At 48.5% G+C, this 114411-nt stretch overlaps 6 protein-coding genes and 1 pseudogene across 9 annotated transcripts in view; 3 read left to right on the top strand and 4 right to left on the bottom strand.

The window, feature by feature from the left end:
- Window positions 1–7518: 7518 nt before the first annotated feature.
- On the top strand, window positions 7519–7829 carry LOC130884120 (small ubiquitin-related modifier 2-like; annotated as a pseudogene).
- Window positions 7830–9880: 2051 nt separating this feature from the next.
- On the top strand, window positions 9881–21884 carry Agmat (agmatinase). Of its 2 annotated transcripts, none has more exons than XM_057785502.1 (7): window positions 9881–10164; window positions 12058–12260; window positions 15167–15215; window positions 16738–16933; window positions 18578–18757; window positions 21139–21223; window positions 21811–21884. In XM_057785502.1, the coding sequence occupies exons 1-7, from the start codon at window positions 9881–9883 to the stop codon at window positions 21882–21884; spliced, it is 1071 nt and encodes a 356-aa protein (XP_057641485.1). The 2 variants fall into 2 exon arrangements, with proteins under 2 accessions (XP_057641485.1, XP_057641484.1); XM_057785501.1 differs by having other exon boundaries at window positions 15143–15215.
- Window positions 21885–22320: 436 nt separating this feature from the next.
- On the bottom strand, window positions 22321–54343 carry Dnajc16 (DnaJ heat shock protein family (Hsp40) member C16). 2 transcript variants are annotated; one of them, XM_057784982.1, is made up of 15 exons: window positions 54072–54343; window positions 52315–52484; window positions 47427–47493; window positions 45335–45668; window positions 39492–39676; window positions 37380–37484; window positions 36591–36749; window positions 33592–33722; window positions 32505–32688; window positions 29800–29982; window positions 29583–29659; window positions 28587–28667; window positions 28385–28483; window positions 26923–27093; window positions 22321–26235 (listed from the first exon to the last, which is right to left on the bottom strand). In XM_057784982.1, exons 2-15 carry the CDS (start codon window positions 52464–52466, stop codon window positions 25860–25862), a joined length of 2304 nt encoding a protein of 767 aa, XP_057640965.1. In that variant the 5' UTR covers window positions 52467–52484; window positions 54072–54343; the 3' UTR covers window positions 22321–25859. The 2 variants fall into 2 exon arrangements, with proteins under 2 accessions (XP_057640965.1, XP_057640966.1); XM_057784983.1 differs by lacking the exon at window positions 52315–52484 and having other exon boundaries at window positions 54072–54138.
- A 2140-nt stretch (window positions 54344–56483) lies between these two features.
- Casp9 (caspase 9) lies at window positions 56484–74308 on the top strand. Of its 2 annotated transcripts, XR_009058012.1 has the most exons (10): window positions 56484–56754; window positions 59233–59632; window positions 61912–61946; window positions 64197–64373; window positions 64737–64826; window positions 64993–65140; window positions 68809–68988; window positions 69426–69535; window positions 71747–71992; window positions 72213–74308. XR_009058012.1 is itself a non-coding variant. In XM_057785294.1 (9 exons), exons 1-9 carry the CDS (start codon window positions 56623–56625, stop codon window positions 71834–71836), a joined length of 1362 nt encoding a protein of 453 aa, XP_057641277.1. In that variant the 5' UTR covers window positions 56484–56622; the 3' UTR covers window positions 71837–74308. The 2 variants fall into 2 exon arrangements, 1 of the variants encoding a protein (XP_057641277.1); XM_057785294.1 differs by having other exon boundaries at window positions 71747–74308.
- LOC130883580 (chymotrypsin-like elastase family member 2A) lies at window positions 73105–85356 on the bottom strand. Its single transcript, XM_057784153.1, has 8 exons — window positions 85317–85356; window positions 84893–84987; window positions 80753–80850; window positions 80237–80365; window positions 79780–79916; window positions 77207–77352; window positions 76115–76294; window positions 73105–73122 (listed from the first exon to the last, which is right to left on the bottom strand). Exons 1-8 carry the CDS (start codon window positions 85354–85356, stop codon window positions 73105–73107), a joined length of 843 nt encoding a protein of 280 aa, XP_057640136.1.
- Window positions 85357–90196: 4840 nt separating this feature from the next.
- Window positions 90197–108812, bottom strand: Ctrc (chymotrypsin C). The gene is made up of 8 exons (XM_057784152.1): window positions 108773–108812; window positions 107579–107670; window positions 107398–107495; window positions 106034–106159; window positions 105075–105211; window positions 103225–103370; window positions 101750–101902; window positions 90197–90391 (listed from the first exon to the last, which is right to left on the bottom strand). The coding sequence occupies exons 1-8, from the start codon at window positions 108810–108812 to the stop codon at window positions 90197–90199; spliced, it is 987 nt and encodes a 328-aa protein (XP_057640135.1).
- Window positions 108813–112843: 4031 nt separating this feature from the next.
- Efhd2 (EF-hand domain family member D2) overlaps window positions 112844–114411 on the bottom strand; it is a 16614-nt gene continuing 15046 nt past the window's right edge. The window contains exon 4 of the mRNA XM_057784872.1: window positions 112844–114411. This exon is cut by the window's right edge and continues 7 nt beyond it. Within this exon, the coding sequence (XP_057640855.1) occupies window positions 114287–114411 (125 nt within the window). The 3' untranslated portion in view covers window positions 112844–114286.

Here is a 114411-nt window from a genome sequence, read left to right as displayed (position 1 = left end):
GGCTGCTCTTACAGAAGACCCAAGTTCGGTTCCCAGCCCTTACATGGTGACGCACAACTATCTGTAACTCCAGTTCCAGGAGATCCAGTGCCCTCTTTTGACCTTCTCAGGTATCAGGCATAAAGGTGTTTATAGACAAACATACAGGCAAAATGTTCATACACATAAATAACTAAATAAATGTTAAAAACTCCTTTCAAGTTAGACTATATCTTGGTGAGCTTACAGCCACTCCCTGGGAGACAGCTATTACCCTGCTTCCTGTCCCCAGCAGACTTAACCAGCACCTAGCCCTGGGCTGACACACAGCCGTGAAAGCTGGCCTCGATGGGTAGGCTATTTTGAGCAAACAGCTGCCGAGCAGCTTCTGGCGTTTTCCTCCAGCGTTTGTTGACAGACTGCTTCTTTCCTGGCCACAGCAAGTGTAAGCCAGGCAAAATGGCCTTTCCTGAGCCTTGTAACTCATGCCTAAATTAGCTATTAAGATGCACCCTTACAGTTCAGAGCTAGAGAGCTTGCCCTACACGAACAAAGTCCCTGGTTGATCCCCCAGCATCACAAAACATACAGAACAACTTTATTTCAGCCAGAGGAGGGCCACCAGCTACACAGGAGAATTGCTTGAGTCCAGGAATTCCAGATAAATGTGTTCCTTGTAGAGAGATTCCGTGTCAAAGACGGTGTAACGCCAGAAGTTCGGTATTTGGATGATCGGATGAAATCGGGTGACTCAGCTCTTTTTGGGTGGTTTGGGAGGCTTCCAGCTCCCAACCGTAGGGGCTTTCCAGAAGTCGGCTCAGGAACAGGATCTGTTACCTCTGATAAGAAGTTTTTGTTTTGTTTGTTTTTCACAACGCTGGAGATAGAAGTGAGGGTGTGAGCACAGTTGGCAACTGTTCTCCCACTGAGCTGTGTCTCTGGCTTCCTCGGGCAGCTGATTGAAAGGTGCATACATAAACTGTCCTGGCTGTAACACGACCCATGCCATGTGATCGAATGGTTGAAGGAGAGCTCTTCTCTCTCCATTGCCCTGAGTCCACCCTTCTCTTCTCTGTTAGATCTCCAGTGCAGAAAAGTTTGTATCCACTCGGGAGGCAGAGGCAGGCGGATCTCTGGGAGTTCAAGACCAGCCTGGTCTACAGAGCTAGTTCCAGGACAGGCTCCAAAGCCACAGAGAAACCCTGTCTCAAAAAACCAAAAAAAAAAAAAAGTTTGTATCACCTCCCATTCTGACTGCAACCATGTTTAACCGTGGTGGGCTTTCCCCATCACTGGTTGGGTCTTTCCTGTATGTAAATTGATGCTCCCCCATTTTCTCATGCCCTGGGAAGCTCATGTTAGACAGGGAAGGGGAAGCCAACAGGTGGTGTGCAGATAAAGTCGTTGGTTGGATTGGTCAGGCTTGGTGGTGTACGCCTTTACACCCAGCAGTTGGGAAATGGAGGCTGGTGGATCTCTGTGAGTTTGAGGTAACCCTGATCCCTGGTCTGTATAGAAAATTACATCCAGGCCAGCTGGGACCTGTCTCAAAAAACAAACAAAATTCCAACCAAACGAAACCACTACCACCTACAAAACCAAGTCAACCCCCTCTTTCTTGTTTGTAGGCATTTCCTGAAAGTCCTGATCTCCGGCCATAGCCTGGGACTACATATGTAAAGGTCAAGTTGTAGCAGGAACTTTCCACCTTGGGTGTCTGATCACCCTCAGTGCCTGCCTAGTTCCTCCTCCTCCTCCACCATCCTGCTGTGATGTCATTATCATCCACCCTTCAGCAAGAATATTGTTAGGTCAGTTTTAGCCTTATGTCCTATTTAGCCTTTACTTCCAACTTGAGACAGCCTAGACTCCCCTGAGAAAGGAGTCTCAGTTGGGAAATTCCTTGGGTTTTATTGGCCTGTGGGCAAGTCTGTGGGGAGTTACCTTTTTTGATAACTGATGTGGGAGGGCCCAGCCCACTTTGGGTGGCACCATCCCTAGGCAAATGTGCCTGTGCTCTACAGGAAAGCACCAGCCTGAGTGAGCCAGCTCCTTGGCTGCGCCTTAGTTTGTTGATTGGAGGTGATGTGTGGAATAGCAAGCAGGCTTGCTTTCAGCTTCCTGTTTGAAGTCTTGCCTAGGGAGGCTGGAGAGATGGCTCTGCGGTTAAGGGTCCTGACTGTTCTTCCAAAGAACCCGAGTTCAATTCTCGGCACCCACATGGCAGTTTCCAATTGTCTGTAACTCTAGTGCCAGGGGATCTGACACCTTCACACAGACATTTATGTAGGCAAAACCCCAGTGTATAAATAAGTCTTTTTTTTTTTTTTTTTTTTTGGTTTTTCGAGATAAGGTTTCTCTGTGGTTTTGGAGCCTGTCCTGGAACTAGCTCTTGTAGACCAGGCTGGCCTCGAACTCCCAGAGATCCGCCTGCCTCTACCTCCCGAGTGCTGGGATTAAAGGCGTGCGCCACCACCACCCGGCAAGTCTTTAAAAAACAATAAAGTCTTGCCTTGACTTCCCTCAGTGATGGACTGCTACTGGTAAGCGGACATAAAACCGTTCTTCCCCTAAGTTGCTTTTGTTCAGAGTGTTTCATCCACGCAACAGCATGAAACCAGAACAGCCCGTGACAGTTCCTCCTGGTGATTCCCCACCTGCCAGCCACCCCTGTACCGATCTGAGCCAATCGCTGTCCCCTGCTGCCACACCAGCTGTCACCCAGCCCCATCACGTTTGCCTTCCCTTTCATGCTTTCTCAAATACAATCAATGTTTGTCTTTATCCGACAATAAAATGTATTCATAATGCTTTGGTTGGATGTGCTTTGTCCCCGAAAGGCTCATGTGGCTCTGTGGCTTTCTGAGAGGCATGGGTCTAATGGGATTTGATTGTCATTTTGGGGGGTATTGTCCATGAAGAGATCAGACTCCTCACGGCATGCCGGCTCGCCCCCAGGAGAATAAGATGTTAGAAAAGGAGCCCGCCTGCCCTTCCTCACTCTCCCTTCTGGCTTCCCATTTGACCCCTCCCATACGCTGCCTGTCATTGGATGCTTCCATCATGAAGCCTTCTTCAAGAGACTGACCTGATAATGTAGTCCAATTTTGGACCTTCAGACTCCAAAACTGTTGTAATAAGAGCGGCAGGGCTGTGTTCCACCACCCGGCTAGCTTTACCCGAAATAATTACACGGAAACTGTATTCTTTTAATCACTGCCTGGCCCATTAGCTCCAGCCTCTTATTGGCTAGCTCTTACATATTGATCTAACCCATTTCTAATATTCTGTGTAGCACCATGAGCTGGCTTACCAGGAAAGATCTTAACCTGCGTCTGTCTGGAGTGAGAGAATCATGGCGACTCCCTGACTTGGCTTCTTTCTCCCAACATTCTGTTCTGTCTACTCTGCCTACCTAATTTTCTGTCCTATTAAAGGGCTAAGGCAGTTTCTTTATTTAACCAATGAAATTAACTCTTCCATCACAAAACTTTATCAAATAAACAACTCCCTCCTGTTCTTCCTCTTTGTGTCTTCCTCCTTCTCCTCCTTCTTGAGGTCTCATGTATCCCAGGCTACCCCCAAACTCTGTAGCCCAGGCTGACCTTGAACTTTGGATCTTCCCATTGTTAACTCTCAAAAGACGCCATTGTAGGAACAAGCCACCAGACCCGGATTTGTGCTATGTTGCTTTGTTATAGCGGCAGAAAGAGGACTAATACGCTAAACATGGTTTTAAAAATGTTATTGAGCACGCCTTTAATCCCAGCACTCGGGAGGCAGAGGCAGGCAGATCTCTGGGAGTTCGAGGCCAGCCTGGTCTACAAGAGCTAGTTCCAGGCCAGGCTCCAAAGATACAGAGAAACCCTGTCTCAAAAAACCAAAAAAAAAAAAAAAAAAAAAAAGTTATTGAGAGCTAGGTATGGTGGCATAGACCTTTAATCCCAGAACTTGGGAGGCAGAGGCAGGCAGATCTCTGAGTTCAAGTCCAGCCTGGTCTACAGAACTAGTTCATGGACAGCCTGGACGACACAGGGAAACCTTGTCTCGATCCCCCTACCTCCCCACAAAAGGCATTAGCCTGGCATTGGAACATAGACGAAACGGATGCAGGAGGATTGTGAGTTGGGAACCAGCCTGGTCTAAGTAGAAAAAAAAGCAAAGTAAAACAAAAGGGTTGAAGTCCAGGAGGTGTTGGTGATAACAGCCCCGTGAGAAGAGCATCGTGCCCCGAGCAGCTCATCTTGCTGGCATTGCCACGCCATCGTGTCTTAACTTCCACGAGCAGAGACAAGTTGGAAGTGCTGAGTCCTAGAGAACCCCCGTCCCGGGACAGGTGAGGGGACTGCACAGGTGGCTGAACCGCATTGCTGTTTGCTCACACTCAGACTCTCCGTGATGTTTGTTTCCCTAAAGGAAGCACCACCCCGAGAGTTCCAGATCTGTCCAATCATTCACTCACCCACAGAACATTTCTTACACGGTCTGAACAAGGTTCAAAGCAGCCCTTGGAGGCCGGCCGAGAACATGAAGCCTGTACTGGAGCCTGGAGTTTGCTGGGACAGTGCCTTCCCCACCTTTATGTCCTGGTCCATAAAGAAAACTACACGAGGCTCCGTGTATGGGTCACTGGGAGAGTGGCATGTGCCATCCCAGCAGCGGGAGGGTGGGAAGGGTTCAGTTTCTTCGATTTAACAGTCCACCAAAGCAAACTTGGGGACGATGGTGGGCGAAAGCCATAGATTCGAAGAAAACGTTATTTTGGAACTCTGATTTAAACACATTTTCCTTCCAGGCTGATGTCCACTTGGTATGTGCTGATGGCTACTGGCCCCGGCCAGTGTCTGTGTGTCACAGACATTAAATAGTGCGACATTACCCTGCCCTTGTGCTACTGAGGCATTCATCCACAGATAGCTTGAACTCTGCCCAAAATGGCTCTGCAGCTGGATATGGACAGACACGGGGACACAGACTAGGATCGGCTGCCAGAGCTGCTCTGACCAGAACCTCTGGCCACTGTGGGTGCCTGTTACCCCCACCAGCTGTTTTCTGGCTACGCATCCTCATCTTTTTGGAGGTGGGGAGGGAAGAGTTATTTTTGTTTATTTTAAATGTTGATAAGCACCTTGAAGTAGACTTCTTTTTTAAAAATTTTTATTTGTTTATTTTTGGTTCTCTGCGTAGCTTTGGAGGCCGTCCTGGAATTTGCTCTGTAGACCAGGCTGACCTTGAACTCACAAAGATCCGCCTGTCTCTACTTCTGCTGGGATTAAAGGCACGTGCCACCATCGCCTGGTTTAAGTTTGTTTGTAATTTATGTTTATGCATATGAAGGTTTTGCCTGCCTGTGCACAAGTGCACTTCGTACATTCTTAGTGCTGGTGGAGGCTCAAAGAGGGTGTCAGATACCTGGAGATAAAGTTACAGATGGTTGTGAGCCACTGTGTGGGTGCTGAGGACTGAGCCTGGGTGCTGGAAGAGTAGCAAGTGCTTTTAACTGAGTCATCTCTAACCTCTTTATTTTTATTATGTCTATGGGTGAGGGTGTCTGAGGAGGCAGAAGAGGCATCTGATTGCCTGGAGATGGAGTTACTGGGAGCCACTGGGAGCCACTGACCTGGGGCTGGGAGCCAAACTCGGGTCCTCCACAAGAGCAGTAAGCACTCTTAACAGTTGCTCCAGGAGCCGGGCGGTGGTGGCGCACGCCTTTAATCCCAGCACTAGGGAGGCAGAGGCAGGCGGATCTCTGTGAGTTCGAGGCCAGCCTGGTCTACAAAGGGAGTTCCAGGACAGGCTCCAAAGCTACAGAGAAACCCTGCCTCGAAACACCAAAAAAAACCTAGCCGGGACCAGGACTCTTGTCCCACATGGGCCTCAGTCCACTTTCCACTTTCACTTGGCCTCTGAGGTGATATCCTGTTAAACTGGTGCCTCCTTGTGGAGGTGACAGGGCAGGACATCAGATTGGAGAGACTTCCTCATGAGGAATTGTCATCCATCTGCAGAAGAAAAGCATCACTCCTGAGAAGGGATCGTCTTGATGGAAGCAGGGAGGCAGAGAAACTCAGAGCATGCATTCGGAAGGCCACCCTTTCAAGCACAAGGAGGGAGTGTTCCCCAGGCATGGGGGGCACCCAGTGCCTGATGTATAGTGGGCACCCATTAAACATTCACAAGCTGGTAAAGAAAACCAGTTGTAGCCCGGCGGTGGTGGCACACGCCTTTAATCCCAGCACTTGGGAGACAGAGGCAGGTGGATCTCTGTGAGTTCGAGACCAGCCTGGTCTACAAGAGCTAGTTCCAGGACAGGATCCAAATCCACAGAGAAACCCTGTCTCGAAAAACCAAAAAAAAAAAAAGAAAACCAGTTGTAAGACAAGCGGTGAGAAGAAGCATGTTAGAAACTGGGTGTTGAGAGGAACAGACTGTTGCATTTGTTCTGGAAAGTAGCCAGACGGGCCTTGAAGCCTCTTCTAATATTGAACACTCGTTACTGACCTCAGAGAACTTTGCCCTGTGCCCCGGAGTGCATCCTAGAGTGTCATGTGTCATGTGTGGCCTTTGCAGGGAGACTGTGTGCCAAGTCACACTTCTTTCTCATTCAATCTCAATCACAGGAGAATGCACCAAAAACCACCAAGTGGCTCACATGTTGCATCTCTGCTTGTGCTTTTTGATTGTTAACATTTATTTTTGTATGTGCATGCACGTGTGCCACAACGTTCCTGCGGAGGTCAGAGGACAGCTCTCAGGAGTCAGTTCTGTTCTGGGAGGCAGGGATCGAGCTCTGTTTATTAGACTTGTCAGCTGATGCCTTTACCAACGGGGTCATCTTGCTGGTCTTTCTTTCCTTAGAACTAAGGAGAGGACAGCACATTAGCAGGATTGCTGCTGCTGTGTCTTTACAACTCAACACTAAATTCTTTGTAATACATTTAAAAGTTGTGTGGGATTTTTTTGTTCGATTGATTTAACAGGATGTCACTATTTTTTTTTTTTTTTTTTTGAGACAGGGTTTCTCTGTGGTTTTGGAGCCTGTCCTGGAACTAGCTCTTGTAGACCAGGCTGGTCTCGAACTCACAGAGATCCGCCTGTCTCTGCCTCCCGAGTGCTGGGATTAAAGGCGTGCGCCACCACCGCCCGGCACTATGTGGCTTTTGCTAGCCCGGTAGTCCCCATGTAAATCAGACTGACTCCGAACTCACAGAGATCCTCCTGCCTCTGCCTCCTGAGTTCTTGGATTAAATACCAATATCAACATCCTAATACCATCATGTATACTGTAATGCATTTTTATTTTATATTATTTTCTTTTCTCAGAGTGCAACTGAAGGTGTTTGCAGATATGATGCAAATGTTCTGCCCCCGCTATCCTTAAAAAAGTTATGGGGGCAGCGCCAGGGGTGGGGGCGCACCGCCCCGCCAGCAGCTGCAGCCTCCTTCTTCTGCCGCTCCTGGAGCTACCTGTGTACTCCTTCAGTGTGGACCTGGTGCCTCTTTTGTGAAGCAGCAGCTGAGGAGACTCGGGTGCTCGCCATGGTCGATGGGAAACCCAAGGAAGGAGTCAAGACCGAGAACAACGATCATATTAATTTGAAGGTGGCGGGGCAGGATGGCTCTGTGGTGCAGTTTAAGATGAAGAGGCATACACCACTTAGTAAACTAATGAATGCCTATTGTGAACGACAGGGTTTGTCACTGAGGAGATCAGATTCCGGTTTGATGGGCAAGCAGTCACACCTGCACAGTTGGAAAAGAAAGATGAAAGGATTGATGTGTTCCAGCAGCAGACAGGAGGTGTCTACTAAAAAGGGAACCTGCTACTTTACTCCAGAATTTTGTTATAGACCAAGAATACATTCGCAATTAGAAAACTGCAATTTGGCTCCACCACATCCCGACTACTACAGAATAGTTTTCTCTATTCTTTCATTTCCCTGTCCCCATTTCTTTATTGTACACAAAGTAACTAGTGTGTGTGCACAAGCATATTGCGCTTTTTTCTTTTTTAAACTAAATGGCCAATGTTCTGTTTTTTAGTTTTTTTTTTTGTTTGTTTTGTTTTGTTTTGTTTTTTAGTTTTTTGAGACAGGGTTTCTCTGTGGTTTTGGAGCCTGTCCTGGAACTAGCTCTTGTAGACCAGGCTGGTCTCGAACTCACAGAGATCCGCCTGCCTCTGCCTCCCGAGTGCTGGGATTAAAGGTGTGAGCCACCACCGCCCGGCTCCAATGTTCTGTTTTGATTGACAGCAGATGGAGGTGGTCTGGGGGAAAGCACTGGTTCTGTGAAAATATCCCCCTGCTCCATTAGTGGCATGCTCATTCAGCTCTTTATATTCCAGGAAGTTATTTTGCTCTCAATGTTTTAACAAAAGAACATAACCATAAAATCCTTGCACACCTTGTTCGATTGGAGAATTTTAATGTTTTTCATTTATCATTGTAAAACCAAGGACAATTTTATAACTTTTTTGTACATAGCTGTTACATGTAGGGAAATCTGTCTTTAAGTAGGGATAAATTACTCTGAACAAAATGATCCTAGATAGTTTTCCCTTCAAGTCAAGCATCTTGTTGTTTAAATAAACTTCTTGTTAAAAAAAAAAGTTATGCTAGCCGGGCGGTGGTGGCGCACGCCTTTAATCCCAGCACCCGGGAGGCAGAGGCAGGCGGATCTCTGTGAGTTCGAGACCAGCCTGGTCTACAAGAGCTAGTTCCAGGACAGGCTCCAAAACCACAGAGAAACCCTGTCTCGAAAAACCCAAAAAAAAAAAAAAAAAAAAAGTTATGGGACAGAGTGATAGTGATGCACGCCTTTAATCCTAGCACTCAGAAGGCAGAGGCAGGCAGATCTCTGTGAGTTCAAGGTGTAGATGAAGATTGCATGTTACTTTCCCGGCCACTCAGACCCACATTACACAGAAACTATATTGATTACAACGCTGTTTGGCCGATGGCTCAAGCATATTTCTAGCTCTTATATCTTAAATTAACCTATTTCTATTAATCTATGTATAGACACCAGGCTGTGGCTTCCCAGGTAAAGTTCTGAGCATCTTTCTCCTTCGGCAGCTACATGGCACTCCTTTGACTCTGCCTACTCTCTCTATATATATCTCTGTTCAGTTTTCCCACCTGGCTTTGTTCTGCTAAGCCATTGACCAAAACAGCTTTATTCGTTATCCAATAAAAGCAACACATATACAGAAGGATGTCCCACATCATCTCTCCATAGAGAATGGGTCCACAAAGTCAGTTCATGCACTGCAGTTAGATCCCGGTCCCACTGCCCCACACTGCCCAAGCCCCGACATTCACCTCCCTTCACAGGGCCTAGTTCAGTCCTATGCAGGTTCCCCGGTTGTCAGTTCGGAGTCAGTGAGCTCCCATTAGTCCCAGTGATTATTCGGGTCTGGGCAGCTGGGTACTGAATGAGCAGTCTCCGTTTACAGAGAGATAACTTGCAGCATAGGTGTGTGTGTGTGTATGTGTGTCCTTGGTTCTGCCTCAGTGAGATGACAGGACCAACTTAGATACACATGTTCCAGACTAGCCTGGGCTGCAGAGTGAGACCCTTTGTTAACAAACAACACAGTAACAACAAACAAAGCAAAACAAAATTACTCTGAATAGGAGAGACAGTCAGAGGCCAAGTGTGTGTCGGGGAGAGGGGCTCCCTGCATGACAAACCTGGGGTGGGGCAGGTGGGCGTGAATGGGGAGCCCCAGCCTGGCTCATAGACCAATCCATACAGGGGCTGAAGTCCCGAGTGGGGCAGGTGGAGAATCGCTTGGGCTCTGGGGCCCTCCCCGTCCCATTGATCCCAGAGCGTCCCTGACCTTTGAGCCTTGCAACTGGGGGCTGACACACTGGCCAGGTTGGGCTCCTCAATAGGCGGCATGCTGCGACTGCTCACTTCCAGTTGTGCCCGGATTCTGGGGTCTGGGGTGGTCACGTGGCGTCCCTCTGTGGGGCTCCTCTCTCCTGGGTGCCCCGGGACCCGCCAGGCTTCAGATGTCTCAGGTGCTCCACATCACCAGCCCTCCAGCGCCGAGTCACTGGTGCAGCTGGTGGGCATCTGCTCTATGATGCACCTGCCCTTGCGGTCGTCCCCCGAAGGGCTGGATGCCGCCTTCATCGGTGTGCCTCTGGACACGGGGACTTCCAACCGGCCCGGGGCAAGGTAAGGCAGGTGCGCACGGGCTGGGGACACGTGGTTGGGCACAGTAGGCAGGAGTGTAGAAGGCACGTGGGCTTGCATCTTTTCACCCAGGTCTTTTTGGAGTTAGGGAGGGCGGCTCCCTTCTTCCGTAGCAATGCCAAGGGCTTAACACAGGATTGAAAGGTCAGTTCTGATATCCCAGGGTCATCAGTGGTCAAGAGAGGCTTCTGTGTACTCCTGTAATCCTAAGAAGCCAGGCAGCTCAGAAAGGCCAGTGGGTGCTGTTTAGCAAGCCAGGAGTTCCTAAAACTCCAGCCTTGCTGGGATGGTAGGTGTGCATACCCTAATTCCATCCCAGGGGCCACTGATTTGAGAATGGAATTGGTTGTCGCTTCCCCAAACCCCTAGCTATCAAAGTCAAAGAGACGTAAAGACTGTTTTCTTAATTAGCAAGCATTAACAGTTTCTGTTCAGCTCAGTACATCTGACTGTATCCATCTGAATTTTAAAAGCGGTCATTTATTAAATGTCAATGAACCCAGGACTCTTTGCAAAGTTGACCTCATCTAATTCTTACAATCATGCATGGAATAAATAACAGCGTCATTATTTTAAACATCAGGAAACAGAAACTCAGGTTAATTGTCTAATGCTGTATAATAAATTGGTGGTGGGTGGGCTCTTGAGTCTAGGGATGAAGGGGTATGGCGGAGTAACAAAGCTCTCATTCAGCTTTTGAGGTCCCTGGATTGATCCCCAGCAATGAAAAGGCAAAACAGGCAAAGAACAAAGTGGAGTGTGCGTCACATGCTGGCCCTTAACTTTTATAAATACTTATTTTTATTTGATTTGTACACATGTTTATGCCTGCAGGAATGTGTATATACCACATCTCTGCCTGGTGCTAAACAGCCAGAAGGGGACAGTGTTGGGTCCCCCAAGAACTGGAGTTAAGGACGGTTGTGAGCTGCCATGTGGATGTCAGAAACCAACCCCAGGTCTTCTGCAAGAGCAGCCAGGGCTCCTGACTCATGAGTCATCTCTGCAGCTCCTTAAATAACAGTTAGTTCATGCACATACTCATGTGCATGCATGTGGGTAGGGGCCTGGAGGACGCCCCACTGAGTCATCTATGGTGTCACGGTTCACCTTGTTCAAGACAGGGTCTCTCACTGACCCTGAGATCACTGAGTGGGCTAGACTGGTGGACAAGCTAGACTGGTAGTCAGGGAGCCCCTTCTGACCCTCCTGTCCTGATCCCCAGTACTGGGTTTTCAAGTGGGTGCCACCACACCTTGCAGGTATATATGGGTTCTGGGAATCAGACCTGGGTCCTGGGAATCAAACCTGGGTCCTTCCACTTATATGACAAGTGCTTTCCTGACTGAGCCATCTTTGTACTAAAACCAACAAACAGCTAAATCAGCCTCAGATACTGTGTTACAGCAGGGCAAAACTGATAAACTGAATATGATCATAAATTTTGTTCATCTGCCATGGTAGACATACACACATACTGGTACTCCCAGCACTCAGGAGGCCCAGGCAGGAGGATTGAGAGTTTGAGGCAGTCTTGGACTACACAGTGAGCTTTGTGCCAGCTTGGGTAACATAGCAAGACCCTGTCAAACAAACAACGGAGAAAAAAAAATCATGCCAAAAAATCCCCCTCCAAACATACATAGATTAATGGCTCTCAATGGGGTCTGTTTTATACCCAGTGATGCCTACTAACATCCAGACATCCTTTTACTTGGTGCAGGTTCAGGGAAGAGGTTGCCAATGGTGATGGACTCTATCCCACCGCACAGCGTCGCCTGTCTCAAAAGTCAGGAGACATAAGCACCTTTTAGGCGTAGCGAGCAGGGGTCAGAGCTCTACGGCAGATGACTGTGGATGATTCTTCTTCTCTAGATTTGGACCCCGTCGCATCCGAGAGGAATCTGCGATGCTGGGGGCTGTCAACCCCAGCACGGGAGCCCTCCCTTTCCAGTCCCTCAGGGTTGCAGATCTAGGCAACGTGAATGTCAATCTTTACAACCTCCAAGACAGCTGCCGGCTAATTCGAGAGGTCTATCAGAACGTCATAGCAGCTGGTTGCATTCCTCTGACCTTGGGTAATGGCTACTAGCAAGGGACCTGTAGCTTTTTCATGGTATTCTGGGGAGGGTGGTTATTCAAAATAGACCCGTCAGCAGCTGTTTTTCAAGGAGAAGCTACTATGAAGATGGACGAAGGAGGAAAGTGAACATTCAAATTCACTCGTTTTAATCCTAGGGGAGAGGATATTTAATATTTTGGGAGAAATGGCATGAAAGTTAACAGAGTAAGACCTGTCTCTGGGGAAAAAAAAAATGGTTAGCTAAGACAAGGCCAGTGGGGTATTTGCCCTGGGGCATTAGAAAAAACAACCAACAGTCAAGATCAATAAAGTAGGATAGTGACCTATCCCCTGCTTTCGCTTCGAGCCCCAGTTTGACTAGGAGAATTGATGTTGGTGTTACAGGTTTTTTTTTCTCTTACATTTATTGTGTGTCTGTGTACCCACATGGTCACAGCATGCACATACAGGTAAGAATCCAGCTCTGGAGAGTCTGTTCTCTCCTTTAACTGTGTGGGTCCTGGGGATCAAACACAGGTCATCAGGCTTGGCAGCAGGTGCCTTTACCCGCTGAGCCATCTTGCCTGTCCTCCAGAGGATATATCTGAACTGGTCAGGGTTTGCTTCAGTCGGGCAGTGGTCCACTGCTCGACTCTACTTCTTTGGTTCACGAGTTGAAACAACATGATTTTTTTTTTTTTTTTTTTTTTTGGTCCCCATTTATTTTTGCCAATTCGGAAGGCCTAGTTACCGGATTTGGCAGCAGTAGGGATGCTAGTGTTTGACATCTCAGCCCAGCTTGCAGCTGCTTCATGGGCTGTGCTCCTAGGTGCTTGGCTTCATCTGTCAACAGGTAGCGTGACAATGCCGATCTCACTGCACTGTGGGTGGGCTGTGCAGTTAGCCAGCTCGCTATTGGGCTTCTACTATTCGAAACTTCCATAAAACTCTGCTATTGTTACTATCACTAGCTATCAATACTAATCCTTGCTGTAGGCCTGAACCGCTCGATAGGATAGCCTGTAATCTTAGCTACTCCTGAGACTAAGGCAGGGGGAACCACAGGTTCAAAGCCAGTCTGGACTGCAGAATGAGTTCAAATCTAGCCTGGACAACTTAGTGAGACTGAGTCACAAGATTCAAAATAAATAAGTAAATAAGACAGTACCAGCGAAGAACACCATTCTTCCATACCTAAATATGTACAAGCAACACTGGATGTATAAACTGATGGCATGGCTGCTACATGTAAGATTAAGGGAAAGGTTTTTATTGTAGATAAGAGAGGAGAGCCAGAGACATTGGGAGGAGTCCAGAGCACAGATAAAATGTGGCCTGCAGAGAAAAGGGGAGGAAGGAAACAGAAAAGAAAGAGAGAAAGAGGGAGATCCAGAGAGGAAAACAAAGAGAGCGAGCGAGAGAGGGAATAGGGAGAATAGGGAGCTAGGTGGAGGGAAGCTAATGAGTGAGAGGGAGAAGCCTGGGATGGGGATCAGGTGAGGAGAGCTGAGAAGAGCTGGTTTGCCAGCACGGAGGCTGAAATGTATCTGTGCTACTGAGGGTCTCTGGAGACCAGCACTTGTGCTGATGCATTAATAGGCACCACTGATAGCCATGTGTCCCTTCTGCCAGTGATAAGGAAAATGGCTCCTTTTGGTAGAAGGGAACCAGTTTCACAAGTTCTTGAGGAGGGCTAGCTTTTGTCTAACCCCCAGAATATGGGGAAGTGGAGTTTCCTTTGGACCTGACACTAAACGTGTTGAGAAAAAAAAAAAGACACAAAGAGAGAAAGAGAATGTGCTGGAAAGGCAGGTTACAAGGAGAGTGGGAGATGAAGACAACCAGACAGTTTCTGTCTGAGTCTGCAGAGATGGCTCTGTGGTTAAAAGCTAATGCTCTTCCAGAGAACCTGAGTTCAGTTCCCAGCACCCATGTCAGCCAGCCCTCAAAATTACTTCTTAAAAAAATATGAGATTAGTGTGGCAGAGCACTTACCTAGCATGCGTGGGGCCCTGAGTTCAATCCCCAGTGCAAAAATTAATGAGTAAGTACTAGGGGCTGGAGAAAGGGCTCAAGAGCACTGGCTGTTATTGCAGGGGACTCAGATTCCAGTCCCAGCACCCACAAGGCAGCTCACAACTGTCTGTGACTCCAGTCCCAGAGGATCTGACACCCTCTTCTGACTTCTGAGGGCACAAGGCATGAACACAATGCAGAGACATACATGCACAAGCAAAACACCTAAAAATAAAAATAAATAAATCGTCATTAAAAATTAAAACATTTTAGCCATAGAGGTGGCTCAGGGTGTGGAAGTCCTTGCCATGTAAGCCTGATGACCTCAATTTGACCCCTGGACCATTACTGTAGGAGGGAACTGACTCTTCCGAGTTGTTTTCTGATCTCCACACACAGGCCATCCGTCATACATAGCACACACCACACACACATGTGTGCGCGTGCACTAAAGCCAATAGAAACAGGATTTTGACTCCTCGGCTACCATCTGGGACAGTACAGGCGAAGGCCATTCACACTGTCACAGGGAGGACTGTGGGTCAGAATTGTCTTGTTGAACAACTCATAAGCTTTGATATATGCAACCAGTTATGTGTCTGAGTGTGGGTGTGTGCCAGGGAGTACGGGTGTCGGTGAAGGCCAGAGCTGGGGTACCTGGGGGCTGCAGTTCTAGGTCTGTAAGCTGCCTGAGATGAGTGATGAGTGTCACGTGCTCTCAACCACGGAGTCATCCCTCCAGCTCCAGTCTCTGCCTTTAAATGGCAGGGGAAGGCGTTTTCCTTCTAATGACACCCATGGCCATTTAGCTGTGGATACAGTTCTACAGCGTACCCGAAAGGGTGGCAGTGTCGGGTGACTTCGGGACCGTGGCTTGTGTAGATGTGGGCTGTTTTCTTTCTGCAGGTGGAGACCACACAATCACCTATCCCATACTGCAAGCAGTGGCAAAAAAGTAAGTCCCAAGGTTTCAACATTCGGGAGATAAGATTCAGTGGCTATTAGGTGGCACCATGTGACCACTCGGGGCTCAGATGCAGGGGTAACTGGAAATTTCCCACTGGGTTGTTTCTGTGGACTAAGGCTGGACTCCAGGTGTGTCTGTCAGTCATCAAGCCCTTTCTCTTGACCTAGATCTGCTGCTTAAACACACTCTGCATTTTCAGTTGGCCCCTGATTTGGAAAATGAATCCCTAGTGAGATACACAACCCCAGCTACCTTCTGTTTGTTTTGCTTTGCTATCCTAATAAAAATATTGACAAGGGGTCCTGTTCCCCACGCCCCCTCCCCCCATAGGCCCTCTCCTTGCTTGGACAACAAAAACTAGATTTTTCAATAGATGCAAGTCTATGCATATCGGTTAGTTTTTTTTTTTTTTTTTTTTTTTTTTATTTTCGAGACAGGGTTTCTCCGTAGTTTTTGGTTCCTGTCCTGGAACTAGCTCTTGTAGACCAGGCTGGCCTCGAACTCACAGAGATCCGCCTGCCTCTGCCTCCCGAGTGCTGGGATTAAAGGCGTGCACCACCACCGCCCGGCTATTGGTTAGTTTTGACTGATTCAGTTGGAAGAAGCAAGAAGGGCGGAAGTGGTGGGTGGGAGCTCCAGAATTTGTTTGGGGGAAGGCAAGTAGGGTAGCATCCTGACTGGGGTGGGAAGGTGTAACTGTATCACCAGCTCCTGGAGATTTCTTATTAAGTAGAAAGCTTAGCTTAGGCTTGTATCAAACTAACTCTTAAAACTCAAATGAACCTGTTTATATTCATCTACATTCTCCCACGTGGCTCGTTACCGCTCCTCAGTACCATATGTACTTCCTCCACATCTGACTGGTGAATCTCCAGCCTCAGGTTCCTTACTAGAGTTCCTATCCCTTTCTGGAAGTCCCGCCTGTCCTCTCCTGCCTAAATATTGGCCATTCAGCTCTTTATTAAACCAATCAGAAGGTGCCTTAGGCAGGCGAGGAAGGACAGAAAGAGACATATCTTCACACAGTGTGCAAAAGATTATCCCAACAGGAAGGCACGTGGGTAGCATCCCGACTGGGGTGGGAAGGCACGTGGGTAGTAGCATCCTGACTGGAGTGGGAAGGCACGTGGGTAGCAACCTGACTGGGGTGGGAAGGCACGTGGGTAGCATCCTGATTGGGGGTGAGTGGGGTCTGTCTCATCTCAAGCTGCCCTAGCATCCCACGTGTGTGAACTGTGTTCATTTGGGGTGTCTGGCAGAGCTGATGGAGAGGAACAGAGTCTGAACATCCTGTTGGGGCCTTAGCCGGAGAAAAGGTGGCTCTGGTTCAGCCTTGGCTGAGTTCCATCCTGTGCCATTGTCCTTCTCTCTGAAATTCTTGGTGGCGGGCCAGTCATATCTGTTTCCACCTGGTTTCCTCAAGGTGCTAGGTGAGCTGAACCCAGAAGAGATGCAAGGCAGGTAACTGATGCCAGGGCCCTTGACCTCTGAGCTGCTGTTTTGCCATCAGGCATGGCCCCGTGGGTCTAGTGCACGTGGGTGCCCACACCAACACAACTGACAAAACTCTGGGGGAGAAGGTCCATCATCGAACAGCTTTCCGCCGGAGCGTGGACGAGGGACTGCTGGACTGTAAGCGGGTGGTGCAGATCGGCATCCGGGGCTCTTCCGTGACCTTGGACCCCTACCGATACAGTCGGAGCCAGGTGATGGACTGGGTGTTCTTTCTTTCCCCAAAGTGCCTTCTCCCTTTTCAAAGAGGGATTCCACAGCGGCTTGACCCGAGTTCAGGAAGTGGGGCTGGGGCTAGATGTGGCCGCACAGGCCCGTGACCCCAATCTTCAAGGATCAAGAATCCAACATCGTCCTCAGCTCCCCATTGTGTTCCCGGCAAGCCCGAGCTACGTGAGACCTCTGAGATCTGGTTCCTTCTTCTTGCCTGTAGGCAGACACAATACTGTATGCATAATAAATAAGTAAATAAATCTTTTTTTTTTTTTTTTGATTTTTCGAGACAGGGTTTCTCCGTAGCTTTTTGGTTCCTGTCCTGGAACTAGCTCTTGTAGACCAGGCTGGCCTCGAACTCACAGAGATCCGCCTGCCTCTGCCTCCCGAGTGCTGGGATTAAAGGCGTGAGCCATCACCGCCCGGCTTAAATAAATAAATCTTTAAAAAAAAAAAAAAAGAATGAAGTAGGAAGTTAAAACCCCTGGAGGCTGCTGGCTGTTGTGAACCTAAGTCTAGGCCAGACATCCCTTCTTAGTGTTTATTTTAATACCCAGCAGACAGAAGGCTCTGGTCTAAACATAATGCAAGGCTCCCACAAAACAACCCAGTTCCCTTTTTTTTTTTTTTCTGAGACAGGATCTCACGATGTGTCCCTGGTTGTCTTGAAACTCGCTCTGTAGACCAGACTTCCTTTTAATTTACAGAGATCTGCCTGCCTCTGCCTTTGAGCACTAGGATTAAAGGTATTACCACATTCTGGTCCTTTTTTTTTTTTTTTTCAAGACAGGATTTCTCTGTGTAGCCTTGGCTGTCCTGGAACTCACTTTGTAAACCAGGCTGGCCTCGAATGCACAGAGATCTGCCTGCCTCTGCCTCCCAAGTGCTAGAATTAAAGGCATATGTCACCGTGCCCAGGTATTTTACATTACTTTAAATTACATTTAATTGTATGTGTGCGTATGGGTGCCACGGCGGGAGTGAGGAGGTCAGAGGACAAATTGTGGAGTGGGTTCCCTTCTGCTGTGTGGGTCTTGGAGTTTGAGTTCAGGTCATTAGGCTTGGTAGCAAGGGCTTTTACCGGAGCTGAGCTGTCTCAACTGTCTAATCCCTTGATTTTAGAGTGTGTCAAGACCAAGGTTGTGGACACAAGCATCTAGAACAGTGAGTCTCAATCTGTGGATCGTGACTCCTTTCAAACAACCTTTTCACAGAGGTCACATATCAGATATTTACATTACAATTCATAACAGTAGCAAAATCACAGTTATGAAGTAGCAATGAAAAAAGTTACGGTTGTCTCGAAAAACCAAAAAAAACAAAAAAAGAAAAAAGTTATGGTTGAGGGTCACCACAACATGAGGAACTGTATTAAAGGTCACAGGAAGGTTGAGAACCATTGCCCTGGAGTCTTAAGTGGCCAAGTGTCTCAGGCTTGGTTTTAGCAAAGCTCTTTCCTGATCCCGACACTCAGGTCAGCTCTGACCTTGCTCCCTAACTTCATCAGTAGAGCGGGGACCGTGGTTCCCCTCCTAGAAATTGAGGTCAGATGTGATATATGCGTGTTGAGAAGCTGAGCATGGGGTCAGCTGGGATATCCAGCTCTTTGACTCGCCCCTCCTCAGGGCTTTCGTGTGGTCCTGGCTGAAGACTGCTGGATGAAGTCATTGGTTCCCCTGATGGCGGAGATCAGGCAACAGATGGCGGACAAGCCTCTTTATATCAGCTTTGGCATAGATGCCTTGGATCCTGCCTATGCCCCGGGAACAGGGACACCGGAAATTGCTGGGCTCACCCCTAGTCAGGTAAGTGGGTTTGCTCAGTGGATATTCTTTTAATGTATATGCCTGCCCCTTGTCCATGCCTCTGTGTGTGTGTGTGTGTGTGTGTGTGTGTGTGTGTGTGTGTGCAGATTCCCAGAGGTCAGAAAGAACACTAGATCCTCCTAGAAGCTGGATTTACAGGTAGTTGTAAGCCACCTAATGTTGGTGCTGGAAACCAAACTTGGATTCTCCGCAAAGCAACAGCACTCTTAACCACTTGAGCCACCCTCCCAGCCCTAGAGGGTGTGTTTTATTTTTAACTTTTTAGTGATTCTTTGTCATTTTCACACCATGTACCCCAACCCCACTCCTCTCATCTCCCCGTCATCACATCTGCCCTCTGCTCTTACAACCCTTCTGCCACCAAAAACCTCATGGAAGCTTCAGTGTGTCCCAGTGAGTCACACAGCACATCCTTTAGCCCACGCATTTTAACTTGCAAACGTTCACTGCGATGAATCACTGGTCTGGGTCGAGCCCTCCGGCTCCTGCTACACTGTCAAAACTGGACCATCTCTGGCACTCCTCTTGGATGATCCCATCGCTGCCCTGTATTGCAGAGGTCCTGCAGCTTCAGATCTGTAGGACCGCCCCCTTGACCTGCTCCTGCAGTTCATAGATAGGGTGGATGTTGGGGTGGGCCAACTCACAGCCCTGGATTGGGACCTGGGTGGTAGCTGAGTTGATCAGCCTGCCTGCTCTCCTGCATCCTCACCACCTGGGCAAGCTCTCCAGCATTACCCCGGCTAGCTCACCCAAGGCTGCAGGGTTCAGTCTTGCCTTGAATTATATAGCCCAGGCAGGCCTCTAACTTGACTTCTGATTGCTGGATGAAGGGCTCACACCACTCAGGCAGGATTTTAAAGACACAGCACCTGGATGTGTACAACCTATGGCCTAGGGGCTACATGCCCAATTTGGCTGAGGATAGCTGTGGACAGTGCCCAACACAAAATTGTAAATTTACTTAAAGCATTAAGAGATTAAAAAACCAAAACTGGACTGTGTGGTTCTTGAGCATGAAATCTGTGGACCATAACCTCATTTCACAGATCATGAGGTTGGCAGGCCCGAGTATGTTCTCAGGACTGGCTGAAGTTTTGGGTATTCAGTGGACAGGCACTGCTTGTCTGTGACTTTCAAATTTCTTGTTTTGTAGCTAGGGACTAAACCCAGGCCTCACCCATGCTAAGCAAGTGCTCTACCCCTGAGCTATGGGACCATCCTGAGAGCTCTGAGAAGCCTTTATTATTCTTTCTGCCTCTAGTTTGTCTATAGTCAATTCATGGGGATCATTTTGTAGTGTCCCCTCTTAAGAACACTGAACAGCCGGGCGGTGGTGGCGCACACCTTTAATCCCAGCACTCGGGAGGCAGAGGCAGGCGGATCTCTGTGAGTTCAAGACCAGCCTGGTCTACAAGAGCTAGTTCCAGGACAGGCTCCAAAACCACAGAGAAACCCTGTCTCGAAAAACCAAAAAAAAAAAAAAAAAAAAAAAAAAAAAGAACACTGAACATTGGGGCTGGCGGCATAGCTCGGTAGCAGCACACAGGCTTAGCGCGAACAAAGCTCTATATACTATTCTAAGCGCCAAGACAAAACACAACGCACCAAGCTGCTTATGGCTAAATTAATCAAGCATGCACATGGAGAACGGCTCCGGGTGGCTGGGGCATGTTGGAGTCAAGCCTGATGAGCTATGCTGAGATCGACAAGGGAGGGAACAGGACCTTTCCGTTGTTCATTACCCCGTTCTTGGAGCCAAGGGTATGAACGGCAGGTTGCTCAAGGTGTAAGTGAATTACACACATCTGCATCTTCTAAGAAAGGAGGATGCTCACAACCATTGCCCACAGCCATTCCCTGTCCGGTCAGAAGCATTTCTGGAGCTTTTTACGCTCAGGATGGAAACTTTAGACAAGGCAACTGCCTTTGTACCTGTTCCTAATGCCACCTTGGGCAATATCCATCTACTTGGGCCTTTCTTGTGCCTGTGCCTTAGCCTGTGTCTCTGCCCAGAATGCTTAGTCATCTCTTCTGCCAGTCTCTTGAACCAGAATGCTTAGTCATTTCTTCTGCCAGTCTCTTGAAGCGTCTGTACCACGGGAAGCCTTTCCCCACTCAGACTGTCTCCTGTAGGCTGCTTGTCTCAAGGGTTTGGAAATGTGACATTGCCTGACTTGTTTTACTCCACCACCATCACACCAGGAGGCCCTTGAGAGGGACTGTGTGTGTTGTGAGCTGTGCCCTGGGAGGCCCACCAGCGTGGCTGTAGTGAGCATGTGTCTCGGGCAGGGGAGAGTTATCTATGCCACCGCCGGTTGTTTTGCATTGGCAATGACTGTCACTTCCACCGTGGACAGGCCTTGGAGGTCATCCGGGGCTGTCAAGGCCTGAATGTGGTGGGCTGCGATCTTGTGGAAGTCTCCCCACCGTATGACCTCTCAGGTGAGTGCAGAGACAAGCATGATCTACAGGCAGCTGTTGGTCTAAGTCAGATTCATCTGGTGAGTTAGGTCTCCAGGTTTACCTCAGGGACCCTACGGAGAATCAATGTCCAGAGGCAAATGTAAGGAGCGTCAGCTAATGAACCAAACAAAACCCCTGGGAGGTCCCAGGTGTTGTTAGTGGAGAGGAAGCCAACAGCCTGCTGTTTAGTGACAGGGTGGCTTGGTCACATCTCCCTTTGATATTTCCCTGAGAAGTGAATTTGCAAAGCATGTTTTACAGGAAGTGGAGTTGCTACAGCTGACACCTGGGCAAAGCAGGCATCATCCCTCTAATTCTAACTGAAACAAAAACAAACAAAGCAAGCTTCCAGTCAGACCTACTGGCCTGAGGATGGGCTATGAGCAGCACCTGCACCAGTATAGACATCCCTCAGAATTCTCATACTGGCTCCATGCTTGGCGGGGCGAAGGCCTGTTCACAGGCACCCAGCACCCAGCAGCCATGGCTCAGAAGCAGGCTAGGGTCCGGGAGACTGGGCTTCAGGGCGGCAAGCAGTCTCCAGAGCATTTCTTCCTCCTTCCTAGGCAACACGGCCCTCCTAGCAGCTAACCTACTGTTTGAGATGCTGTGTGCTCTCCCCAAAGTGACGACTGTCTGAGTCTGTGTCACGACAAAGCCTTAAGGACTTGCGAGCAGTGCACGGACTAAAGGACGTTTTCTGTGATGTGTCGTCACTGGCCACAAATAAGGACAATTTAGAAGGTCAACCCAAACAGCCTGTGTTTCTTTCCGTTTTAACATTAAAACATTTATTTAACTTCGAGTGTGCCTGAGTGTATGTGTACCTCATGTGTGCAGGGGCCTGAGAAGTTCAGAAGAGGGTGTAGGGTCCTTTGGAACTGGAGCTACAGGCGGCTGTGAGCCACTAGTGGGTGCTGGGAACTGAACCCAAGTCCTCTGCAATGTAAGCACTCTCAACCGATGAGCCTTCTACCCTTAATTTTCTTCCCAAGCCATCCCCCAAGCCTGCTGTGCCTGAGAGGCAGCAGTGCACCCTTGATGAAATCATCTTGCAATTCCAGAGGTGCCCCAGAGCCATCACACATCAAAATAGTTTATTTGTTTCCAATCTGTAATATTCTTAAAACAAAATAACAGTAGCTTTAGTGCCTGTTCACAATACAAAAACAAAACCCAAAAACAAACAAAACTGAAAAATAAAAACGTAAACATAAAAAGACATGATTTGCCAAATAAGTTATTTGTTCTTAATAGTATCAAAAGTGCAAAACATTCCCCTTCCTCTCAGGCCGTCTCCCAGGTGCAGCCATCTTTCCTAGCAGACACCACGGCACAGTCGGCACTGCCGTGTTGCCTGTTTCCAAGCGTGATGCCAGACGCGCGGACACAAACCGCATCTCACCTCCATCCTCTCCTTATTCCGCTGTTTGCTTGTCTACTTACTTTGTGGTGCTCAGGGCCTCGGGCGCACTAGAGAAGCCTCTGTGTCACACCCCAACCTGGTCTCAGCTCAAGCTGGTTTTACCTGTTCATGCTAAGGATGACCCTGAGCTCCCGATCCTGATCCTCCTGCCTCTGCTTCCTGAGTGCTGAGGTTATAGGCGTGTGCCAACACACCTGGCTCCTTGTAACAATATTTAAGGGGTTCTGCCTGACTTTCCTCCCTCATCTCTGGAAATCAGAACCAAGGGCCTCACATGCGCTAGGCAAATGCTTTCTCACTGAACTCCAGCCCCAATATGGAATTCCACCTTGAAAACAAAACAGAGCTGAGTGCTTGCTTTCCACCCTAGCCCAAGCGAAGCAAGTGGGTCAGACCCATTTTATTTTATTTTAACGCCAGGGAAACATGGTGGTGGCTGCAAATGACTTAGCACTACATAAAAGGCTGTGAACGAGGAGACTCACCCATCTGAAAACAAGCAAATTCTTTAGAGTGGACAAATGGCAGCTGTCCCTGAGTGGCAGGAAGTCTTCCGCAGAGACTAAGGAGGCCGCTACGCCCCATCTACTGAACATGATTTGCAGGCAGGTGGTCTCGGGCAGACGCCCACCTCCTCAAACAGCAATGTCTCAACTGAAATTGGGTCTTGTGATATGACATTCATTAGGACAAGAAACCTTGGCATTCGACTGAGCATGAAAGCAGCTCATATTTGACACAAAAACAAACAATTCATGGAAACAACATTCAGGAAGAAAGACTTGGATCTGTCACAGGCAGACTTGTGGCGCATGCCTGTAACCCCAGGACTTGGGAGGCTGAGGCAGGAAGAGCTTGAGTTGGAAGCCAGCCTGGGCTACATAGTGAGACCCTGTCTCAAAACAAGCAAGCAAGCAACCAAACCAAAGCTCCGTGGCACCCTTAGTGACACCACCCCTATCAGATCTGCAGGCATTCTGGACTCAGGTTTGCTGGGAACATCCCCAATGGCGGGTGTTTATCTTCTTGGTACAGTTTTGAAAAAGAACAAATATCTGGGGAGTTTTTTGGCTTTCAGAAATTACACATCAAGGAATTTTTTTTTTTTTTTTTTTTTTGGTTTTTCGAGACAGGGTTTCTCTGTAGCTTTGGAGCCTGTCCTGGAACTCCCTTTGTAGACCAGGCTTGCCTCGAACTCACAGAGATCCGCCTGCCTCTGCCTCCCGAGTGCTGGGATTAAAGGCGTGCGCCACCACCACCCGGCCACATCAAGGAATTTTATCAATTCCAGAAACATAAAGACAAAAATCTATGAATGAGTTACAACATACTCACGAGAGGAGCCCCACCATAAAAATAAAGGAAAAAAAAACAGAACAAAACCAAAAAATAAATCCAAACCAAACACGTTTGTGTATGTGATACTAGGGATGGAACTCAGGCCTTGCACACGCTAGGCACGTGCTCTACCCCAGCTCACCCCCAGTCTCCAGAAACACACTCTGAGGACTGGGCACTGAGGAGCCAAGTGATTCCTTCACGCTTTCTAGCTGGGCCAAGTGCACGAGAAGCAGCATTGAGTCAGCGTGTACTTCTAGAGGGCCAGATGGAAGAATGAAGCCTGGCAGTGATTTCTTTATTTTTTAATAAAGCTAAAGATTCTTTGAAAACTACAGAGGGTCCTGGGCTCAGAGAGTTCATCACTTACCACTGGAGCTCAGTGTTTAAAGTAGTCAGGATCCGAGGTGCTTGGTTCAAAGCAAATATGATTAGAGAATACTAACTGAGTGAATGTCCTGTCCCTGATCTGTGCCCTTCACTTTGCAAAAGGGCACTTGCTTGACAGTAGAACACACCACGTGTGGCCGTGGTCTGGCCCTAAACACAAAGGGCATGTTGAATGGGTGAACATGATCCGGCCCTGAGCCTGAGGTGCGTGGAGCCAGGCGAGCTGGATTTGATGGATCTGATCTGGCAGCAGGAAGCAGCAATAAGGGAAGGAGGAAACGATTAAGCCGAGACGCCAAAATGCAGGCCAGAAGTAGGAAGCTAGCTGCCTGCCAGACAGGGATCCGGAGCAAGTCTCAGCTCACAGTCACAAGAGACAACGTGAAAATTCAGCACTTTGGGGACAACAATGTTCAAAATGCAATTGTCAGAGAGGTCAGGTTCCTTGGTACGAAGACACGCCCGGCATTTCATTTGAGAGCGAGTCAGGCAGGAAGGCTCCTGCACCTGGCTCTTGGCGTCATCTTAAAAATCTATTGGTTCTATAGCAGCTTATCTACGCTCAGAGAATAAGACCACAGGTTATGGCTCCTAGTATCCAAACTCTAAAATCCACAGAGGCAGAAAGGCATCTGGAGACAGGTCAGTGGCTCAGTCATTACAGTGCTTCTGGCTAGGCAGACTCTGTCCTGGCTATGATGGGGCTTACATGGGCGTGTAGAGAGGGGACAGAGATGAGGAACAAGGGATGCTCACGAAGGACCACAGGGCTATGCGACTCCAGTCAGTGTTCAACCCTCCCTTCTCTTGGTGGGGAAGACCAAATGGAAATGTTACCCCCCATCCACCGCTCAGCCCTTTCCTTTCAAAGTTTGACTGGCCAACTGCTGTGGGGGATACCCCCAAAATATACTTCTCAATGCTTGCTCCCAGAAGACAGTCACATGTAAAATTGCTTAGAACTAGGCCTCTTTTGAAGATGCAGGACCTAGAAACTGTGGTGGCCTGTCGCCTTGGCAGAAGCATGGCAGGGGCCAAATCAGGAGCCTACAGGGGAGGGGTTGGGGGGTATAGTGACCCACCCTGCATGACCGGTTCTTGAGGATCCTGAGGTTTGTTCAGGCATGACTCAAGGTCAAGCCCTGGGTTTCTCCAACCTAAAGACAGGGTGGTGTGAGCATGTTACAGGGACAGCAAAGAAGAGGGGATGAGCGGTCTATTAAATAGTGCGGCATTCATACGGGAGGAGAAAACCCAAAGGAAAGAGTGTCATCTAGGAATCAAACCTGCGACGTGTTTTACTCCTAGGTGACAAAGGAAAGAGTGTCATCTAGGGATCAAACCTCCTAGGTGACAAAGGAAAGGTCTTCTAGCCATTGCTCAAGAAGAGAAATCTAAAACCTAGACTCCCCTGAAAATCCCTGTTCCTAGGGCACGTTAAAAACCTGAAGAGTCCATGTCTCAGTCTAGCTCAGGCCACGATGGGATGTAAAACCTTTGCAAGGAACCTTCCATCAGGCGCTCCATCCACAAGGACAACTTGCTGAGCTTGCCCTTGAGGGGCTTGGGCGCGAGGCCACAGGGGGGTTTCCCTTTGGAGGAGTCAGGGTCGCAGGAGCCCACAGCCTCCTCGTCCACTGTCTTTAGGGGCTTGAAAAGGCAGAAATACTTCTTGTGGCCATTCAGGGCCAGCACGTAGCCAGTGTAGTCCCGCTCCATGAAGTGCTTGTCATACTGGTTTGGGATCGGGGCTGCGTCCTGAGCAAACTCCAGCAGGTACTCCAGCCACTCGCGGTGTTTGTCCACACTGAGGAAGGAGAAGTGGAGGCTGCTGCTCCTGTGGAGAGAGACCGGGGTTCAGGAAGGGAGCTTAGCTGCAGGCTTCTGGGGGGAGGTGTGTTCAGCTCTGGACAGGGTTCAACAGCAGGAAAGGCTTGTGCTGGCATTTCTGTGGAGCTGGGGTGGTGGGGTGTGTGTGGGGTGCTCATATTCCTCTGTTCAGAACCATGAAGACATGGAGAGAGGGGAGAGGGGAGAGGTGTGTGGAGTGGTATGCCCAGAATCCTAGCACTTGGAAGGTAGAGGCAGAAGAATTGTTCTGAGTTTGAGAACATCCAGGGCTACACAGAAAGTACCAGATCAAATCGGGTATGGTGGCGCTCACCTTTAATCCCAGCACTTGGGAGGCAGAGGCAGGTGGATCTCTGTGAGTTTGAGGCCAGCCTGGTCTACAGTTCCCGGACAGCCAAGGCTAGCAGAGAGACCCTGTCTCAAAAAACCAAAATAAATAAATAAAACCAAACAACAAAAGTCAAGAGAAGTTCCGCAATGATGGCAGGTGTCTGGCTTGGGAAGGACATAAAATCCTGCCCCTCAAGTGGGAAAATGAGAGACTGTCTTCCAATATCTTTTATCCCAATTGGAGTATCTTCACTCTTTAGGCACACACGCACATGCTAAAAGATGTACGCACACACAAACCGCACAACACACAATTGAGTGCACACACAGGCACCCTGCTTACCCGGTGAATGTGTAGACCTCTAAAGCAAATTTCTGCAGCAGGCTTGTCTTGGTGGAATTAGACAGAATGAGGACCACATTCATGTGGCCTGGCCTCAGGCGAACCAAGTTGCTGGTGTATGTCACATCTGTGAGTTCAGTTACTTCTACAAAGCCTTTTTTAGGAATCTTGCTGTGGAGAAATACAGAGGAATTAGAGACTATCAGGACGGGGGAGTAGAAACCAGTGGAAGCCAGGCATGGTAGCACATGCTGCAATCCTAGCGGCTAGGCAGAAAAGGCAGGATGAGAGGCAAGCCTCAACTGTGTGCTGAGTCTGAGGACAGCCTGGGCTGAGAACGAACATTCAAACTCTTCCATAAGCCTGAACAAAACAAGACCAGTGGAGCACATGCCTCCCGGCTAGTAGGCGCTGACTCTGCCCTGCTGGCTGCACAGGGTGGCCCTGCTCCACGGGTGGCCTGGCTTGCAGCAGCCCTTTTCATGGAGCTTTTCAAGTGGCGCAAAGGCAGCTGTATGTCAGAGCGAAGGAGGCCACAAATGTTCAGTCTGTTGTTAGCTTAGACCAGTTCTTTCCTGGGGATATCAGCAGTTATGAATCATGGGGACAGGCTACCCCCAGCTTCTGGCTCATTTACCACCTCCCTTGGGCCAGATAGGTCTCCTATCACTTCCTGTTTCCATTACGGATGCTGGGATGGTGAATCTGAAATCACACGGCACTCAGTCTGTCAGTCCTGTATCTATATGTGTTAACCATGGGCAGCAGTGACTTTTCCCCTTATTCGGGATGTCCGGGAAAGGGCCGAAGAGACTACTCAGGGGTCACGAGTGTGCACTACTGTTCTTCCAGAGGCTTCATACAGTCTCGAACTCCAGCTCTAGGGGATTTGATATTTCTGGTCCCTAAAGGGTAAAAACCTAAACACCCCCCCACCCGCAGCCACAGAATGCCTGAGAATAAGAATGGTTTGGATTTTTAGAGTCCCCCTCCCATTTTATAAGATGTGCAAACATGCAATGAGGTACAAGAGATGGTCAAAACATGACATCTACGTCTGTGCATACACCTCAGCCTGAAGCTGGTCTTCTGACTCCCCGACGAGGCACAGAACTGTTTTCTTCTTTTCTGAGATGAGATCACAATATGTAGTCCTGCTGGCCTGGAACCCACTATATAAAACTCACAGTGATTTGCCTGCCTCTGCCTCCCAGGTACTGGAATTAAAGGTGTGTGCCACCATGACTGGCTGCCACAGAACACTCTATGTGTGGCTTTATGCTGCTGGCCACTGAGTTTCACACTTTGGGTTATTTCAGAGTTGGGGGCTAGGATGTTGCTCGGTGAGAGCACTTGTCTAGCTCATGTTTGATCCCCAGCACTGCGACTCTCTGACCCTCTACACTACCCATCCTACACACTCTTTGAAACCAAAGGCAAGTGTGTGTTGTGTGGGAAGAACCTGCTGTTCTCTTTGGTGAAAGTTGGCTCAGTCTTCCCGGCCTTCTCAGGGACTTCTTCTTTATCTGGAGGCTGTGACTCTCGTTCTTCATTTGAGTCGCTAAAGAATGAAAACAGAAGTTATTTTTCTTTCTTTCTTTCTTTTTTAGGGGTATAAATGACCATGGCAGATTGGGGCTCCCACTGATAGTCCCTAGACTTACCTGAAAGCCTGGACGATGACAGTGCCAAAGAGTATGAAGAGGGCTGAGAAGATGAGGGACAAAAGCGGCATCATCTCTCGCCTAAAAGCAAGGGCAGCTGTGTTAGCGGCACAGCCGCTGTCTCAGGAGGAAAGTCCCAGACCAAAAGCCTTTCATCAGGAAATACAACCACAGGACAGGCTGTTTCTGGGGTGGGGGAGGGGGAGACTGCCTTCTGGAAGATGGCTTTAGACTATGTCTAAAACATTCTACAGGAGATGAAGAACTTAAATTGTACACAGGGAAGGACTTTCTGCCACCAAGGTTATCTATTGGTGGCTACAGAGTCTGTTCAGTGATGTCAGTCTACCTGACTCTTCTGGGGCCAGAATGAGCAATATGGCTCAGATAGAATAGAGGGTATCGGGGACTGGAGAGATGGCTCAGAAGTTAAGAGCATTGACTGCTCTTCCAGAGGTTATGAGTTCAATTCCCAGCAACCACATGGTGGTTCACAACCATCTACAAAGAGATCCAATGCCCTCTTGTGGTGTGCAGGCAAACATACAGGCAGAACAATGTATATATGATAAATAATAATAAGTAAATGATAAATAAATCTTAAAAAAAAAGAACAGGGGGTGTCACAGTGAGCTTCAGTTGTCAGTTCTGCTGACAGGGAGGACAGCTGGGGTGGTCCTTCCTTCCCAGCAAGAGGTACCAGTCAGTAAATACTAAAAAGTAAAGCAAGAAAAGGGAAACTGGGGCCGGAGAGATGGCTCAGTGGTTAAGAGTATTGGCTGCTCTTCCCGAGGTCCTAAGTTCAATTCCCAGCAACCACATAGTGGGTCACAACCATCTGTAATGAGATCTGGTGCCCTCTTCTGGCATGTGGGCATACATGGAAGCAGAATGTTGCATACATAATAAATATATAAATAAAAATCTTAAAAAAAAAAAATCTTAAAAAAAAAAAAGGAAAAGGAAACTGTCACTGGGAACCCCAGAAGCTCCTACCAGTTACTGTGGAGCAGGCTCTCCCACCAGTCCGAGAGGGCATCAGAAGCAGAGTAGAGCCAGCGGAGAAGAAACACCTGCCAGAGAGGAAACGGGCAGTGGTCAGGACTGGGCCCAGAGGGAGGCCCCACACTTCCCAACATAGTGCTTCTTTGGATCCCTGCTCTGTCCACCCTGCCCCTCCTGATGGCCCATCTTTCCCAACCGAGATGCTCACAGGGGCAAGTTCATCGGCCAGGTCAGGAAGGACAGCTTCAGAGGAGAGAAAGGCCGGATCTTTCCGAAGCTGGTCAAGATAACCCAAAAGGATGAACTTGTCGCTCTCACTGCCCGTCCAGGGATCTTCCAGGGTTTTAAATACCACCCTTCCTGCTGTGTTTCGCCTCTCCAAGATGGACACCTGGGAGAAAAGGAGAAGAACCATTTGGAGTGTCAAGAGCATCAGGATAGAATGATACCAGGAATCCCAACCCCCGGGAGGCTGAGGCAGGAGGATTGAGAATTTAGCCCAGTCTGGACTTACACACCTAGATCTTATACATAAAAAAAAAAAAAAAAAAAGTAAGCTGCACCATTACTCTTCAAACTCACCGTGCTCTTGTGAGGACGCCCCTCAACTTGCTTGCCTCTATCTCACCAGCATCCCCGACTAAACTGCAGCAGGCAGGGAGCCCAGGGCTTTGAGCATGTCAGATGGCACTTTACCAACTGAACCGCATCCTTAGTGCAGTAATTAATATTGTTTGAGAAGAGCTCTAATTATGTTGCCTAGGTTGGCCTCAATTTCCTAGGCTCAAGATATCTCAAACTTTGGTCTTCTTACAATAGTTTAATTATTTTTTGCTTGTTTAGAAAATTTATTCATGGGACTGGAGAGATGGCTCAGCAGTTAAGAGCACTGACTGTTCTTCCAGAGGTCTTGAGTTCAATTCCCAGAAACCACATGGTGGCTCACAGTCATCTGTAATGAGATCTGGTGCCCTCTTCTGGCCTGCAGGCATACAGACAGACAGAACACTGTATTCATAATAAATAATCTTTAAAAAAAAATCTAGCGCACGCCTTTAATCCCAGCACTCGGGAGGCAGAGGCAGGCGGATCTCTGTGAGTTCGAGGCCAGCCTGGTCTACAAGAGCTAGTTCCGGGACCGGCACCAAAGCTACAGAGAAACCCTGTCTCGAAAAACCAAAAAAAAAAGAAAAAAAAATCTATTCATAGAATGGGAGAGGTGGCCTTCCCCAGGGAAGAACACACCAATTGGTTGTGCAGTACCCAACAGTCAGTCCTGAAAACATAATATAAAGGTAGTATTATGTGAACTGGTCATATTTAGGAATATATGTATATACAAATATATGTGCAATAGCAACCAATTTTTAAAAAGGCCATGGATTTGAAGCAGAGTGGCAAGGGGTATATGAAAGGGTTTGGAGGGAGAAAAGGGAAGGGAGAAATGTAATTAAATAAGCTCAAAAATAGTATAAAAATATATTTATTATTTTTATGTGTATGTGTGTGTGCCTGTATGAGTTTATGTGTACCATGTGCGTTCAGGAACCCTCAGAGGCCAGAAGAACACACCAGATCCCCTGAACTGGAATTACAGGTAATTGTGAGCCTCCGTGTGGGTGCGGGAAATAGAACCCAGGTCTTCTCCGAGAACAGCCAGTATTCTTTTTTTTTTTTTTTAAAGGCTTTATTATTAATTATGTATGCAGGATTCTTCCTGCATGTATGCCTTCAGGTCAGAAGAGGGCACCAGATCTCATTACTGATGGTTGTGAGCCACCATGTGGTTGCTGGGAATTGAACTAAGGACCTCTGGAAAAACAGTCAGTGCTCTTAACTTCTGAGCCATCTCTCCATCCCCAGCCAGTATTCTTATCCATGGACCCACCTCCCAGTCTAATTTTTGCTTGTTTTATTTTTTAAAATTTTTTTTTTTTGAGACAGGATCTCCTGTAGCCCAGGCTGGCCTGAAATTTTGTTATCCTGCCTCTACCTCCTGAGTGCTAGGATTACAGGCATATCCCGCTGCACCTGGCAAGAGTAACAGTTCTTAAAGTGACTTTCCAAAGCCTCTGTCAAAATTCTAAATCTTTTTTCTTTCAACAAATTTTGTAGGGCAGCATCTGACACAATGTTACAGTTAAGGAGCCTTGGCTTTGCAGAGAGCATTTCTATGACAACCGAATGACAACAGAGAAGGTGGTCATTTCTTTCCTTTCTGTGTGCTGGGATGAAACCCAGACTCTCCCGCATTTCAGGCAAACACTCTATCACCAAACTCCAATCCTCACTCCAGAAAGAACCGTAGGCTTCTGGGATATGTGTGTGTGTGATGATGCCAGCAGAGCATGTGAGGACGGAGAGGTTTCCAAGCATGCTAGCAGGGCTCTGAGAGTTGGAGATCGGGGCCTCTAGAGTTCTACACTTCCACACCTGACCCTAGGAAAAGTTGTTGGAAAAGGCTGACACACCTCAACCTTCTCTCATGGCAAGTGGCCGAGATGGCTCAGCTGGGATGGCGCCAGACCAGAGGAAGGCTGCTTTCCAGGGAGGACTGGGGCCCACATGGGGATGTGGCTAAGTGAAAGATGAAGATCTGATTATGACTTCGGTCTGGGCCGGGCGGTGGTGGCGCATACCTTTAATCCCAGCACTCGGGAGGCAGAGGCAGGCGGATCTCTGTGAGTTCGAGGCCAGCCTGGTCTACAAGAGCTAGTGCCAGGACAGGCTCCAAAGCTACAGAGAAACCCTGTCTCGAAAAACTAAAAAAAAAAACCAAAAACCAAAAAACAACAACAACAAAAAAACCCAAGACTTCAGTCTGGTCTCAGAGGTTTTCAGATGTTTGCACTCTGTATTCAGCACTCCCAAGACAGGAGGGATGTGGGTGAGATTTGGGGGGCCCTGGCTTACCCCTGACTGTCCTTGGAACACCTCGCTGTCTGGTAGCAATGTGCTGGCAAACTCCTGCTGCCGACTGCTGTAGACATGCACGAACCGCACCGTGTCTTGAGTGTTTGCCAATGCGAATGACAGGAAGGCTTCAAAGGGTTCGCTTGGCTTGCTAGCCTCGGCGGTCAGCAAAACCACACAGTACCTGCACAGGAACAAGAGAGAAGGTCCTAGAACTAATCCCCAGGCAGGGTCAGGCCTGGCAAGGGCTGCTAAGAAAAGAGGAGACCTGTCTATGTGAGGAAGTTTTCAGAAGCCATATGTCCTGTTCTCCTCTCCCATGGAGGGGTGGCTGAATCTATCTTAGGGCAGAGGTGACCAAACTTCCTTCTGAAGGGGCTGCCTCTGCAAGGTTCTGATGGGAGCCTAGCATTCATTTATTCATTCTCCGAACATTTACTGAGCTTGCGGGCAACATCCCTACCTTGTTCTAGTGGGGAAAACAGACACCAGACACACGGACACATACATAATGAGCACTGCTAAGTGCAGTGAGGAAAAGAGGACAGAAGAGGCTGGTATGGGGCAGAAGTTGCGCTCATGCAGACCAGGAAATGCCATCTGATGTTTGAGCAGACTTGAATGAAGTGCTGTAGGAGAGGAAAAGAGGGTGGAGCAACTTGATGTGGCCGGGTTTGGAAGAGATTAATGGTAGATGTGTGGGGAACAGACAGAAGAATAAGGGAACGGATGGGAGCAGAGACCCTATGGGACATGTGGGGGCCTGCTCAAGAGTGGCCATGATAAAATTATGAGATGCCAGGCAGATGAAAATGTATGTGTCTGGGGGCGTGTGGATCAATTCTCTCCTTCGGTCACATGGATCTCAGAGAGCAAACCCAGGTGGTCAGGCTTGACAGCCAGTGCCTGTACCTGCGGAGTCATTCTGCTGGTCCTCCAGATATCTGCTAGATACGGTGGCCCATGCTACTATTTCAGCATGGGTACCCTGGACTAAGGCACCTCACCCATCATAGTTTAACTGCCCTGCAGGAAGACACCACTGCTCCCTCCCACTTCAGCGAGAGGGAGAGCCTGGAGTTCGTACTTCCTCTGTCGGTGAGACCTCTTCACAGGGCAGAGTTCATGGAAGAGCCTCTGGCTGGTGAGCCGGGCTGCCAGCAGGTACTTGTTCTGGGCGATGAAGTCCTCAATGACCTGCTTCTTCAGTCCTCGAGCCTGGAGAAACACCAACAGGCACTCAGTTTTCACCCTGCCAATGGGCTTCACTCACAAGCTATGAAGACCCTGACTATGGCAACATCACCAGGCAAGAAACGTGCAGAGATGATGGATAACTCAGGTGGAGGTGATGATACAGCTAGGTCATGCTCGGGGGAATCAAGAGGTTTCTACTACGTGACTGCATACCATTTACACCAACAGCTCGGAGAAGTCAATCATTTGAATTTTACACTAATATATTTCCATTCAGGATCTGTAGCAAACTTAACAATTCAAAATAAATCCTAGGACTAGGGAGGTGGTTCAGTGGTAGAGTACTGGTCAAATGTGCACAAATGTGTACCTCAAGATAGACAAAATGAAACAAAATACCCAAACAGTGGCAGCTCTTATTCTTTTTTTTGAGACAGGGTCTTACTATCCACCTTGGCTGGCCTGGAATTTGCTATGTAGACAAATGGCCTCCAAGTCACAAAGATCCATCTGTCTGCCTCTGGGCTAGGATTAAATCAATGTGCCCATCCCCCACTCCCCAGTGAGACAGGGTCTCCTGTAGCCCAGGCTGGAACCCAGCTCGTTACGTAGCTGAGGATAACCGTGGACTGCTGATCCTCCCGTCTACCTTCCTCGTGCTGGGATCTCAGGCACACACTTTTTGTGCCAGGACGGGTGACGGGCTTCGTGTGCTCTAGGAAACTGCTCCCACTCAGTGACATCCCAGCCCTCTGCACACTTACTAAGAATGAAGAGGCAGACCACAAAACTGCACACTGATCACTCTGTCGTGTGGTTTAGAAGACAGACACAACACAGGAGCAGCGAAACCGCCACCAGCCTCAGATGACCACAGTGTACCTAGCAAACGCTAACGACAGATGAATGACTGACTACCGACACATTTGCAGAGCTGCCGGATGACACAAAGTCAACTGAGAACCAACTGTGTTCCTTCTATCAGCAGAGAGAAAGTGTAACAGATGCTGTCTCACAAGGATGAAGAAGGGTGAACTGACAGGTAGATTCTGGGCCAGTGAGAGGGCTCAGTGGGTAAGGGGGCTTGCTGCCAAGCCTTACGTAAGAACTGAGTTTGATTCCCCAAACCCACAGGGTGGAAGGAAAGAACTGACTTCCACAAGCTGTCCTCTTACCTCCATACATACATGAGTGTGAACAGATACACAAAAATAAATAAATGTAAATTTAAAAAAGGTTTTAATCTTCAAAAACCAACCACTCACTGACACACTCACAACCTTCCATGCTGTATCTGTTGCCCTCCTACCTCTTTTTTTTTCTTTTTTTTTTCCGAGACAGGGTTTCTCTGTGGTTTTGGAGCCTGTCCTGGAACTAGCTCTTGTAGACCAGGCTGGTCTCGAACTCACAGAGATCCGCCTGCCTCTGCCTCCCAAGTGCTGGGATTAAAGGCGTGCGCCACCACCGCCAGGCGTCCTCCTACCTCTTTAAAGAATTTTGAGATGGGTGTTAAGTAACTCAGGCTGGCCTGGAATTCCTTAGGTGAGGATGTCCTTGAACTTCCTCCTGCTCGCTTCTACCTCCTGAGTGCTGGGATCACGGGCCAGCACTACCCTGCCTGGCCTCTACAGTGCTGGGGTCCCATCTGGGGCTCTGTGTCTGCCAGGCAAGCACCTAACAAGCTACCTAAGCTACTGCAATAGCACCCTTCTACTGCCGCCTACGTTAGCTCTGAATTCTCATTTTCTCCACCTCCAAAGTGCTGAGATTTTAAACACTGTCATCCTGCCCAGCTTTCTCCTGTGTTTCCTAATCTGTCCCTGTCCACCTGGGTCAGCTCTGCCAGTCTTTGCTATAGGCAGCTCTAATTCAGCATACCTAAGACGAACTCGTTCTCTTCGGTGCCTATCAGCCATTTCCCATCTGGGTCTGCCCCACAGAGCGACCTTCCTGATTTCCAGTGTGGCACACTGCTATTCTACAAGACTGGAGATGGCCTTTAGGTCTGTCCACCCCGACTGAAGCGCATTAGGTAGAGTTTAACAGCTCCAGATGCCCAGCCAGCACCACATTCACCACACAGCAGACAGGCAAGAGAATGTGTGGTGAGCAAATAAAACACACTCTTTTAAGGTGGGCGGTAATGGTGCATGCCTTTAATCCCAGCACTTGGGAAGCAGAGGCAGGCGGATCTCTGTGAGTTCGAGACCAGCCTGGTCTACAAGAGCTAGTTCCAGGACAGGCTCCAAAACCACAGAGAAACCCTGTCTTGAAAAACCAAAAAAAAAAACCACAGAGAAACCCTGTCTCGAAAAACAAAAATAAATAAATAAAAAAAATATAAAACCCCCCAAACCAACAAACACCTTTTCTCTCAAACCAGCAATTCCCCTGCCTTAGCCTTCAGAGCACTGCAATTCCAGGTATATGCCATCTGAGATAAAATAATTTTTTTAAATCCAAACATCACTGTGACATATAAAATAACCAGCAAAATTTAGTACATCAGTACAATAAAATAGCAAACAAGTTCCTCCTTTTCTCCGCCGCTTTGTTCAATTTTGTCTTTCTCTGATTTATTCCTGAGTGCAGTGCCTGGGTGTGCCTGAGCACATGCAGAGGTCAAAGGATGACCTCTAGGAGTTGGTTTTCTCCTTCCACCACACGGGACCCAGGGGAGAACTCAGGCGGCCAGGCCAGGCAGGGAACACTTCCACCCACCCCTTCCCTTTCCCTCCTCTTTCTTTGAGACAAAGTCTCATTGTAGCTCAGGCTAGCTCAGACTTATGTAGTTGAGAATGATCCTTCCCTGCTGGGACTATAAAGCTTGTTCACACTAGGCTGAGGTGCGATGAAGGCGGTCTTGACAGGAGGGGGGTTCTCACACACCTGGATGACATCAGCGGGCTTGTTGATGTGCTCTTTAAAGATCAGCACGGCAGGGGCATAGACATTGATGTTGTACTGCCTGGTCATGTCTTCCACACCTCTCAAGCCCATGTACACGTAACCGAACGACACATAATCTTTGTACGCAAAAGCCGTCAACTGTGAGGGCACAGGAAGGAAGGGAATGAGTGGACGGTGAGGCATCCAGCTTCTAGAGCAAGTGGGCCCTGGGTATGGCAATGGCGGGGATGAGCTGTCAGCACATGGATCCTCGCGAGGTCTTTCTCAGCCTCAAACATTCACTTCAGGTATTTATTCTATGCACAAAAACCGAGCAAAGATAAACACAACTCATTTCCTCAAGAGATAAAATAATCATTATGCTGAAATCTTGCCTGTGTGTGTGTGTCTATAAACTACCACAGGCTGAGCAGCCTTATCTGAAACACTTGTGATCAGAAATGGTCCAGACTTATCCAGTTTGAAACACTAGCATATCCATAATGAAGTATTCTTGGGGACAGCACCAAACTTAAACATAAAACAGTCTGTATGCTCTACACATATCTTATCCACCCAGCATGAAGGTAATTGTGGGCTTTTGTTTTGACTATGACCTGCCACATGAGGTTGGGGGTGGAATTTCCTGCATGTGGGTGACATCGAGTTGATGTTCAAGAGTTTCTGATTTGGGATTCTTAAATTAGAGATGCTCCATATGTAATTATACAAAAGACAAGCAGGCAACGGGCTACGAATCCCAGACAGGAACACGAGGTAGGGGAGTACCTTGTACATTAGTGGCACCGCCGGCGTCTGGCCGAACAGGAGGGCGTGAGGCTTATTCTCCTGCTGCCAGCCAGAGAGGAATCGCACATAATTTTTATTTGTAACCTTAAATTGGAAATAGAAGGTTAGTTGCAATATTTAAGATTTATTTTTCTTTTGTATATAAATGTTTTGCCTATATGTATGTATGTGTACCACACACAGATCTGGTGCTCACAAAGGTCAGAAGTGGACACCCTGGAACCAGAGGTCCAATGGGTATTAGTTGCCATGTGGGTGCTAGGAACCGAATTCAGGTCCTCTGGAAGAGTAGCCAGGGCTCTTAACTGCTGAGGCAATTATATGGCCCCAAAACTTAATTCTTAACAACTGTATTATAATGCTGTCAGGAGACCAATTAAATACGTATAAAGAGGTTGTTTATTAAAAAAAAAAAAATACAAGCCGGGCGATGGTGGCACATGCCTTTAATCCCAGCACTCGGGAGGCAGAGGCAGGCGGATCTCTGTGAGTTTGAGACCAGCCTGGTCTACAGAGCTAGTTCCAGGACAGGCTCCAAAGCCACAGAGAAACCCTGTCTCGAAAAACCAAAAAAAAAAAAAAAAAAAAAAATACAGATAACTAATCATCTTTTCTTTTTGAGACAGCGTCTATCTAGCCCCGACTGTTCTAGAACTTGCTATGTAGACCGCACTGGCCTCGAACTTACAGAGATCTGCCTGTCTTTGTCACTAAACTGTTTTGTCTTAATTAGACAAAACCACTAGAAAATGGAGATATAGCTACCGTCTGTTTATAAACTCTTACAGATTACAATAACCACATTGAGTGACAGAATACTGACCATATCATAATCACTTCTGGAGTTGGTTCCTTTTCTGTTTGTTTTGGGAGGAGTACTGAGGATTGAACCTACAGCCTCCGCAGGCTAGGTGAGTGCTCTACCATTCAGCTATACCCGAGTCTTGTCTCTGTTTCATTACAGGGTGACTTGGTTCTTCTACCATTGGGGATTGATTACCATCAGCCCTTCAGAGTTGTACTCCTACAGAAGGCATGTAGCACGGCCCTGTAAAAATGGCTAGAGAGAGATGCTTGCAGCTCTACAGGACCCAAGTTTCAAATAACAACAACAACAACAACAACAAAATTACACTTAATTACCTTGTGTACATGTAGGTACATGAGCTATGCATGCATGCGTTGGTCAGAGGACAACCTGCAGGAGCGGGTTCTCTCCTTCACCAAGTGGGTTCTCAGGCATCAACTCAGGTACAGCGAGCACCTTTGCCTTCTGAGCTGGCTCTGGCTCTCACTGAGATTTTACTTCTTGTTTTGTTTTTTTTCTCTATGCAGAAAACTTGTCCTGGAACTCGCTATGTAGACCAAGCTAGTCTCAAACTCAGAGTTGCTATATAGATCAGGATGGCCTTAAACTCAGAGCCACCTGCCTCTGCCTCCCAAGTGCTGAGATTAAAGGTGCAAGACACCACCACTGGTTCCTCAGCAGCTTCTAAAGTTCCAGAAGTAATATTTGGCTTAATGAGTCTGGTAGTTTTGGTAGCTGTGATCCTTAAATATATAAAAAGCAAATGTAATTCATCTTTTCTCAATGAAATCTGATTTGAGTATTTTTACAGAACAAATACACACACATGAACAAATGCATGAGCCATAAATCTTTTTTTTTTTTTTTTTTTTTTTTTTTTTTGGTTTTTCGAGACAGGGTTTCTCTGTGGTTTTGGAGCCTGTCCTGGAACTAGCTCTTGTAGACCAGGCTGGTCTCGAACTCACAGAGATCCGCCTGCCTCTGCCTCCCGAGTGCTGGGATTAAAGGCGTGCGCCACCACCGCCCGGCTGAGCCATAAATCTTATCATGCGATCTAACTGTGTTGTTGTTTAGGAAACATGACCCTGGCATGAGATCAGGCTCCTGGGATAACACTTGTGAGCTGGTTATTAATAGAGTGACCTTTCTCCAGCTCTGTAGCCCTGCTTTAGCCTTCAGTCTCCCGGGTTTTATCAATATGATTAGGAAACGGTAAATGCCTGGTTGTCCAGAGTGAAGACCGGGAGGTTCCGGCTGGCAGCCCGTTCTCAGCAGACACTCACCTTCTCCACCAAGTTCCCTGGAAGAAGACTCTCCACGAACTGCCGCAGGTTCTCATGAACCACTGCATTGTGGAAGAAGGAGATTTTCCCATTGATGATTCCTAGGATGGAGGGTGTGCTGTGTGCTCCCAGGTGATGGGCCAGGCGTCTTTCATAGCCAGCATGGACGACACCAATCCCCACACCTGAAAAGCATGCAAGAGTTTCATGAAGTCTTCCGAGAAGAGTCCTCTACAGTGGGAAGTGAAACCCAACTGGGTTGGAGTAGATAATTTTCTGATAGCTTGTTCAGCATTCTTTTACTGTTAGAATTCTAGATTGGTCAGTTTTTCTATAGAACAATCTGGTAATATTTATAAACAGTTGCAAACCAGAACATCTTTTAAGCTTGTTTTTTCTAATTTTGGGAACAGGTCATGAGAAAATGCTTTAAAAGAAAAAAAAGAGGGCCAGAGAGATGGATCAGGGAATAAAGGAGCTTGCTGCCAAGCCTGAGGTCCATCCCTGGAACCCACAAGATAAAAGGAGAATTGACTCTGGCAGGTTGCTCTCTGACCTTTGAACACTTGGCACATACACACGCACGCACACATGCATGCACACTTACTAAATAAGTAAATGTAAATGTAAGAGAGAGAGAAGAATTGGTACACCATGTTCCTACCCATAAACAAACATGTATGAACAAGCTAAGTGGCTAATGACTCAGCTACAGTGTCCCACCCAGCACCATGGCCTATGACTTATCAACAGGAGAAGGCACATCTTCTTTTTTTTTTTTTTTTTTTTGGTTTTTCGAGACAGCGTTTCTCTGCGGCTTTGGAGCCTGTCCTGGAACTAGCTCTGCAGACCAGGCTGGTCTCGAGCTCATGCCTCTGCCTCCCGAGTGCTGGAAGGGCACATCTTCTTACTGCTGGGAATACATTTCCCTTTTATACACATTACTTAACCACCTCCACAGTGCTGTCTCTGACCTCCACATCTTTGCTGTTGCATGTGTATCCCCTCCAACACAATTAGGAACGATTTAAGAAATACTGATTCTTGGGCTGGGAGATGGCTCAGAGGTTAAGAGCACTGGCTGCTCTTCCAGAGGTCCTGAGTTCAATTCCCAGCAACCACATGGTGGCTCACAGCCATCTGTAGTGAGATCTGGTGCCCTCTTCTGGCCTGCAGGCATACATACAGACAGAACATTGTATACATAATAAGTAAATAAATCTTAAAAAAAAAAAAAAAAAGAAATACAGATTTGTGGGCTGGAGAGATGGTTCAGAAGTTAAGAGCACTGGCTGCATTGGGAACTAGGTTCAATTCCCAGCATCCACATGTGACTCATAGCTGTCTATCATTCCAGTTCCAGAGGACCAGACACCCTCTCTGGCCTCCTCAGACACCAGGTACACATGTGGTGCATAGATGTACACACTGGGCTGTGTGTGATGGCACACACCTTTAATCCCAGCACTGAGTCTGAGGCTACCCTGGTCTACATGTCAAGTTCCATGCCAGCCAAGACTATAGAGAAAGACCCTGCATCTCAGTTACTGTTAGGTTGCTGTGGAGAGACACCACGACACAGCAACTCCTATACAAGGGAAGTATTTAACTGGGGCTGGCTTACAGTGCAGAGGTTTAGTTCAATATAGTCATGGCAGGGAGCATGGCAGCATGCAAGCAGACATGGTGCTGGAGAAGCGGTTGAGAGTTTTACATTTGGATCCCCGGACAGCAGGAAGAGAGCCCCTGGGCTGGAGTTGACCTTTTGAAATCTCCACCCACAAGTGACACACTTAGTCCAACAAGGTCACGCCTACTCCAGCAAGGCCACTTCTAATAATCCTTCTCAAGTATTGTCACTCCTTGATGACTAAGTATTCAAATATATAAGCCTATGGTGGCATTCTTTTTTTTGAAATAGGGTTTCTTTGTGTAGCCTTAGCTGTGGTGGTACTAGCTCTGTAGACCATGCTGGCCTCAAACTTGCAGAGTTCTGCCTGCCTCTGCTTCCCGAGTGCTAGGATTAATGGCGTGCACCACCATTGTCTGGCAATGTGTGACCTTCTTATTCAAACCTTGACAACCTTTTTCAAATAAATAAAAAATAAAACCCAGATACACATGCAGGAAAAATACCTATTAATATAAGATAATAATTTGAAAGAATTCTAAGAATACAATTTTTCAATTTTTTTTCTTTTCCTTTTTTTTTTTTTGAGACAGGGCCTTACTATGCAGCCTTAGCTGGCCTAAAATTTTTTATGTAGACCAGACTGGCCTCAAATTGACCTCCCTGTCTCTGCCTCCTGAATGCTGGAACTAAAGGTGTGTGTCACCAGCATGGCTACAAACTCTTTATCAAGTGAAAGAAGGCGCCAAGAGATGGCTTGGTGGGTAATAAAGCTTGCCACATAAGCCTAGTGACGAGTTCAGATCTGCAGCACCAGCCGGGCGGTGGTGGCGCACGCCTTTAATCCCAGCACTTGGGAGGTAGAGGCAGGCGGATCTCTGTGAGTTCGAGACCAGCCTGGTCTACAAGAGCTAGTTCCAGGACAGGCTCCAAAACCACAGAGAAACCCTGTCTCGAAAAACCAAAAACAAAAAAAAACAAAAAAAAAACAAAAAAAACAGATCTGCAGCACCTAGGGAAAGTACTGGAAGTGGTAGTTGGTAGTCAGCAAGACCCCCGTGGGCCAGCTATCCTGGAGCACAGCATGGTGGAACCAAGGGAGACCTTGCCTTAAGACAAGGTGTGGAGCAAGAACTGATTTCCAGAATTTGTTCTCTGCCCACTCCACACATGCTCTGGCATTTCACATACACAAGTTAGACACAAATACACCTACAAAATAAGAAAAAAGACAACCAAATAGGCGAACGGCAACAATAAGGCGTATGCGGGGTAACCTTTTCCACCTGACACTTGTTTCGCTTCACACCTGTCTTCTCTGGTTCTTTCATTTAACCATTTATCTGAGGGGCCAGCTACTCTAAGTGCAAGATTAACAGGCAGTAAGGAGACATTTTTGGGGTGTCTGGGAGACTTGAGTGTCAAACACCTGAAACTGAACTCCTGGTCTCCTCCACAGAGCTCCACCACTGCCTCCACCACTGCAAACACGGAGCTCCATTCCTCCCACCACACAGCCACCTTCTCATCCCTTACACCCACAGCGAATCTTCCAGCCAGCTTCCTGGGTCTCTTCAGAAGATGCCAAGGCAGCATTCCTCTACCCCTCTTCCCACCTCACTTTGTAGCCAAGGCTGACCCGAACACCCTATCTTCCCACCTCACTTTGTAGCCAAGGCTGACCCGAACACCGTATCTTCTTGCCTCTGGCTTCCCAGGTGCATGGATCACAGGTGTGCACCACAGCACACAGCTTCCTCATCCCTCTTGGTTGGCAGCTACAATGGCCTCCAAAGTGATCTTTCCTGTTCTTAACATAATCACCAGATTGTTCCTTTTACGTGAATCACACCACGCCTCTGTCCAAACCCTGCAAAGACCTATTCCCTCTACTTGGAATCAAACCACGGTCTACAAAAGGACAATGGACTCATGATATGGTCCCTGGTCCCATCTCCTTTATTTCCTCCTCCTCATTCTCAGCTTGCTCCAGCCCAGACTAATCAAGGATGCTCCAGTTCTGGGGGGGTCTTGCCCCTGGCCCTGGCCCACTGGTGTCTCTGTAGCTAACACCTTCATTGACTTCAAGTCCTTCTCAGAAGGTTTACATCAGCCCATATTAAGGCTCTGTTGTGTCCGTGTGTCGTCCCCCACCCCTTCCAGCATTCCTTGAATCCCACTTAGTTTCTCTTTCTCTATAGCTGTTTCCAGCACAGTGGTTCCAAGCGACTGCATCCAGGGTCCCGAGCATATTGAATGTTATAATCTGCTGGCCTGGCCTGTCACCTGGGTACCCTGTCCCTTTAAGAGACAAGCCCCGCCCACCCCACCCCACCCCCTGCAAGCAGGACCCATCCAGACCTTGGGCCCCTTGTGGGACACGCTGTGGGAGCCCACACCGCATCTTAAAAAAGAATAACATTGGCCGGGCAGTGGTGGCGCACGCCTTTAATCCCAGCACTTGGGAGGCAGAGGCAGGCGGATCTCTGTGAGTTCGAGACCAGCCTGGTCTACAGAGCTAGTTCCAGGACAGGCTCCACAGCCACAGAGAAACCCTGTCTCGAAAAACCAAAAAAAAAAAAAAAAAACCAAAAAAAAAAAAAAGAATAACATTGGTGTGACTTGCCCGGGCTCTCTCCCACCCATGGGCGGGCCGGCTGAGGACACGTCCACTTTCCAACATTTTCTGCCTGCTCCATCTCTGCAAATGGTAAGGTTCCCTTCTCCAAGTCAGCTTTCGCTCACATTCACCTCTGGTTGCTTCCCATAGCTAAAAACGTGACCAGACCACTCGGAGTGATCTTTGCGCTGTTCAGATTTTTTTGTTTTTTGTTTTCTCTTTTCGGGCCACTTAGAGTGGTCCTTTCACACTGTTCGGATTTTCTGTCTTTTTTTTTCTTTTCGGACCTCACATAAGTGATCCTCGCCACTGTAAGGACTGCTCTGAGCAGTCCCTAGCTCCTGGTTCCTGAGCTTATGGGCCGGAAATTAGCTTGGTTTTATTATCAACCCCTGCGCTAGGGTGGAGACATTCAGCTAGTTGCCCTTTCTAATGAGAGACTTGGATACTACGTAGATAAAGCTTTAAATCAATCAGGCAAAGGACAGTGGTGGGCCAGCAAGATGGCTGAGTAATAAAGGTGCTTGCTATGTAACACTGCCAACTTGAGTTCAATCCTAGGGGTCCACATAAAGGTAGAGAGAACTGACTGTTCAAAGTTGTCCTTTGACCTTCCTATGAGCACCACAGCACCAGCCTTCTCCTCTGCTGCCCAAATAACAACAACAACAATAACAATAACAATAATAACAATAATAATAATAATAAAAAGAGTCTGGCATAGTGGTGTATGCCTTCAGGAAATCAGAGATTGGAGACATGGCTTGGTGGGTAAGAGTGTTGATGCTCTTGCAGAGAACCTGGGCTTGATTCCATCGCTCCATTGCTGCAAATGGTAAGCACCCACATGAAGGCTCACAACCTTCTGTAACTGAAGTTCCAGGGGCTCTGACACCCTCTTCTGGTTTCTTCAGGGACCAGGTATCCAAGTGGGGAACAGAAATATGTAGAGGCAAAACATTCATACACATTTAAAAAATAAAAAAGAATGGCCGGGCGGTGGTGGCGCACACCTTTAATTCCAGCACTAGGGAGGCAGAGGCAGGCAGATCTTTGTGAGTTCGAGGCCAGCCTGGTCTACAAGAGCTAGCTCCAGGACAGGCTCCAAAGCTTCAGAGAAACCCTGTCTTGAAAAAATCAAATAAATAAATAAATAAATAAATAAATAAATAAATAAATAAATAAATGAAAAGTAGTTTCTACATCTCCCTCTCCATAAACATCCCTCAAAAATCAATCATTCTGGACTTGGGAAAAGAAAGTACACCGATTGTTCCCTTTCTCCAACAGCCCACCAAATTTAAGAATGGTGGGCGGGGAGATGGCTCTGTAGTTAAGGGCACTGGCTGTTCTTGCAGAGGACCTGGCTTCAGTTCCCAGTGCACACAGGGCAGCTCACAACCACCTCTAACTCCAGTTCCAGGGGATTTAACACCCTCTTTTGGTCTTCATGTGCACTGCATGCATGTAATGCAGACACGTACATGTGGGTGAACACTCATATATACAAAACACATAAGTCTTAAAATGAAAAAAAAAGCATGACAAGCGTCACCTCCTGTATAAACGTATCCTAATGAGGAAACGGCTTACCCAGTCCTTCCAATTCCTGGACCACTTCTTTCCAGACAGGCTCGATATGGATACAGCTAAAGCACCAATCCGAGGTAATCTTAATGAGGTAGGGTTTCTTGAAGCTATCGGGAACCACTTCATTCACGTAGTGTGAAAAGTGCAACAAGTACTTCTCATCAATGGAGTCCCGCCGCTCCGAATTGAAAGGGAAGTGGAAAAATGACTCATCGAAATAAAAGTTCTCATGGAAGTGGCGGAAGCGATACTCGCGCTGCTGCTTCTGGTAGCCCTGGTTCTCACCAGCGTCACCATAGTGGTCGTAGTTCGTCCTCTTCTCCTCATTGGAGAGAATCTATAAGCAAGAAGATGACAAGGAGTCTAAAGGAGGAAGTGGTTTATCAAAGTACTTTCCTTTCTCTTCTCTTCCTTCAGGACTGAGGCCTGACTGAAGTCAGGCCTTGGGCACACTTAGCAAACCCTTTATGCTGAGCCACACCCCAGCCCCTGTGACTTCTCTATAAGCAGCCTGAAAGACAGAAGAAGTACATTTCTATTTTTTTTTTTTTCAAGACAGGGTTTCTCTGTGTAGCAGTCCTGGCTGTCCTGGAACTCACTCTGAAGACCAGGCTGGCCTCGAACTCACAAGTGCTGGAAATAAAGGTGTGTGCCACCATCGCCTGGCCAGAAGTACATTTCTAATAAATGTATAACAGTGATGCTGGGTTCAACCTCCAGCAAGGAGGCACGGGAGGGAAGGAGAGAGATTATGACCTTACTATCCCTAGAACCCACATGGCTGGAGAGCCAACTCATACAAGCTTTCCTCTGGGTACTACATGAATGCTGTCACACATGTAAGCTCACAAAATACAAACCACACATACATAAAACCTCCGAACAGAAACATTAGAACCTCAAATTTCATTTGTTGAGCTCTCCACACTCATGCTGATATTAAGGCCGCCAATCTCAGTAAGTACTAGTAAAGAAGTAACAAATAAGATCCGACAATGACGTCACCAGGATCCATCACAGAATATTACCCTGGCTGTATCCTTGCAGTTAAAGTCATCTGGACCAAGGTATGGTATGCTTGACAACTAAAATGTAACCAAAGAGCAGAGTCCAGGGCTTCATGCATGAACTGACTTCAGCTTTTTGCATTTGCGCTTATCTAATGCCTGCTAGGACACAGTGTGGAGGTCAGAGGGCAACTTGCAGGAGTCAGTTCTTTCTTTCAAGCACTGGGGTCCCGGGGATTGAACACAGGTCTTTGGGCTTGGTAGCAGGTATCCTTACCCACCGAGCCATTTTACCACTGACTTTGTTTTACTGAAACCTAACTTTGAAGACTCCAATCTGCTAATGTTTTAGGATGATGAGGCAGCCTAAGCACTATTGGCTAGAGCACATTACCCAACAAATCAGGTGGCCTGAGACTCACTGTTTACATGTATTCTAGGCCATGTTATTTAAGGTGACATGTTGGAGACTTACCAAAAATCGTGTGTTTTAAAGTTCTTTGTAACCTTGTGTAACCAGGCAAACTGGTGTGTGACTCTGCAATCATAGCAGACATCTATCCTGAGTAATTGCACAATTCTAATTAAAGCTTTCAAAGTGGGTCAGGTTTTCCAGGGGCTGAAATGTTCAGGCACCTGCTTCAACATGGTGGTGGTGGGCGGGGGACAAAGCCACTTTCTCTATCACGAGGAGACCGGATCAGATATGGGGAACATGCCCTACCTGTGTTCCTTTTGTTTCGTTCTGTGTATGTGTTTGCATTTCTGTTTGCATGTGTGTGCACACATGGGCTGAGGAAGGCCAAAGCTGATGCCCTTCTCTGCCTTATTCACTCAGTCTCTCAACTGAACCCAGAGCTCTCAGCATAGGCGAGCCTAGCTGGCCAGCTGCCCTGGGGATCCTTTCTCAGCCTTCTGAGCACTGAAACTGCAGATGGCCTGCTAAGCCCATCAGGCCTTTGTGTGGGTTCTGCAGATGCAAACTTTGGACCTCCTGCTTACATGGTTGAGATGCTGAGCCATCCCCTCCAGTCCCTCCACTCCATTTTTAGGCACTAATGGAGGCAATGGAGTGTCTGACACCATACCTCATAGGCCTTGCTGATCTGAATGAACTTGTCCTCAGCGCCAGGGTCTTTGTTTTTGTCAGGATGCCTGAAACACAGACGGCAGACAGTGAGAACTGTTCACACACGATCATTTTATCACCTTATATACACAGCTCATATCACTAGCGAGGGGGAGGTGGTTTGCTTAACACTGCTTCCTAATGGAGAAACAATCAGTTGCTTCACATGAGCATAAAAAATGCAACTTTAACTCAGGCAATTTCCTCTCAAGATGCTCCAGCTGGGCACACTTTCAAAGCGCCAGAGAGCATCGCAGCATGCTCTTGAGGAAACACATCTGCACCCTCATCCTCATCCCTCAGCACTGTGAGAGCAGGGATCACAGGCCTGTTGGACCACACCCAGCCCCATTTATTCTTTGCTGTTGTTTTGAGACAGGGTTCCTCTATGTAGCCCTAGCAGTCCTGGAACTCTCTTGGTGGACCAAGCTGACCTCAAATTCACTGAGATTACCTGCTTCTGCTCCCCCACCCCCACCAAGTACTGGAATTAAGAGCGTGAGCCACCAAGCCTGGACCCATTCACTCTTTATATAATCACATCCACTAGTCTTAAGAAATTTCTTCTAGGGCTGGAGAGATGGCTCAGTGGTTAAGAGCATTGCCTGCTCTTCCAAAGGTCCTGAGTTCAATTCCCAGCAACCACATGGTGGCTCACAACCATCTGTAAAGAGGTCTGGCGCCCTCTTTTGGACCTCAGGCATACATGTAGACAGAATATTGTATAGAGAATAAATAAATAAATAAATAAAAGAAAAGAAAACACTTAAAAAAAAAGAAATTTCTTCTAGCAAACATTCTGAGAAGAAAAACAACTCACAGGGAAGTGGAAAAGACTGAGAACACATCAAAAGCACTGAATAAATCATCTACAGTTCAATCAGCGTATTCGAGCAGGACTGCCTGAGTGCTTTACACCCCATATTCTTCTTTTTCCTTTCCTTTTCTTTTCTTTCCTTCCTTTCTTTCTTTTTCTTATTTCGAAACAAGGGTTTCTCTGTGAAACAGTCCTGGCTGTCCTGGAACTCACTCTGTAGATCATGCTAGCCTCAAACTCACAGAGATCCACCTGTCTCTGCCTCCTGAGTGCTGGGATTCAAAGGCATGAGCCACCACCGCCAGGCTTATATCCCGTATTCTACTCTAAAAACAAGTAACTTCAAGTGACTTGAATTTTTTTTTTTTTTAAAGACAGGATTTCATTCCCTTGGAGACAATAGAAAAAAAAAATAAATAAAGACAGGATTTCTCTGTATAACAGCAATGGCTGTCCTGGAACTAGCTCTTGTAGACCAGGCTGGTCTGGAACTCACAGAGATCCGCCTGCCTCTGCCTCCCAAGTGCTGGGATTAAAGGTGTGTGCTGCCAATGCCAGCTCAAGTGACTGGAATTTGGATACCACTCTGTCCTTACCCACTGAGTCCTTGCATAAATATCACTGAGGTTAAAAAGTCAATGCCAGGTAGGCACACCGGAAAACAGCAGGACTTAAGGGGATGGGATGGGGGCTCCAAAGCATGTTTCTGGTTGACCAGAATAAAAGGCTTTTAATGCTCAGACTCTGGTTCGAGGATGAGTGGACAGAGCTGTGCGAGCCTGCAAATGATGACTTGACTCGAGGAGACTCACGGAGCTACAAGCAGCTGTCCAGGGCAGGAAGGGGGGGGGGCTTTGCATGAGGCCGAGGCAGTGTCGGAGGCAGCTGGACAGGAGAGGTTATCTGAGACCCTCAGAAGGCAGTCTGCACTGATAGAGAGTGCTTTCCTGAAGGCGGGGGACCTCTCAAAGTTGCAAGTACTTGGAGCAGGAAAGTTCAGCCTGAGGGGAGCACTGTCCACTGTTGAGTTCAGGGAGTGAGACAGACTCATGAGCTGCCTCACGCCAGGCAAACTTTCCGTTTCATAGTGAAGACAATCCTGCACATGGGCTCAAGCGACTGTCAGCGTGACCTCTAAAGGAATAAAATGACGATGGGAAGAAGTAATTTCGGCTAAGAATGAGGCAGATTGATGCGCCTTGGCTGAGAGAACCATGTTCCGCCAATCTGCTTCTCCTGGGGGGCCTTGGTACTCTGCTAACACGGATGGCAAATAAAAGTGCTCATGATAATACAATTCTTGGGTGAGAATATGGTTTTCCTGACAGAAAAAAAGTCACTTTACATGGTTTCACCAAGCAAGTAACAATTTTTGTGAGGTCTAAGAAATACTTAGTAAAGCACCTGGCAAAATATGGTCGACCGCTAACCACTTCCCCTGCCTAGGATCCTTCTGGAAGTCAATTGGGGCCATAAGGCCACTTTTGGTGTTACTATGAAACCATTTCCCCTGCCTAGGATCTTTCTGGAAGTCAAATGAGGCTGTAAGGCCACCTTCGGTGTTGCTATGAAACCATTTCCCTCTTCCTCAAGTTATTCTGGAGTGAAGTGGGGCCATGACGCCACTTCAGTGTTTCTATGAAACCATCTAGAGGTGACACAGAATAAAGTGAGAAAACACTGCCAGGGCCCAAACGGCGGAGAACAGGAGGACGGCACAAACACTCAGGTAAAATACGATTCCAATGCACAGAGCCAGCACTGTTCATTTGTACGGCTATGAATTATTCCAAGAGACTCCAGCAGAAGGGACACAACACCTTTTACAGCACAAGGCATTCTTGCAGGAGGTCCCACATCCTTAGGCCAGCATTCTGTCCAGCCAAGGCTAGACATCCCATCCAGAGGCTGCTATTTCTGAAATAACCGCAGGTTGTCAATTTTGCTTTAAGTACAGCCAGGCATGGCCCTGAAATATTACTAAAAGCCAGTTTGGCAGAGAATTGCTGGCAAGAGGCCATGCATTAGTGGACAACGTGCTTTTGCTTTCAGCATCCAATTCTAGAGTCCTCACGATGTGAGCATAGTCCCAAATGCATGTTCAGAACATTATAAACGACCCACCTTTACCACAACTAGTTTAAAATCAAGCTAAATCTGTTTAGTGAGGGAAAATGTTGCCAGTCAGAGCCAGGCCTGATTACAGACTCATCTGCTTTGGGCAACTCTGTGGCTGCCCAACTGGACACTCCTTCCCGCCAAAGCTCTAACCTTCTCAACCTTACTCATGCACAGATAGATGGGCAAGTGATCACAAAGCCAAAGGCAATACAGGCTTACCAACTCTGAGCTTTGACCTTTCCATTTGTCTATCGGGTTCAAACACCTCTTTCTCGGGCTAATCAAACGGGGGCCATGACACACAGAACCCGGAGGTGACCATGCAGTAGGTGCTCAGTAACACCGTGCCTATCACTCTCTCTGCAGCTGCTTAGCATTTGTGCCTCTTGGGCTGGGCTGAAGCTGTCCTCAGAGAGGTTTGCCCCAGAAAGTTTAACACTTATTGCTCCTCTGCTAATGATAATCCTGAAAACAACATATAAAACTGATAGTTCTCATGAGTACACATAACACTCAGGAGGCAGGGTATCCCTATGAGTTCAGGGCCAGCCTGGTCTACATAGCAAGTTCTAGGCCAGACAGGCTATATAGAAAGAGCCCTGTCTACCCCCCCCCCCCCAAAAAAAATCTGATAGCTCTCTTTAAGATTTTTTTTTCTCTTTTTTTTTTTTATTTTTTTTATTTTTTTTTCTCTTTAAGATTTTATTTTATTTTTTAAAGTAATACACTTGGTTCTCGAATCTCCTCTTAAAGTTGGAGGTCAAAGTACTTATTCTAAACTTTTTTTATAGCTTAGAGATTTAGAGAACAGAATTGTATAATGTTTCCTGTAGCATTTATACCTATTAAGAACTGCTTTATGGGGCTGGAGGGATGGCTCAGTGGTTAAGAGCACTTGCTGCTCTCACAGAGGCAGAGGACCTGGGTTCAGTTCCTGCACCCACATCAGCAACTCACAGCTCCAGGTACTTGGCAGCCTCTTCTGATATATACACAGAATTCAAAATAATATTTTTAAAAAACAGAGAAACTCTGTCTCAGAAAAACCAAACCAACAAAATTACTATAAATATCACACGACAAGAAGGGCAGCACATGGCTGCTGATCACATCACTGTCGGTTCCTTCCCTTTCCTGATTCATTTGCTCTAGTGGACTTGAACTCACCAGCAAGCCCAGGCTGTCCTCAACTCAGAGTGGGTGAGGCTCCTGCCTCTGCCTCACAAGTGCTGGGATCATAAGTGTAGGGTACCATGTCCAGTTTGATTACTTTTTTTTTTCTCTCAAGAGGAAGGAAGGGTTTATTTCACTTCTTCCACATCACCATTGATCATCCCCAGAACTCAGCACAGGAACTCAAGCAGGACAGGAACATGGAGGCAAGAGTTGATCTAGAAGTGCTGTTTAGTGGCTTGCTCATTCTGCTTCTTACAGAACCCAGAACCATCAGCTCAAGGGTTGCCCCAACTACTTTTTTTTGTTAATCAAAGTTACTTCTTTTTTCTTTCTTTTCTTTTCTTTTTTGTTTTTTTCTGAGACAAGATTGTGTAGCCCTGGCTGTCCTAGAACTCACTCTGTAGACCAGGCTGCCCTCGAACTCACAAAGATCTGCCTGTCTCTGCCTCTAAGTGCTGGGATTAACAGAGTGCACCATTATCCCTGGTTTCAAAGTTACATCTTATTTTAACATCACATAATATCCTAACAGTACCTAAGACAACGCTCTAAGCCATAGTATTCTTGAAGGGAGTGTGTCAAAGTAAGCACAAGCTTTGTGTGATTACTAGCACTGATGGAACACGGGTCGCTAACTGAACACCAACACTCGAGACAACTATGTCTGCTGAGCAGACAAACCACCTGCTGACTGCTTAGCATATGTTAAACTTCCATTCTTGGTTTCACATACCATTCCCGGGCGAGCTTCTTATACGCCTTTTTAATGTCAGCCTGACTGGCGGTGCGGCTGACCCCCAGGACTCGGTATGGGTCAAAATCCAATGCGGACAGACCCTGCAGGGTCAGAAATAGAACTATCCAGAGCCGCCAGGAAACCTCCATCTCTCTTTCTTCCCAGAGCTGAAATGATTAAGAGGCAGCTGTAAGTTCCAGAGACAGAGACCTGGACGGTCTTGCTTTTCTTAGGTGAGGAGACAAAGATAATGGTAAGAATTAAAAAGGACTTCTAAAGAATGGGACTGTGTCAATCTAGCTGACCAGATCTTAAAAACAAACAAACAAACAAAAAATCCCACAAACAAGCTGAGCAGTGGTGGTGCACACCTTTAATCCTAGCACCCAGGAGGCAGAGGCAGGGAGGTATCTGAGCTGAAGGCTAGCCTGGTCTACAGAGAGAGTTCCAGGATAGCCAGGGATGTATTGAGAAACCCTCTCTTGAAAAACAAAAGCAAAAAACTGAAAATGAATGAGCTAAAATAAGTAGCAACTGTGAGAATATATTAAGGATAACCAAGAAACCACATCTCAAATGCACAATTTCATCTATCCTGACAATGAAGTTAGAATTAATGGCTTCAGAGTAGCTCACTCTAAGTATTAAGTAAACTCATAAATTCATCATGTGATTTATCATGTACTAAATTACAATCTGGGATCATTGTGGTATTTCTGGGCACTAAATAAAATGTAAAACATCTTAAAAATAACTGAGTTCAGTAATGTTCAGTAAGACTGCTATTATTTTTTCACCGTGTTCATTTAAACAGGAAAATGAGAAGTTGTTCTTTAATCCGGTTAGCAATTGACCATGGAAACTTCAGATATGAAAAAGTGGTTAAGAAAAAATTTAGTTTTCTGCTTAAAGACAAAAAACAGGAAAGACCTGAATAGGTATGACTTTGAAATGTTTAAATTCCAACCCAGCTGAGGGGTTGAGTTCTATGTGGGTTTTCGAATAACCTTGGTTAATGAGATGGTGTGGTACTGGGAACACATACAGGCTATGATCTTTTATACCATACACTGTTTTCATGGATCCCATTGATCTTGACCTCACAGTGTTAAGGTTCAGTCTGGCATGTTACTCAGGAGGGTGGATTTTGACAAGTGCAAGTTGGGGGTCTTCACAGACAGCGGGCCGCTGTTTAGAACTGCACCCATGCTAAGTAAAATCGACAAGCAGGCCAGTTTTTCCCTTTAAACAACCTGTTCTGAGCTCACCTGGCTTTGGGATTAGACTGGGGGGGGGGAGGCTGTCCATCACCACTCTAGGACCTAAACCTGTGTTCTTGCTGATAGGGTAGGATTGAACACTAGCACCTAGAAGGATCTTCACCGGCAGGGGTCGGGAAGAGTAAAGTGGATAAGGCGTGGGTGCGGTGGGGAAGTTCTTTGGCTGACATTCTCCAGCTCCAGGGGGGCCGGCCTCAGTGCAGCAGACGCACTGGCCAACAGGTAGCCATCGGTGTCCCCCAAAGGCAGGAGGCGGCGGCTCCCTGGTGGTCCTCGCAGGACCCAGCTCGCCTCGGGTGCCCACTCGGGTCGCGACCTTCCAGGAGGCGGCCCCCTCCCGCGCCGCCCCGGTTCCTGTCGGCTCCCCGGTCCCCCAGGGCCCAGCGCGGGCTGAGGACGCGGAGGAGCTGACGGGAGATCACCGAGCCCTGTCGGGCCCCGCCGCGTCCGCGCGTCACGCCGGGAAGGAGTTACCGGGAAGCCCAACCGGCCGCAGGGTCCGTGCTCCAGTGAATCCGCCGGGGCCGGCGCTTCCAGTCCACACCGGAGCACCTGGGGAGGAGAAAGAGGCGGGGCCCAGGCTCGGGCGGTCACGTGACAGTTAAAGACATCGCACTCCGAATGCGTTCATAAGATCAGGTTTAGGCCGCGCACTAAGCGAGATTTTTGGCCCCTGCCCTTCACCGTAGGCACGTGGATGTGGCGTGGTTGCTATAGGAACGGAGCGCGCTCTTCGGCAGGGTCCGAAGGCTCGATCTTGACCAGCGAGGCCAGAACGTGCCTTCTAGCGAGGCGGAGACGCTATGCATCACGGGATGCCAGGAAGACCTCCGGGAACCGGGGAGGGGTTTCCACTGGTGGCCAGAAGGTGGCCTACGTCTAGCAACCGTTGCTAGGACGGGGACGCAATCGCTGGTCCCAGTTCACTTTAACCCTATTCATAGAATCCTAGAGCGTCAGAGTTTGAACCGACCTTAGGGATGCTTTCTAGTCCATCTCTCCATGCACTGAGACTTAGTGCGGACCAAAGACTTGCCCAAAGCCTACAATTCAAGACTTCAAATTCTGTTTCTCAACGCAATAATGTTCTATAGAATGGGACTGAAGCAAGCCTTGGGAAGGGGGTCTGGTGAATAAGGTTGACAATTTTTTGGGTCAGCCACCGAGGTCTCTTGGGGATTTATTTTCTATTCCATGCCTCGTGTTGAGATCTTATGTAATTGTTTGCTTTTATCACTTAATCTCGCGTGCTAGTTTTGTTGTTTGTTTTTGAGACAGGGTCTCATTGTGTTTCCTTGATTGATCTGGAACTCGCCAAGTGGACCAGGTAGGCCTCCAGCTTACAGAGAAGCTTGTGCTTCCTGAGTGCTGGAATTAAAGGTGTTCACTACCATGCCAGCTATATCCTGTTTATTTATTCTGTATTGTCTGTCGCTTGGCTCTTCCAGGAATGTCAGCTTCCATAGGAAGGGTCTCTTACCTGTCTTGTTCAGCGCTATAACACTGTTTGAACAGATGTTGGCATGCACAAGCTACCAATGAATATTTGAATATTTGCAAAATAAGTGAAAAAAAAAGTAAAGCAAAACCTACTCCACTTCCACCCCCCTTGTCCATAAGTGAAACTCAATGGTAGAGTTCTACTTGCATTCCGTGCCCAAGGTTTTGCTGCTCAAGTGACCTATAAGCAGTTGGTTATTTCGGGTTGAGCTCCTGCACTAGTCCCCAACAGACCAATATGGAGTCATTCATGCTAGGCTTTTTGTTGCTGTTGTTTTCCCGTCGGGAATGTGGCAGGGATAAACAACACAAATAACATAAGGAGTATAAAGTGGCAAGCACAATGCTCAAATTACTTTTGATACGTGAAATGAGCGGTACGAAACTGAAAGAACAGAGGACTAGGTTTCTATTTCTCTGAAGGAGGCTTTAGGGAGGGAAGGAGAGGAGAGGGAGACGGAAGTCTGTGTGGGCTTCGATGGGTGAGTCACGATAGTCCAAAGCGACACCGGGAGTAGTGGGCAAGGAGGTTTTATTAGCCGCAAGGATGGGGCTTTACAGAAAAGCCACCAGCAGCAAGGGTCTTGAATAATGTGGGCCAGACCTCTACACATGGCTTTCTTTTCCTCTTGCCAGTAAGTAGGTGACCTTTTTGAGTGTCTGTAGACGTAGGGTCGTTGTGAATTTTGGTAGAGCAATCGCTACGTGCAAGTGGGGAGAGGGAAGATCCCGCAACTGCTTTGACGAAAGGCGCAAGGAGTCAAAACCGCAGAACCTAGAACCTTAGAGGAGTCCTGGGGGCGTGGCAGGAACGCGGAGGGGGTCGTGGTGGGAGGGAGGCGGGACGGAAAGTCACGTGGGGGTGGTCAAAGGGGGCGGAGCAATGTTACGTTGGTGGTTGATAGAGGCGGGGCTGGGGAGCAGGAACCGGAGCTGAGGGCAAAACTAGGTACACGACCCTAGCGCCACAAGGAGAAAAAGATGGGGGGTGGGGCCTGAGTGCGGAACCAGGGGAGAAACTGAGCGCGGAATGGGGGCGGGTCCAAGGGGCGGGGGCGGGCCTAGGGGCGGAGCGAAGGAGCATGTAGGGCTTGTCGGTCTAGGAGGTTAGTAGGGACGTCGACGTAGGGGCGAGTCTTAGGGGAGGAGCAATATTGTACGGGGCGGGTCCTAGGGTGTGAGGTAAAGTGTCGGGGCGGGCTTAAGGGGGCGTGGCGAAGGTGTCGGGGCGGGGCTCCCGGGGCCGAGAGCTGGTAGGAGGGAGGGGGGAATAGGGCAGCCTGGGGAGGTGGGGGTGAGAGGGTGGCCCGAGTGCTGTGAGGTGGCTGGGGAGGCGGAGCCGAGTGTGCGCGAGGGACCGGCTTTGGGGCAGGGCGGAGTGTGGAGGCCGAGTTGACTGCAGGCCCGCAGGGCCTCCACGGGGCGGGATCCCTTGCTAGGGTGGTATGGGGGCGGGGCGTGGGTGCCGGGGCGGAACCCGAGGGCCGGAAGCGGACGGAACCCGGGGTCCCGCAAGCAGCCCGCCATGGACGAAGCGGACCGCCAGCTACTGCGGCGATGTCGGGTGCGCCTGGTTGGCGAGCTGCAGGTCGCCGAGCTCTGGGACGCTCTGCTGAGTCGAGAGCTCTTCACGCGGGACATGATCGAGGATATCCAGGTGCACCCCGCCTCCTTGCGTTCCCAGTTTTCCCGCGGTGCAGGTGGGGGCTTGAAGGCTGTGGAGAGATTCGCTGACGCCGTCCCCGAACTCCCGCCCTCCTTTCCCCGCCTTGCACCCTGCGCAACCATGGGAAACCATGGCATGGCACCCCTATCCTCCAGATTCTTATGGAGTCCAGAAGAATAGATAGAAAAACCCTAAGCACCTCTTGCGGAGTGTTTGCTAAAGCGACTGTAGCCTACACTATGTTAATATTCGTGTTCCTCTCGAGAAAGTAGGCGTGTATTTTTTGACTCTACCATTAGCGTCCTAGGCACCCACTTTAGCCTTGCACTGGCTCCTTGTACCAGTCATTTACACTCTTTGAGCCTCAGTTTCCTGGACTGTAAATGTAATAGTGGTCATCCTAGAGCAAGTGAGATAACAGGTGAAGAGCACAGCACCAGGACGCAGCATGCCTTGTCTGTTTTGGTCAGGCCTTTATGTATCAAGTGTATGCTGTATAAAGAATTTTTGAGGAAAAAGTGATTTGATGTAGGTAGCATAGAGGAATAAAATAAAACATTTGATCTTTAAAAAAAAATACACTTGCAAAGGCATGTGGATCTCTGAGTTCGTGGCCAGCCTAGGTCTACAGAGTGAGTTCCAGGAGAGCCAGGGCTTCATAGAGAAACCCTGTCTTGAAAAACCGATATATATATTTTATATATATATATTTTAGCACTTTGTCCGAGTTGACCCCTTCACCACAGGTTTGAAAAGGGAATATTTCTTTCTGAGAGGCTATGAATGGCAGGCTCTTTCTTGGGGACTGCCTAAAAGGCTGTCTCCACCATCTGTATTATACAGGAACCTGGTCTGGTCCAGTGAAGGAGAAATAGAAGAAGGTGGTCCAGACACATGTGATTAACTACCAACTAATAGTAAAACCATTCTGGCAGTGATGGTGTAGGCCTTTAGTCCCAGTACTCAGGAGGCAGAGGCAGGCAGATCTCTGTGAGTTCGAGACCAGCCTGGTCTACAAGAGCTAGTTCCAGGACAGGCTCCAAAGCTACAGAGAAACCCTAAATTGAATAAATAAATAAATAAAATCAGTATTAGGAGCAACTTCTGTTAAGAACACTGCTGATCAAGGAAAGTGGTTTGAAGGGAAAGTCCCAGGCTTCAAGGCACATTAAGAGAGACCATATGCTGAACTGCCCAGGGAGGCTCCAGCAGCTTTTCGTCTTGTTCCTTTCTCCAGCTAAGTGTGATCAGAGCTGTAAGTATCCTGGCCTAGTGTCAGCTGTGACAGACTGAAAGAAAAGGCTGGTTCCAGGGGTGGTGGCACACATCTGGAATCCCAGCACAGGAGGTAGAGACTGGTGGATCAGGTGTTCAAGGCCATCCTTGGCTACATATGGGGTTTGAGGCCAGCCTGGCTACATGAGATCCAGTCTTCAGAAACCAAGAGCAAAGGCTGCAGCCTGGTCTACAAGAGCTAGTTCCAGGACAGGCTCCGAAACCACAGAGAAACCCTGTCTCGAAAAACAAAAAAAAACAAAACAAACAAACAAAAAAAAAAGAGCAAGGGCTGGATAGCTGCCTCAGTGGTTAAGAACATTTTTGCAGAGTACATGGGTTCAGTTTTCAGCACCCACATGTCAGCTCAACTGTCTGTAACTCCAGTTCCAGGGCATCTGACACCCTCTTCCAGCTTCCTCAGGCACCTGGCACATAATTGGTGCACGTGCACACACATACATGTACACACACACAGTCACAACTATTTAAAGCAAAACCAAAGCAAGAGCAGGAGAGTCTGAAGTTCAAGGAAGTCGAAAGCCAGTCTTGGCTACTTGAGAACTTTTCCCTCCCCCAAACCAAAATGAAAGCTTCCTATTCCCCGTTCCGAACAAAACCTCTTTCCTCCAAAAAGGAGAGGCTGGGAATCTTGATTTCTGTATTCAATTCCCTCACTTACCTAAATGTTAGCAACAAATTTAGAAGATTTTGGGGTTGGGGAGATGGCTCAGCAGTTAAGAGCACTGACTGCTCTCCCAGAGGACCTGGGTTCAATTCCCAGCACCCACATAACAGCTCACAGCTGTCTGTAACTCCAGTTCCAGGAGACCTGACACCCTCACACAAACATGCTTGCAGGCAAAACACCGATGCAATGAAATAAATAATTAAAAACAAATTTAGAAAAATTTATGTACCTTGTACAAGCCGCTGGCCACCGTTTTCCTCCTTTTAGTGGGACTAATTAGCACTCAGCACAGTGCTGGACACACAGTAGGTGTCTTTGAAGCACTGCAGTGACTAGACTAGCAAAGGCTGCAGAGGGACATGCAACATGCTTTCAATGCAATGTTGAGTGAGTTTCTGCCCACCTGCCCCAGCCTTAACGCTAGACGAGATGTGGAAGACAGGGTGAGAGTCAATGAATGTCCCTGGATAATGAGTGTCTGTGTGTTTTTTCTATTTAAACAGCGGGCAGGCTCTGGGTCTCGGCGGGATCAGGCCAGGCAGCTGGTCACCGATCTTGAGACCCGAGGGAGGCAGGCCCTTCCTGTCTTCATCTCCTGCTTAGAGGACACAGGCCAAGACACCCTGGCTTCATTCTTGCGAACTAGCCGGCAAGCAGCCAAGCAGGATCCAGAGGCTGTTAAACCCCTAGACCACCTGGTACCTGTGGTCCTGGGACCAATTGGACTCACACCAAAGGAGCAGAGAGTAGTGAAGCCGGACCCATCTCAGCCTGCCCAGGGAAACCTCACACCTGTGGTGCTGGGGCCAGAAGAACTCTGGCCTGCTCGCCTCAGACCAGAGGTTCTCAGACCAGAAACTCCCAGGCCAGTGGACATTGGTTCTGACAGAAGCCATGATGTCTGTGAGTATTGAGAGAATGGTTGGTGGGTAGGTGCGATGCGGTTATTGGAGTGTGACTCTGGGTACAAATTGGTGGATTGAGATTCAGAATTTTAGTATTTATCTTTTTTTTGTGTAAATTAACCCATTTATTAGAAGCTAGGGAGGTCCCAAGCAGTAGCACTTCTGCTGGTCTTTCAGTTCCTTTGGTCTTCTGATGGCAGAAGTAAAGTAGGTCCAGGCCCACCAGCCAGTTTTCATGCCGGAACCACAGTGCCAGATGCCAACGGCGCGTCTCTTCATCTTGTTCTTGCCGCAGAACGAGGAAGTGTACTTGGTGTTTCAGTTTTCTTTACCCTTTTCCAGAGGGAGGCACTGTCGCGGGTCCTATATTTCCCAATGATCCCGACTTTCTTGGTGCATGTAGTCGTATCTCTGGAACCTAAGCCCAGGCCCGGAGAGCTCTAGTATTGTCCTTATGAATGCTCATAAGAGATGAGTGGAATATTCCAATCAGTCTATAGGAGATGCAATTTTGACAGCCCATCTTTAGAGCAAGAGTTTGCTGTGGATACTCTTTGTTTCTCCGAGTGTTTCCAGAAGGAGCTGTTTTCAGGGTTTGCCTTTGGTTCTGGTGGATGACTGAAAGTACCCAGGCCTGGCAGGAGGTGTAGGGAGGCTGTGAGGACATATACATATACATACATAAACATATACATATTGCATGATGTATACTCCTACCTCCCTGCAACCCTGCAAGGCGGATACCTTTAGATTCAGCCCTGTAAGCAAGGAAACAGTGGTGCAGGAAAGTGAAATAATTTGCCAGAGATGACAAAATGACAAAAATCACAGTACACAGGAAAATGCATACATTCCGGATGGAAGGTTTCTTCCAGCATGCGTGTGCACACAGCTTGCCACCACCCACACCATCACATTACAGGATGTTTTGGTATCCTAGGAGACCTTATCTCCAGTCAGTACCCACTTCTGCAACTGAGGAAATTGCCATTCTGGTTTCATCGACATCTGTCCCTTTTGCTTGTCCTTGTATATCAGTGAAAATGAAATTGTATCTTAGGAGCTCTGTTGAGTCCACATCTCTCGCCCATCTTATCTGCATTTCATTTGTGGTGGTGTGCAGGCCTACAGTTCGTTCTTCATTGCTAGGTGGCAGTAGTTCCTGTTCTGAATTACCTGAAGTCATTTATTCTGTGTGTGTATGTGTGTGTGTGCGTGCCTGAGTGTTTTCTGTGTACTACATGAGTGTAGAATCTCACAGAAGTAGATCCCCTGGAACTAGAGTTTCAGCTGGTTGTGAACCACAATATGAATACTGAGAACTGTATCCAGGACCCATAAGAGCAGATATTTTGGTTTTTTGATACAGGCTTTCTTTGTGTGGCCCTAGCTTTCCTAGAACTCACTCTGTAGACCAGGCTAACTTTGCACTCACAGAGATCCACTTGCTTCTGCCTCCCGAGTGCTAGGATTAAAGGTGTGCCCCACCACTGCCCAGCAGGTTATTCTTCCTTTAAGATCATACTTTTAGAGGCTGAGAGATGGCTCATAGGTTAAGAGCGTTGACTGTTCTTCTAAAGGTCCTGAGTTCAATCCCCAGCAACCACATGGTGGCTCACAACCATCTATAATGAGATCTGCGGCCTTCTTCTGGCCTGCAGGGATACATGCAGACAGATGCTGTATATATAATTAATAATAAATCTTTAAAAAAAGATCATATTTTTATTCTATAGTTAAAAGTTATGTGTACTTATATGTGGGTATGTGCACATGAATACAGTGCCATTAGAGTCCAGAAGAGGGCATCAGATCCCTGGGTCCTGGAGTTCCAGACTAATCAGGGCAGGAATACAAGGCATGAACTTGGAGCAAGGAACTCATACAGATTTATTTGTTATTTTTGCTCCTTTTATGTAGTAGTGGAATTATGTGGTCTGTATTTCAGTGGCTGGCTGCTTGCTTGTTTTTAACATAGCCTCCTGCTCTCTGGGTTATCAGGGCATTGTGTGTATCACTAGTTGGCTTCTCTTTAGGATGCCCCACCACCACCAGTGGCCGAACCACAGTTTGAGGCCTTTGAGTGAGACCTTAGTGAATGTTCTTGGGCTCTTTTCAAGGTGGAGTGTGTGTTTTTAATGTCGTTGGGACATGTCTCCATGGTGGCAGTGTCCTTGACTTGTATTCCAAAGTCCTGCTGTGAGAGCTGTCTTCACAGTTCCTTGGCCTTTCTCAACTGAACCCCAACACCCACATTTCTTCTTCCCTGTTTTTCAGGTGCTCCAGAGAAGATCAAGGGTCATGCAGATACGGTAAGTCCTTATGTGGTTAGAGTTTCTTTTCCCCATGCCTTCCCTGTGGCTGAGCTAGGAGCTGAGGAACCCTGCCTGGCTGGGGAAGTCTGGTTACAGTCACCACACTCCGTGGCTCCTGACCCCAGCTGGAGCACTCTGTCCCACCCACCCTGCCCATCTGCCCATGTTAAATCAAAGTTCAAAGCTAAAGAAGGGCTGCATCCTCTGAGTGTCCACTCCAGGCCAAGTCAGTGAGACTGTCCTTGCCTTCTACACACTCCCGTGTGCTGCTGTAGTTCTTCATGTTGGGAAAAAGGCAACTTACCATGCAGAGCCTGCGCTGGGGGGAGAAAAGGCAGGCAGAGGAATATTGAGATGGAGAGGTCAGACCCATGGACGGTCATGGAAGAGGAAGTTCAAGTGTAAACAGTGGTGGCGCTTCTTGTCCTGACTGCATAGTCCCAAATATTCACACAGAAACTTATATTAATTGAAAACAGTTCAGGCTTCTTACTAACTAGCTCTTACATCTAAATTAACCCATTTCAGCATGCAGGCATACATGCAGGCAGAACACTGTATGCATAGTAAATAAATAAATGTTAAAAAAAAAAACAAAAAAAAAAACTGTAGGCCGGGCGGTGGTGGCGCACGCCTTTAATCCCAGCACTTGGGAGGCAGAGGCAGGCGGATCTCTGTGAGTTCGAGACCAGCCTGGTCTACAAGAGCTAGTTCCAGGACAGGCTCCAAAAAACCACAGAGAAACCCTGTCTTGAAAAACCAAAAAAAAAAAAAAAACAACTGTATAAAATAAATATTAAAAAATATGCATAACTGGTCATTTTCTTATATATACATTATAATTTCAACTAATAGCTTACCATAGTATGTTAAGAAGGATTTTCTGATATCACTTGACTTAGTTAAAGAAATTGGGGAAGATTATAAAGAAATATTTCTGTTGCAAAAAATGATATAAATGTATTTGAAATATTTTTACAAATTGTTTTCTAGTTATTACATGAAAGATAATTAAACATATACTAATGAAGATGTAAATAAAGTCGTAGTAGTACTGGCTACCACTGCCCAGCCCACATTTACCCATTTGTATTAATCTATGTATTGCCACATGGCTGGCTTTTACCAGTCTACTGGCATGTTGATTCCTGGGTGGCTGCTTGGGTTACTCCCTGCTCCGCCCCTCTTCATCTGAGTCCTCAGTTTGATTGTTCCACCTAACCATATCCTGTTTGGCTATTGGTCAAACAGCTTTTATTATTAACCAATGAGAACAACATATATTCATAGCATACAGAAGGGTTATCCCATAGCATTCAAGGGTCTGAACCTGGGGTAAAAGCTGTTTTAGGAGATTAGAGGGTGGACCCTGGCCTGAGACTGCTGTGACAGAACCAACCATATACCACTCATAGAGCCCTGGGTCAGTGCTACCAAGTTGCATGGTGTTTAAAGTCCCTTTGGGGCGAATGTGTCTGGGTTTTGTTTTGTTTTGCTATTTTTAAGGAATTATTATTGTGTGTGTGTGTTCCACCTACATGTATGTCTGTGTATCACATATGTGCAGTGCCTGCAGAAGCCAGAAGAGGGTGTCACATCTCCTGGAACCAGAGTTACAGTCTTGAGCTACCATGTAGCACCGGCAATTGAACCCAGTCCTCTACAAGAGCAGCCAGTACTCTTAACTGCTGAGCCGTCTCTCCAGCCCCCTGTTTTTGTATTTTTGAGACAAGGGTTTATTATTTAGCCCAAGAGGTTCTAGAACTCAATATAAAGCCCCCAATTCACTCGGAACTTGTGGCGATTTTCCTCCTCAACCTCTCTGGTGTTGGGATTGCATATGTTTTATTGGTTTTATTTTTGTTTTTTTGAGTTTGTTTTGTTCCTTTAAGACAGTCTCTTCGCAGACTAGGCTGACCTTGAACACAGAGATCTCCCTGCCTCTGCCTCTCAAATGCTGGCATTAAAGGTGTGTGCCACCAAACCTGGCTGAGATTATGTATAGGAGCCACCTACCTGGGTTATGATTTTTCCATCCCTGAATTGTAAGATGGCATTCAGTTCTCTCTGGTATGCAGGGACTAACCTGGTACTTGTCCAGCTGGCCCTGGGGGGTTACAGAGCCCACTGATGCCCTTTGCCAGCTCTCCAGACTCAACCATATAAGTGAGATCTAGGGGGTCGTGACCTCTCCTTTGGAGTGCACTGAGACAACCCCGTCCATGATATTGAAAACTCATTGTGCAGGCCTACATCCTGGATGCGGACCCCTGTGGCCACTGCCTCATCATCAACAATGTGAACTTCCGCCCTTCCTCGGGGCTCAGCACACGCACTGGCTCCAACGTAGACTGTGAGAAGCTTCAGCACCGCTTCCACTGGCTGCATTTCATGGTGGAGGTGAAGAATGACTTGACTGCCAAGGTACAATCACTGTCCCCTGAGGGACATTCCCCAGACAAGCCTCTCTGTCCATAGGACTGTGGGAAGTGGCATGGTCAATGTAGCATCAGACTTAGAGAAAGAGAGTCTGCAGCCTGGCTTTCTCAGTGCCTGCTCCTTAACCTCTTACGCCTCAGTTTCCCTGTTTAGAAGCAAGAGTAACTGTTCTCATAGACTTGCCGTGGGAATTAAATGGTCGGTGACCAAGCATAGCATCTTTTCCTACAAATGGTACCCGTCTGCTGACTGTGTCCATCACAACTTTTATATTGGGAGCAGAGTGCTGTGTCATGGCCTCAGGCTGGACCCTGCAGATCCCATCTGACCTGCTGTTTTCCCTTATAGAAAATGGTCACAGCTTTGGTGGAGATGGCACAACGGGACCACCGCACCCTGGACTGCTTTGTGGTGGTCATCCTCTCTCATGGGTGCCAGGTAGGAAGCTTCTCTTGATCCTTGACAGGCCCTGCAGTAGCCCTGCTCCATCTCTGTCAGTGGGTGTCCCCTCCTAGGGCCTTCTGAATATTGACCTAGCCACACAAAGCCTTGGGAGAGGCATCTGGATTTCTTGTTTTTGTAACCAGGGTGCCTTGTCCTCTAGGCCAGCCACCTGCAGTTCCCGGGTGCTGTCTATGGCACAGATGGATGTGCCGTGTCCATCGAGAAAATTGTGAACATCTTCAATGGGACTGGCTGCCCTAGCCTGGGAGGGAAGCCGAAGTTGTTCTTCATCCAGGCCTGTGGTGGCGGTAAGTGACACTCCGCTTCCCGGGAGCACAGATAAAGAGCCATTGCCTGCTGCCTTCCTCACTAGCTGCTCACTGTATCCAGGGGGTCTCCACACACAGTAGTGAATCGTAGGACTTCCACCTCGATGCTGCAAGCCCAGCATCATCTGAGGAGTTGAGCACAGTGATGTCACAGGTTCATGTGACCTGGATGACTTCAGCCCCAGAGTTTCTGTAAAAACAGATAAAGTGGGGCGGGGAGATAGCTCCATCTGTAAAATGCTTGCTGTAGGAAGAGACTGCTCGTTCGTTCCCGGCCACCCAGACCCAAATAATCACACAGAAACTACATTAATTACAACACTGCTTGGCCAATAGCTTAGGCATATTTCTAGCTAGCTTTTACATCTTGAAATTAACCCATTTCTATTAATCTATGTGTGGCCATGAGGGTGTGGCCTACCAGTAAGGTTTTTCAGCATCTTTCTCCTTCAGCAGCTACATGGCATCTCTTTGACTCTACCTACTTTCTCTCTTTATTTCTGTTCAGATTTCCCACCTAGTTTTACTCTGCTAAGCCATTGGCCAAAACAGCTTTATTCATTAGCAACATAAAAAATAAAATAATGGGGGCTGGAAAGATAGCTCAGTGGTTAAGAGCATTGCCTGCTCTTCCAAAGGTCCTGAGTTCAGTTCCCAGCAACAACATGATGGTTAACAGCCATCTGTAATGAGGTCTGGTGCCCTCTTCTGGCCTGCAGGCATACATGCAGACAGAATATTGTATACATAATAAATAAATAAGTATAAAAAAAGACTATATTATCCTCAGCATTTAAAAAATAAAATAAAATAAATGAAAGCAACATATATACAGAAGAATATCCCACATCAGCCTGCCATGAAAACAGGGTGCTCTTGAGTCTGAGCCCCAGCACCCACGGAAAAGTCAGACACAGTGGTGCCCACCTGTAATTCCAGTGCGGGAGGTGGGAACAGGAGGACTCTTGGGCTTGCTGGACAGCGGGTCCAGCCAGAGACCTTGTGTCTAAAAACAAGGTGGGAAGTGATTGAGGAGGACATTGATATTGTCCTCTGGTCCCCACATGCATGTGGTCAGATGTACACTCAAACACACATACACATGTACACACACGTACACATGCACACTCACACCTGCAAAAAAAACAAATGAATACCAGTCTTTTAGTGTGTTAGACTAGATAATGACAACTAGGAACTCTGGCTATTCTGTCCCAGCGCCTCCCTTCCCACACTCCCCCCACCCTACCTCAGGGCCCAGGGTCACCTCATGCCCCCCTCTTGCTGCCAGGGCTCTTTCATCAGAATATGGAACATGGAGGGAGAAGCTGCGCTGGGCTCTTGGGTCATGGCGATGCCCTCTTATTTACACTTTTCCTGATCCAATGTGTTCTGTGATGATGCTCCAGCTCGGACCCCTGGAAGACACAGAGGGATCTAGGAATAGAGCTGAGTGGGACACCAGCTTCCGGGACAGCCACAGTTTTTACTTCTCCCAATCTCACTGGTTTCAGTAGGATTTTGGTCCCACATATATGAATGGTCTTACTCTTCAGACTTTTATTTATTTTCTTTTCTTTTGAGACAGGGTTTCTTTGTATAGCCCTGGCTTTTCTGGAACTCATGCTGTAGACCAGGCTAGCCTCGAATTCACAGAGCTCCCCCTGCCTCTGCATCCCAAGTGCTGAGATTAAAGGTGTGCACCACTGGCATCTAGCGACTTTTTTATTTTTATTTTTTAAGTCTTATGTATGTGGGTATTTTGCATGAATGTATATCTGTGCACCACAAGTGTGCAGAAGTCGGTGGAGGCCAGAAGAGGGCATGAGATCCCGGAGCTGCAGTTAGAGATGGTTGTGAGCTGCCATATGGACCACACCAGGGCTCTCTACAAGAGAGCCATCCCTTCAGCCCCCAACTCTTCTTTCTCTCGGCTACAATGTACTGTCATTGCCTCCAAGAAGTCTTCCCTAACTGCCCCCCTTCCTTGACAAGGTAAATCCCAGCACTTGGGAGGCAGAGGCAGGCAGATCTCTGTGAGTTCCAGACTAGGACAGTTTACATAGTGAGTTCCAGGGCAGCCAGAGCTATAGAGAGACCAAAAATGGTTTTAGGCTAGCCTGGGCTACATAAGGTCCTATCTACCCTCCCTTCTTTGTCTAGCTGTGTTCCCACCAGGAAGTATGACCTGCTGTTTAATGTTCTTGCCACCTGGTGGTGCCATGTCACTTAAGAATGGAAACATAGTGACTTTCCTGTCCCTAGCCTGGCTGGGTGTCCTGTTCACACACCTGTAAATGAGGCCCAGGATTTTGGTGACTCTACTGTTGCTGTTTTCAAATTTAGCATCCTGATTTAAAAGGCATCATGTCAGCTCCCGTTTGTTAGGAGGTAGCACAGAACCAGGCTTGAGAAAGTTCCCCAGAGCCGGTAGGTGTGGTGTCGGTGTGACACCATTGACCACAGCAGCTGAGGGCTTTCGTGCTGAGGGGACCTTCTGCCTCCTGCTGTATGATATACGGGATCGGTCCCATCGTGGGTACAGTGTGTAACAGGGATGTGACTGGTGTCCCTCTCTGACTCGATCTTTCCTCTTTCCCATGTCAATTTCCCAACAGTGGCCCTTTGGGTGATGGCCACCCTTCAGCTCACACTATGCAGGGGTTTCCATAGTGGGCCATGGGCTGTACCTGAATTATTTCCTTAGGAAATTGTGGGTTTGGGAGGTGTACCTGTGATTGGTTTTCTTTATTTGGGGTATACATTTGCCGCAAAGTTGCAGTTAAAGGTTTTAATATGGTGTAAATCTAAATCTATTTGGCACACACACATGCATACACACATAAAACTTTGTATGTTCACACTTGTGCATGTTCGTGGAGATCAGAGGAAACTTGGAGTCGGTTCTCGTCAGGGCTTCCTGTATCCATGAAGGCACTGGACCTGTGTGGTCCAGGCTTGGCAGCGAGTGCCTGTACTTACTGAGCCATCTTGTCATCCCTCTGTTTGGTACAGTTTGGATTTCCTCTTTGGGAAACCATAAAATGATTAGGGTAGTTAAAAAAAGACAAATGGTTAGGCCTGCTAGCACAGACCTGTAATCTCAGCTATTTGGGAAGCCTGAACAGGGTGAGCAGAAGTCAAGGCCAGGGCCTGGAGAGATGTGTCCATAGTTAAGAGTATATACTGTTGCGAGCAGACCCAATTCAGTTCCCAGCAACTGCATTGGGCAGCTTCCTGTAACTGCAGCTCCAGGTGATCTGACACCCTCTACTGGCCGCTGTGGGCACTGCACTCATGTGCACATACTCCCCTCCACACACAATGAACAATAAATACTCTGCCAGGCGTGGTGGCTTATGCCTCTTATCCCAGCACTGGGGAGGCAGAGGCAGATGGATCTCTGAGTCCAAAGCCAGCCTGGTCTACATAGTGAGTTCCTGGATAGCCAGGGTTGCATCGTGAGACCCTGTCTGGAAACAAGGCAGGTGTGCTCTGCTATGTCCAGCTTTGGTTTCCTTCCAGTGTTGGCAGAGCTCATGAGTGAAGGCTTCAGGTCTAGGCTTTTCCCTTCTCAGGGGAAGCACTTCGTCCTATAGTGCTTCTACGGTGTAGTGACGTTGGGTGTCTGTTTTTGCTTATTGCAGAGCAGAAAGACCACGGCTTTGAGGTGGCCTGTACTTCCTCTCAAGGCAAGGCCTCTGACAGTGACTCTGAGCCAGACGCTGTCCCATACCAGGAAGGCCCAAGGACCTGTGACCAGCTGGATGCCGTGTCAAGTTTGCCCACTCCCAGTGACATCCTTGTATCCTATTCCACCTTCCCAGGTGAGCTAGCTCATTTATCCTATCCCACCTTCCCAGGGGTGCCCCCACCCCTAACCCCAGAGGCAGCTATGTCCTGAAGTCTTGTTTCTGCTGGGCACAGCCTGCGAGGTCCTTGGCAAGTCACTTCCCTTCTCCTGAGCCCCTTCTCAGGGTGAAGCAGGCAAGGCTTCAGAACAGTGATCCTTCTGGGGTTGCTGCAGAGTAAACAAGGGATGGGGCTGGCACTTCCCTCAGCACATTGTTGGGCGTGGTGGTAAGGGGGTGATCAGGTGCATCCTTTGACCCTCTTGATGGGAGCCACAGCTGCTCAGGGAGCCACGGGCATGGGGCTGCCCTTGCCACCTGTCCGTGAGCCACAGTGTGGATCTGGCTGTGGCCTACATACCCTGCCATCGAGTGTGCCTCTCTGCTGGGTGACAGAGTTCGGCCTTCTGCAGGTTTTGTCTCCTGGAGAGACAAGAAGAGTGGCTCCTGGTACATTGAGACCTTGGACGGCGTCCTGGGGCAGTGGGCTCACTCTGAAGACCTGCAGTCCCTCCTCCTCAGGGTGAGTCCTTCTTCCTGAGGGGTGCAGAGGCCTGGAGAGCAAGGCAGCAGGCCCTGGCTGAGAGTCGGGGAGCACTTTGCCTCTCAAGTGAGGAACGTGAGCATGGCGATGACGTTCGTCCTGTTTCCTTGCTTCCTTGGAGACTGGTGCCCAGGCTGACACCTGGTTCCCAGGTGACAGAGTGTCCTAAGTGCCAGGTGGCGTGGCTCAGTAGCAAGAGCATGGTACCCTGAAGCCCGACCACGTGCCTCTCCCTTAGCCCTGTGGCCGTCCCCAACATGTAGCCCAGGCTGGCCTAGAACTTGCTATGTAGTGAGCAATCAGCTTGAACTTGTGGTCCTCCTGCCTCTACTTCCCGAGTGCTGGGATTACAGCTGTGCACCACCACACCCAGTTGTTATGGGTGAAATCCAGGATGTCATGCATGCTAGACAAGTAACCTCCCAACTAAGCTCCATCTAGAGCCCAATGTCATTGACTCTTGACCATCATGCACTGTGATTCTGTCCTAGAGTGTCCCCTTCCTGGAGGCCTAATTGTCGGGACCAACCAACTTGTCGAGCAATACCTGAAACAGGGCGTGAGAATTAAGAAAGAAAAAAGTAGATTCGGGAGGGTTCTCAGTGAATGTTGGAGTAGCTTCGAGTTTATTACTCATGCCCTTTTATACCCAAAGCAAAAAGGGGAAAGCAAGACTTCCTTCCCTTGGTTCAAGGAACAAACAAGTGTAATCATCTCTTTAATTCTTCAAACATCTAGTAACCATGCCTTTGCTCAAACATCCTGTTATTTGGCCTTGAGGAGCAAAACAGGTAGTGACCATGCCTTTGACCAGACACCCTATTATTTGGCCTTGACAAGCTTGAACTCTCTGACCTTGAATCAAGGTGGAAATAGAGTCACTGTGGGCTCCCACACTCAAGGAGAATGCACAGGAAGGGGCTTGGCGGGGCCTTGCTCCGCAGCAGCCAGCCAACTCGGGGCACTCGCTCCCCACGAATGTACCAGACCTTTTTTTTTTTTTTAATATTTATTTATTTATTTATTTATTTATTTATTTATTTATTTATTATGTATACAATATTCTGTCTGTGTGTGTTTGCAGACCTTGTTACAGATGGTTGTGAGCCACCATGTGGTTGCCGGGAATTGAACTCATGACCTTTGGAAGAGCAGGCAATGCTCTTAACCACTGAGCCATCTCTCCAGCCCCTCTTTTTTTTTTTTTTAAAAAGATTTATTTATTTATTATGTATACAACTTTCTGCCTCCATGTATACCCACACGCCAGAGGAGGGTGCCAGATCTCATTACAGATGGTTTGGAGCCACCATGTGGTTGCTGGGAATTGAACTCAGGACCTCTGGAAGAGCAGACGGTGCTCTTAACCACTGAGCCATCCCTCTAGCCCCCCCCCCCCCCCACCTTTTCTTTTGGGTCACCAACCAATTAGTTCTGAATACTCGACCCAGCCTAGGCTCGTTTCTGGCTAGCTCTTTTAACTTAAGTTAACCTGTTTCTCTTTGTCTACCTTTTGCCTTGGAGCTTTTTATTTTCTTTCCATCTGTGTATCTTACTCTCAGTGCTTCTCGTGCCTGGCTGGCCGACTTCCTCCTCTTCCTCCCTCATTCTCTTCTCCCTATTTATTTTCTCTGCCCGCCAGGCCCATCTATCCCTCCCCTGCCTAGCTTTGCTGGTCAGCTTTTTATTAGATCAGTCAGGTGCCTTAGGCAGGCAAGGTTAAACAAATGGAACACATCTTTACATAGTTAAAGAAATGCGCCACAAACACATGTAACACACCTCTGCCCAGTTAAAATAATATTTCAAACAATGAGTACTCTGTGGGTTCTCACTGCCCTGTTCAGGTACACACTCCGGGGGGTATAGGAGTCACTTCTGGTCCTGAGTGGGGCCCTACAGGGCAGGGGGACCTGAGCAGCACATGGGTCCTGTCCTCCCTTCCCTCCCCTGTTCTACCTCCCCCCCCACCGCCATCTTTCTTACCCGTAGCCGTTCAGTCTGATTGGAATTGTGAGTTTTTGTATTGGAAAACTTGAGTTTTCCATTCTTGTACAGTAGCTGTATTGTTTGTTCTATAAGCCACCCCAGGAGGCCTTCTGATGGCCCCTTCAGTGGCCCTCCCCCTTAATTATGGTCTCAGACAAGGACACTGAACTCATAGATTCCCCCTGTGGTTCTGTTTTGCAGGTTGCCAATGCTGTTTCTGAGAAAGGAATTTATAAGCAGATTCCTGGCTGTTTTAACTTCCTCCGGAAGAAACTGTTTTTCAGGACTTAATGAGGCTGGGGTTGCACATTGCTTCATTGTTCTTTCCTAAACCTTCATACCCTGGAGGTGGCTGAGACCAGGACTGTCCTGAAAAGCCAGGGTTTTGGAACTGGGACAGGCCGCTCTTTCCCCTTGTGTGGCAGACAGGCTCCTAGCAGCTTCCAGGTTGGTGAGAGACGCAGAGCGGTGGAGGGAGAGGGAGAGTGTGCTGTGGATGCCACCTGGCCTCTTCATCTGTGCTTCATCTAAGCACAGATGATCTGTGACCCCAGGCCCTCTCTAGAGCAGGGCTTCTCTGCCGCTGAATGGCTGACGTGTGTGTGTGTGTGTGTGTGTGTGTGTGTGTGTGTGTAATCCTGTCATGGGATTATCCTGTGTATTACAGGGTGTTTTGCACCATCTCTGGTCTCTACCTGCCAGCTGCCAGGAGCACCCTTCCTGAGTTCTGCTAACCAGAAATGTCTTCAGACATTGTCACATGTGCCCAGGGGACATAACAGCCCCCACTGGAGGACCACTGTCCACAGGGGTCTGGGGCTCAGACCCGCAGTCCAGCGGATCTCTGAGTTTCACTGAAGTTTTCAGAAGGGTTCGTTTTTCCTTTATTGTATCATTTATTTTTAAAAAATAAATCTTAGGCCAAAGGTCTTCCTTTTGCCTGTGTCGTTCCCCACTCCTATTGTCTGTTCTTCCCTACAAAGGAGACTTTGGTTTTTTCCTGAACATTTCTCCATGTCTTCTAAGTTCCCTGCCTGAGTCCAGAAGGTGACTTCTGGGGGAGCCCGGAGTCTCCATGGATCAAGTCTCCTGTCTGAAGGACCATGATTACCCTTCTGGAGACACCTGGACAGAGCTTGGCTATCCTGAGTCCCCACTGCTGTCTCCTAGTGTCTTCCTTGCCAAGTGAACCTGTCCCCTGATGGCAGTGACGTGCAATGGTGAAATGCTGGCCTTCCCTGGAGAACGTGCTGCCCCTGGGGTCTGTATAGCTATCCTGACTTTGACTTAGTTTCCTTTCTTTCTGATAGTCTTTGCTCTGTGAACATCCACTGGAGCTCACATGGTTCTGACTGTGTAGCGCATCCCTGATGCCTCCTGAGCACTGGATTATAGTGTGCCCCATCACACCACACTCCTCCAGGGCTTTGTTTTCCGGGCCCTGAGGTAGGATGTCTGGTTAATAAGACAGATCATACCAGGACGTGATTCATAGAGTCACTTTATTACTGCTTTCCATGTGTGCATTTCCAAGGTGACAGCCCCAGAGCCATCTTCCCTTAGTTCTTTTGAATCACCTGCAGGACACACAGGAGAAGGTGAGGTTAACCTGATGGCTGAGCATCGAGTTCAGTGACTCAGGGAGAAAGGGCATGGTCATGGCTTTCCCAACCTGTAAAGAGGGATCTTCGCCTGGAGTCCTGCTGGGGCCTCAGGACCAGAGGCCACGCATCTCTAATGAGTGCATGACAAATGTACAGATTGGTGTGGCTTTGGGTGCAATTTGTTTCTTTGTTTTTCTGAGACTGGGTCTCACTGCATAGCTCTGGCTGTTGTGGAAATCATTCTGTAGACCAGAGTGGCCTTGAACTCACAGAGCTGCCTGCCTCTCTCTGCCTCCCCAGTGCTGGGATTAAAGGTGTGCACCACTATGCCGTGCTAATTTGTTTCCAAGACCATTAGTGGATCAAATACTTTTTTGGGTGTGTCTGGTTTTGGTGCTGGGATAGAATTTGGGGTCTCACACCTGCGCTACCATGGAACTGCACGATAACCCTTGGGGCTTTTTTTTTTGATATGGGGTTTCTCATAGCCCACGATGGCTTCAGAGTTGCTTTGTAGCCAGGGATGCCCTTGAATTCCTGACCTCTCACCTCCCCGTGCTGGGATTCCCTGTACATTCTAACATACAGGCTCCGTACACAGCGGAGCTGCCGGTTGCTATAGCCCAGGCTCTCAGCAGAGTCCAAGGCTTGCTCACTTCAGCAGTGCAGGCATTATAAGGGAATACAAATGAAACATCCCTTGTTGGTTTGTTTGGTTTTGCTTTTTTTCTTCTTAAAGACAGGGTTTCTTTATGTAACAGCTCTGGTTGTCCTGGAACTCACTTTGTAGACCAAGGTGGACTTGAACTCACAGAGGTCTGCCTGCTTCTCCCTCCCAAATGTAGGTGTTAAAGGTGTTTGCCACCATTCCAGGCTAAATGTTTTGATTATGTCTGGCAATACAGAGTTTTTGTTTTGTTTTATATTTTTGTCTTATATGCACACAAAACCCAGAAGAGCACATGGCATGTAATTCAGTGATTCCCTCTGTAGAATGGGAACACAGGTTAAAGTGAGGTCTTCACTGCTTACTTAATAACTCCTATATTCTTTTTATAAAAATATTTTAAATAGGGCTGGAGAGATGGCTCAGTGGTTAAGAGCACTGCCTGCTCTTCCAAAGGTCCTGAGTTCAATTCCCAGCAACCACATGGTGGCTCACAACCATCTGTAATGAGGTCTGGTGCCCTCTTCTGGCCTCCAGGCATACAATCAGACAGAATACTGTATAAATAATAAATAAATAAAAATATATTAAAAAAATAATTTAAATAAAGAAATGTATTCCTTTCAGGACAGAACAATAAAGCTGTAATTGCTGAAGCATCCAGGCTGACATTTTCCAAAGGACAGCTGCTGAGAGGGTGAATGCCTGGGGCTGCCTGATCTCATTTGTGCCTTTCGTTGGCCACTTGCTGGCCTTGGCTCATCACCTAAGGCTGTCTAGACAGGTGCTCCCAGGCATCCTCAGGGCTGCAGCTGTTTGAGACTCAAGGCTGCATGCGCACACACAGTGCGGCCCTGGGCCTGTGTCTGTGTCTGGGAACAGCAGGTGCTGGGACAACAAGTCATGCTTTAGGTCCCAAAGGTGCTGCCAGGCTCAGCTGCATAGTGACTGACGCAGCAGCTGGGGCCACAAAAGATCCCAGGATCTGCCTGAGACAAAACATTAGCATCTTTCTGCCCAGTCATTGAGGCTCCTTTGAAATGCTCTAAACTGAGTTTTGATTTCCCTCTGCCAAAATTTAGACATGGTTCTCTCCCTAGTTCACAATCAAAACAAACCAAAATGGAAAAAACCCTCTTGATTTTCTGTTTTTTTTTTTTTCCTCTAACTTACTTAAAAAAGAAGCATGTATTTGTGTGTGTATGTGCGTATGCACCACAGCACACGTATGGAAGTTGAAATACAACTTGGTGGGAGTCTGTTCTTTCCTACCATGTGGGTCCTGGGCTTTGAATTCAGGCCGTCAGTCCTGAGCTCTAACAATCTTTTTTGGATGCTCTGGGGCTAGGTCTAGTGTGGGCCGACCAGAACCAGCACACAGATGACTGAGAAGCTGGCAAGGATGAGTGGGCAAGCCTGGAAGCAGCCTCAGGCTGGCTCGGACAGCACCCTCTCCCCGTGTGCATGGCTGCCAGTTCATATCTGGTTTTCTAACAATTCAATTTAAGGTTCCCTGCAGATTGAACTGGAGGGAATGAGACAATGACAACTTCCCTACTTTCTGGGCTCTGTCACAAGTGCCACCATCCTTGTTGTTCCTGCTGAGAAGTCCTTTTAGTTCAAATCCCATTTTACAGGACAACAAACCAAAGGGGTGACTACAGAGGAGTGAATTAAAATACACCGTGTGGGCAGAACCCCTCCCTCCCTGGCATTCCTCCCCAGACTCCCTCTCCCTCCATCCTTTGAGCAAGCCAGTTTCCCACTGTTCTGGCTGCTCCCCTCAACTGCTGCCTATGTCCTCAGCTGCTCTGGCTGGCCAGCTTGTCTCAGGAATCCTCCCGTCTCTGCCTCCTCAGCACTGGGACTACAAGCATGGGCTATCATACCATGCTTGGCTTTTTACAGGAATTCTGGGTATTGAACTCAGGTCTTGGTACTCGAAAGGCATGCACTGTACTGCCTACATTCCCCCTATCCTTTTAATAATTTGTGCTTGTTAGAGTGAAAAGGAAATTGGGCTTCCAGGAAAGGACTGGGTCCCATTTGCCTGAATAGTCCTTTGTCCGGGGGCAGATAGGGACAGTTGGTCATCTTGTGGGGATGGGGGAGCACTCTTCAGGGAAACTAAGTGCTGATAACTAAGGCTGTAGGGGTCTCAAACCTTTGGGTGTGGACTTTGTAAACATATATGACCACTGACTGCATTGGAGGGTGAAGGCTGGACCTGTATACCCATAAGAAGATATGAGATAGCACTTGCTGATCCTGGGAAGCCCTGCAGGCCTCATGGCAGACTGCGGGCTTGGGGCTGGTGGTGCTTACCGTGTTGATCCAGTCAATGAAGTCGGAGACCCTGGTGAAGACGGATGGTTTGCGGGGGTAGTTGCAGCCCAGAGAGGAGCCGAAGCTCACAATGCCATGTACCTGCCACTTGCCGTTAGATGCCTGGCAGTTCAGTGGTCCGCCAGAGTCCCCCTAGGAAGCCAGAGTCGGGTGTGAACAGAGGAAGAGGATGCCCAAGGGGGCCTGGTTCTTAGTATATTCGTGTTGATCACCGTCCTCTGAGGCCAGCCAGGTCCCAGGTTGTGGTACCTTATCTACGGGAGCTGGCATGTCTTTATTTGGGGATCAGCCTCACAATCGGCTCTCCTGCTTCAGCCCCATAAATGCTGGCATTACAGGTGTGGATTATCATTCTGGCTTGGCTCACATTTTTCCTCCCTCTTTCCATGTAGTCCAGGCTGAGCTAAAAGGTGCAGCAATCCCCCTGCCTCACCCTCCCTAGTGCTGGGACGATAGGTACGTGCCCCAAGCTGCACCTAGGCACTTTCTGTGCCTCTTGTCTTTTCAAGCCAGTGAGGCTAGCCTGAGTTTCTCAGCTTCACTGGAGAAGGCAACTGAGCGTTAGAGGCTCAGACTTGCCCGAAGGAGACCATGAGGTGAGGGGTCTGTACAGGCCAGGCACCGACTGTGGGTGTGAGGACCCACTTCCCCCTCAGAAGTATCTGCCTGTAACAAGACCTTTGGTTCGTGCCACAGTCTTTAAGAAGACTTCTATAGCAGCTACCCAAGGGGCCACCTTGGGCCATTACAGTGGGGTGACAGTAAGGAGGCCAGGATGAGATCCAAGGAAACACTAAAGACTTCCTAGCCGTTACGCAAAGAGGACGCTACAGGGTGATGGAGCTTAAACCATCTTTCCTGGGGACTGAGAACAAAGGTCAGGTTCTGAAATGGTCCAGAACCGTTTCCAAGGCTCCTGCCCTAGGAGGGAGGGAGAAGATGGATCCTAGGATACCCCCAACATTTCACCCACCCCACCCCCACCACTGCCACATCCCGGCCATGTTTGGTTGTAGACTGGGACACCTGGTGGTGGATACTCACATTGCAGCTGGAGGTCACACCATCACCGCCAGCGCACACCATGCTTTTCTTCACAGTGGTTCCCCACCAGGTAGACTTGGAGCAGGTGGCGTAGTCCACAACCAGCAGGCGGCCCTGCTGCAGGACGTCAGGAGTGGCCCCGTTGGCTGAATGAGACCAGAGAGAAGGTGAGAGTGGGCAGAGACTCCGAGTAAAAAGAAGGCAGTGGGGTTGTCGGTTAAATGCTCGCCATGAAAGCCTGAGGACCTGAGTTCGGATCCCCAATGCTCACGGACAGGGTCATGTGTGGGCGTGGGAGTGGGGACGGAGGCAGGAGGGTCCCTGGAGCTTGTCAGCCATACATACAGTACAGGGGTGGGGTGGGTGGGTGAGTAAGCATCACTGCCTCGATTTCTGTTCGCCCCTTTCTGGTCCATGTCACTTTCTCCCACTCACAAGGTTGCAGTGGAGGTGGCCATGTTAGTTTGCACTGTGTCCTCAATTGGCTTGTATGCTGGCTATTGGTGATTGGTTCAGGGGTCAGCACCTGACTCGAGCTAAAGCCAATGGGCTCCTTTCTCTTAGGCTGTGGCATAAAGAGATGAAAGCCAGAGAGCTGTGGGCTGTGGATGCCTTTTTTTTTTTTTTAGACGCTGAGAAGAACGAGGCAGAAAAGATCTCTGAAAGAGAGCTTATGTTTTGTTTTTGTTTTTCAAGACAAGAGTTTCTCTGTGTAACTTTAGAGCCTGTTCTGGAACACTCTATAGATCAGACTGGCCTCAAACTCACAGAGATCTGCCTGTCTCTACCTCCCGATCACTGGGATTAAAGGCATGCGCCACCACCACCTGGCAAGTTTATGGTTCTTACAGACTTCAGACTCCTTGTTCTGGAATGTTCCTGACACCTAGTCGTGTGTCTGCACTTGGGTTTCGTTCCTCTTACTTAACTAAGACAGGGAGCCATCTGGAGCCTTCTAGCTGGGAAAAGAAAATTCTGTTGTGAAGGTAATTTTCCTCATGGCCCCACATCACTGCCACAGTTGGCCAGGATAAAGTTCATTTTCATTCTCTCTCTCTCTTCCTCCAGTGCAGCGGTTCTCAGCCTTCCTAAAGCTGTGACCCTTTAATACAGTTCCTCATGTAGTGACCCCCAACCATAACATTATTTTCATCGCTAATTCATAACCATAATTTTGCTACTGTTATGAATCATAATGAATCTGATATGCAGGATATCTGCTATGTGACCCTCCCTGAAAGGGGCTGTGACCCACAGGTTGAGAACTGCCACTTTAGGGCCATCCTTCTTTTGAGTTGGGGTCTATCATTAGCTTAGGGCTCACCCAATGGGGAACCCCAGGGAGCTGCCTGTTTCTACATTCCCAGAGCTGGCATGATAAGTACACACAATCACACCTGGCTTCTTAGCATGGCTTCTGAGGATGGAATTCAGGTCCCCATGTTTGCAAGGCAAGCGCTTTACCAGCTGAACTGTCCCCCAGCCCTCATCAGCGTCCTTCAACTGCATTTTACCAGGCTCTCCAAACAGGCTGTCCTCACGGCAGCATTTACTCCTGTTTGACAGACAGGATATGGAAGCCACGGGACTTAAGGGTCTTGCCCAAGACTGCTCTAATTAGCATGCAATGGACCCTTCGTTAACACTTTCTGGGGTCCAGAGCATTTCACACACCTTTTCTGAGACAGGGTTTCTCTGTAGCTTTTTTTTTTTTTTTTTTGGTTCCTGTCCTGGAAATAGCCCTTCTAGACCAGGCTGGCCTCGAACTCACAGAGATTCGCCTGCCTCTGCCTCCGCCTCCCGAGTGCTGGGATTAAAGGCGTGCGCCCACCACCGCCTGGCTCACACACATTTTTGATCTTCGTCACATTTTCCACTTTACAGCCAAGAAGCCTGAGCTACTTCCCTGCCTCTCCTTTGTTCCCTTGCTTGGTAAACCGGCCTCATTCCTGTCTGCAGAGGAGAAAATGGCCGCCGCTAATGTCTAGGAAAGAGTCTTCCCTAGTCCCCGTTCCTATTGGCTTTGCTTGAGTCAGGTGCTCATTCCTGAACCAATCACCAGTGAGCAGAACACTAACCACCCAAACCTGGCTCAGCTTTAGCCAGTGAGAAGAGCTGTGGGACTTCATGGTCTCCAGAAGCCCGAGGTCACAGAGAACATGTTATTCTGAGCTATGGGGCCACACGAAATACACAGTGTAACCTGTACACTTCTCGCCTCACCGTAGGGACAGGGACAGCTCACGCACAGGGGCTGCCGTGTGTTGAGTGTTTCTCTGAACTTTCTTCTGTCAACTGCTCTGCACCTCGTTAATCATGTACAGCTGCTACCCCACCTTCCCTCCCTCCTCCTGCTGTCCTCTGCCTGTTTTACAGATGAGGAAGCCACCAGAAAGGCTCAGTAATATGCCTGCATCACATAGCTAATAGTGGGAGAGCTGGGATTTGAACCAGGTGTCCTTTCCAGTCTCCGCCAGCCTGCCCCTCCAAGGCAGTCAAATACCCCAATGATAGAGGTGACACCACCCCCTTTCCCTGCCAGGCCTTGGAGGTGCCTGCTTGCTTTCACTTACTCTGCAGCCTGCCCCAGCCTGTGACATAGCAGGGGTAGTTATTGGCAAGAATGGTGCCAGCAGCTGGGAGGCAAGCGGTCTGAATCTTGCTAGTCAGGGTCACTGGGCTGGCCAGTTTGATCAGGGCAATGTCATACCTGGGTCAGAAGAAAGGTAGAACAAGGGTGTTGGCGATTCCTGCTTGCCTGTTTGCAACCATTGTCATTTTCCCATGTACCATCTCAGGCTGCCCGCCCCCCAGAAAGGGTAGCAGACTCTCCCATAAGCCTTTGCTTCTCCTTCCTCTGGTAACTCCAGCATTCCCACATGGGCCCCAGCAGCTACGGGGGTGGCTCCATCTCTAGGAGAAGAGAGCTCCTTCCCTTCCATACAGAAGGGGCAGAGGACGGGTGGGTTGACCCCTCTCGGTGCAACTACCAACTCCATCCCTGAGATTGCCAGACAGGATAGAACATACCCGTTGGCAACGTTGTTGGCATTCCACTTCTCATGGACCACAAGCTTGGAGACCTGAACAGTCACTGAGCCGGATTCCGCGGTGGAGAGGCTGTGTCGGCCCAGCACCACACGGTAGGTCTTGGAAGAGCTGTGAGGGGCAGAGAGACAAGACAGGTCAGTGACGACTTTTTCCTAGCCTCTGTGAACAAGGACACCTCACGAGTGTCCCCAGTGCAGAGCGCTGTGAAGGAAACAGTTCCCAGTTCAGAACCGTCGCTGGTATTCCCGAGAAGGGAGTTGCTGGCCTTTCCCCTCTTCTACATCCTCCCGGCCTAAGGCACTCAGTGTGCGTCACCTATGGACAGGGGAACTCAACAACACTGAGGCATAGATTTGTGCCTGTGCATCAGTCAGGCTAGCGGCGGTTCTCCAGGCTCCTTTACAGTACATGGATCCGGGGATCCTTGTTCTAGCACTGAGTGTCACTTGATGGTAGGGTGAGCATCTGGGTGAGCAGGGAAAGGTGGTCAGTTACCTGATGCAGTGGGCAGCTGTTAGGACCCAGTTGTTGGCCACCAGGGTGCCTCCGCAGGTGTGGTACCACTTCCCCAAGGACTGGTACTGCAGGGAGACCTGGGGGGGGAAGCACAAGCACATGGGTGGGCAGGGCACTTCCCTCAGACCCGTGCTTAAGGGTCTATCCCCAGACCCAAACCATCGAGATAAAACATTTTCCTCCCCAACAGACAGGGTCTATTGGGACATAGCCAAGAATGACCCAGAGCCTCTGTTCCTCCTGCCTTCACCTCCTGGGTGCTGGGGCTGCAGGTGTGTGTCACCAGACCTAGTTACTATAAAAGCATTTTAATGCTTTATAGAAAAAAATAGCACAAAACTGTGGTTGTTCATGCCTATAATCTCAGCTCTGGGGATGTGTGGGCAGGAGGATCAAGGACAATCTTGGTTCTGTACCAAGTTCCAGGATAACCTGGATTACTTGAAACCTTGTCTCAAAACAGCAACAAAAATGAACACAAATCCATGATAAAATAAATTTAAAAAATTGCTAAATAGGACATGGAGGTGTATATGTTATCTCGGGGTTTTTGTATTTGCAATCTGTTAGCATAACTTTCTCCACTTCCTACTGGTCTCTGCTTGATGCCACCTTCTCCATGAAGTTTCTATGACAACACCATCCAGAACAGTGCACACATGCACACGCGTGCTGTCCTGGCAAGTATTATGTCAAGTTGACACAAGCTAGCGCCATCTGGGAAGAGGAGGGAACCTCAATTGAGAAAGTGCCTCCATCAGATTTCCTATAGAGAAATTGATACGGGCATTTTCCTGATCAATACTTAGGGCCCAACGCACCATGGCAGGTGCCACCTCAGGGCAGCTGGTCCTGGGTTGTGCAAGAAAGCAGCATGAGCCGTGAGGAGAAATCAGTAGGCAGCACCCTGGGTTAAATTCCCGGTACTGCCCCAAACCCGACAGGGATGGGAGAGAGCTCAGGGAGGAACCCTGACAATTGGAGCTCAGTCCCATGCGGACCCGCACGGAAGGAGAGCACTGACTTCTTCAGGTTGTCCTCTGACATCCACGAGTGTCGTGACATACATGAGTCCCTATCCGGCAAATAAATGCAATAAAAGAAACAAAATGAGGGGCCGGAGAGATGGAGCGGTTAAGAGCAGTGACTGCTCTTCCAGAGGACCCAGGTTCAATTCCCAGCACCCACATGGCGGCTCACAGCTCTCTGTAACTCCAGTTCCAGGAACTCTTACTCAGACATACATCGGGGCAAAACACAAACGCACATAGAAATAAAGCATAACCAAAAAAAATAAATAAATAAAATGAAGAAAGGATTTCGCTAGCCGGGCGGTGGTGGCGCACGCCTTTAATCCCAGCACTCGGGAGGCAGAGGCAGGCGGATCTCTGTGAGTTCGAGACCAGCCTGGTCTACAGAGCTAGTTCCATGACAGGCTCCAAAGCCACAGAGAAACCCTGTCTTGTTTAAAAAAAAAAAAAAAAAGGATTCCGCTCCGCTCTAATCTAAAATACACAAAACCTCCTGTGGATAGAAACTTTTTTCTCATGGGCAGAAAAGCCAGGACTGAGCCATTGCTTTTGGTTTTGAAGGTGAGTTTATCGAGAAGTAAAGAAGTAGCTTCCTGCTAGTCAGGGGGTGGCACATGCCTTTAATCCCAGCACTGGGGAGGCAGGGGCAGACACAGATCTCTGTGAGTTTGAGGCCAGCCTTGTTTACAGAGTGAGTCCTAGGACAGGCTCCAAAGCTACAGAGAAACCCTGTCTCAAAAAACAAACAAGCAAAACCAAAAAACCGAAAGAAAAGAAAGGAAGGAAGGAAAAAAAATAGCTTCCTATAGCATGGAGGGGAACAAAAAAATTAGTTGCTTTAAAAAATGCTTGAGATCTTACATATCCCAAGGTGGTCTCAAATTCTTTATATAACTGGGGGTGACCCTGAGCACCTCTCTTCCTGCCTTCACCTTCCAAATACTAGAATTATGTTCCTGCACCGCCATGCCCAAAGTTTTATGTGGTGATGCAGATCTAACCAGAACTACCAAACACCAACTGAACTACATACTCAACCTCTGAATCAAATTTGAATCTTGACTCTTCCCAAATTAGCAGGATGGCTTTAGACCACTCAGAGTCCCAGTTCCTTTATCAGGAAAATAGGGACCACTTGGGCAGGGCTCTCAACATCACTAATAATTCCAATAGAACAGTATTTAGATACTGTGGCCGTTGCCGTGTGTCACGCATCTTTCTGTGCTGAGCACAAGAGTCACTTCTCATCACTCCTGTGACCCCTGCTTATCATGGCCATTTTACATGTGAGCAAAGGCAGCTGTGCAGCAATGCCAGCAGGACTGTTAACTGTTTCTAATGTGATCTACAGAAAGAGCTTACCTATCACACATACAAACAGCGCTTGGGATGGGAATGGTGGCACATGCCTTTAATCCCAGCGCTCAAGTGGATCTCTGAGTTTGAGGCCGATTTGGTCTACATTGTGAGTTCCAAGATAGCCAGAGCTACATGGTAAGACCCTATCTAAATAGATAATAAATAAATAAGCAGTTGAATATAAAAAGATAATGCTTGGGGCTGGAGAGATGGCTCCGAGGTTAAGAGCACTGGCTGCTCTGCCAGAGGTCCTGAGTTCAATTCCCAGCAACCACATGGTGGCTCATAACCATCTGTAGTGAGATCTGGTGCCCTCTTCTGGCCTGCAGGTATACATGCAGGCAGAACACTGTACTCAATAAATATTTTTTAAAAAGATAATGCTTACTGGTTTTTATTTTATGTGTACTAGTGTTTGCCTTTATGTATGTATATGCACCATGTGCTTTGTCTAGTGCCCTTTGAGGCCAGAAGAGGGCACTGGATGCCCTGGAACTGGAGTTCTAGATTGTTATGAGCTGCTACATGGGTGCTGGGAACTGAACTGGGGTCCTCTGAAAGTATAGCAAGTACTCTTCACTTTGGAGTCTTCTCTCCAGCTCTCCAGGACAGATGTGCTTCTGACATTTAAAAAAATGTAGGCCAGGCGATGGTGGCGCACGCCTTTAATCCCAGCACTTGGGAGGCAGAGGCAGGCTGATCTCTGTGAGTTCGAGACCAGCCTGGTCTACAGAGCTAGTTCCAGGACAGGCTCCAAAGCCACAGAGAAACCCTGTCTTGAAAAACAAAACAAAACAAAAATGTAGAACAGGGCTGGAGAGATGGCACAATGGTTAAGAGCACAGGCTGCTTTTCCGGAGGACCTGAGTTCAATTCCCAGCACCCACATGGTGGCTCCCAACCATCTCTAGTGGGATCTGATGCCCACTTCTGGCATAAAGGTGTACATGCAGTTAGAGCACTCACACATAAAATAAATAAATAAATCTTTTTTAAAATGTAAAATAGCCTGGACAATGGTGTCACGTGCCTTTAATGCCAGCATTTGGGAGGCAGAGGCAGGTGGATCTCTGTTGAAGGACAGCCTGGTCTACAGAGCGAGTTCCAGGACAGGCAGAGCTCCACAGAGAAACCCAGACCCACAAAAATAATACATATAAAAACATGTGTTTGGTGTTGGGTATGGTTTTCTAAGTCAGGTTTTACAGGCCTATGATCCTGTCTCTTCTACAGACAACTTTTCAACTAAGTGCAAATTATGCCAAGTAAGAGATTTTTTAAAAAAAAATACCCATTTTAAAGGTCACACATGTCCTATGAAAGATCTAGTCATTTGTGCCTGTGCCAAATTTCAGTTTTGACAGCACTATGATTCTATCAGTGTAAGGAAACAGTTATTTTCATTGGTAACAGTGTAATTAAGAGTTAATTTGCATAAACAGCCCTGACTGGTCCATTCAAACAAAGAATATTTGCATAGGAGAGATGTCTACTACCTCACAGAGTAACCCCGTGCTCCAGCAAGCATTGCAAATGTGTGTCTCAGGGTAGTGGGCCTCTGGCGGCTCCTTTTTGAAGTCTTCTGGAGAAGTTACCTTTCTCTCAACCTCCAAACTGACTGAGGCTGCCGGAATGTATTGTATTGGTAAAACTGCCCAGGTTGGCCTCTGTGTTTCCGCCAGTCCTCATGTTTGCCTGAATATCAGACCCACCGGTGTGGTTGACTCACCTGCCAGGGCCAGCTGTTGGGTGTGGCCTCTTCACCTCCAACTACTCTGCTCACATGTTGCTGGGCCTCATAAGCGGGGTACCCGCAGCTGAGAGCTGTGAAGAGAGAGGATTGTACCAGTTGGGGATTGTGTGTGTGGACATACCCAAATCCCAGCGGGAAACCCTTGCTTTGGGGTGATCTAATAGGTCCGCCAGTCGGTACTTCATCCCAGTTCCCAGCTTGTTTTTGAATTTGTCAGGTAACTGAAGTGGGCCTTAAATTTGTGATCCTCTTTTCTCAGCCTCCCGATGGCTGGGGTTATTGGAGTGTGTCATCACACCCTGCTCCAAGCTTCCTGTAACTAAGGGACCGACCGGAGAGGAGACAGCTGCTCAAGACAAGGCGAGAGTGTCTAGTCCCAGTTTCACCAGACAGAAGTTACCTCCAGCCACCAATGCAGATAGCAGCAAGGTCCTGATCATGGTGCTTCCGTGGATGTCTGTAGGTCTGGGCCCAGCTAAGCTTCGTTTTTATAAGTGGACTTATCAGTCGGAGAAACGGAAGGAGTGTGTGCAAGGTGGAGATTTTCCCAAAGTTCAGTGGAATAAAGGGCTGGAATCCAAATATTTCTTTTTCCATTTCCTTCCACCTATCATCATGGAAGTACACCGAGAAACATAGCAAAGATAGGTATGGAAGCCTGCTTTGGGCTGAGTATGCCAGCACACACCTGGAATCCCAGCACTGGGGAGGTGGAGGCAGGTTGATCAGGAGTTGAGATCATCCATGACTATATAGCGTACTTGAGGCCAATCTGGGCTATCCAAGACTGTTTCACAAACGCCCCTCAACCTCCAAACACCAACACCAACAGAGATGTAGATTCTACTTGCTTTCAAGAGACTGTGCTGGGGCTGGAGAGATAGCTCAGTGGTTAAGAGCATTGCCTGCTCTTCCAAAGGTCCTGAGTTCAATTCCCAGCAACCACATGGTGGCTCACAACCATCTGTAATGAGGTCTGGTGCCCTCTCCTGGCCTGCAGGCATACACACAGACAGAACATTGTATACATAATAAATATATATATATATATATATATATATATATATATATATATATATATATAAATATAAAAAGAGACTGTGCTGTATGTTAGGGAGGAAGAATACTACTGCCTGATCTTGGAGTTGCACTTTCAAAAGGAAATATTAAACCACCCTAGGGAGCACACAGCATTGCAGGCCAGTGGTTCTCCAGGGGGTTGGATTAACCACCGGGGACACTTGATGATGCCTGCAGACGTTTTTGGTCGTCATGGCTTGGGTTCAGGTACTACTGGCAGCTGAGGATAGAGAACAGGGATGCTGGGCATCCTGAAGGCACAGGACAATGAAGGACTTGTCCTGCTCCAATCACCAAGTGTGCTGAGATTGTCAATGCCTTAGACCAGGCTGCGGCTGGCTATATGGCCTGGGATGAGCTGTGTGGGTCTCTAGACCCACAGCTGCCTCTTAGAGGGACAAGATGAGACATGTCTACCCAGCGTGCGACACAGCGTCTTGGGGGAAGATTTTCACAACACAGAGAACATGCTTGCTGAGGAGAAGGGCCAGATGTGAACTGGATGGATCCAGAGCCGAGCAGAGGATAATGTGCTGGAGGAAGGCTTTGTTGGGATGGGTGGGAAGTATGTTCACTCATTAATTATCTAGTGTGTGTGGTAGATGTGCCTCTGTGTGTGTGTGTGTGTGTGTGTGTGTGTGTGTGCTCTGTTCACGCACGCGTGTTGCAGAGGCCCGACCAGGACCCAGGACTTTGGGTGTCCTCTTCTGTCGCTCCTCCCTTAATGCTTGTTTTGATTTGTTTGAGACAGGGTCTTACTATGTAGCCCTGGGTGGCCTGAAACTCACTGTTACAGACCGGGTTAGTCTTGAACTCTCAGAGACCCATCTGCTTCTGCTTCCTGAGTGCCAGGATTTTTTTAAAATATTTATTTATTATTTATTATGTATACAATAGCCTATCTGTGTGTATGCTGAAGGCCAGAAGAGGGCACCAGACCTCATTACAGATGGTTGTGAGCCACCATGTGGTTGCTGGGAATTGAACTCAGGACCTTTGGAAGAACAGGCAATGCTCTTAACCACTGAGCCATCTCTCCAGCCCCCCCCCCTTTTTTTTGAAACAGAATCTCATGAGGCTGACATTCTCATCGTAGCTCTACCTCATAGCAATCCTTCTGCCTCAGCCTCCTGTGTGCTGGGATAAAAGGCATATTGTACCCACCATGGCTGACACTGAGATGTGTTTTATTAGCTGCTCCCAAGATAACATAGTTTGGATTTTCTCTGTCTTCTGAATGGGTTTAAGATAAGACTGTATTAGGAAGGGTGCAAACAGAGACAGGCAAGGCACCTCTAGGTGCCTTCATTTTCTTATTTAATTCAAAGCCTAGAAAACCTGCCTCATTATTTCAAATGAGGGAGTCTGAGGTTCAGAGTTAAAGTGGCTTGCCTCAAGACACACAGCATCGGAGTGCCAAAATGAAGCTTTGAACCCCCCATGATCTGATTTCAAAGCTCTCTCTAGAACTTCATTACTCCCCTGCTGGTAAGGGATGAAATAGCAAGATGGCTTTTCTCCCTTTTCTTGGAAAATGGCTTTTCTTGCTGTTGCAGACTGGGTGCTAGTGGGACATCCTTTTGTAAAAAGATGTATTTATTTTAAATTATGTGTATCTGTGGATGAGTATGTTCATGTTCTATAGGTACCCACAGAGAAAGAGGAGGGCATCAGATCCCCTGGACCTGGAACTATGATGTGGGTTCTAGGAACCAAACTCTAGTCCTCTGCAAAAGTAGTATGTGCTTTTAACCACTGGACCATCTCCAGCCTCTGGACATCAACTCCTAAGACCTGGACTCAAGTCCTTGCCAGTGACCTCAGAGAGCCATAGTTCAGACAAGTTGTCAGTCTTCCGGGCCATAGTTTCTTAGTTAAGGAAGGATTCAGGCCCAGCAGGGTGTGGGACACAGGTAAATCCCAGTACTCAGGAAGCAGGAGGCAGAAGGAAGCAGATGTCTGAGTTTAAGGCCAGCCTGTTCTACAGGGTGAGCTCCAGGACAGCCAGGACAACATAAAGAAGCCCTGTCTCAAAAAATAAAGCAAAGCAAAGCAAAACAAAACAGAAACAAACAAAAAACCAAATGAAAGATAGATAGAAAGAAAGTAGCTTTCTAAATCTAACACCAAGGTTGAGAGCATCCATTTATGGATACTGGTTGATAAATAGTGATGAAAATTGTCTGGATTCAGTTGGAATCCATTGGAGCCAAATACTCAGCCTCTTGTAAAACTCTGCTAAAGGTTTCAGTAATACGTCGGGCAGTGGTGGCACAGGCCTTTAATCCCAGCTCTTGGGAGGCAGATACAGGCAGCTTTCTGTGAGTTCGAGGCCAGCCTTGAACAGAGAGAGGTCCAGGACAGGCTCCAAAGCTACAGAGAAACCCTGTTTTGAAAATCAAACAAACAAACAAAAAATATTTCAGTAATGTATCCAGTTTCTTCCCCCATATGATGCTTTCTACATTGCTCAATAACTCAAAAAAGAAAGTGAAGCCCTTTGTGAGGGACAGACAGACACAGTCATCCAACAACAGATACACCGACACAGAACACACAGACACAGAAGAGACGGTCTCACACACAGGGACAAACAGACACAGGCACAGACAGAGTTACAGAGCTTCCAGGCAGGCCCATATTCACACACATACAATCGACAAAGGATAGAAGTCTCCAGGAGCGTGAAGCAGAGAATTCAAATCTGGATTCACTCTTGGTTAAATGACTTCAGGGGATGTGTTGTCATTTCTTTCCTTAACGCACAGTTACTGGGGACTCAGAGCTGATCACTAATGTGTGTAATCCATGCAAGCAACCACAGGGGCTGCAGATGTAGTTCAGGAGTGTTCGTTTACGTAGCGAAGCCCTGCAGAGCATTAGATCCCGGTGGCTCAGGCCTGTGATCCCAGGGCTCCCGTGGTTGGAGGCAGGGGCATCAGGTGTTCATCTTCAGTTACGCAGCAACTTCAGCCTGGGCTACGTGAGACCCTATCTCAAAAAAGAAAGGAAGGAGGGAGAGAGGGAAGAAGGGAAGAAAGAAAGGAAGTGAGCAAGCCAACCAGGCACCGTTCTGGGACTACTGTGTGGGTGGCAAACTCAGGGCAAACGAGTCTGGCAAAGATGAGGGGTGTTGGGTGCAGAATCCTGTGTTCTGGTTCGAGTTCTACCCCTAATGCCCTGTAATCGGTAGGATCTTCTATTATGGTCATTAGGGTCATGAAAGCAGCCATTTTAGAAGTGTCAATTTTGCCTTAAAGTTCAAAGTGCAGGTGGCATTCTCCTCTGGGGGTTGGCTCTGATATCGAAATAGTTTTTCTCTGGTTAAAGTCATTGAACAAACAGCAGTTTGGCATAAGCCATGAGCTCGCCGTGGTGACCTTGGGCAACGAAGGCAGGCTTTTTCCTGAGGAGGGTTGTTTATCCACAAAATGGAAGAAAACACGTTCAGTTTCCGTCTCTCTCAATTTGAACCTGGGACTTGAACATGCTAGTCAGGCGCCCCCTTCCTGAATGAACCCTGTCTCCAGCCCCCATCCATAACTGCTGAGCCATCTCTCCAGCCCCAAATCATTTTATGCCTGACAGCCAAGTACTCCACTAACTGAGCTGCGTGCCCCTCCACCAGCTGTGTTTTTCTCTAGCGATGCTTGGCCTCTCATTATAGCAGCCTTCAAAGTGTCGTTGGTCCCACCCCTTAGACACCATCCCCAGTTTCTACAACCAAAGATATCTCAACCCACTGCCAGTTGTACCCCAGGAAGAAGTCAAGTCGCCCCCTCGGTCATTTCCTTTCCATTTTGTGGTTGTAGCCTTAGATTGTTTCATGAGAATTTAAGATTCTTCCCAACAAGCAGATTGGGCTTGCCTCTAGTCACATGACCTCCCTAGGACCCAGGGCCTGCTAGGGAAAGGGATGTGGTTCGGGGTCTGGTGGGGCCTGCAGCACATGCTCCATCCGTGGTCTCAGCAGGGAAGGCGTCCCCCAGACCACTTTCCCAGGACTAAGACTGAGAGGGAACAGCAAGGTGCCATTGCAGCCCCCATCTATCCCCTTAAACCCCACCCCCCACCGCTGCACTGTGGGATAGCCTGGCTGTCCAGTGAGCTCTAAACTGGTCTGTGTGACCTTGAGCTTCTCCAGGTGGAGCAGTCCTGCAGATGGGACCTTCTCACCAACTCTTGACTCCGTCAGAACAGCTACTCTGAGAAACCAGGTGGCTGGCTCCCTGGCTCTGGGCCTGGGCTCAGCGTGGGCGTTTCTGTGTGGGCATGCTGGTTGGAGGTTCTGGCCTGGCTTTGTCGCCGGGGCCAGCAATGCTGGAGCAGATGGGAAGCTCGGAACTCCCACCAGACCTCTGGGCTCCGGATTCGGCAACTGAAGCCAAACATCATCTGGGGTGAGATACTGGCTTGGCACTAGAGCATGCGGCACCTCACCGTTCCTTAGCAAACAATCTCAAAGTCAATGTTAATCCCTGACTCTGGCTCCCTATTTCCTTAGATTCTCAGAAGGGGAACTGTGTAAGTAGTGTGTGTGTGTGTTATGTGTATGCATGTCTTTCTGTATGTATATGAGTTTAAGTGTGTGCATATGTTGTATATGTGTATGAATCTCTATATATGTATGTCTCTGTGTATGTGTGTGTTTAAGTGGTCTTTGTATGTATGCATGCATATATGTATCAGCATATGTGTGTGTTTATGTATGAATGTATATATGTATATGGATGTTTCTCTATGTATATGTATGTGTATGTATGTGTGCATTGATATATGTGTGTGCGTGTTTAAGTACATGTGGGTTTTGTGTGTATGCATGTATATGTGTTTCTATACATATCAATATATATGTGTGTATGTCTCTTTGTGTGAGTGGGCATATGTGTATTTGCTTATGTATGTATTTATGTTTTTTTTTTTTAGATTTTATTTATTACATATACAATACAGTGTTCTGCCTCCATGTATGCCTGCATGCCAGAAGAGGGCACCAGATCTCATTTTAGATGGTTGTGAGCCACCATGTGGTTGCTGGGAATTGAACTCAGGACCTCTGGAAGAACAGTCAGTGTCCTTAACCTCTGAGCCATCTCTCCAGCTGTATTTATGCATACATGTATATGTTAGGTATGTATAAGTGTGTGTTTATGTATATATATATGTATTAGTGTATATATGCAAGTGTGAGTGTATATAAGTATATATGTTCTTGAATATATATTTCTGTGTGTACACTTGCATGTGTCTGTGTACATGTGTGTGTTTATGTGTCTGTATGTATCTGTGTTAGGTGTGTGTGTATTTGTATGTGTCTCTTGTTTGCATGTTTATGTTTAGTTGGGTGTGTGCCTGTGTTTATGTGGGTGTGTTTATATGTATATGCTTGTGTGTAAGGCAAGGTCTCATCTAGCCCAGGCTGGCCTTAAACTCACTATGTAGGCTGGGTAAGGTGGCTTAGTGGGTCAACACTTCTGTGTAAAGGTGGAAGGAGAGAATAAATCCTGAAAGTTGTCCTCTTCCACATGTGGCCTGTGTGCACCTCCCATATTGTATACACACAAGAGCAATTTAAAAAGAATCACTAATGACCAAGAATCCAGTGGATACTTAGAGCACACACCTGCAGTCCCAGATCTTGGGAGGTGTTTGTTCTGTTTGTTCTTTTTCTTTTTTCTCTTTCTTTTCTTTTCTTTTTTTTTTAAGATTTATTTATTTATTTATTATGTATACAGTGGTCAGGCCAGAAGAGGGCACCAGATCTCATTACAGATGGTTGTGAACCTGGGAATTGAACTCAGGACCTTTGGAAGAGCAGGCTGTGCTCTTAACCACTGAGCTATCTCTCCAGCCCCCATTTCTCTCTCTCTCTCTCTCTCTCTCTCTCTCTCTCTCTCTCTCTCTCTCTCTCTCTCTCTCTCTCTCTCTCTCCTCTTTCTCCTCTTTCTCCTCCTCCTCCTCTTCCTCCTCCTCCTCCTCCTCCTTCTCTCTCTCTCTCTCTCTCTCTCTCTCTCTCTCCCTTCTTTCTTTCTTTTTTTTTGAGACAGGTTTCTCTGTGAAACTGACTGTCCTGGAACGAGCTCTGTAGTTCAGGCTGTCCTCTGCCTCCTTAGTGTTGGGATTAAAGGCGTGTGCCACCACTGCCAGGCCTTTTTCTTTTTTTAGACAAGGATCTCACCCTGTATCCTAGACCCTGCCTTAGCCTCCTCAATGGTGTTATTATAGACGTTCACTACCGTGCCTACCAAATGATCTGTCTACGTGTACGTGTGTGTGTGTCTGTCTGTCTGTCTATCTGTCCATCCGTCCATCCATCCACCCACCTACTTACCCATCCATCTACCTACCTATCTTTGGAGATGGGGATGTCAGGTAGTTCAGGCTAGTCTATAACTTGCTATATAGTTGAGGGTGACCTTAAACTCTTCCATTGCTCCACCAGGAGCAGTAATTCTTTTCCTCTGTCTCTCTAGATTACTTGCTGTTCCCTGCCACCTGCACTCTGTCCCTGGTTACTAGAACACTTCTGTGCTGAAGGGGTCTGTGTGGCTTTAGGCTCCTGGGGGAACAGTGTGCTATCCAAGGTACAGCTGTGTATTTGGACTTTAAATCTTGGTGCCCTGTTCCTAGTTGTGTGACCCGAGGGTGGGGATTTAAGCCTCTCTGAGCCTGAGGTTCTCTTCTAGAAGGGATAGTGGTCAGGGTTCTCTGTGGCTGACATAAACTGGTAGTGATGGTTCTCAGCGTGTGTGAGTCAGAGCGATTGCAACTCCTACCCACGCAGCATCATGGGTAATGGCACAGGGCTCTCCAGCCAGAGCCAGCCACAGCCCTCAACCCAGTGTGAGTTCCTAGAAAGAAGCTGTGTCTGGCTGACTGATCAGACCTGCAGTGATGTGGAGACTTTGGAAGGTTATAGGTCCAGAACACAGCTAAGTGTATCTTGTGTGGTCTTTAGTCTCGAAATATCCATTCCTCGCCCCAGCTCTGTGTCTAAACAAATACCCTGCTAGCACCCTGACAAATAGATAAAAACTGTTCAGAGTATATTAAATTAACAAAACTCTACGTTTCCACCAGAAACAAAGGGCTGTTGAATAGCAGTGGAGGCCTAAGGCAGAGTCCCCCATCTTGCTATAACCCACCTGTCTGACGTCACCACCAGAATGTTTGAACAGTGTCTTAATTTGTGGCTTTCTTTGTTCTCTTACTATAAAAAGATCATGGAATTGCAACCTCACTGGAACATGGTATTTGAGGGGACCCAAACCTACATTCCTGGGTCATGGCTACTCCTATTTGGCTCCAAAATAAACCACACATTTTATTCCTTTGAGGTGAATGCCGTTTCTTCATCAACACCACGAGGAAAATGGGGGATAAAGCTGGGGGTCGTAGCGCACACTTTTAATCCCAACACTGGGAGGAAGAGGCAGGTGAATCTTTGTGAGTTCAAGTCCAGCCTGGTTCATAGTGAGTTTCAGGACGTCTGGGGTTACATAATAGAGACCCTGTCTCAAAGTGGGGGGTGGGGGTGGGAGTGCAGTTAAAACCTGAGTTCCAATCCTCCTCACTTCCACCCACCAGTCTGTGGCCTCTCAACCAAGGCCTCCAGTATTGCTATCACCCAAGTAGCCCCAGGGAGTCTTCATGACCTTCCTCTATCCCTGACTCTGACAGGTCCCTTCTGTCAGACACAATGGTGCCTGGTGTTACTTTGGCTATGGTAACAGCCACCACACACCATGTCCATTTCTCATCTTTAAGTTCTAGAGACGGGGAGTCCAGTTTATCCCACAGGGCCAAGTCATGGTGTCAACAGGGCTGGCTTTCTCTTGCAAGCTGCAGAGAGAGTCCGTCTGGACCAGCGGCCCTCAACCTTCCTAAGGTTGCGACCCTTTAACACAGTTCCTCATATTGTGGTTACCCCCAACCATAAAATTATTGTTGTTGCTACTTCATAATGGTGATTTTGCTATTGTTATGAATCATTATGTAAATATCTGATATGCAGAATATCTGATATTCAGTCCCCAAAGGGGTCACGACCCACAGGTTGAGAACCACTGATCTGGACCTTTTCCAGCTCCTGATAACTACCCCCATCTCTTGTCTTGTGGAGTCTCCTCCGTGTTCATGTCTCCCTGATATTGACCTCCTGGGGGAGGGTCATCCTTCATCCGTAAGCCTCTGATGTGACTCTCATCTCCTCCTTATGGGGACCTTATGATTACACTGGGGCCAGGCTATGATGGTCAGTTCTTTCATCTTGACCGGCTTGAGAGTCACCTAAAAGATTATGGAAGCATACCTCTGGGCATGTCTGTGACGTTTTTGGAAAGGGTCTGGCCAAGCGGGCTCTGGCCTCCTCCAGAGTTTTATTCATCTGTGGATTCAAGATTTCAGTAAGCACTTAGGAGGAGGTGGGACTGGGGGAGCTGGGGCCTGGCTGGAGGAGGTAGGTATTTAGGGGTTAAATCCGCAAGGGTTGTGTCTTGTCTTTCCCTACCCAGTTCCTGTTATTGTTTCTTTCTGCTCCGCGTTCCCCAGGATATTGGCTACGCAGCCGTGCCCTTCTGCCACAACGCTCTGAAACTGTAAGCAAAGCAAATCTTTCCCCTCGGTAGACTGTTTCTGCCACCTCACGGTGATGCTAAAACTCACACACAGACGGATCACCCCATCTCAAGATTCTAAATCAAACCTGAAAATCCTCCTTTGTCCCGGGAGCTTCCGTGTTCATAGATTCTGGGGTTATGACATGAACTTTTCAGGGAACATGATTTATTTAACCCAGACCTTGAATTTCGGGCACCATAAGCGGATTGGGTCACCAAACCGGAAAGTGTGACACTTTCTAAAGGGCTTTTTCTTCAGTAGATTGCACGAAGCAGTTACATTCACCCAAGGGCAAAGTAGACCTTAAGATGTGAAGTGTCTTTATTTTATTTTTATTTTTAATTTCACGTGCATTGGTGTTTTGCCTGCATGTATGTCTGTGTGAGGGTGTCAGATCCCCTGGAACTGGAGCTACAGACAATTGTAAGCCACCATGTGGGTGCAGGGAATTGAACCTGGGTCCTCTGGAAGAGCAGCCGGTGCTCTTAATTGCTGAGTCATCTCTCCAGCCCCAAGGCTGTGAGGGCTTTTTTGTTTTGTTTTGTTTTGTTTTGTTTTGTTTTTTTTCCGAGACAGGGTTTCTCTGTGTAGCTTTGGAGCCTGTCCTGGAACTAGCTCTTGTCGACCAGGCTGGCCTCGAACTCATGGAGATCCACCTGCCTCTACCTCCCGAGTGCTGAGGTTAAAGGCATATGCCACCACCACCCAGTGGCTGTGAGATTTTTAAACTTGTGACAAAGGACTGAAGCTGGAGTCTGCTCATTCGGGGAAACCCCTCTTAAGCTCCAGAAAGCCACAGGCACCTAGAACCCAGGAACCTGTCAGTCTACCGTACTCAGCCAATCCCGAGGCTGCATGAGCTGGCCTGTGCTCTTGCACTATTCATCCTATAGCTGAATTGCTTCTCCTTCCCCTGTGCACTCAACCTCAGCACCAGTGCTGGCCACTTTCTTCTTCACCACCTTTGCTCGTTTCTTTTCATGGTTTCTTTTCGGTGACCCTCGGACACCAGTTTCTCTGTAGAATTCCTCTGAAAGCTCCTCTGTATTTGTACAGCATGGGTGCAGGTGCCTGTGGGGTCCAGCAGAGGGCGCTGGATCCCCTGAAGCTAGAATTACAGACTGTCGTGAACTGCAATAGGTGCTGGGAACGAGACCTGGGACCTCTGCAGGAGCAGCAAGTGCTCTTAGCCCCCTCAGTCATCTCTCCAGACTCTCCCTGTGTTTGGAGACAGGTGCTCACCTTGTCTCAGAGGCCGACTTGGAACTCAGTGCTCCCCAGGCCTGTGGCTCCTGTTTAACATGGTGCTAGCTGACTGAGTGTATTTTTTCAAGATAGTCACCATGCTTTAGCAACAGTAGCTGCTGGAGTTCCCTTCCAGGCTCTCACTGTGGCTTTACTCCGGAAGGGGACCCCCTCCCCTTTCCCTACTCTGCTTCCCATTAGGAGTGTGTGGATCTGCAAGAAACTGAGAGCTAGTCAGGCTGTGCAGGCTTGCCTTAATTCCAGCACTTGGAAGGTAGAGGCAGGTGGATCTCTGTGAGTACCATGCCCCATTCTGGTCTACATAGGAAGTTCCAGGCCAGCCAAGGCTATACAAAAGATCCCGTCTAAAGAGAAGAAAGAAAGAAATGGAGCATTCACGACAGTGGCTAAAACAAATGCAGATTTCGTTGTAGTCACATGTTGGGGGGCATCTGTTGGGGTCCCGCCACCACAGGGTTCACACACTCCAGGGTAGGGGCATGTGGATTGGAAAAATTACATAGGAGCAACAGAGATATGAAAGAAACACAGAGACATAAGATAGAACCAGGAGGGCCACCCAGTGAATACTGAGTGTTTACTTTCCATAGGCTTCTATACCCCAATCCAAAAAGGAGGGAAGAAGACAAAAGACTGCTCTAACATGACACAAAGAACAAACAGAACACTTACTTGCCTCAATACTTGAAATATCAAGTAACTGTATCCTTTAGTTACCTATTCTGTTGTTTAGGTAGGACATGTAAGGACCACACCTTAGACCAAGCATCCTGTAGGCAGCCACTCCCTGGTTCAAACCTCCTGTCATATCCTTGAAGGAGCAGGAATAGGCTTGAATTCCCTGACCTTTGACTGATATGGAGCAGACCCAGCTCTATTGGCCATCTTAATGTCCAAAACACCAAGTAACCACATCCTAAGTCAGGACATCTTGTTTGTAGCCACTTCTTAAGTCAGACCTCTTGTCAGTAACTTTGAAGGGTTGAGAGCAGACTTAAGCCCTCTGACCTTCAGTCAAGGTGGAGTGGATGCACTTCTGTGGACCCCCACAAGATTTATTTTCATTTTTTCACACAGCAAAGAAATTCGAAGGGGAGTGGTTGCTGGCCTCAGCTCGGCAGCATCAGCTCCTACAAGACCTGAGCTGGTATTGCTGCAGTTCACACGACCACAGGATGGCTGCCTCAGCTCCAGCTGTGGAGCCTGTATTCAAGGCACAACCTCAATGTGTGTTGGTTCCCCTTACAGGGAAGATTTTCTCTCTCCTTACATTTGTGCTCCGATCCATGTACTCTGGAGCCAGATTAGCAATGTCTGAGTCTGAGCTCTCCCACTTTCTAGTTAAGCCATCCTGGAAGGCCACTAGATCAATCTGACCTTTCTTTTCTCATCCGTCAAAGGGTGTGTGTGTGATGACAGCCAGCCTCACCGGCCTGGGCTGGGGAGATAAGATGAATGTAAAACCCACAGAGCTCATCGAACACCAGATTATTATGTTCTATTGGCCAAAACTGATTCCCCCTAGTTCCCTACCTGCAATGAACTTGGGGTCAGCAAGAGTAGAGCATGTATCACCGCCCACATAGAGACAGGCATGAAAGAAGGTTTCTGAGGATGCTCAGGTCAAGCAGCCAGCAATACTCTTAGGACACTTCCAATTTTAAGAACTAGCTTGGGCACTGCCACCTCTAGGAATCCCTCCTGGACTTCCATTGCCAACAGACACCGGTTAAGGTAGCTCATTTCTGTTCCCCTGGTGTGCGTTTCTGAACATGCATGCATGCACACACGCGAGTACCCTCGTGCGCACACAGTGTTCTGTCTACTGCAGAGCAAGGATCTTCTCTGAACCTGGGGACCCTTACACCCTATCACTTTCTGAGTAACAAAGGACACTCCTGGGAGTGGCGCCCTGGGGCAGGGGAAGCCATCACAGTCCCCGCCTCCAGCAACTGATGCCTGATGGAAGAGCAGGGCAGCTAATGGTCTAATCAGTAGTTGTAACTAGCCGCTCTCGGGAGGAGGTCAGAGACTGTGGTGCAACCCCAGTAGACAGTGTGCTGGCTAGTTTTATGTCAACCTGACGCAAGGTACAGTTATAAGGAGGGACCCTCCGTTGAGAAAATACCTCCATAAGATTGGGCCGTAGGGGCTAGTTGTGGTGCACACACCTTTAATTCCAGCACTTGGGAGGCAGAGGCAGGTGGATCTCTGTGAGTTCGAGGCCAGCCTGGTCTACAGAGGGAGTTCCAGGACAGCCAGAGCTACACAGAGAAATCCTATCTCAAAAACAAAAACAAAAAAACCAGGCTGTAGACCAGCCTGTAGGGCAGCGGTTCTCAACTTTCCTAATGCTGTGACCCTTTAATATTCAGGTTGTAGTGACCCCCAACCATAAAATCGTTTGTTGTTACTTCATAACGGTAATTTTGCTGCTGTTATGAATCATAATGTAAATATCTGATAGGCAGGATATCTGATATGTGAACCCCCTCCAAAAGGGTCACGGCTTTTGCAGAGGTTTGTGGATGGAGTTAGAAGTTGGGCTAGAGAAGTCATTGAGGTTGAGATCTCAGTAGGGAACATTGAGAGCAGCCGAAACGATGGAGGTCTGACTCATGAAGTTGCAGAGAGAAATTTATAGACTCGATCAGGGCCATTTGTTATTTTTGAATTAAGATTCTCTGGGTCCAGAGGTAGTTGGATCTCTGAGTTCAGGGCCAGCCTGGTCTACAGAGTGAATTTCAAGATAGCCAGGGCTACACAGAGAAACCCTGTCTCGAAAAACCAAAATGGCAGCGGTGGTGGTGGTGGGGATTTTCATGGTTCTAGTTAGCTGAGGCTGAAGAACCAGCTGTGATTAACAAGATACAGAGCTACTGAAGCGAAATCTTTGTTGTGCTGGGAAGCTCAACGCTGGTTGGCTGGAGCCGAGAACTTAATGGTGATTAAGAAGAGGCCAGCATTGTTGAGGTAAAAATCTCAGGAACATGTTTCCTGAGAGTCAGCACACAGAAGCTGTATTCCAGACATAGCCGAAGTTGAACCTCTCATTGGCAGCCAGACTTGTAGGGTAAGAGTCACTCCATGGTGCTGGTTTTGAAGGTGTGAAGGGGCCATGGAGAGCAGCTAAGGCTTGGCACTGTGTGGCAGAGTTAGAGTCCTGATGTGGGGGATCCTTCTGTATTTCTGTTGCTTTCATTGGTTAAATAAAGAGACTGCCTTGGCCTTTTAATAGGGCAGAAAATTAGGTGGGCGGAGTAGTAGACTGAACAGGATGCTGGGTGAAAGAAAGCAGAGTCAGGCAGATGCCATGATTCTCTGACCCCACCCAGACGGGCGTAAGCCACCACTTCATGGTGCTACACAGATTATTAGAAATGGGTTAATCAAGATGTGAGAATTAGCCAATAAGAGGCTGGAACTAATGGGCCAGGCGGTGTTTAAATGAATACAGTTTTTGTGTAATTATTTCGGGTAAAGCTAGCCAGGCGGCCCGAAGCCGGGAGGTGGGAACACTGCCCACCACTCCTTTTTACAACAAAGTCCCTGAAGAGAGCTTAAGAGAGGCTATCTCGGTAGAGATGCAGTCTCAGTGGCAGATGAAGGCCCAGGATTGAAGGGGTCAGGCAGAGAAGCTGAGACATGGCACCATGAAGGGAGCCCAGGGAAGGCAACTGGTGAAAGTGCAGCCCAGTTGCAGCAGAGACCCCAGCGTTTTGAAGATGCCTGTACCGTGGGGTGACCACCCAGGACAGAAGCAGCAGCAGAGTGGAGCCAGCCGGAGCTTAGAAGACAAGCTGTGTGCGCTGCAGAGGGCGGAGCTGGAGAAGTGACCCCAAACCCTTTGGAAGACTCCAGAAGATGGTGAGTGGATCCCAGACACTGGGTACTGAGTTATTTATAGTTGGAGTTTGGTTTTGCTTTGATTTGATTGTATTTGATTGTGACTGTGCCCTGGTTCTTCCCTCTTGGGGTAAGAATGTATTTAGTTGGCATCAAATTTATTTTTGATTTTATAGGAGCCTATAGTTGAATTTTAAAGGGATTCTAAGTTTGTGTTTGTTTGTTTTGGTTTTCTGAGACAGGGTGTCTCTGTGTAGCTTTGGTGCCTGTCCTGGAACTTGCTCGTGAACCAATCTGTCCTTGAACTCACAGAGATCCACCTGCCTCTGCCTCCTGAATTCTGGGATTAAAGGTGTGCACCACCACTGCCCAGCAAGATTCTAGGTTTTAAAAGAGACTTTGGAAATTAGGTAGACTGAATTTTAAAGTGTTTGAATTTGTAAAGATTGGGGTTTTTAATACTTGGAATATTTTACATTGTATTGTTCTTATTAATGTATCCTCTTGGGGATGAACAAGAAAGGAAAGGTTGTTGCTTAACAGTGATGTGTTTGTGTGCCAGGTGGCAAGGGGTCAGTTGCGCTGTCTGGCTTTGTGTCAACTTGACACAAGTTAGAGTCACCACAGAGGAGGGGGCCTCAGCTTAGAAAATGTCTCCCTAGGATCGGGCTGTGGGGCATTTTCTTAATTAGTGATTGATTGGGAGGGTCCAGCCCATTATGGGTGGTGCCACCCCTAGGCTGTTGGTCCTGGGCTCTATAAGAAAGCAGGCTGAGAGCAAGCCATGGGCAGCAAGCCGGTAAGCAGGACCCCTCCATGGCCTCTGCATCAGCTCCTGCCCTCAGGTCCCTGCCCTGCCCGAGTTCCTGTCCTGCCTTCCTTTGAGGATGAACAGTGATGTGGAAGTGTAAGCCAAACACATCCTTCCTTCCCCAACTTGCTTCTTGTCATGGTGTTTCATCACAGAAATAGGAACCCTAAGAGAAATGGCACACTTTCCGGCGCGTCCCAGGCCAGGGGATCCTCTGGTCAGGGGACGAAGGGGCAGGGACATCTCTCACCAGACCCTGGCTACACAGGTTTGGAGTCTCACCTGCCTGCTGAGAGCACTCCTGTCCCTAGTCCACTGTGCCGGAGACCTAGTCCAGCACTTTCTCTGGGCCTCAACTTCCCTCCCCATCTTATTCAGTGAAGGCTTTTCCTAGACTGGGTGGAAACCACTGCTTTCCTCCAGCCGGTGGGTGGATCTAGGGGCTCCCCCTCCTGTGCCACTCTGGTTCAGGATTCATTAAACCCTTCTTCAATCAGACACCTCTGGCCAACAGCTGCTGTTGAGACTGTGCTGGGCGGGAGGAACCCGCTGGGCGCTCGTCCCTAGGAATTAGTGGTTGTCTCTGAGATCCATGCATCTTCCTGTGACCTGGCCTTGAGGAGCCCTCTGCCTCTACCAGCTGGAGGCCCTAGACTTTAATTCTGACCCCTCAAGCTATCTGCTTGCCTCCAGCTGACGAGTGACACCTGCCTTTAACGTCTCTATGGCTTGGTCTAGGGTGTATGTTTCCAGTGTGCAGAGACCCGGGAACCCCCGGAAGGCATTAATGAATGTACCCAGGCGTTCATGGAAGGAGCTTTATTGCTGCTGGGAGATGGGGCGCAAGGCTTCTGGAACCAACTCTTCACAGTTGTATTTTCTGGTGGAACAGAAGCCGTTATGAGTGACTCTGGGACTCACTACCTTCTGGGGCAGAACAAGGCGCTTCAGGGTAGTAGGTTCCCAGCAGGGAAATGGCCAGGCCTCGTCTCTGCTTAAAGGCTCTGGGTCTCCCAGCTTTTCAGAGCATAGTCCATGTGGGCTCAGAACATATCCTATACCTATTGGGAGCCTCTGTCCCTACTCCAAGAAGGATTCAGCTAGGGTTTCTCAGTGAATGGAAGAATGGAACTTGAATGTGGGCCAGTGAAGGAGAGTCTACATGAGGAAGTGGGCTCAGGGGCACAGGGAGGGGCGTAGGGGACACCTACCTCATTGATCCAGTCAATGTAGGCAGACACGCGGGTGAAGACCACTGGCTTCTTGGCTACGTTGCAGCCTTGAGAGGAGCCAAAGCTCACGATACCATGCAGCTGCCAGGTGCCATCTTCTGCTGGGCAGTTCAGTGGGCCACCCGAGTCTCCCTGCAACAGAGCAGCAGGCTTCAGCTCCAGTTCTCCTTCAGGGCTGCCTTTGGCTGCTGGGGGGATGTGAGCTGGGCCCTTGACCTCTCTGTTATTTAGGCCTCAGACTAGCAGGAGGGATAGCGGCAGAGAAAGCGTAGGGACTGCCTGGACCTCATTCTGCAAGGCTCTGAGGTGTCAGTTAGCTCTTGGTTTGCTGTGGTCTGGGATGATGCCAACCGACTCTGCCTCAGTTTCCCCGATTATTCAGGTCACTGTGTGTAAGCTTCTGTGAACTTGCCAGAGAGTCAAGGAGGCTGGGGATCCTGAAGAGGCCCAGGAAAGTAGGGAGGCTGGTGTGGGGAGAGGGTTATCTGTTTCAGAATGGACAGTCTCCCATTGTCCTGGATGTTTTGTGGTTCTGGTCATACTCCGAGACCCCGTCTCCCTGGACTGGCACCTCGGAGCCTTCAGGAGCATATATGAAACCTGAAGGGAAGCTACTTCATGCTGCTATGGACCCATTTAGTCTCTTGGCGGCTCTGTGGAGTGGTTTCTACGGCCTCTTTTTTTTGGATGTGTGCATGTGCATGCATGTGTGCATGTATGTATATGTGTGTGTGAGGATGCAGGTATGCCTGCCAGTGTGCATGCAGATATATGTGTATGTGTGCGGAGCCGGAAGATGCCCTTGCATTCCATCCTCAGCTGTACTTCTTCTCTTTGGCCTGGAGCTGGCCAGCTGGCCTAGAGTCATTGTCCAGTGAGACCCAAGAGTTCTCGTATCTCCACCTCCCTGGCCCTGGGATTCAGCTGCACCACCATGCTTGGCATTTTTACAACGTGAGTTCTGGGGCTCGAACTCGGGTCTTTGTGCTTGCAAGACAACCGCTACCAACCGAATCACCTCCCCAGCCTCGGCCCCGTTTTCTTCCATTTATATCGTGTGCATGCATACATGTCACAGGGCAGTGTGGAGATCAGAGGACAGCTGTGGCAGTCGGTCCTCTCCTTCAACCACGTGGGTTCTGGGGATCAAACTCAGGTCCCCTCTACCCTTTGAGCCACCTCTCCCCTGCCCCCCACTTTATAGAACACTTCGGCAGACCACCAAATTGCCTGCTCTGTTGGGGCTTGAAGTTGAGCCGCTCATGTCCAGCCCCCTGCCTGTTCCCATGCACTGGGGGTGAGCAGCGAGGAGTGGGCTGGAGTGGCAGCTTTTCCCCTAGGCCTGCAGGGTCCCTCGGGGCGTGGCTTTCTGGAGGGAGGGGTTTGATTGGCTCCCTCTCACCCTGCTCTGCCCACCTCCCGGCCGCCCCCTGGTATTGTGCCAAGAAACTCACATTACAGGCTGAGATGACACCGTCACCCCCAGCGCACACCATTGACTTGCTGACCATGAGGAACCACCAGCCCCACTTGGAGCACGTGGAGTGACTCACGATGGGCTGCAGGCCCTGCTGGAGCACATCAGCGATGGGACCATCGGCTGTGGAGAGAGCAGTCGTGTCAGGGAGTCAGCCTGTGCCCTCAGCCCAGCCATAGCTCTGGCCTCCAGCCAGCAGGAGACGGGGACTGGGCAAAGGCAGGTTTTGGTGTTAGCATTCAGGCGTCCGTACTGGCCTGCCCTTGGAGTTCTGATGGGCTACATTCTCAGCTACCTCCTGGGCACATTCACTGCGTTCCCTTTTTAAAAGGCCCTGCCCACCTCCCATCTCTCTCTTTCTCTCTATGTTCCTTTCTCTCTCTCTACTTCTCTGCCTATCTCTTTGTCTCTTTCCCCTTGCCCATCTCTCTCTTCTCTTCTGCTGCTCCTGTCTCCAGAGACCAGTCTCCCCACTCTCCGTCCCCCTTTTTATGTTCCCTTTCCGTTAAAAAAAAAGAAAAAACAAAAAACAACCTTCCACGTGAGCTCTGTTGCCTGGTGTCTTTCTCTCTCTTGATGCTTTTTTTTTTTTTTTTAAATTACAATATTTGATGCATGGAAGGCTGTGGGAACCGTGAGTGTGCCCTTCATCAGGATGGCACAAATCTTTGGTTCGCAGTCCCTTGGAGACCACGTGTCTTTAGTTTGGAGTCTGACTTTTACTCCCTTTCTGTTTTGCTGTGCTAGGGATCAAGCCCAGGGCTTTGAGTATGCTAGGCAAGCAGTCTACCACTGAGCTGTATACCCAGCCTTCTTTAAACTTGTAGTTTTGAGACAGGGTCTGCCTGAGTTGCAGGGGCTGGTCTCGAACTCACTCTGTACAGAGACAAGGTCTCCCTAAGTTGCCCAGGTTGATCTTGAACTCACTCTATACTGTGGCAGGTTTACCTGTGATCCCTCTGCCTCAGTTAGGATCTTGAGGGTTCAACTGTCATTTACTTCCATCTTAGCTGCATATATCAGAAGGTACTCTTTGCCCATGATGTCCTTTTTTTAAAAAAATATTTATTTATTTATTTATTGTGTATACAATATTCTGTCTGTGTATGCCTACAGGCCAGAAGAGGGCACCAGACCTCATTACAGATGGTTGTGAGCCACCATGTGGTTGCTGAAAATTGAACTCAGGACCTTTGGAAGAGCAGGCAATGCTCTTAACCTCTGAGCCATCTCTCCAGCCCCCTGCCCATGATGGCCTTAAGAGCTAGCCTGTGCTTTCTCTAAGCTGTGCATAGCTTTAATTTCCATTTAACCATCTAGTTCAGCTGACATCTGCTTGGACATTGGCTTGCCGTGAGAACTAGCCTCCTACCCCTAAAAGGATGATTTTAATTAGTTGGTTAGTTTATTTCTTATTTTGATATAGGTTCTCATGTAGCCTAGGCTAGCCTCAAACTCCCTATGTAGTGACCCTGAGCTCCTGATCCTCCAGCCTCTACCTTCTAAGTTCTGGATCACAGGCAGGCCCTCATGATCAGGCCTGCCTTTTGTTTTTAGTTTACTTATGTGGCTGAGGCAATGAGCCAATTTCTCTTCTAAATGCTTGACGAGTTCTAGCCTATTTAATCCTCGTATCTCCCAACACATTCACTTGTGACATGCTTGTCACATGATCTGGGCTGAGTAATGAATATTAACTGTCATTATCACAAAGGTTTAAAATCTATGAAACTATCAGGCAGGAGGGAGAACATGGGAGACAGGCTGATCTTGAGTGGCACCTCCTCCAGAAAGTCTCGGGGATGTCCCGGGGCAGGCTGTACTCACTCCAGAGGCGACCCCAACCAGTGACATAGCAGGGGTAGTCCTGAGGCAGTATGACACCCTCCTCTGGGAGGCAGGCCACCTTGATGGTGTCACTCAGCTCCACGGGGTTAGCCAGCTTGATGATGGCAATGTCATTCCTGGAAAGCAAAGCAGAAGTTTGGTAAGTGTGTAGAAGGTGGTGCTGGGTGTCAAACTTTGGTGGCCAGAGATTTCCCCATAAAGACCTCCTAGTGGCTTATTAGCTGGTGGACACTCTGGAGAACAAATGACTGTGCCTATGCACGCATGCATGGTGTCAGGTGTCCTGCTCTCTCACTCTCCACCTTATTCCCTGGGGACAGCCAGCTGCCCCTGAGATCCCCATGTCTGAACCTCCCACAGCACTGGGGTTAGAGGTTCTCCCAGCCAAACGCAGCTTCTCATGTGGGTGTCAGGGATCTAAACTTGGGTTTTCAAGCTCACACAGCGTGCTGTCTAATTTTTTCTTTGTTTGTTTTTTTGAGACAGGTTCTCTCCATGTAGCCCTGGCTGTCCTGGAACTCATTAAGCAGACCAAACTGCTGGCCTTGAACTCAGAGACCCACCTGCCTCTGCCTCCTCAGAACTGGGGTTAAAGGCTTGTATCACCAAACTCCACATGGACTATATTTCCTAACCTCTTGGAGCTTTAGTTCCTTGTCTTCATGAGGCTTAGATGAAGGGCGGCACCTCACATGTCTGTTGGCGTCTGCGCATGTGCTGGGCACTCACTCTGGGTGACACTTGGCTCAGCCTCTGGCTGGGTGAATTCTAGACGAGTTTGGTGGGGGTCTTGGAGATAGAGATCCCTTATGTACTTAATCCTAATCTTTGATCACAGTGAAGGACTGAATGGGTGCCATCTTGTGACCCTGTGGTTTGGGCATGCCAAGTGCAGGGGTTGGACTCTGTGACTCCAGCTGCCCAGGGCTGGCACTCACCTCACCAAGATGGGGTTCCATTTCTCATGGACATAGATGGTGTCCACATCTGCATACACGGAACCTTCCTCATCTTCCACTGTCAGATTGTACTTCCCCAGGGCCACGCGATAGGTTAAAGTATCGCTAGAAGGGGGAAAAAAGACATCAAGTGGCTTCTGGCAGGGCCAACCAGAAACTGAGAGCATTGGTGACCTGGTCCTCTTGCTGCAACAGGGCTTTGTGGGAAAGGGAGTAGTTAGTGTCTGTTCCCATCGACCCCATGTAAGAGGAGAGAAGTATGGCCTTGCCGCCCTAAACTGGCAGGCTAGGAAAAGCCAAGTTGTCATTTCCTCTGACTTCCACATGGCAGTAGACACCTGAGTGACTCCTGCTTGACTCTGTCCTCCCCACAACAAGGCTCTCATACTCTAGGGTGACAGGCCAGCGCCACCACACCTGGCTTTCCCTGACTGTTAGGCATCTCCTAAAACAGTGGCTAACTGCACCCGTAGCCCTTCCCACAACTCTGCCTCTCTCCAATCAAATCATAGTCCTTGCAAACACACCTTCGCACCCCACCCCGACCCTGGCCTCACTCTCTGCTCCCAGCAGGAGGCTGCCCCAGTGTTTCCCAAGCTTCAGAGAGGTGCCTCCTTCGGCAGGCTGTTCCTGGACTCCACAGATCAGCCATGGCCTCCCCCTTCCCTCCTTTTGTGTCCTTGCTCTTTCAGAGAGACCTTCTCCCAGACCCATCTCTCTTTCTTTCCTTCTCCCTTTTCTTTCTTTGTTCCTCTCTCCTTTCCTCCTTCCCTCTTTCCCTCACTCTCCACCCCCTTTCTTCTTTTTAGCCCAGGCTGGCCTCAAATGCAAGGATATCCCGGCCCAGGACAGCCTTTAACCTTGACTCTTCTTTCCTCTGCCTCTCAACTGATGGGATTACAGGTCCCATCACACCTGGGGAGTCAGCTCACAGTTTTGTATATGCTAAGAAAGAGCTCCACCAACTAACCTACATCCCCAGATCCCTTATTTTGCTATTTTAACTCCCTCCTTCCCTCCCTTTCTCCTTCCCTCCCTCTTACCCATCTTCCCAGTTTTGGGTTATCTTCTTTTAAATTGAGCCCAAACCGCCTGTACCCTTCCCCTCTTCCAGCCTCTTTTTTGTTTGATAAATTACATATTTTCTTGTTCATCTATTGCTCTACTTTCTGCTAGAATGGCAGAATAGAACATGCTGACAACATAGCCCTGGAGGGTGGCTTTTGTTGCCTTTGCTGTTTCTTGGCGCATAGTAGGTGCACAGGAAATGTTTTCAAGCAGCAAATAGAGCCCAGTGCCTGGAGCCTTAGATACTCGGGTCTTGGGATGGCATCCCCGCTCACCTGATGCAGTGGGCAGCGGTGAGGACGTGTTTGTTGGTGATCAGAGAGCCCCCGCAGGTGTGCCTCCATACGCCGTCCCTGAGGTACTGCAGAGAGATCTGCAAAAGGGCCACATGTCAGCCCTCCAGGGACCCCCAGCCTTGTCCCTCCAACCTCTGCGGCTGCCTCAGGAAGTGCTTACCTGCCACGGCCAGCTATGGGGGACAGCATCCTCTCCTCCTACCACCCTGGTTGACAGGTTGGGTGGGAAGGCAGGCTTCCCACAGCTGGAGGCTGGGGAGAGAGGGGCGTGAAGGTGAGCAGACTGTTGTGTCGTGCCCTCCACCCCCCAAGGGGCAGGTGGGAAGCTCAGGTGTGGTGGTGGCTCATTCCACTCAGAGTCCCCCTAGCTGTCTGGGCCTCAGTGCCCCCCACCCCGTGTGTGTGTGTGTGTGTGTGTGTGTGTGTGTGTGTGTAGAATAACACCAATCTTCGCGTCTCCTGAGAATTAAGCTACATGACACATTTTAAAAAGCCACACAAGCCAGGCAGTGGTGGCACACGCCTTTAATCCCAGCACTCGGGAGGCAGAGGCAGATGGATCTCTGTAAGTTCGAGGCCAGCCTGGTCTACAAGAGCTAGTTCCAGGACAGGCTCCAAAGCCACAGAGAAACCCTGTCTCGAAAAACAAAACAAAACAAAACAAAACAAAAGCCACACAGAAGGAAGAGGGATGCTTCCTATAGTGAAAGGTGTAGGCCTTTTGTGTGCAGCGTGCATGGGGGGAGCATTCAGTGTGGACCACACGGAGTCCCACACTGTCATGTTTAGGAAATCAGTGTGTGCTTGCTCTGAGGTGAGGAGATGGGGCTGGCATTCTGGCTGGCAGCCAGCACGTGAGCCCGAGCATCACTGGCCCTCTGTGCCCCCACTGTTGAATGGAGCTATGGACAAACCTGATAGCTGTATATGGTCCAGTTTGTTCCTGCGTCTAGAGAACTCAGCTTGATACCTGACATAGGGTTCTCACTGGCCAAAACCAAACCAAAGCCTATCGAACCCCTCAGATTGTAATCTGAGAGAACGCCACCAAAGTGGGAGAGCAAAGGAACCCTAAGAGGGAGACATAGATGGGAAAGGCAGGCCCAGTGGCCCCCTGGAGTGGACACAGGGTGAAGCACCTCTGGGGGCCTTGCTCAGGCCTCCAGTCTAAGCCTCACTTCCTAGAGGGTGTTCTTCCCTTCTCCAGCACCTACTAGTTTGGAAGTGTCTTAACTGTCAGTAACTGAACCCACACAGGACCCCAAAGTGCCTTTCTTGGGGAGCAGAGGACACCCCAAGGCCAGCTTGATCTTACAGTTCACTGGATGCAGCTTGTCCCCACTCCCAAGCTTACCGCAGGCTATGATGGCCGCGAGGACTGTAATTCCCAGCATGATGAGGCGCTCAGGACGGGCTGGTGTGGAGGCAGGCTGGGCATTTATAGGCCTTAGTGGGGAGCGGGGGGGGGGGGAGTGTGAGGGCCCAGGAGTCAAGGCTGACCTCAGCCTGGGGACAAACCTGTTCTGACAAGGCCTTTTCCTGACCTTGGTAATTACTGTTTAATTTGGGCAGGAGATGTGGTTGGCTAGAAGTATGGGGTTTCCAAGGTGGAATGAATCCACAGGGCCTCTATCTGCCATCAGAATACTGGTCCAAACTCCAGGCTGTCTGCCTTTGTAGATGATTGTGACTCAATTTGTATATTTTCTGCAGTTTTATTATTATCACTATTATTATTATATTATTTAAAATGTAAAGATGATTTTATGTGTGTGAATGTTTGCCTACATGTATAGCTGTACATCACATATGTGCCTGGTGCCAGAGGAGGGCAGAAGAGGACATCAGGCCTCCTGGAACTGGAGTTGCAGAGGTTGTGAGCTGCTATGTGGTGCGGGGAACCAAACTTGGGTCCTCTGTGAAAGCAGCAAATGCTCTTAGCCACTGACCCATCTTTGTTTCCTGCTGAGTTTTTAAAAAAATTATTTATGGGGCTGGAGAAATGGCTCAGTGGTTAAGAGCACAAACTGTTCTTCCAGAGATCCTGAGTTCAATTCCCAGCCATCACATGGTGACTCACCAACATCTGTAATGAGATCTGGGGTGCATGCATACATGCAGGCAGAACACTGTATACATAATAAATAAATAAATAAATAAATAAATAAATAAATAAATAAATAAATAAATAAATCATGTATATGGTATTCTGCCTGCATGTATGCCTGCAGGCCAGAAGAGGGCACCAGTTCTCATTACAGATAGGTGTGAGCCATCATGTGGTGGCTGGGAATTGAACTCAGGTCCTCTGGAAGAGCAGCCAGTGCTCTTAACCACTAAGTCATCTCTCCAGCCCCTCCTATGATCTTAAAGAAATCAAAAGCATTCTCTTGGGCCTCTCAAGGGCTTTGGCATTGCCCTTGGGCATCTTCAGTGTGCCTGTGAGCAGCCCTTTCTCAAGAGCAGCAGATGGGGTGGGCAGCTGTTACTTTGGCCCTCTGGTCTCTGGCTCTGCTGCAGGGAGTGGCTGGAGGGAGGACTCCCTTAGCCTTGGCCCACACTGTGATACTGAGTGGGCTGACATTGCTATCACAGGGGGCTGGTGGATTCCTGTGACTCTGGAATAGGGCTTGACTTGTCTGTTTACAGATGTGTTTGTGTTTTATTTGGCATGCTATACATATAGAAAACATGAATGGGTTCATTCACCACCCCAAGATTCATTGAACACTTGCTATGTGTGTGCCCTGTGTGCCGGAGGCAGCTCCCTGGCAGTCAGGGTGACGTGTCCCCTGGGGAAGACAGCAGATGAGTTCCATCCTAGGTGGGAGCTTGGTAGATGGGATGCAGTGAGGTCTCTGCTCTGCTCATCCCATGTTCAGAAGGAGCCGGAGAACTGGGGGTGCTGACGGCATCAGGTCCCTTCACTGTTTCCCATCATATCCCCGATTCCCAGCACCCGCTGTTGGCTCTTAGGACCTAGGATCTCAGGGTCAGAGGCTGTAATGGAAAAGTAACCACTAAAGATATGTGATTGCGTGGGGGCTGTGAGGGAGGAGAGCCCGGGAAAGGGACAGGTGCTAGTGACAGGGGCTGGATTCTCTGCCTCCTTTGACAAGCCTGGTGGCAGCTGTTGCCTCTTGAATGAGCTTCATTAAGTGGGGGAGGCTGAAGGGCTGGTGAGGGTTTTCCTCCAATACCACAGGGCAGAACTGTGGCCTCAGAGAGAGTTTGGGGTTCGCGGAAAAGTTTCAGATCAGCGAGGTAGAGTGGTAAGTTCAATGTGGGGTTGGTTGTGGCGGTGCACACTTTTAACCCCAGTACTCGGGAGACTGAGGCAGATAGGGCTCAGAGTTTGAGGCCAGCCTAATCTACGCAGAGATTTTCAGGCCATCCAGGGCTACATGTTGAGATTCCGTGTCTTAAAAACAAAACAAAACCCAAATTCAGTGGAGGATCTGGGAAAGCAATGGAGATTTGGGTGGCTGGGACCTGGTAAAGAGGTGTAGTGAGAAGATGGGACCTTGGGAAGTTTTTCATTTGTTTGAATTAAAAAAAAAACTTTAAAATTACATTTATTTATTTCCATGTGCATACACATACATGCCAAGGTGTACATGTGGAGGCCAGAGGACCACTTGGTGGAGTTGGTTCTCTCCTTCTGCCACATGGGGCCATGGAGCCTAGCTGGTTTACACCCCTGATCCTCCTGCCTCTACCTCCCCAGTGCTGCCATGATAGGCCGGTGCCCTAGGGATGGTTTCTGGAGCAGTCCCTCATGGGAACGGGTCATTTGAGGCCTCCTCATTTCTCAGCAGGCTTTCTCTGTAGGGCTCTGCCATGGGTGGGGGTGTGTGGGGTCTTGGCAGGCTAAGGCTGCGGTCCCCAACAGCTGAGGCTCAGTTGCAGTTTGAATGGAAGCTGGTCTCTTTCTGTCTTCTTCCCCCAACCGAGTCTGTCCCCCTAGCACATTGGTCTCAACCTGTGGGGTTGCGACCCCTCTGGGGGTCAAATAACCCTTTTGCAGGGGTCGCATATCAGATACCCTGCATATCATGTATTTACATTACGATTCTTAATAGTAGCAGAATTATCATACATACATCACAGTTAAAGGGTGGCAGCCTTAGGAAGGTTGAGAACCACTGCTCTAGCAAGTTAGGGAATCCCTAGTGCAAGGGGTAAAGAGGGCAAGAGCTCACCGAAAAGTGCCAAGAAACCCTGAATTGTTGAACAATTCTGGAAATAAGGCTTTATTCTTCAAGGGAAGAACTGACAACTTTTTCCATCCAGGAGGCTGCGAGTGGTTGTGTTAATACCTGGTCATCTTTTTTTTTTTTTTCAAGACAGGGTTTCTCTGTGGTTTTGGAGCCTGTCCTGGAACTAGCTCTGTAGACCAGGCTGGTCTCGAACTCACAGAGATCCGCCTGCCTCTGCCTCCCGAGTGCTGGGATTAAAGGCGTGCGCCACCACGCCCGGCTACCTGGTCATCTTTGATAGTCTATAAAGTCATCTAGGACTGAGAGGGGCAGTGGGCCACCTGATGCTGCAGTTCCATGCGTAGCCACATGGGGGCAGAAGAACGCAGACAAATCGAAACTTCTCCCACTCTGCTTAGGTTGTCTGACCACAAGTCTGCAAAGACGAGTCTACCTACATGTTTGGCAATGGGGACCCGGATGCCATGGGCGCCAAACGGGCAGCTGCTGGTGCCACCACTGCAGCCACTCCCCCCACTCCAGGGACACTGAGCATGGTGGGTATCTGTACTATGGGGACTCACTGATTATGAACCTCTCTCTGGAGGATTTTGTTAGTTTCTTTAGATAGGGTCTTGCAGTGTAGCCCAGGCCAACTCAGGCTCAAGAAGGCTGGGTTGAGAGGCATGAACCACATCTGGTCCTGGTCATCATTTGGCGTCAGGTGACACGCACGGGCCGTGGGCTAGCTCCAATTGGTCTGTGTGCCTGGCCACCTTAGGTCTCCCTATTCTTTATATCTATTTAAAGACTTATTTATTTTATGTATATGAGTGTTTTATCTGTATATACGCCTTACGGCAGTAGAGGGCATTAGATCTCACTAGAGATGGTTGTGAGTCACCATGTAGTTGCTGGGAATTGAACCTGGATCTTCTGGAAGAGTGGCCAATGCTCTTAACTCTCTCCAATCCACCCCCCATTCTTATCTTTAAAAGGGGTTTAAAAGACAGTGCCCTTCAGTGAGCTTCTTTCAGGATGAAATGAGTTTAATATACGTTGTGCTTGGACTGGTAGTGCTTCAAAGGCACTAAGGGCCCAACCTCACAATCAGGAATGTCCTCCCCAGGCTCCTGACGTGACTGCCCAAATCCAGTGACCTTTATCCTTGTCCCATCCCCTGCCCTCTTCAGTGAGCCATCAAAAACCACACACACATAAGAATATAGACTTTTATCTCATTTTAGTTAAAAAAAATAATCGTACCACTGAATGAAGAAGTAGCTGTTTTCTTTTTTGGGGGATGCTGGGGGAGAGGTGGTGAGAGGGAGGGCAAAAAAATAAAATGCAAAAGCCAAAAGCAAAGGGAATTTATATCCATCTGTATAAACATATCCACTAAGGCAGACACAAGCCAGGGCCATAGCTGCTGGGCTGGGCTGGGCTTGGTCCCTCTGGTTCTCATGGGTGCTAAGGCAGAAAAAATAAAACCTTTGCGAGTCCCACAGGGGCAAGTGGGGACTCCTGGAGCTGTGGTAAAATAAAGAGTCATCGACTTCCAAAAGCGGTGGCACACTGAAAGCTGCAGAAACGCGGCCGCTACGGCCGTTCACTTAGACTGGGTGACGTCACGGTTTCACCAACACGGCAACAGACACACATACACACACACACACACACGTGAGCAAGCACGTGGGAGCTACGGAGGAACGGCACGCGCTTCACTATGGCCTGCCTGGCGATGGGTGGGCTTGGGGAACCCCCATGCGTTCTAGGGGTGGGCGTGACAGGTGGGCGTTGTCACTGGTGACAAACGCAGGGAGGGATATGTGTGAAAGGGGTGCCAGCCCTGTGCCCTGGTCCCAGTACACCAACACGTCAGGCACTCCGAGGCAGAGTGCTGAGGTCCCTAGGAAGGCCAATCCCTCGGCACCCCACCCCAGCCCCTTGGGACCCTCAGCTTGTTCTCGGGGTAGGGTGTCAGAAGCAGACATAGCTGTCCCTCCCCACAGAGCCCTGTCATTCATGTCCCCAGGACACGCCTCGCAGAGTGCAGCCTGTGAGGTAGATTCGGTGGCCTTCACCCTGCCTGGGCCCCATTTTTTATTAGCCTACAGTGTTAGGGCCTGGGTCTCTTCATCAAAATAGGAGTCCCTCCACTTCTAGCCCCATTCATATCAGCCTAGAGTGCTAGGACCTGGGTCTGGTCTCTTCACCAAAACAGGAGTCCTTCCACGTCCAGCAGAGAAGGGCCTGAAAGGAAGAGCCCTGGGGAGAGGACTGACTCTCTCTGCTGGTCCTTATTTAGGAAGGGGCCATCAAGGCCCAGGGCGGGCGGCCTATAGTTAAGGGTGGGTGGGTGGAGAAAGTAGCTGGTAGACAAGGCAGGGGCATGGTGAATGGGCTGGAACCGGGCTAGAGCAGGCAGCAGGGTGGCCAGACAGAGGATGCTGGTGTCTGGTGTCACAGCCTCAGGGACAGCGGGAGGGAGCAGGGACTGGCCCAATCACCGGGGAGACTCCTCAATGAGATCCGTGCACGTACAGTTTAGATTTTAGTGGTGGTCCTGGTACACACAGACCAGGACTCAGGCCTGTCTCCCACAGGTCTCCTGTACCCATCCGTGCCCCCAGACTGCACACTGGGCTGGGTCTCAGCCTCGGCCCTGGCTACTTGAAGGTGGACTGCAGTTCCTTGAAGGCCGCTTTCCGCTGTTTCACCTCCTCAGCCTGCTTCTTCCTTTCCTCTTGCTCGGCTTTGATCTCCTCCTCAAAGCGGCTGGACACATTGATGG

Source organism: Chionomys nivalis, chromosome 11 (genome assembly GCF_950005125.1).
Source record: "Chionomys nivalis chromosome 11, mChiNiv1.1, whole genome shotgun sequence".
NCBI lineage: Eukaryota > Metazoa > Chordata > Mammalia > Rodentia > Cricetidae > Chionomys > Chionomys nivalis.
Note: the sequence above shows the minus strand (reverse complement) of the source record. Positions and strands in the feature narration are given on the sequence as shown.

Bases quoted from the DNA above. Each gene is read 5' to 3' on its own strand.
- Casp9 (XM_057785294.1), top strand. From the start codon at position 56,623: ATGGACGAAGCGGACCGCCAGCTACTGCGGCGATGTCGGGTGCGCCTG. The intron at 64,374-64,736 runs GTACAATCACTG...TTTCCCTTATAG, and splicing joins AGAATGACTTGACTGCCAAG to AAAATGGTCACAGCTTTGGT. The intron at 65,141-68,808 runs GTAAGTGACACT...TGCTTATTGCAG, and splicing joins CATCCAGGCCTGTGGTGGCG to AGCAGAAAGACCACGGCTTT.
- Agmat (XM_057785501.1), top strand. From the start codon at position 9,881: ATGCTGCGACTGCTCACTTCCAGTTGTGCCCGGATTCTGGGGTCTGGG. The intron at 10,165-12,057 runs GTAAGGCAGGTG...CTTCTTCTCTAG, and splicing joins TCCAACCGGCCCGGGGCAAG to ATTTGGACCCCGTCGCATCC. The intron at 16,934-18,577 runs GTGATGGACTGG...GCCCCTCCTCAG, and splicing joins ACCGATACAGTCGGAGCCAG to GGCTTTCGTGTGGTCCTGGC.
- Dnajc16 (XM_057784982.1), bottom strand. From the start codon at position 52,466: ATGGAGGTTTCCTGGCGGCTCTGGATAGTTCTATTTCTGACCCTGCAG. The intron at 45,669-47,426 runs GTATGGTGTCAG...TCTTGCTTATAG, and splicing joins AGATCAGCAAGGCCTATGAG to ATTCTCTCCAATGAGGAGAA. The intron at 32,689-33,591 runs GTACGAACTCCA...GTTCCTGTGCAG, and splicing joins AGGTCTCACCGACAGAGGAA to GTACTGTGTGGTTTTGCTGA.
- Ctrc (XM_057784152.1), bottom strand. From the start codon at position 108,812: ATGCTGGGAATTACAGTCCTCGCGGCCATCATAGCCTGCG. The intron at 107,671-108,772 runs GTAAGCTTGGGA...CTCTCTCCCCAG, and splicing joins CGCGGCCATCATAGCCTGCG to CCTCCAGCTGTGGGAAGCCT. The intron at 105,212-106,033 runs GTGAGTGCCAGC...TTTGCTTTCCAG, and splicing joins TGGAACCCCATCTTGGTGAG to GAATGACATTGCCATCATCA.
- LOC130883580 (XM_057784153.1), bottom strand. From the start codon at position 85,356: ATGATCAGGACCTTGCTGCTATCTGCATTGGTGGCTGGAG. The intron at 80,851-84,892 runs GTGAGTCAACCA...TTCCCCCCCCAG, and splicing joins CCAACAGCTGGCCCTGGCAG to GTCTCCCTGCAGTACCAGTC. The intron at 76,295-77,206 runs GTGAGTATCCAC...CTGGCTTCCTAG, and splicing joins GTGTGACCTCCAGCTGCAAT to GGGGACTCTGGCGGACCACT.